This window comes from Nerophis lumbriciformis, linkage group LG10 (genome assembly GCF_033978685.3).
Source record: "Nerophis lumbriciformis linkage group LG10, RoL_Nlum_v2.1, whole genome shotgun sequence".
Classification (NCBI taxonomy): Eukaryota; Metazoa; Chordata; class Actinopteri; order Syngnathiformes; family Syngnathidae; genus Nerophis; species Nerophis lumbriciformis.
The window spans coordinates 48678784-48822962 of record NC_084557.2 but is presented as its reverse complement, the minus strand read 5'-3'; the positions used below and the strand labels follow the sequence as shown (position 1 = coordinate 48822962).

Here is a 144179-nt window from a genome sequence, read left to right as displayed (position 1 = left end):
ATATATATATATATATATATATATATATATATATATATATAAGAAATACTTGACTTTCAGTGAATTCTAGCTATATATATATTAGAGATGCGCGGATAGGCAATTATTTCATCCGCAACCGCATCAGAAAGTCGTCAACCATCCGCCATCCACCCGATGTAACATTTGATCAGAACCGCATCCGCCCGCCATCCGCCCGCACCCGCCCGTTGTTATACATCTAATATAGACGATGCAAGGCATTAGTGAGGTTATAAAGCTTTTGCCTGTTAAAGAAAGGAGACTGATCCAATGCAGCACAGACATTCGCGTGCCACGCTGTCACGACCCAGACGCACACCAGTGCGCAATCATATGGGAGCCGCGCTGAGCGCACCTCCAAGCGCGTCTCGCTGCCGGCGACGGCCGGGTATGGGCCCAACGCTCCAGCGCCATCCATTTTCAGGGCTAGTTGTTTCGGCAGGTGGGTTGTTACACACTCCTTAGCGGGTTCCGACTTCCATGGCCACCGTCCTGCTGTCTATATCAACCAGGGTGAGCCCCACCCCTTTCGTGAGCGCACTGCGCGCGGAGTGACCCCTGTTACGCGCCCCCGGCAACAGGGGTGGCGGGCAGGTAAGCTGCGCGGGCGGAGCGCGCAGAGTGACCCCTGTTACGAGCCCCCGGCCACGGGGGCTCGTAACTTACCTGCTTACCTGCTGCGTGTGACGCCGGCCGCGGCGAAGGCGGACGAGGCGGGGTGTCGGTGCGGTGGGCGCGGTGGTGACCCTGGACGTGCGTCGGGCCCTTCTCGCGGATCGCCTCAGCTACGGCTCCCGGTGGGGCCCTCTCAGGGGAAGGGGCCTCGGTCCCGGACCCCGGCGAGGCGTCGGGGGCCTTCTCCGCTCCGTAAAAGTGTCCATCTCTTCTTTTTTTTCTTCTTCTGTTGTGGCATATGCTGCAGGTGCCTGCTCGTTTTTCGTATGTGGGTAACAACATTTAACTATGTATATATATTTCCGAATTGGTTTAACTGCCACCCGCCTGAATCTATTTAAAATCTAATTGTTTTTTATTTCAACCAAGTACAACCCATTTATCATTTTTTTATTTATAACCGCCCGACCCGACTTGACCCGACCCGCGGATAAAATCTAATTTTTTTAAATTTCATCCGCCCGATCCGCGGATAATCCGCGGACTCCGCGGTTGTGCCCGCAAACCGCGCATCTCTAATATATATATATATATATATTTTATTACATATATATATAAATAAAAGAAATACTTGAATTTCAGTGTTCATTTATTTACACACATACACACACATAACACTCATCTACTCATTGTTGAGTTAAGGGTTGAATTGTCCATCCTTGTTCTATTCTCTGTCACTATTTCAGAACACACACATTATACAAATATACATTATAAAATCAATAAGAAAACGGGAGCTCCAAATTGGGAGTCTGAATTAGGATCAGAAGTTCCTATATAAACATTGCGCACTCACGTAGCCTTTTTGTATTGATTACTGCAGCTGTGCACTGGATTCATTCACAAATACAAACTACAACTCACAAACACTTTAGAGTTAGGCTCCACCATCAGAATGTGTACTTAAACTTATAAAGATCACATGGATATTATTCAGTGAGTTGATTCACCAAAACTAACCTGTTATACAGGAGGAAAAAGCACACGGGACGTTTCAATTGTTCACAGACTGGTCGCGCTCATCAGAATGACAAGACACTTCCGGTCTGCAGGTGATAGCGTTCAATTGGGAAGAAACGCCCTACTGCCCCCTACTGACCAATGTGAATACTGATAAATGTGTAATGACAGCTCCAAAAACGAATTCAAACCACAAAATAAAATAAATAAATCAACACAAAAATGTGGCACATTATGGGTGGGTCACATATGCATGTACAGTAGATGGCAGTATTGTCCTGTTTAAAAGTGTCACAACATTGCTGTTTACGGCAGACGAACTGCTTTACTGTAGACGAAAACTTGACTGCTGTTGTTGTGTGTTGTTACCGCGCTGGGAGGACGTTAATGAAACTGCCTAACAATAAACCCACATAAGAAACCAAGAACTCGCCCTCCATCATTAGCTGTTTGTATTGTGGGAAAGCGGACGTGAGAACAGGCTGTCAACACGTCACTCAGGTCCGCATGGCGCTGGAGGGGGCGTGGCCTCCAGCTCCGCCTGAATTTCGGGAGATTTTCGGGAGAAAATTTGTCCCGGGAGGTTTTCGGGAGAGGCGCTGAATTCCGGGAGTCTCCCGGAAAATCCGGGAGGGTTGGCAAGTATGTCGTAAGTCTTCAACTATACTAAGTATTTACATGGTTGGCATCTGCGCTTTTGCATGATATACTAGTTACTATGGTCATCTAATTAGTTATTGTGGTCATCTAATTAGTTACTATGGTCATCTAATTAGTTACTATGGTCATCTAATTAGTAACTATGGTCATCTAATTAGTTACTATGGTCATCTAATTAGTAACTATGGTCATCTAAGTCACAGCAGCTCAGAAGAGGCACCAAACAGTGTGGGTGGGGAGCGTTTCCACAGAGTGTTTCCAGAGCCTGAAATGTGGGTGTCAGGGACAGACGCGGAAGGAGATTTTTACAACAAAGCTTAGTGATGTATCAGATGTATCAGATAGGTGGGTTTTTTTTACCCTTCGCGTTTATATTTGGCTGTGTTTGTTGCATTTTTGTTGCGTTTCGCTTGATTGTAAAATATGTGGATGGAGAGGGGGGTTGACGTTCATATGTTGTCAATATTCAGTGTTTTATCCTTCATAGTTAATATTGTAACATTCTTTATTTTCACGTACAAACCCCGTTTCCATATGAGTTGGGAAATTGTGTTAGATGTAAATATGAACGGAATACAATGATTTGCAAATCATTTTCAACCCATATTCAGTTGAATATGCTACAAAAACAAGATATTTGACGTTCAAACTCATAAACTTTATTTGTTTTTTGCAAATAATAATTAACTTAGAATTTCATGGCTGCAACAGGTGCCAAAGTAGTTGGGAAAGGGCATGTTCACCACTGTGTTACATCACCTTTCCTTTCAACAAGACCCAGTAAACGTTTGGGAACTGAGGAGACACATTTTTGAAGCTTCTCAGGTGGAATTCTTTCCCATTCTTGCTTGATGTACAGCTTAAGTTGTTCAACAGTCCGGGGGTCTCCCTTGTGCTATTTTAGGCTTCATAATGCGCCACACATTTTCAATGGGAGACAGGTCTGGACTACAGGCAGGCCAGTCTAGTACCCGCACTCTTTTACTATGAAGCCACGTTGATGTAACACGTGGCTTGGCATTGTCTTGCTGAAATAAGCAGGGGCGTCCATGGTAACGTTGCTTTGATGTTGCTCCAAAACCTGTATGTACCTTTCAGCATTAATGGTGCCTTCACAGATGTGTAAGTTACCCATGTCTTGGGCACTAATACACCCCCATACCATCACACATGCTGGCTTTTACACTTTGCGCCTATAACAATCCGGATGGTTCTTTTCTTCTTTGGTCCGGAAGACACGACGTCCACAGTTTCCAAAAACAATGTGGACTCGTCAGACCACAGAACACTTTTTCACTTTGTATCAGTCCATCTTCGATGAGCTCAGGCCCAGCGAAGCCGACGGCGTTTCTGGGTGTTGTTGATAAATGGTTTTCGCCTTGTATAGGAGAGTTTTAACTTGCACTTACAGATGTAGCGACCGACTGTAGTTACTGACAGTGGGTTTCTGAAGTGTTCCTGAGCCCATGTGGTGATATCCTTTACACACTGATGTCGCTTGTTGATGCAGTACAGCCTGAGGGATCGAAGGTCACGGGCTTAGCTGCTTACGTGCAGTGATTTCTCCAGATTCTCCGAACCCTTTGATGATATTACGGACCGTAGATGGTGAAATCCCTAAATTCCTTGCAATAGCTGGTTGAGAAAGGTTTTTCTTAAACTGTTCAACAATTTGCTCACGCATTTGTTGACAAAGTGGTGACCCTCGCCCCATCCTTGTTTGTGAATGACTGAGCATTTCATGGAATCTACTTTTATACCCAATCATGGCACCCACCTGTTCCCAATTTGCCTGTTCACCTGTGGTTTTCTGAAGTGTTCCTCAGCCCATGTGGTGATATCCTTTAGAGATTGATGTCGGTTTTTGATACAGTGCCGTCTGAGGGATGGACTCCCGAAATTCAGCGCCTCTCCCGAAAACCTCCCGGGACAAATATTCTCCCGAAAATCTCCCGATTTTCAGCCGGAGCTGGAGGCCACGCCCCCTCCAGCTCCATGGGGACCTGAGTGAGGACAGCCTTTTTTCACTACGGGAGGACAACTGGGTGACAAGAAATAAATCATCCAAACTACAGATAAATTGTATTATTATGTTTATCTTACCTACAAATAAATATATTTATTAATTAAAAAAATTTTAAAAAAATAAATACATTTTTACTATATTTTGCTAAAAACATCAAAATTAATTGTATTTTTTCTGACTCCTTATTACATCCAGGCATTAGAATTATACATTAAAATAAACATATTTGAAATAATTAATTTTTAATTATCATAATAATTCATTTAAAATGACCATATTTAATTATTAAAATAATTGCTTGTTTATCAACAACTTTAGCATTTTATTCAGTATTACATTTTGAAGCTCTCAGAAGCCAAGTTATGTTATATTCCTTAATATTTATTTATGCAAGTTTGAAGTATCAATTATCTAAACACAGTTTTGTTTGCATATTTTCAGGAGATATATATATATATATATATATATATATATATATATATATATATATATATGTCAGGACTTGGACTATGGCTTGGTTTGTTCTCCCGTGGTGCAAATGAACTGGACTGGTCAAGGCTTGAAGGTGGGTACATGATTTATTTAAACTATCAAAAAAGGAATAAACGAAAATCGCGCACAGGGGCGGGGGTACAAAACTAGACTAGAAACACAAAACTTGCACATTGGCAGAAACTATGAACAATTAAACAAAACACTAACTTTGGCTTAATAAACAAAAACTTACTTGGCATGGAACCGGCATGAAAAAAAGAGTAGCAAGGGTCATCAGGGTGTGGAGAGTGTGCAGGAGCATAAATGTGGTGATGTCGTCAGGACGAACAACAGAAAATGAATGAACTTAAATACTATGGACATGATTAGTGAAAGCAGGTGTGTGACTCAAAACGTGAAACAGGTGCGTGACGTGACAGGTGAAAACTAATGGTTGCTATGGTGACAAACAAGAGTGCACAATGAGTCCAAACGTGGAACAGGTGAAACTAATGGGTAATCATGCAAACAAGACAAGGGAGTGAAAAGCCAGAAACTAAACAAAACATGACTTAAAACAAAATATGATTACACAGACATGACAATATATATATGAAACACTTGACTTGGTGAATTCTAGCTGTCAATATACTCCTCCCCTCTTAACCACGCCCTCAACCACGCCCTGCCCCACCCCCGACCACGCCCCCACCTCCCGAAATCGGAGGTCTCAAGGTTGGCAAGTATGACTTGTACAAATTAATAAGGTATACAAATGAACCTGGACTGAAGGGTAAACAAATGTCTCTCAAAAAGGTAAACTCCCAGCTGGTACCTTTTATTTTGGCTGTGACCCTAGTTATTGTCACAGTGAATTCACAACAACAAAAATGTTACGATCCGCTGCCCGGATCATAGTTTGTTTATGTTTGAGTCACATGTTTTCAGCACCTTGATTTTGTTTGTGTTCAGTTGCCATGTCAACTGATTACATTCACCTGCCTCTGGTTAGTGTTCGGGACGCGCACCTGTTGCCCGGGCACTAATCAGAGGGATATTTAGTCTTTGCCCTGGCCTCACTCGGTCTGGCTTCCTAGTTTGTTCCCATACAACTGATAACGACAACTTAGATTCCCGCTAGCTTTTCACGCTATGCCATTTTGCCTGCTAGCTCCCACGCTAGTCCTTTTGTTTTTGCCTTTTGCTATTTGCACGTCTTTTGTTCGATCCCCGTACGATTTATATTTTCAATAAATTATTTTCCTACCTGCAAGCTGTGTCCGAAGCCGTCTGCATCCTTGGGAGAACCACACCCGCATCACGATGCGACCCCGACGTTACAGTAGGAAGCCAGCAGAAGACAATTCTCCCGCATCGGCTAACGAGGAGTTCGACGAAGGTACGTGGGAGGTGTTGCGAGCGATGGAGGCGGAAACTCTTCGCTATTCCCTCTCGGAGCGCCAGGACCTGATATGGGGTCCTAACGGAAAGCTGGTCCCAATCCACTCCGTTTGGCCCGAGGACACCGCCACACCCCGGCAGTACCGAACGCGTCAGCGAAGACGGAAGCCGCCCAAGAGGTCTTTCCCTCGCCGCCAAGACGCGCCGCTCCTGCAAACTCCTCCCCCGGACCGAAGCAAGCTACATGCAGCTCAAACTTTCCCTCCTCAGATGTTTGGCAACCCAATAGACCACTTCGCCAAACAGTTTTCCGATTGGGCTGTCAGTCACATGGACAATTGCAACAATGACGTCATTTCATTGGCGCCCCCCGAAGAGGTAACTCCGCCCACTCCCGATGACATCATTGAGCAAGAATTTTTTTTTTCCATCTTCTAATTCTTTCTGTCAGCCAATACCAAATGACTTTCATTCTAAGATAAGACATTATCAGGACATTTTTATTAAGTGTAAGTCTAGTCAGTCACATTCTGATTTTCAGACTCCACCTCCAGTGACTTTGGTTCCGCCCCCAGTGACTATTGCTCCGCCCACTGCATATATTTTTTCCCCCTGTGCTCCCACCCAATCTCAAGTGAGGGGGTATAATAGTCAATTTGGACAATTTAAAAAGGAGGAGTATACCCCCCTCCTTATCTCCCCCCACCCACCCTTGAAGACGGTTCCAAACCGCAAAGAGCGCGTCTGGTATCCGCGTCTTGAGGGGGGGGCTAGTACTGGGAACTGTGCTAGTGCGGTGGCACAACTTCGGCGTGCTAAGCCGCAACCTCCTGCACGGCCACCGCCACCAGTTTTTCGGCGTGCTAAGCCGCAACCCCCTGCACGGCCACCGCCACCAGTCTTTCGGCGTGCTAAGCCGCAACCTCCTGCACGGCCACCGCCACCAGTCTTTCGGCATGCTAAACCGCAACCTCCTGCACGGCCACAGCCACCAGTCTTTCGGCGTGCTAAGCCGCAACCTCCTGCACGGCCACCGCCACCAGTCCTTTGGCCTGCTAAGCCACAACCGCCAGCTAGGCCACCTCCAGCTGCACCTCGGCTAGCACCTGTTCCTGCACCTCGGCTGACACACCAAGCTTCGTCTCCTGTAGCTCCACCACGCCAAGCTCCACCAGCGCCGGCTCCTCGGCTGGTTCCCACACCAGCGCCGGCTCCTCGGCTGGTTCCCGCGCCGACTCCTCGGCTGGTTCCCACACCAGCGCCGGCTCCTCGGCTGGTTCCCACACCAGCGCCGGCTCCTCGGCTGGTTCCCACACCAGCGCCGGCTCCTCGGCTGGTTCCCACACCAGCGCCGGCTCCTCGGCTGGTTCCCACACCAGCGCCGGCTCCTCGGCTGGTTCCCACACCAGCGCCGGCTCCTCGGCTGGTTCCCACACCAGCGCCGGCTCCTCGGCTGGTTCCCACACCAGCGCCGGCTCCTCGGCTGGTTCTCACACCAGCGCCGGCTCCAAGGCTGGTTCTCACACCAGCGCCGGCTCCAAGACCAACCCCTGTCCCGGCTCCGAGGCTAGCACGAGTCGCGGCTCCAAGACTTGCACCAGTACCTGCACCAGCTGCCGCGACGACGTCTCCTCCTGCCTCCACGGCGACGACGACTCCTCCTGCCTCCACGGCGACGACGACTCCTCCTGCCTCCACGGCGACGACGACTCCTCCTGCCTCCACGGCGACGACGACTCCTCCTGCCTCCACGGCGACGACGACTCCTCCTGCTTCCACGGCGACGTCTGCTCTCTCCTCGTCTCCGGTGGGCTTTTCCAGGACGCCGCCACCTTCCTCGCCCTCATCGTCGTCTCAGCGACCTCGAGTGGTCTGGCTGCGCAAGCGGCGCTCTCGGAGGTTTGTGTATGGACGCCTGTGGCGCAAACAGCAGCGACACCCGAGACATAGACTTAGAACTCTCCGGCTGCTGAACTTCTGGCACCACTCACGCCCACCTTCTCGGCAGCAACGAATGTGGCCTTTCCGTGGTCGCCCGCCTCGCCTGCGGCAGCGGCGTTCCACTCGCCGCCGCCACCTGACTCTTCCCCGGTGGATTCGGGGACACGTGGCCTGGCGACCCACCACCAAATCCTCCCTCCGCCCTCCCTGGACTCTTGAACTGTTTCTTGTTTTTTGGGTTCTAGTTTTATTTCGTGTCAAGGGACATCTGGAATATGTCCTTTAAGGGGGGGGGGTACTGTTACGATCCGCTGCCCGGATCATAGTTTGTTTATGTTTGAGTCACATGTTTTCAGCACCTTGATTTTGTTTGTGTTCAGTTGCCATGTCAAATGATTACATTCACCTGCCTCTGGTTAGTGTTCGGGACGCGCACCTGTTGCCCGGGCACTAATCAGAGGGATATTTAGTCTTTGCCCTGGCCTCACTCGGTCTGGCTTCCTAGTTTGTTCCCATACAACTGATAACGACAACTTAGATTCCCGCTAGCTTTTCACGCTATGCCATTTTGCCTGCTAGCTCCCACGCTAGTCCTTTTGTTTTTGCCTTTTGCTATTTGCACGTCTTTTGTTCGTTCCCCGTACGATTTATATTTTCAATAAATTATTTTCCTACCTGCAAGCTGTGTCCGAAGCCGTCTGCATCCTTGGGAGAACCACACCCGCATCACGATGCGACCCCGACGTTACAAAAAACATGTAATCTATAGAATGATATACAAGAAATAGAAAGGTTTACAGTTGTGCTAATACTAATGAGAAGCCATTATGAAGAAACAGTATAAAAAAAGAGCCAATAAGTGCCTGCAGCTCTCTGAAATAAACAAGTTTTAATGTTCAGGAGTAATGCTTAATTATCCATACATGGCTAGCATATTGCCACAGGGCTGCGACTTCACAATCTAATAGAAGACAGCATTATTGCGTGCAGTGAGAATTATTCACTGCATTAGCCACCATTCATAGCACGAACCAACACAAGCAATTTCATGCATAAGGATATAGTGGCTCTCAGCAGGGGAGCTTCTGATTGCACAGAAACTCATTTCACAATCATTAGTTTTGGTGGTGAGTGTGAGTGATGGACTTAGCCTTTGCCACATTTTACAACATTCTTTCAGCTTTAGCGAAGGACGCCAAATAGTTAACAATGAATTTTGGAAACGCCGACCGTGAGAAGATGACACTTAATAAATACTGTTTCGAAAATGTTCTATAGTTTATACAATTAGGGTCACGTTTTGGTGCATGCAGACCAAACACAAAAGCCACGTAGCCCGGAGGAGGAGGTAATGAGTCATGGCCAAGTGCTGCATTACATACATATGCAAGATGGAGAAATCCTCTCATCCTACTTAATTCTGTTACGGGCAATTGTATGCAAATCAACATAGATATTGTCTGTGTGGAAAACAACATCAATCAAAATGAATGTTTGCCAACTTGACTGGTGTAACAGCAAAAAAACACGAGTTAGAAGAAATGATATGATATATGAATATACATTTAAAAGGGGCTGTTTGCAACTTGCTCACAGTTACATTTGTCAAAGAAAAACATGCAACAAAAACACTATTAGTGATTTAACAGCATACAATTGTATATGTATCTATATTTCTTTACAGTTACTAAGTTTATGTAATAAAAATGTTTACTGGCCCGGATAAAAATGATTGGTATAGTTTGAATATCCCATTTAAAATGTATTAACCAGAGGTGGGACCAAGACATTGTTTTGCAAGTCACAAGTAAGTCTCAAGTCTTTGCCCTCAAGTCCGAGTCAAGTCCCGAGTCAAGACAGGCAAGCCCCGAGTCAAGTCCAAAGTCAAGACTGGAAAGTCTCAAGTCAAGTCCTAAGTCCTGCATTTTGAGTTTCGAGTCCTTTCAAGTCCTTTTAACCACAGACTAATATATTAACACAGATTGTGTATGCTTTTCAAACGCTGTATTTATTTATTAAAACAAGTGCATTTTAAATTGCAGGAAAGAAAATTGTGCTGACATTGCACTTTATAATAGCACTATTAACCAGTCATTTTAAACATTAACTCATTCCTTTACAGAACAAACACATTGAAAAATAAAGTGCAAATGTACTTATTTGTACAAAAGTGTTAACATTGAAAAAAGATGACATATACGTGAACATAACAAAAAAGTTGTACTTTTTATATGTCAGGGCCCTATGCTGCATTGCATTTGCAAAAGACCAAATTAGCCAAGAGTCTGTCAGTCATTTGTGCACGATGGGGGCGTAGTATGATGCCACCATGGCTGAAAACTCGCTCCACTGGAGCACTGGAGGCAGGCACTGCCAAGACTCTCATGGCCACTCGGAACAGTGAAGGAAGAGTCTTCATGTTCAATGCCCAGAACAAAAGGGGGAGAGAGTTGTTTTGGGTTGGTGCACTACTTGTAAGTGTATCTTGTGTTTTTTATGTTGATTTAATTTAAAAAAAATAAAATAAAATATTTCTTGTGCGGCCCGATACCAATCGATCCACGGACCAGTACCGGGCCGCGGTGGTTGGGGACCACTGAGGTAAACAACCAACAGTATGTCAGAAAGCTACACATATTCATAATATAGTATACATTTTAACTGACCTTTATTTTACTATTTTTGTCTTTTTTTTAGGTGGCTAAAATACGCGGTGCTGCTGACCGCCGTCTAACGTTACGTGTGATATATTGACTAACGTAACCCTGCTTAAAAAAATCACTGAACAAAAAGTATGAATAAGGTAGTGAACTGCAACAGATTCCCGTGTTTGCAATAACGTTATAACGTTAGCAGTGAGTTTACAGCCTCACTGATTTAACTACACAGCAAATAAAAGTCACGTTACTTAGCCAATAAACGTTATCTTACATTCAAAACTTACCGTTCTTTGTGCAACTTCAAATGCCGGACGAAGTTGGAAGTTGTTGCCTCTCCATCAGTCATTTTCGAACCGCATGTGTTGCATACTGCAAACCGTTTTGTGTTGACCACCTCGTAATTTTTATACCCAAACGAAATTATTTTAGGCATCATTTTTTGTTCACTGGCGTGTGGTTTGGACATGTCTTCTTCTTTGGTTGTCCTGCAATTTGATTGGATGAATGCTGTGTGATGAAAACAAAGTAGATCTAATTTGATTGGCTGTTGTACTGAGAGCACACCAGCTGACACACGCAACGCTGATAGACAAGTACACAATGAAAAATACGGAGCGCTCCCGAATAACTTTTTCATCTTTGGGTTTTGGGGAAAGTAGCAAGTCATGTCAAGTCATGTCAATTCAAAAGGCTCAAGTCCAAGTGAAGTCACAAGTCATTGATGTTAAAGTCTAAGTCGAGTTGCAAGTCTTTTTACATTTTGTCAAGTCGAGTCTAAAGTCATCAAATTCATGACTCGAGTCTGACTCGAGTCCAAGTCATGTGACTCGAGTCCACACCTCTGTTATTAACACACTTGCCTTTTTTAGGACTGTTTGTTTTTAGCAGTATTTGATTAAACACAAACAGTAATGTTACATACGAGCCACTAGGGAGTGGTATTACAACAGAATAGAATAGAATAGAATAGAATAGAATGCTTTATTATCATCAAACTGTCATGTCTGTGTAATCATGTTTTGTTTTAAGTCATGTTTTGTTTAGTTATAGGACTTTTTAGTTTCTGTCTTTTCACTCCCTTGTCTTGTTTCCATGATTACCCCATTAGTTTCACCTGTTCCACGTTTGGACTCATTGTGCACTCTTGATTGTCACCATAGCAACCCATTAGTTTCCACCTGTCACGTCACGCACCTGTTTCACATCTTGAGTCACGCACCTGTTTTCGTTAATCATGTCTGTAGTATTTAAGTTCAGTGTTTTTCAGTTTGTCTTTCTGACGACCTCACCACATTTATGCTCTGTCCATTCTTTCCATGTCCATTCTTCATGCAACTATTTTTGTCCAAGCCAAGTAAGTTTTTGTTCCATGTTTATAGTCTTTTTGGTTTCATAGTTTGTTCTCCGCCACTGTGCGTCTTTTTCGTTTGTACTTTTTTGCTATAGTCTTTTGGTTTCATAGTTTATTCTCCGCCACTGTGCGCGCTTTTCGTTTGCACTTTTTTTTTATATAATAAATAAATCATGTACCTTCATTCCCGTCTCGCCCATGCCAACTTTCCGTTGCATCCCGGAAAAGCAAACACCCAAGACCAAGTCTTGACACAAACATGAGAGCATGACAAATATACAGGTGGCTACTCCATTAGGTGCAGTTAAAATACAAACCCCGTTTCCATATGAGTTGGGAAATTGTGTTAGATGTAAATATAAACGGAATACAATGATTTGCAAATCATTTTCAACCCATATTCAGTTGAATATGCTACAAAGACAACATATTTGATGTTCAAACTCATAAACATTTTTTTTTCTTTTGCAAAAAATCATTAACTTTAGAATTTGATGCCAGCAACACGTGACAAAGAAGTTGGGAAAGGTGGCAATAAATACTGATAAAGTTGAGGAATGCTCATCAAACACTTATTTGGAACATCCCACAGGTGTGCAGGCTAATTGGGAACAGGTGGGTGCCATGATTGGGTATAAAAACAGCTTCCCAAAAAATGCTCAGTCTTTCACAAGAAAGGATGGGGCGAGGTACACCCCTTTGTCCACAACTGCGTGAGCAAATAGTCAAACAGTTTAAGAACAACGTTTCTCAAAGTGCAATTGCAAGAAATTTAGGGATTTCAACATCTACGGTCCATAATATCATCAAAAGGTTCAGAGAATCTGGATAAATCACTCCATGTAAGCGGCATGGCCGGAAACCAACATTGAATGACCGTGACCTTCCATCCCTCAGACTGTATCAAAAACCGACATCAATCTCTAAAGGATATCACCACATGGGCTCAGAAACACTTTAGAAAACCACTGTCACTAAATACAGTTGGTCGCTACATCTGTAAGTGCAAGTTAAAGCTCTACTATGCAAAGCGAAAGCCATTTATCAACAACATCCAGAAACGCCGCCGACTTCTCTGGGCCCGAGATCATCTCAGATGGACTCATGCAAAGTGGAAAAGTGTTCTGTGGTCTGACGAGTCCACATTTCAAATTGTTTTTGGAAATATTCGACATCGTGTCATCCAAACCAAAGGGGAAGCGAACCATCCAGACTGTTATCGACGCAAAGTGTAAAAGCCAGCATGTGTGATGGTATGGGGGTGCATTAGTGCCCAAGGCATGGGTAACTTACACATCTGTGAAGGCACCATTAATGCTGAAAGGTACATACAGGTTTTGGAACAACATATATGCTGCCATCTAAGCGCCGTCTTTTTCATGGACGCCCCTGCTTATTTCAGCAAGACAATGCCAAGCCACATTCAGCACGTGTTACGACAGCGTGGCTTCGTAAAAAAAAGAGTGCGGGTACTTTCCTGGCCCGCCTGCGGTCCAGACCTGTCTCCCATCGAAAATGTGTGGCGCATTATGAAGCGTAAAATAAGACAGCGGAGACCCCGGACTGTTGAACGACTGAAGCTCTACATAAAACAAGAATGGGAAAGAATTCCACTTTCAAAGCTTCAACAATTAGTTTTGTCAGTTCCCAATCGTTTATTGAGTGTTGTTAAAAGGAAAGGTGATGTAACACAGTGGTGAACATGCCCTTTCCCAACTACTTTGGCACGTGTTGCAGCCATGAAATTCTAAGTTAATTATTATTTGCAAAAAAAAAAAAAAAAAGTTTATGAGTTTGAACATCAAATATGTTGTCTTTGTAGTGCATTCAATTGAATATGGGTTGAAAAGGATTTGCAAATCATTGTATTGCGTTTATATTTACATCTAACACAATTTCCCAACTCATATGGAAACAGGGTTTGTACAAGACAAACAATAAATGTTAAGAACGTGTTAAAAGTAAATACATAAAACCAGTACAAACAGCAGTGCAACAGTGGAAAAAAAACTGTTTTTCACTCTGTTTGTCCTGCTCTTATGTGCCCAACATTTATTCCTTGTTGGCAGCAGGTTGAAAAACCACGGTGAGAGCTGTCTGCCAGAAATTTCCTTTCCTCTGCCGAGCCAGAAAGAGCAAGCAATGTCCTCTCGGGAGAGCAAAGGGAGGCCGATAACCTTCTCCGCTGTCCTGGTCACTTTCTGCAGGGCCTTCCTGTCTGCAGCAAACCACACAGTTACGCAACACATCAGCACTGGCTCAATGGTGGCCCGATAAAAAATATACCTGCAGTTTCTCCTCAAGTTGGTTCCTCCGCAGCACAGGAAGGAAGTGGAGTAAATGTTGTGCCTTTTTGACCAGTGCTGGAGTGTTGACAGTAAATGTGAGGTCCTCCGAGATGTACGTTCCCAGGAACTTCAGGGAGGCCACATTCTCCACAGAAAATAAGCAAATATTACCCTTATTTGAGATATTTCATCTTACTTAGATTTCAGTTTTTGCAGTGTACGACGTTCTGTCAACATTTCTAGTTAACTGTAAAATAACACCTCTGAAGTTACAGTAAATTACTGTAAATGTTACTGTAGAAGTATTGCAGTCAGTAATTTGCTTTGAACTCAGAATTAACATTTTTACAGTGATAGAAAGTGGAATTGGGGGTTAAATCACCAAAAATGATTCCCGGGCGCGGCGCCGCTGCTGCCCACTGCTCCCCTCACCTCCCAGGGGGTGAACAAGGGGATGGGTCAAATGCAGGGGACAAATTTCATTACACCTAGTGTGTGTGTGACAATCATTGCTACTTTAACTTAACTTTAACTTTACACATACAAACTGTAGCACACAAAAAAGCACATTTAATAAAAAAAAACGTTATTATGGTCTTACCTTTACTTATAAATAAATTCCATTCGCCGCTGTTGTGCTGGATTAATGATATGTTGATATGTTATATCAACTAAAGCCCTCACTTAAACTTTCCACGTGCAAGATTGAATCTATTTAAAAAAGTGCAACCGAGGGTTTATAAACGTGGCCTATACTGTATGAAACTACAAAATAACAAACACGGAGGCTCCAGTTTACACGAGGACCACTTTATTTACCTTCTTTCAAACACCTCCGCTCCACTACAACATGTCATCACTTCCGCTCTTGGCGCCTTCAAAATAAGAGCTCAAGGCATATACTGTATAACAGCGCATAACAGGAACTTAACATCACAAAGAGGAAAGCCCATAAAAATAGGTTACAAAAGTTATTTAATAAGAAGCCAAAAAGTGCAAAAACAATAATGTTCATGTTGGAGGAGTTGTGAATTAGATACACCTGCAGTCTGCAGGTGTACCTAATGTTGTTGCCCTGCAGTCATTCACAACTCCTCCAACACCAACATTATTGTTTTTGCACTTCTTGGCTTCTTATGAAATAACTTTTTTAAATAGATTCAATCTTGCACGTGGAAAGTTTAAGTGTGGGCTTTAGTTGATATAACAATTCTACGGCGGGGGTGCAGGAGGCGGGGCTACTGGAGCCTCAGCCAGTGCGTCTTTTGCAGCCGTTTTATGATCGCTCAGCACAAGAAATACGTTACACACATACAGTTGTTGACAAAATACACTGTACATTATATACCTCAGCTAACTAAACTACGGAAATGTATAATATAATTCATATAGCAATACAGTCTCACTGCACAGCAGGCCAGCAGTTAGCCAAGTCCGTCCATGTTGAGGCACTGAGTGACGTGCCTCAACTGGCTGCTGTTCACCGCACCGTCTCTTCTCAGTATTTGAACGGCAAATGTGAAAATTCAGCGATTTTGAATACAAATAATCTAAAACTGGTGAAGTTAAATGGAAAATAACTTTATAGTATAATCACTGGATACATATAACAATTTAATTATTTTTTTTTCTTTTTACATTTTTTTTCTTTCCATGATGGCAGGTGAGGCGGGGCCTCACCTGCCTCTAGTGACTGCACGTCACTGATCTGGAAGGAGATTGGTAGCTAACAGATAATACTTCGGAAAAATCAGTTTATAGTGAGGACTGCATGGCCCATCATTTTGGAGGTGAAGCACACTTTGCCACATTTACCGTATTTTTTGGAATATAAATCTCTCCAGAGTATAAGGCGCACCGGCCGAAAATGCATAATAAAGAAGGAAAAAAACATATATAAGTCGCATTTTTGGGGGAAATGTATTTGATAAAAGCCAACAGCAAGAATAGACATTTGAAAGGCAATTTAAAATAAATCAAGAATAGTGAACAACAGGCTGAATAAGTGTACGTTATATGATGCATAAATAACCAACTGGTATGTTAACGTAACATATTATGGTAAGAGTCATTCAAATAACTATAACATATAGAACATGCTATACGTTTACCAAACAATCTGTCACTCTTAATCGCTAAATCCCATGAAATCTTATACGTCTAGTCTCTTACGTGAATGAGATCAATAATATTATTTGACAGGGGCGTCACTAGCTTTTAAGGACAGGGGGGGCTTAGCCCCCAGGAGATGCACAGGACGCGAGCGAACGTTACGCACGAGCACAAAAGTTCACAAACGGCTAACAAAGATTTAGAAATTATTCATTGTTATTATTATTTTTTTTTTAAATGCACGGGACGAAATGAAATGCTCCCCGGGACGATGGCTTTTAACCGTTTTTTTACTTTTTCTTTTTACGTATTTATTCATTTTACATTTTATATTAAATGTCTTGGTTTTTCCTCCCTCTGAAAATCCTATGAAATGTTTACCAAGCCATTCTATAACGATACAACAGCTATTAATGTAACAATACAATAAAACAAATATATTTAATGATGTTTTTTCATTATTTGAACAATAGGCTAATGTATATTACTTTATATAGATTCTACAAGAATGATGTGGGCATTTTCTATATGAACAAGTCCAAGGACCGCAAGCAAGGTCGCAGAGAAAATGCAGACTGGATTTTGAGTGATGTGGGCATTTTCTATATGAACAAGTGGAATGGATTGGATACCGACACACTAAAGAGGCTCTCTCCCTTACGCTATGAAGTGAGGGGAAACTGAGTGAATAATGACAGGTTATATCAGTGGTTCTCAACCTTTTTTCAGTGATGTACCCCCTAATCAGAGCAAAGCATTTTTGGTTGAAAAAAAAAGAGATAAAAAAGGAAACAGAGTGGACCGACACCAGCAGATGACATGGCACCCCAAACCATCACCCAACCATGCAAATTTTGCATTTCCTTTGGAAATCGAGGTCCCAGAGTCTGGAGGAAGACAGGAGAGGCACAGGATCCACGTTGCCTGAAGTCTAGTGTAAAGTTTCCACCATCAGTGATGGTTTGGGGTGCCATGTCATCTGCTGGTGTCGGTCCACTCTGTTTCCTGAGATCCAGGGTCAACGCAGCCGTCTACCAGCAAGTTTTAGAGCACTTCATGCTTCCTGCTGCTGACCTGCTCTATGGAGATGGAGATTTCAAGTTCCAACAGGACTTGGCGCCTGCACACAGCGCAAAATCTACCCGTGCCTGGTTTACGGACCATGGTATTTCTGTTCTAAATTGGCCCGCCAACTCCCCTGACCTTAGCCCCATAGAAAATCTGTGGGGTATTGTGAAAAGGAAGATGCAGAATGCCAGACCCAAAAACGCAGAAGAGTTGAAGGCCACTATCAGAGCAACCTGGACTCTCATAACACCTGAGCAGTGCCAGAAACTCATCGACTCCATGCCACGCCGCATTAACGCAGTAATTGAGGCAAAAGGAGCTCCAACCAAGTATTGAGTATTGCACATGCTCATATTTTTCATTTTCATACTTTTCAGTAGGCCAACATTTCTAAAAATCCCTTTTTTGTATTAGCCTTAAGTAATATTCTAATTTTGTGACACACGGAATTTTGGATTTTCATTTGTTGCCACTTCAAATCATCAAAATTAAATGAAATAAACATTTGAATGCATCAGTCTGTGTGCAATGAATAAATATAATGTACAAGTTACACCTTTTGAATGCAATTACTGAAATAAATCAAGTTTTTCAAAATATTCTAATTTACTGGCTTTTACCTGTATATATGGAACATGTCCACAAAAAATCTAACTGTCAACACTGACTATTGCATTGTTGCATTTCTTTTCACAGTTCCTTTTGACAGACATTTAAAAAAAATCTCACGTACCTATGGAATGCCCTCCCGGTAACAGTTAGAGATGCTACCTCAGTAGAAACATTTAAGTCCCATCTCGAAACTCATTTGTATACTCTAGCCTTTGAATAGCCCCCCTTTTTTAGACCAGTTGATCTGCCGTTTCTTTTCTTTTCTCCTCTGCTCCCCTCTATCCCTTGTGGAAGGAGAGACACACAGATCCGGTGGCCATGGATGGGGTGCTGGCTGTCCGGGGTCGGGACCCGGGGTGGACCGCTCGCCTGTATATCGGTTGGGAACATCTCTGCGCTGCTGACCCGTCTCCGCTCGGGATGGTTTCCTGCTGACCCCACTGTGGACTGGACTCTTACTGTTATGCTGGATCCACTATGGACTGTACTCTCACAATATTATGTTAGACCCACTCGACATCCATTGCATTCGGTCTCCCTAGAGGGGGGGGGGTTACCCACATATTCGGTCCTCTCCAAGGTTTCTCATAGTCATTCACATCGACGTCCCACTGGGGTGAGTTTTTCCTTGCCCTTATGTGGGCTCTGTACCGAGGATGTCGTTGTGGCTTGTGCAGCCCTTTGAGACACTTGTGATTTAGGGCTATATAAATAAACATTGATTGATTGATTGATTGATTGACCCCTTGGCATACCTTCAAGGAACCCCAGGGGTACGCGTACCCCCATTTGAGAACCACTGGGTTATATGATTATTTATTTAAACTCATATTCGAGACACTTTATAATGAATATGTCGGCATGTATTTGTAAAAAAAAATAAAATAAAAAATAAAAATAATAAATATAACACCAAATTATTTAAGGGGGCTTAAGAATATTTTAGGGGGGCTTGAGCCCCCCTAAAATAGGCCTAACAACGCCAATGTTATTTGATATTTTACGCTAATGTGTGACATTTTTTTCTCACTTTATGATACACACTGCGACATCAAAAAATGCACTATAACTAACTCCACAAAAACTCCATGGATAACCAAAGGGCTTGCGAACGCTTGCAAAAAGAAACATTATTTATATAGGACTTTTTTTTAGGCATCAAACCATAGAAACAGAACAAAAGTACAAAACATATAAAAATAAATTAACCAGCATATTAAGAGCAAGCAGAAAAGAATACACCACCAAACTATTAATCCAAAAGAAAAATGATATAAAGGGAATTTGGAAGGTATTAAATACAATTATTGGGCATGGTTCAAACAGTCCTTGTTATCCGGAGTTTTATGTTGAGAACGACCAAATCATAAGTGACAAGAAGATGATTGCGGACAGCTTCAATATGTTTTTTGTTAAAGTTGGCCCTGAGCTGGCAAAAAAAATCCCAATTAATGATGAACAGCCCATGGAACTTATTGGAAAAAGTCCTTACTCGATGTTCCTTACTCCGACTGTCGAAAAGGAAGTCTTAGAGATTATTCAGAAAAGCAAGAACAAAACATCACGTGACATTTATGACCTTGGCATGAGGACGGTCCGGAATGTAGCGGAAGAAATCATCAAACCATTCACATACATCTGCAATTTATCTTTTCAACTTGGACAATTTCCTTCACAAATGAAACTCTCAAAAGTCATCCCCATCTTCAAATCTGGAGACAAACACCACTTCACAAGTTACCGGCCCGTCTCCCTTCTGCCACAGTTGTCAAAAATATTGGAAACATTATTTGATAATAGACTTCGTGGCTTCATTGAAAAACACACATTATTATCCGATTGTCAATATGGGTTCCGACAAAATAGGTCAACTTCATTAGCTTTAAGTGATCTAATAGAGAACATTACTAATGGTATCGAGAAAAACAAATTTGTTTTAGGAATTTTTATTGACCTGCAAAAGGCTTTCGATACCATTGACCACCAGATTTTGGTAAACAAACTGGAAAACTATGGCATAAGGGGAGTGGCAGGGAAATGGCTGAAGAGCTACTTGAATGAGAGACAGCAGATTGTTCAGATCGACCAACATCAATCTACACTCATGAACATAACCTGTGGAGTCCCCCAGGGGTCGATACTGGGACCCACACTATTTATAATGTATATCAATGAAATATGTAAAGTATCAACACTGCTGAAGTTCATCCTCTTTGCTGACGATACAACCATTACATGTGCAGGTGACGACGTTAAGCAACTTCTGGCCTCTGTAACTGAGGAGATGATCAAGTTAAAAACTTGGTTTAATACCAACAAATTGTCTCTGAATTTAAAGAAGACCAAAATCATGCTCTTTAGCAATCGCAAAAGTGAAATACCCATCAGGATTGTTATTGATGATATACCAATAGAATATGTTCAACAAAATTCATTCTTAGGAGTGGTAATAGATGAAAATATATCATGGAAGCCTCATATAAGTTACCTAAGGACAAAAGTTGCTAAATGTGTTGGAATGATGAGGAGATCATGTCATTTATTGAACACCAATGTTCTGCTTTTATTGTATCATTCATTTATTATGTCATATCTAAACTATTGTGTTGAAGTCTGGGGAAATTGTTATAAATCTCATCTACAGCCTTTAGTCACTCTGCAGAAAAAGGCCATTAGGATTGTGTCCAATGTTCACTACTTACATCATTCAAATCCACTATTCATGGAGTTAAAGCAACTTAAACTGCACGATGTGATCAATTTTAAAACTGCTCAAATTATGTTTAGGGCATCCCAAAACTCTCTACAATCCAATATACAAAACCTATTCCAGGATAGAGATGCTCACCATAGTTACAGTCTAAGAGGAAACAACAAATTATATTTTCCTAAATTTAGAACAACTTTAAAATCAATGTGCATTTCAGTGCGTGGAGTCAGTCTGTGGAACAACTTAGGGGACGAGTTAAAAACCTGTTCTAACATGATTCCATTTAAAAGACTGTTTAAAAAAGAAGTACTGAAGAAGTACGAGGAGGAAAGAGAGTGATGCCCTCAGCACAGAGCGATGAGAGAGAGGTGTATGGTCAGAGAGTGTTTGGGCCTGTGTGTGTGTGTATGTGTGTGTGTGTGTGTGTGTGTGTGTTTTGTCTCATCTTGTCTTGTCTCATACTAACAGTCAGGGCCGGCCCGTGGCATAGGCCGTATAGGCAAATGCTAAGGGCGCCGTCCATCAGGGGGCGCCACGCCAGTGCCACAAATGTTGGAGAGAAAAAAAAAAAGTTGGTACTATTATTTCTAAATACAAAAAATAATCCCACGTTAATTAAAATGCAAAGTAAAGCCTATATAATATAAATATTTTTTACGGTGCCCCCTCCCTTCCCGTATCATGACTCTTTTTGGACGTCACCACATCAAAAAATCAACACAAGATGTCAAAACGGCCAAAACTGTCAGGTGCCCAGGGAAGAAAAAAGAGAAAAGAAGAGGAGAAACGAGAAAAAGACAGAGGTAGCAGGTAGGTAACGTTAGCCTACATTAAATTATTTGTCTGTTACAGAATGTGATAGTAGCTGGCTTTTTAGCATTAAGCTAATGTTACATGATTCGGCAATTGCTAATCAATAAATAGCTAGTTCTGTTTTAACGTCGGGTTAATATTGTGGAGGGGGCTAAATTGTTATGGAAAATAATAATGTAACGTTAGGTAATTACAGTACTCCCACCTTACATTCCTCAGGGACATTTGTATTAGATCTTTTAAGCAGGTGTTTTTTGTTTACATTGTTATTGCCTTCTGGTTAGCTAATGTTTGCCCTGCAGGTAATAGTCACTTTTCCACCCCTTTATATATTAGGTATAGTTGTAAGCCTAGTTGTTAAAGTGCACATCAGTAATGTTAATTAAGCAATATGTATGTAAAAAATATTGTATTTCATATATTCATTTTTTATTTTTTGCATTCATTTATTTATTCATTTTTTTTTTTACCTTGTTAACTATTCTGATTGTTAATTTGCTTTCTTTAAGTAAAAAAAAAGGTCAAAGACAAAGCTATTCGGTTTCTTGTGAGTATATACACTTCACTGCCGATGTGGGGGGGCGCCACCTAAAATCTTGCCTAGGGCGCCAGATTGGTTAGGGCCGGGCCTGCTAACAGTGGTACTATTGTATTGTTAGTGTACAGGAGCTTTTCTTGTTTTTGTTTGTACAGTATTGTTCTTGTATTATATTGTTTGTTAAATGTGGAATGAGTGAGAGGGGTTGGGATATTATAAGCATCTGCTTCATCCAACCCCTTTTCAAGCCTTGCATAAATGTCCCTGCCAAATGTTTAAAAAAAAAAAAAAGTGTGTTGTTGTACTGTGCAGGTTTGAAATAAATAATTCAATCAATTCAATCAATCAATCATTTCACACATAAGTCGCTCCTGAGTATAAGTCGCACCCCCGTCCAAACTATGAAAAAAACTGCGACTTATAGTCCGAAAAATACGGTACATATGCAGCTAAAAGCTACTTCTGATTAAACTTTTTTTTTTTAAACTGAACTGTTAAGAAAATCTCTCATATTGTGAGTGAAGTCTACGGAGTCTATATCGCTGTTTGTTCCCATATGGATACACAATTCCACTAATTGCTAGTAGATCCTTGTCAAAGTATTGTTGTGACAGCAGCCCAGCTGATCGCATGCTGCTGGTTTCCCACGTTGCCATTGAATGCTCCACCACAATGCCATTGTTACATATCAGATTGTGGGCATTCATTATTCACATGCAGCCGCCGGGTCTTTTGTCCAAAATCATTCCTCACTCGCTCCGTAGGACCTTTGTGGGCCTGCTGTGGCCCATCTGCCCCCCTGTCTGAAACAACCCCTCCCCATTAGCCCCTTCACAAGGACACACGCAAAATCTCTCCCCACCAGCTGTCCGGCTCGTGTCCTCCACCCACCAGCATACCTGCCAACTTTTGAAATCAGAAAAACCTAGTAGCCAGGGTCCAGGGGCCGCAGGCCCCGGTAGGTCCAGGACAAAGTCCTGGTGGGGGGTTCAGGCTTCGCCCCCCGACGCAAAATGATTATTAGCATTCAGACAGGTTAAAATGTTGCTAAAACCATCACTTTTCTATCAGTCACAGTGACTTTTCAAAACAAAAATATTACAGCAAAAATCATATGGGTTGATTGACATGTTTATTCTGTAAGCTAACTTCAATAGTTTGAAATTATTTTGACAGTTAATGCCAGTTATCCTGTCAACCTTTCACAAGACTTCAATTTGTTAATTGAAAGTATAAACAGTATAAACACTTTTTACAGTAAACAAATGGTAAAACAGTACTAAACAATTCCATTAAAAACAAAATTGGTGTCATTATTAACTTTCTGTCCAAGCTTGTATAATCTACTGCCTTGTTCAATTGTAAAAAATATTCTGTGCCTAAAATTCACATTTCTATCACAATTATCATACTGTAAACATGGTAAGCTAACTTCATTAAAATTAATAGTCCTGTCAATAGCATGGAATTACAATTCAAATGTAGTTTTTTTGTAAGCCTTTCAAAAGAATTCAAAATATGAAAAATTCATGAAAATTAATTGAAGCCATCAGACACTTGAAAAGTGGCACATCACATCTCTAATGTAATCATTTGAACTTTTCAACAGAAATAGCACTGCAAAAATATTAAGGACATACTTCTGTATTTTGGTAGTTATGCTATCAACATTTAACAAGATTTCTTCAACTTGGACTTGAAAGCATAAATAGTATAAACACTTTTAACAGTATAACAGTACTAAACAATTCCAATAGATAACATTGGTGTCATTACCTTTTTGTGGCTAAAATCCGAAAAACGTTGAAAGTTTTCCACTTGTATCGCTAGCAACGGCATTAGACTTGTGTTTTTTTGTCCCAACGTGGTCTTTTACATCGCTAATTCCTCCGTGTCCGATCGAAAAATCTTGTTTGCACAAGGTGCAATTCGCGTAGTTTTCACCCTTTTTGGAACGGATAATTATTCCCGGATAGGCTTTTGAATATTCTTCATGGAATGACTGCAGTTTTCTTTTCGGTTTAAGACTCGTTTGCGATTTTTCTCCGGCTGATTCCATGATCGTTCGCTCGTTTGGAAACAATGGCAACTGGTGCCTCGTGCTTGGCAGCGGTGCTATAAATAGCCTCGCGCATTTAAAAAATTTTTTTTTTTTTAATTAATGAAAAACCGTATTTTTTATCACTGCAACCGTAACCCGGAATAGGTTGATGAAAACCGTACTAATTACGGGAAAACCGGAGTAGTTGGCAGGTATGCACCAGCACCAGCACCCAATGCAGGACAAGGTGCAGGACATGGAGCTCACTAGAGCTGCCTGTCTTTCACCACACAGGGATGATTTTGTTTACATTCACACTTTATATTAGTGTTGATACACAACAATAAACATGTTGCATTTCGGCGCTAAATCCCCTTTTTGAAGAAAGTGAGGAAAAATAAATGTACATTGTCAGAGGGAGAATTATAGGCACAAAGTGGAAAAGCCAGCATGTGTATGAGGGTGCATTAGTGGCCAAGACATGGGTAACTTACACATCTGTGAAGGCACCATTAATGCTGAAAGGTACATACAGGTTTTGGAGCAACATATGTTGCCATCCAAGCAATGCCTTTTTTTCATGGACGCCCCTGCTTATTTTAGCAAGACAATGCCAAGCCACATTCTGCACGTGTTACATCAACGTGGCTTCATAGTAAAAGAGTGCAGGCACTAGACTAGCCTGACTGTAGTCCAGACCTGTCTCCCATTGAAAATGTGTGGCGAATTATGAAGCGGAAAATACGACAACGGAGACCCCCGGACTGTTGAACAACTTAAGCTGTACATCAAGCAAGAATGGGGAAAAATTGCACCTGAAAAGCTTTAAAAAATTGGTCTACTTAGTTCCCAAACAAACGTTTGGGATCTAAGTAGACACACAGTGTTGTTAAAAGGAAAGGCCATGTAACACAGTGGCAAAAATGCCCCTCTGCCAACTTTTTTTTTTACAATGTGTTGCTGCCATTAAATTGTAAGTTAATGCTTATTTGCAAAAAAAAAATTGTTTCTCTGTTTGAACATTAAATATCTTGTATTTGTAGTCTATTCATTTGAATATAAGTTGAAAAAGATTTGCAAATCATTGCATTCTGTTTTTATTTACGAATTACACAACATGCCAACTTCACTGGTTTTGGGTTTTGTATTTTGCTTTATCATAGCCCATACTTGCCAACCCTCACGGATTTTCCGGGAGACTCCCGAAACTCAGCGCCTCTCCCGAAAACCTCCCGGGACAAATTTTCTCCGGAAAATCTCACGAAATTCAGGCGGAGCTGGAGGCCACGCCCCCTCCAGCTCCATGCGGACCTGAGTGACGTGTCGACAGCCTGTTTTCACGTCCGCTTTCCCACAATATAAACAGCGTGCCTGCCCAATCACGTTATAACTGTAGAATGATGGAAGGCGAATTCTTGGTTTCTTATGTGGGTTTATTGTTCGGCAGTTTCATTAACGTCCTCCCAGCGCGGCAACAACACACAACAACAGCAGTCACGTTTTCGTCTACCGTAAAGCAGTTCGTCTGCCCTAAACAGCAATGTTGTGACACTCTTAAACAGGATAATACTGCCATCTACTGTACATGCATATGTGACAATAACATCTAGGGCTTTTAGAGAGTGCAGTGCACAACTGCGCACACAACACGGAGACGAAGCAGAATGCATCATCAGAGAGGGTGTTCAGCATGGTTAGAAAAATAGTGACAGAGAATAGAACAAGTATATATATATAAATATATACATATAGCTAGAATTCACTGAAAGTCAAGTATTTCTTATATATGTGTACATATATATATATATATATATATATATATATATATATATATATATATATATATGAAATACTTGACTTAAATATACTCCTTCCCTCTTAACCACGCCCTCCGCCCCACCCCCGACCGCAAATCCCCGCCCCCACCTCCCGAAATCGTAGGTCTCAAGGTTGGCAAGTATGTCATAGCCTCTAGTATAGCATCAAACCCAAACTCCTTTTGATACATACTGTGCACTGGATTTATGTTTAAACTGTAACACGGAACGACACAGGAGATGCACAGGATGCGAGCGAATGTTACGCACGAGCACAAAACTTCACAAACGGCTAACAAAGACTTAGAAATTATTCATTGTTATTATTATTATTTTTTTTAAATGCACGGGACGAAATGAAATGCTCCCCGGGACGATGGCTTTTAACCATTTATTTTCTTTTTCTTTTTATGTATTTATTCATTTTACATTTTATATTAAATGTCTTGGTTTTTCCTCCCTCTGAAAATCCTATTAAATGTTTAACAAGCCATCCTATAATAATACAACAGCTATTAATGTAACAATACAATAAAACAAATATATTTAATGATGTTTTTTTCATTATTTTAACAATAGGCTTATGTATATTACTTTATATAGATTCTACAAGAAACACAAAACTTAAAAAATAAATGATTTACAATTGCACACACAAGGTTTTGTGCAGCTTCACTCATTGTAAAGGAAGATAATGTGCTTCGTACATCTGCAGGACCGCAAGGAAGGTCGCAGAGAAAATGCGGGCTGGAATTTGAGTGATGTGGGCATTTTCTATATGAACAAGTGGAATGGATTGGATACCGACGCACGAAAAGGGCTCTCTACCTTACGCTACGAAGTGAGGGGAAACTGAGTGAATAATAACAGGTTATATGATTATTTATTTAAAATCATATTTGGGCCACTTTATAATGAATATGTCGGCATTTATTTGTAAAAAAACAAACAAAAAAACACCAAATTATTTAGGGGGGGTTAATAATATTTTAGGGGGGCTTGAGCCCCCCTAAAATAGGCCTAACAACGCCAATGCCGACAGCCATCAGACTGTATAATGCATATGTTCCTTGACTGCACTTAAATGTAGAATATATGTAGAATATATTTATTTTATTTATATATTATATATATATATAATATATATATATATATATATATATATATATATATATATATATATATATATATATATATATATATATATATATATATATTATATATTATATATATATATATATATATATATATATATATATATATCCATTCTGCTGTGGGGCTGTCTTGGTTGACAAGACTCTGCAGCATCGCGTGGACATCGGGGGCGGTACCACTGGATTGGCAAACCGGGGTGGTGGTTCCTCTCTTTAAGAAGGGGAACCGGAGGGTGTGTTCTAACTATCGTGGGATCACACTCCTCAGCCTTCCCGGTAAGGTCTATTCAGGTGTACTGGAGAGGAGGCTACGCCGGATAGTCGAACCTCGGATTCAGGAGGAACAGTGTGGTTTTCGTCCTGGTCGTGGAACTGTGGACCAGCTCTATACTCTCGGCAGGGTCCTTGAGGGTGCATGGGAGTTTGCCCAACCAGTCTACATGTGTTTTGTGGACTTGGAGAAGGCATTCGACCGTGTCCCTCGGGAAGTCCTGTGGGGAGTGCTCAGAGAGTACGGGGTATCGGACTGTCTGATTGTGGCAGTCCGCTCCCTGTATGATCAGTGCCAGAGCTTGGTCCGCATTGCCGGTAGTAAGTCGGACACGTTTCCAGTGAGGGTTGGACTCCGCCAAGGCTGCCCTTTGTCACCGATTCTGTTCATAACTTTTATGGACAGAATTTCTAGGCGCAGTCAAGGCGTTGAGGGGATCTGGTTTGGTGGCTGCAGGATTAGGTCTCTGCTTTTTGCAGATGACGTGGTCCTGATGGCTTCATCTGGCCAGGATCTTCAGCTCTCACTGGATCGGTTCGCAGCTGAGTGTGAAGCGACTGGGATGAGAATCAGCACCTCCAAGTCCGAGTCAATGGTTCTCGCCCGGAAAAGGGTGGAGTGCCATCTCCGGGTTGGGGAGGAGATCTTGCCCCAAGTGGAGGAGTTGAAGTACCTCGGAGTCTTGTTCACGAGTGAGGGAAGAGTGGATCGTGAGATCGACAGGCGGATCGGTGCGGCGTCTTCAGTAATGCGGACGCTGTATCGATCCGTTGTGGTGAAGAAGGAGCTGAGCCGGAAGGCAAAGCTCTCACTTTACCGGTCGATCTACGTTCCCATCCTCACCTATGGTCATGAGCTTTGGGTTATGACCGAAAGGACAAGATCACGGGTACAAGCGGCCGAAATGAGTTTCCTCCGCCGGGTGGCGGGTCTCTCCCTTAGAGATAGGGTGAGAAGCTCTGCCATCCGGGGGGAGCTCAAAGTAAAGCCGCTGCTCCTCCACATCGAGAGGAGCCAGATGAGGTGGTTTGGGCATCTGGTCAGGATGCCACCCGAACGCCTCCCTAGGGAGGTGTTTAGGGCACGTCCGACCGGTAGGAGGCCGCGGGGAAGACCCAGGAAACGTTGGGAAGACTATGTCTCCCGACTGGCCTGGGAACGCCTCGGGGTCCCACAGGAAGAGCTGGACGAAGTGGCTGGGGAGAGGGAAGTCTGGGCTTCCCTGCTTAGGCTGCTGCCCCCGCGACCCGACCTCGGATAAGCGGAAGAAGATGGATGGATGGATATTATATATATAATATGTTATATATATTATATTATTTATTATTATTCTTGTCTATCGTGAGAGAACTGTGGTGCTGAATTTCCCCCAGGGATCAACAAAGTACTTTTTATTCTATTCTATTCTAAATTGGGGTTATTCTGATTATTATTAGTTTAAATGACTTATAAGTTATTCTCAGGGCATTGAATCAATCGCAACTGGACTGTTCAGATTGTCTTCTAAAACGTTTCGCCTCTCATCTGCATGAGCAGGCTTCTTAATTAGTTCATGCTCACAAATTTAGGACAGCAGTGGTCTGAGAGGATGGTGCTGGATGAAACATATTGTCTAAAAGGGGTGCTCAAAAAACCTACACAAATAATTAATTGGAAAAAATATATATTATTAAAGAATAAGACAAAGATTATTAAAATTTGTAAAATTGTACTAATAATATATGTATATTTTTTATTGTATAGGTTTTAGAACTAATTATTTTAGTTGCACATCTATGGTAATGTTTATGAACATGCTTGGCACGAGAGCATAAACTCTAGATAGCATTCAATGTAAGGAAAAGGAAGATGAAAAGAACAATTTGTAAAAAAAAAATGAAGCAAGACTAAAATTAAATATATAGATATAAAAATATATATCAAACAAATGCAGGAATAAAATACAAATGAATATAAAAGTGATTAAATACTTATTAATTGAATAGTCATTTAATAATTACAAAATACATACTATCCATCCATCCATTTTTCTACTGCTTGTCCCTTTTGGGGTGTGGGGGGAGCCTACATACTAGAGTACACAATACAGTAGTATAATACAATGAAATAAACACCGTGTAATGCAGGGGTGTCAAAGTCAAAGCCCGCAGGCCGGATTGATTATTTATGGCCCCCAGGATGATATTTGATTAGTATTAGAACCGGCCCGCAGGCCACAGCCCCCTGCTGCTGTTTTGCACGCACCAATACTCCATCAGTGTTGGCGCTACGAATTTTCAAAATGGGGTCCCATCAAGTCATAAAAATGGGGTCCCACAGTACATTTTTGGAGTCCCACTTTTATGTAAGCGTTTTGAAAACAAATGATAAATGTATGCATTATCCTGTTATATCTCACATTCTATCAGTGACGTGCGGTGAGGTTGATGGCTGGTGAGGCACTGACTTCATCACAGTCAGATTTACAAACATATGAACCCTAAAGAGTATCTTATTCACCATTTGATTGGCAGCAGTTAACGGGTTATGTTTAAAAGCTCATACCAGCATTCTTCCCTGCTTGGCACTCAGCATCAAGGCTTGGAATTGGGGGTTAAATCACCAAAAATAATTCCCGGGCGCGGCGCCACTGCTGCCCACTGCTCCCCTCACCTCCCAGGGGGTGAACAAGGGGATGGGTCAAATGCAGAGGACAAATTTCATTACACCTAGTGTGTGTGTGACAATCATTGGTACTTTAACTTAACTTTAACTTTACACATACAAACTGTAGCACACAAAAAAGCACATTTAATAAAAAAACTTTATTATGGTCTTACCTTTACTTATAAATTAAGTCAATTCGCCGCTGTGGTGCTGGATTAATGCAACCGCTGACAGGAGTGTTATATCAACTAAAGCCCTCACTTAAACTTTCCACGTGCAAGATTGAATCTATTTAAAAAAGTGTAACCGAGGGTTTATAAATGTGGCCTATACTGTATGAAACTACAAAATAACAAACACGGAGGCTCCAGTTTACACGAGGACCACTTTATTTACCTTCTTTCAAAAACTTCCGCTCCACTCCAACGTGTCATCACTTCCACTCTTAGCGCCTTCAAAATAAGAGCTCAAGGCATATACTGTATAACAGCGCATAACAGGAACTTAACATCACAAAGAGGAAAGCCCATGAAAATAGGTTACAAAAGTTATTTAATAAGAAGCCAAAAAGTGCAAAAACAATAATGTTCATGTTGGAGGAGTTGTGAATTAGATACACCTGCAGTCTGCAGGTGTACCGAATGTCGTGTCCCTGCAGTCATTCACAACTCCTCCAACACGAACATTATTGTTTTTGCACTTTTTGGCTTCTTATGAAATAACTTTTTTAAATAGATTCAATCTTGCACGTGGAAAGTTTAAGTGTGGGCTTTAGTTGATATAACAATTCTATGGCAGGGGTGCAGGAGGCGGGATTACTGGAGCCTCAGCCAGTGCGTCTTTTGCAGCCGTTTTATGATCGCTCAGCACAAGAAATACGTTACACACATACAGTTGTTGACAAAATACACTGTACATTATATACCTCAGCTAACTAAACTATGGAAATGTATAATATAATTCATATAGCAATACGGTCTCACTGCACAGCAGGCCAGCAGTTAGCCGAGTCCGGAATCCATGTTGAGGCACTGAGTGACGTGCCTCAACTGGCTGCTGTTCACCGCACCGTCTCTTCTCAGTATTTGAACGGCAAATGTGAAAATTCAGCGATTTTGAATAAAAATAATCTAAAACTGGTGAAGTTAAATGGAAAATAACTTTATAGTATAATCACTGGATACATACAACAATTTAATTTTTTTTTTTTCTTTTTACTTTTTTTTTCTTTCCATGATGGCAGGTGAGGCGGGGCCTCTAGTGACTGCACATCACTGCATTCTATATTGTGTATTGGAAAAAGGTTGTCATAAATGTTACTTAATTCATTAAAAAAAAGAATACAAAAGAAAACAAATTGTTATGCATATGTACGTTTCATCAGTTATAAACATTCATTCACTTTCTTCTTTCCTTCATGGATCTAAACTTTACCGCTGCCGGTATTTTTTTTTCTATATTTTTATTGTAATATTTTCAGAATGTGTTTGTTTTATTTTTGACCAAAGTAAGACAAAAAAAACAATCTGAAGTTGTCTTTAGTTTTTAGTTTTAATGCCATGATTTTATTAGTCCGGCCCGCGGGTGCAGGGATTTTCCTCCATGCGGCCCCTGAGTTAAACTGAGTTTGACACCCGTGGTGTATTGTATAATAAATACATACACTATAGTCTATGTTGTCATTAAGTGACCCACTCTTTTCCCTTCAAAAAACGCTACCAAGACAGCTTAAGCTGTAATAAAAAATGTGTTTGGAAACTGAATTTATGGCAAATTAAAATGTAGTCCCACGACCACGTCAACTGCAAACCCCGTTTCCATATGAGTTGGGAAATTGTGTTAGATGTAAATATAAACTGAATACAATGATTTGAAAATCCTTTTCAGCCCATATTCAGTTGAATATGCTACAAAGACAACATATTTGATGTTCAAACTCATAAACATTTTTTTTTTGTTGCAAATAATCATTAACTTTATAATTTGATGCCAGCAACACGTGACAAAGAAGTTGGGAAAGGTGGCAATAAATACTGATAAAGTTGAGGAATGCTCATCAAACACTTATTTGGAACATCCCACAGGTGTGCAGGCTAATTGGGAACAGGTGGGTGCCATGATTGGGTATAAAAGTAGATTCCATGAAATGCTCAGTCATTCACAAACAAGGATGGGGCGAGGGTCACCGCTTTGTCAACAAATGCGTGAGCAAATTGTTGAACAGTTTAAGAAAAACCTTTCTCAAGCAGCTATTGCAAGGAATTTAGGGATTTCACCATCTACGCTCCGTAATATCATCAAAGGGTTCAGAGAATCTGGAGAAATCACTGCACGTAAGCAGCTAAGCCCGTGACCTTCGATCCCTCAGGCTGTACTGCATCAACAAGCGACAGCAGTGTGTAAAGGATATCACCACATGGGCTCAGGAACACTTCAGAAACCCACTGTCAGTAACTACAGTTGGTCGCTTCATCTGTAAGTGCAAGTTAAAACTCTCCTATGCAAGGCGAAAACCGTTTATCAACAACACCCAGAAACGCCGTCGGCTTCGCTGGGCCTGAGCTCATCTAAGTTGGACTGATACAAAGTGGAAAAGTGTTCTGTGGTCTGACGAGTCCACATTTCAAATTGTTTTTGGAAACTGTGGACGTCGTGTCCTCCGGACCAAAGAGGAAAAGAACCATCCGGATTGTTATAGGCGCAAAGTGTAAAAGCCAGCATGTGTGATGGTATGGGGGTGTATTAGTGCCCAAGACATGGGTAACTTACACATCTGTGAAGGCACCATTAATGCTGAAAAGTACATACAGGTTTTGGAGCAACATATGTTGCCATCCAAGCAACGTTACCATGGACGCCCCTGCTTATTTCAGCAAGACAATGCCAAGCCACATGTTACATCAACGTGGCTTCATAGTAAAAGAGTATGGGTACTAGACTGGCCTGCCTGTAGTCCAGACCTGTCTCCCATTGAAAATGTGTGGCGCATTATGAAGCGTAAAATACGACAGAGGAGACCCCCGGACTGTTGAACAACTTAAGCTGTACATCAAGCAAGAATGGGAAAGAATTCCACCTGAGAAGCTTCAAAAATGTGTCTCCTCAGTTCCCAAACATTTTCTGAGTGTTGTTAAAAGGAAAGGCCATGTAACACAGTGGTGAACATGCCCTTTCCCAACTACTTTGGCACGTGTTGCAGCCATGAAATTCTAAGTTAATTATTATTTGCAAAAAAAAAAAAAAGTTTATGAGTTTGAACATCAAATATGTTGTCTTTGTAGTGCATTCAATTGAATATGGGTTGAAAATGATTTGCAAAATCATTGTATTCCGTTTATATTTACATCTAACACAATTTCCCAACTCATATGGAAACGGGGTTTGTATATGACTGTTTTTCAACCTTTTATGAGCCAAGGCACATTTTTTTCAATGAAGAAATCCGGAGGCACACCGCCAGCAGAAAACATAAAAAAATTAAACTCAGCAGGTGATATTGACAATAAAAAGTCATTCTCACAAGTGTTGGATTTGAATTGAAACCATAACCAACCATGCATCACTATAGCTCTTGTCTCAAAGCACTGTCATGACTTGTCACATCACACCGTGACTTATTTGAAGTTTTTTGGTGTCTTCCTCTGCGTAGTGTTTTAGTTCTTTTCTTGCACTGCTATTTTGGTGACTTTTCCTGTTTTGTCTGTATTTTCCTGTAGCAGTTTCATGTCTTCCTTAAGCGCTATTACCCCGCACCCGCTTTGTTGTAGCAATCAAGACTATTTAAGTTGCCGCTGTCCTTCTTTGTGTGGACATTGTTGATTGTCATGTCATGTTCAGATGTACTTTGTGGACGCCGTCTGCTCCACAGGCTGTAAGTCTTTGCTGTCGTCCAGCATTCTGTTTTTGTTTACTTTGCAGCCAGTTCAGTTTTAGTTTCGTTCTGCATAGCCTTCCCTAAACTTCAATGCCTTTTCTTAGGGGCACTCACTCATCTTTTGTTGATTTTTGGTTTAAGCATTAGACACCGTTTTACCTGCACACTGCCTCCCGCTGTCGTCGAGTATTACAAGGTTAGACAGCACGACACTCAACAATGGCACATTCGCGGATTATAATTGCAAGTTTGCAAATAATATTTTAACCCAGATAGGTGAAATTACACGGCACAGTGGTTGAAAAACACTGAACTACAAACCCCGTTTCCATATGAGTTGGGAAATTGTGTTAGATGTAAATATAAACGGAATACAATGATTTGCAAATCATGTTCAACCCATATTCAGTTGAATATGCTACAAAGACAACATATTTGATGTTCAAACTGATAAACATTTTTTTTTTTGCATATAATCATTCCCGTATTTTTCGGAGTATAAGTCGCACCGGCCGAAAATGCATAATAAAGAAGGAAAAAAAAACATATACCGTATTTTCCGCACCATAAGCCGCCCTGGGTTATAAGCCGCGCCTTCAATGAACGGCATATTTCAAAACTTTGTCCACCTATAAGCCGCCCCGTGTTATAAGCCGCATCTAACTGCGCTAAAGGAATGTCAAAAAAACAGTCAGATAGGTCAGTCAAACTTTAATAATATATTAAAAACCAGCGTGATGTGGGCGCGCATGGAGTCGTATATCAACATGGACGGAGCTGCGTGAAAAAAGCCACCCGGCCTCTTCGCGTAAACTTCCCTTAACCACTCGCTCATCTTTTCTTCATCCATCCATCCCTTCGAGTTAGCTTTTATGATGACGCCGGCTGGAAAGGTCTCTTTTGGCAAGGTCTTCCTTTTGAATATCACCATGGGTGGAAGTTTCTGGCCATTAGCATGGCAAGCTAGAACCACAGTGAAGGATGACTTCTCATTCCCTGTGGTGCGAATATTCACCGTACGTGCTCCCGTTGTATCCACAGTGCGGTTCACAGGAATATCAAACGTCAGTGGAACCTCGTCCATGTTGATAATGTTCTCTGGACGGATCTTTTTTTCAGCTATCTTGTTTGTACAATATGCACGGAAAGTAGCCAGCTTTTCTTGAAAGTCTTTAGGCAGTTGCTGTGAAATAGTAGTCCGTGTGCGGATGGAGAGATTGCGTCTTTTCATGAACCGGATCCCTGTCGCTTAGTAGGAGCCATTTTGTGGTCTTTACAGATGTAAACACACAAAGGAAATGAAACGTAATATCCGCGCGCTTTTTCTTCTTCTACGCGGGCCGGTGGTTGCTTACAGTAGAAGAAGAAGCGCTTCCTGTTCTATGGGGGCGGGTGCTTACCTTGGCGGTTGCTTGCGTAGAAGAAGAAGCACTTCCTCTTCTACGGGGAAAAAAGATGGCGGCTGTTTACCGTAGTTGCGAGACCGAAACTTTATGAAAATGAATCTTAATATTAATCCATATATAAAGCGCACCGGGTTATAAGCCGCACTGTCAGCTTTTGAGTAAATTTGTGGTTTTTAGGTGCGGCTAATAGTGCGGAAAATACGGTATAAGTTACACTGGAGCCCAGCCAAACTATGAAAAAAACTGCGACTTATAGTCCGAAAAATACGGTAACTTTAGAATTTGATGCCAGCAACACGTGACAAAGAAGTTGGGAAAGGTGGCAATAAATACTGGTAAAGTTTTCTGGCCCGCCTGCAGTCCAGACCTGTCTCCCATCGAAAATGTGTGGCGCATTATGAAGCGTAAAATACGACAGCGGAGACCCCCGGACTGTTGAACGACTGAAGCTCTACATAAAACAAGAATGGGAAAGAATTCCACTTTCAAAGCTTCAACAATTAGTTTCCTCAGTTCCCAATCGTTTATTGAGTGTTGTTAAAAGAAAAGCTGATGTAACACAGTGGTGAACATGCCCTTTCCCAACTACTTTGGCACGTGTTGCAGCCATGAAATTCTAAGTTAATTATTATTTGCAAAAAATAAAATAAAGTTTATGAGTTTGAACATCAAATATATTTTCTTTGTAGTGCATTCAATTGAATATGGGTTGAAAAGGATTTGCAAATCATTGTATTCCGTTTATCCTCTCGCTGGATCGGTTCGCAGCCGAGTGTGAAGCGACTGGGATGAGAATCAGCACCTCCAAGTCCGAGTCCATGGTTCTCGGCCGGAAAAGGGTGGAATGCCATCTTCGGGTTGGGGAGGAGACCCTGCCCCAAGTGGAGGAGTTCAAGTACCTCGGAGTCTTGTTCACGAGTGAGGGAAGAGTGGATGGTGAGATCGACAGGCGGATCGGTGCGGCATCTTCAGTAATGCGGACGCTGTATCGATCCGTTGTGGTGAAGAAGGAGCTGGGCCGGAAGGCAAAGCTCTCAATTTACCGGTCGATCTACGTTCCCATCCTCACCTATGGTCATGAGCTTTGGGTTATGACCGAAAGGACAAGATCACGGGTACAAGCGGCCCAAATGAGTTTCCTCCGCCGGGTGGCGGGGCTCTCCCTTAGAGATAGGGTGAGAAGCTCTGTCATCCGGGGGGAGCTCAAAGTAAAGCCGCTGTTCCTCCACATCGAGAGGAGCCAGATAAGGTGGTTCGGGCATCTGGTCAGGATGCCACCCGATCGCCTCCCTCGGGAGGTGTTTAGGGCACGTCCGACCGGTAGGAGGCCACGGGGGAAGACCCCGGACACGTTGGGAAGACTGGGAACGCCTCGGGATCCCCCGGGAGGAGCTGGACAAAGTGGCTGGGGAGAGGGAAGTCTGGGCTTCCCTGCTTAGGCTGCTGCCCCCGCGACTCGACCTCGGATAAGCGGAAGAAGATGGATGGATGGATGTATTCCGTTTATATTTACATCTAACACAATTTCCCAACTCATATGGAAACGGGGTTTGTAGGTGAAATTACATGGCACAGTAGTTGAAAAACACTGAACTATATGAAACAAAACATCCTACGTTATTTCTGCAAAGATGCACCAGGGCGGCAGCCCTTTGCCTCGGTTTACTTTTCTCTTACCCCCTATCCGAGACTGTGACTTGTAACACTGCCATTTTGTAATGTGTGTACTGTTGTGTAGAATGAAATTAGTATGTTTATGCAGCAGGTGGAGGGATGGTGGAGCAGCTGACCAGCGAGCAGCAGCAGCAGGAGGAGGAGGGGCCGACAGAAAAGCAGGCAAGAGGACAAGCGGGTGTTCTGCTGCTTTCTGACCGACATTCAGTCGACTTCAGCGGACAGAGACGAGAGAGGGTGCCCCCCCCTCAGCTACCAGCCACCTTTTTGGGGAGAGGGCGAGTAAGCAGGCGGCTTAGCTCATACATTCGCTGGAGGGAAACGACAGTTTTTAAATGTCTTCCTGCACTTAAAATCAAACTAGTATTAATTAATTTCGACATTTAAAAAAATGTCCATATTACCCTTCACGCCTCCGATCGTGAAGAGGCTGCTCGGTTGGAAGAAGGGCGAGCAGAACGGCCAGGAGGAGAAATGGTGCGAAAAGGCAGTGAAAAGTCTGGTGAAGAAGTTGAAGAAGACGGGACAATTGGAGGAGTTGGAAAAGGCCATCACGACACAGAATGTCAACACGGAATGTTTAACGATACCGAGGTAAGGAGCCTGAGCGCTGGCTAAAGCTAAGCTAAGCTAAGCTAAGCTAAGCTAGCAAGCTAACGTGCTGTTGACAGCGAGCACAGCGTAGTAGTTAGCTGTTAGCTTTAGCATTGCTAACATCACAACATGACAATTCTAATGTGTTGTATGTTCTTGTGTTAAAAAAAACCCTAAAAAATATAGCGTAACCTACTTATAGCGTGCGTTGTGAGTCCTTTCGAAAATATGCCTTAAAGTACTTTTCACAGCTTTGCTTGATTCGGTCGTGATAATTCAACTTACCACAGCTTGGTTGATTGATTGATTGACATGGATACGCGTTCAAATGTCTAATTTTTTAATTTAAAATATTTTTATTTATTTTTATTTATTGAACAACACATACATTTATGATTCACACACAAGTCAAGGCAATTTCAACATCAAGGAATGAAAAGAAAAGCAAATACAGAGCGTAATAATACTAAGAAATATATATATTTTTTTAAAAGACAAAAAGGGCTACCTAAATCACTTTAAATGTTTTTAACAAATATATACATTTAAGGGCTTTTGTACTCTTAATCATTCTCCAAGATTTGATTAATAATTGTAACCCATCCATCCATCCATCCATCTTCTTCCGCTTATCCGAGGTCGGGTCGCGGGGGCAGCAGCCTAAGCAGGGAAGCCCAGACTTCCCTCTCCCCAGCCACTTCGTCCAGCTCTTCCCGGGGGATCCCGAGGCGTTCCCAGGCCAGCCGGGAGACATAGTCTTCCCAACGTGTCCTGGGTCTTCCCCGTGGCCTCCTATCGGTCGGACGTGCCCTAAACACCTCTCTAGGGAGGCGTTCGGATGGCATCCTGACCAGATGCCCGAACCACCTCATCTGGCTCCTCTCGATGTGGAGGAGCAGCGGCTTTACTTTGAGCTCCCCCCGGATGGCAGAGCTTCTCACCCTACCTCTAAGGGAGAGCCCCGCCACCCGGTGGAGGAAACTCATTTCGGCCGCTTGTACCCGTGATCTTGTCCTTTCGGTCATAACCCAAAGCTCATGACCATAGGTGAGGATGGGAACGTAGATCGACCGGTAAATTGAGAGCTTTGCCTTCCGGCTCAGCTCCTTCTTCACTACAACGGATTGATACAGCGTCCGCATTACTGAAGACGCCGCACCGATCCGCCTGTCGATCTCATGATCCACTCTTCCCTCACTCGTGAACAAGACTCCGAGGTTCAAATGTTTAATTTTTTAATTTAAAATATTTTATTTATTTTTATTTATTGAACAACACATACATTTATGATTCACACACAAGTCAAGGCAATTTCAACATCAAGGAATGAAAAGAAAAGCAAATACAGAGCGTAATAATACTAAGAAATATATATATTTTTTCTTAAAAGACAAAAAGGGCTACCTAAATCACTTTAAATGTTTTTAACAAATATATAAATTTAAGGGCTTTTTGTACTCTTAATCATTCTCCAAGATTTGATTGATAATTGTAACCCATCCATCCATCCATCCATCTTCTTCCGCTTATCCGAGGTCGGGTCGCGGGGGCAGCAGCCTAAGCAGGGAAGCCCAGACTTCCCTCTCCCCAGCCACTTCGTCCAGCTCTTCCCGGGGGATCCCGAGGCATTCCCAGGCCAGCCGGGATATATAGTCTTCCCAAGGTGTCCTGGGTCTTGCCCGTGGCCTCCTATCGGTCGGACGTGCCCTAAATACCTCTCTAGGGAGGCGTTCGGATGGCATCCTGACCAGATGCCCGAACCACCTCATCTGGCTCCTCTCCATGTGGAGGAGCAGCGGCTTTACTTTGAGCTCCCCCCGGATGACAGAGCTTCTCACCCTATCTCTAAGGGAGAGCCCCGCCACCCGGCGGAGGAAACTCATTTCGGCCGCTTGTACCCGTGATCTTGTCCTTTCGGTCATAACCCAAAGCTCATGACCATAGGTGAGGATGGGAACGTAGATCGACCGGTAAATTGAGAGCTTTGCCTTCCGGCTCAGCTCCTTCTTCACCACAACGGATCGATAAAGCGTCCGCATTACTGAAGACGCCGCACCGATCCGCCTGTCGATCTCACGATCCACTCTTCCCCCACTCGTGAACAAGACTCCGAGGTTCAAATGTTTAATTTTTTAATTTAAAATATTTTTTTTATTTTTATTTATTGAACAACACATACATTTATGATTCACACACAAGTCAAGGCAATTTCAACATCAAGGAATGAAAAGAAAAGCAAATACAGAGCGTAATAACACTAAGAAATATATATATTTTTTCTTAAAAGACAAAAAGGGCTACCTAAATCACTTTAAATGTTTTTAACAAATATATAAATTGAAGGGCTTTTGTACTCTTAATTATTCTCCAAGATTTGATTGATAATTGTAACCCATCCATCCCTCCATCCATCTTCTTCCGCTTATCCGAGGTCGGGTCGCGGGGGCAGCAGCCTAAGCAGGGAAGCCCAGACTTCCCTCTCCCCAGCCACTTCGTCCAGCTCTTCCCGGGGGATCCCGCAGGAGACATAGTCTTCCCAACGTGTCCTGGGTCTTCCCCGTGGCCTCCTATCGGTCTGACGTGCCCTAAACACCTCTCTAGGGAGGCGTTCGGATGGCATCCTGACCAGATGCCCGAACCACCTCATCTGGCTCCTCTCCGTGTGGAGGAGCAGCGGCTTTACTTTGGCAGAGCTTCTCACCCTATCTCTAAGGGAGAGCCCCGCCACCCGGCGGAGGAAACTCATTTCGGCCGCTTGTACCCGTGATCTTATCCTTTCGGTCATGACCCAAAGCTCATGACCATAGGTGAGGATGGGAACGTAGATCGACCGGTAAATTGAGAGCTTTGCCTTCCGGCTCAGCTCCTTCTTCACCACAACGGATCGATACAGCGTCCGCATTACTGAAGACGCCGCACCGATCCGCCTGTCGATCTCACGATCCACTCTTCCCTCACTCGTGAACAAGACTCCGAGGTACTTGAACTCCTCCACTTGGGGCAGGGTCTCCTCCGCAACCTGGAGATGGCACTCCACCCTTTTCCGGGCGAGAACCATGGACTCGGACTTGGCGGTGCTGATTCTCATCCCAGTCGCTTCACACTCAGCTGCGAACCGATCCAGTGAGAGCTGAAGATCCTGGCCAGATGAAGCCATCAGGACCACATCATCTGCAAAAAGCAGAGACCTAATCCTGCAGCCACCAAATCGGATCCCCTCAACGCTTTGACTGTACCTAGAAATTCTGTCCATAAAAGTTATGAACAGAATGGGTGACAAAGGGCAGCCTTGGCAGAGTCCAACCCTCACTGGAAACGTGTCCGACTTACTGCCGGCAATGCGGACCAAGCTCTGGCACTGATCATACAGGAAGCGGACCGCCACAATCAGACAGTCAAATTCCCCACAGGACTTCCCGAGGGACACGGTCGAATGCCTTCTCCAAGTCCACAAAGCACATGTAGACTGGTTGGGCAAACTCCCATACACCCTCAAGGACCCTGCCGAGAGTATAGAGCTGGTCCACAGTTCCACGACCAGGACGAAAACCACACTGTTCCTCCTGAATCCGAGGTTCGACTATCCGGCGTAGCCTCCTCTCCAGTACACCTGAATAGACCTTAACGGGAAGGCTGAGGAGTGTGATCCCACGATAGTTGGAACACACCCTCCGGTTCCCCTTCTTAAAGAGAGGAACCACCACCCCGGTCTGTCAATCCAGAGGTACCTCCCCCGATGTCCTCGCGATGCTGCAGAGTCTTGTCAACCAAGACAGCCCCCCCATAATTGTAACCCATTAAGCTAATTAGAAAATGTAGGCCTTACTTTCATAAATCGACATTTATGTAGAAAATTTTTTGCCTGTTGCATAATAATGTTGACACGTTCAAATATATAATTTATTTGTGAGTTGTGATGCACACTAGATAAGCGTCATACTTTGCAATCTAAAAATCCAAAATGTGAGTGAGTAGAAAACATTTAAGCATTGTTTTCTATATTAACTTATTGCAGTGTATATGTAGCAGACATGTTGGAGGTGTGACTCGGAGGATGATGAGACTGGACTTTGGGTATGATGGAATAACAGTGACGTCACATGTGTTCACGTCAGTATAATACTGGTGCTAAAAGACCGATGGCAATGTCACCTGGATTAATAAGATCACTATCTGACTGACTTATTTAAATTTCTGCTTATGGGATGATGGCCTATGAACTTTGGAGTCCCCCTCTTGTGACGTCATCATAATAGTTGCCCAGTTTTTTGGGTGGGAATGCGCTTTAAGCTCCAGGAGGGCGTGGGCCACTGTTTAGATTGTGGTTTAATTTCACTGGTTGAGAGGCTGCAGGTTTACAAAGTAGCAGCAGTCTGCTCAATGCATTAGAGGGAATCATTTTTTATATTCTGCTTCCAACTTGCACTTTCCTCCTCTAGTGTGGTGGGAAAGGGCTTGTCAGAATTTAGCCTGAGGCTCTGTCAAAAATCCCCGAGAGGGATCGCATTTCTATCTTGTGCAGTAGTTGTTTTGTGTTTAACAGAGGTGAGATGATTTGGTATAAAGACAAGAGACATATCAAGTGCAATGTTGGTGTTCAAATATCACCCAGTATTTGGGTGCCTTTTGATTTCTTATTACAAATAAGAAAGGCTGTTGCCTAGTATGTCAGTGGCATGTATAAACACCAAGGTGGATACTGTGTGGGGTTACTGCTTTAAAATTAAAATGTCATCCCCAAAATAAACCCCAGAATCTGATTACCGTCATTTCCGGACTATAGGGCGCACCGGATTATAAGGCACACTGCAGATGAATTAGGGATGTCCCGATCCGATATTTGGATCGGATCGGCTGCCGATATCGGCAAGGCATGGGAAAATGCCAATACAGATCCAGTTTTAAAAAAAACTCCGGTCCGTGTTTTCCAACGCACCGATTTAAATAATACATTCCACTTTTCTGCTGCTCCCACATTCCGTTCCGCATTTTCCAGCCCACCTTCAACACATCCACAGGTCTGTGAATTCTCACGCAATTGCTTTTAGCTGCTGGCATTACACGACAGGCTCTTCTCACTCTTTCCTGTGTCTCCCTCTCACAGACAGCAAGCGCACCTTCTTACACACGTCACATACTGTCACGACACACGTCACATACATATACGTCCTCCCCGAGCAGAGAGGTAGCAGCATGGCTAACGTTAGCTGTGATGCTAGCGCAGCCGTGTGACCAACGCTCCCTCTAAGGTGCGCGCCTGTGCAATTGCGCACTGTTTAAGCGTCCTCTGCGCATAGCAATTATATGCCACGCACAAAATCTAATAAAAAAATAAGCGCATAACAATTTTCGACACACGGACACGACAGAGAAAACAGTTTTCGTCATCATTATTCAAATATTGTAACGTCTGTGGAGACGCTTATCTCCGTTCGGTGCCACACGTCCACACCATCAAAATGCCGAGGCAAACATTTCCAGATCAACACCGTATGAAAAAATTAGTGATTTTTTTAGTTGTGATTGCCTTCTCTGCATGAAAGTTTAAAAGTAGCATATATAAATGCAGTATGAAGAAGAATGTTTTAATGTAGACATGCAAGCCTTGAAAGAACATTTTGAAAATCAAGACTACATTTTGTGCAAATAGGTGCATTTCTACCCTATATTTTAACTGTAGATTTATTCTCATATCAAACTCTTTTGGCTGTCTTTTTGACACTTACATCCGGCGACCCCCTCCACACCCTGGATTATAAATAATGTAAATAATTCAATGTGATTATCTTGTGTGATGACTGTATTATGATGATAGTATATATCTGATAGCATATATCTTATCATGAATCAATTTAAGTGGACCCCGACTTAAACAAGTTGAAAAACTTATTGGGGTGTTACCATTTAGTGGTCAATTGTACGGAATATGTACTTCACTGTGCAACCTACTAATAAAAGTCTCAATCAATCAATCAAAACACATAGAATCATCATACTGCTGTGATTATATGCATCAAGTGTTCATTCAAGGCTAAGGCAAAATATCGACATATATATCGTGTATCGCAATATGGCCTTAAAATATCGTAATATTAAAAAAAGGCCATATCGCCCAGCCATTTCTGTTTGTCATGAATATTTTTGTCTATTTTGTGTTTATCCTTGAATAAACAGGTCCGTTTCTTGTTACCAACCGTTGTGTATTATTCAAACTCCCCTAATTCAGCTGGCTAGTTGTTATCAAGAGTACTATAACCCTTTTCAACATGATTCTGACAACTAAGTAGGCTAAATAACTTTAAACTTTAATACATGCTCGGATAGGCCAGTATCGGTCAGTATCGGTATTGGTCAGTATCGGATCGGAAGTGCAAAAACAATATCGGTATCAGATCGGAAGTGCAAAAACCTGGATCGGGACATCCCTAAGATGAATGGTCTATTTTCTATTTTTTTTTCATATATTAGGCGCACCGGATTATACGGCGCATTAAAGGAGTCATATTATTATAATATAACACTTCCTTGTGGTCTACATAACATGTAATGGTGGTTCTTTGGTCAAAATGTTGCATAGATGATGTTTTACACATCATCTTCAAGCCGCTTTCTGACAGTCGCTTCCGGATGCGCCGTTTTGAGGGCGGTCTTATTTACGTGGCTCACCTTCGGCAGCGTCTTCTCCCCGTCATCTTTGTTGCAGCGGTGTCGCGTGCAAGGACGGGAGTGGAAGAAGTGTCAAAAGATGGTGCTAACTGTTTTAATAACATTCAGACTTTACTTCAATCAATAACGGAGCATCTCCTCATCCGGAAACAACACAGGAAATGTGTCCCGTGAAAAACCGTCTGACCGGAACTCCAATAACTAAAGTTCCTTGGGTGAATAACTCACTACACCGGTATGTTTTAGTGCTTTCATGGCAAGTTTACTGACATATGTAAGTAAGAACTTTAAACTACTTTATATTATAAATGGCAACAGTGGAGGATGAATGTCCCATAACAAGAAGATGGACGAAAAAAAGAAGCTTATTGACTACGGCGTCGGTGCGGACGTGCACAATTTTTCAGGACTTATACAGATCCCAAATACAGATCAGCAGGTACCAGAAGGTAAGAAAAGTTGCTATTGCATAATATTGCGAAACAAAAGGGCAGATAATGTCTTACCTTATACACACACCATAATAATACTGGTATGTTGAAGCACAGTACAATCCATCAAGTGGTGTGGCTTCATAGCTTACCAACGTCATACTAAAACATTTTGATGGATTTTTGAGCGCCGTGTGTAATGTTCTAGATTTTCAATGGAACATTTAAAATGTTGGTGTTGTTTACTTGAGTCATATTGCCATCATAGTACAGCCTACACTTATCTCTTATGTTTGACTGCCATCTACTGATCACACTTATCATTACACCATGTACCAAATAAAATAGCTTCGAGGTGGGTAAGCTCAACCAAACTTGTTTCTTACATTAGGCGCACCGAGTTTTGAGAAAGAAAAAAAAGATTTTAAGTGCGCCTTATAGTCCGGTAGATTCTTCCAAATCGTGTTGGTTACTTGTTGGAGACAACGTGCACCTCGTTCTCAAACTTTTTTCACCATGTACCACCTCAGGAAAAACTTGGCTCTCTAAGTACCACCAACATTAAAAATACAGTAGTGTAGTAGGTCTAAATATACATTAAAATCAAGGCTGAAGCTTTATTTAACAAGTATATTTATTATTTTATGCCACTTTATTACGCACAGTTTAAATCAGGGGTGCCCATTACGTCGATTGCAAGCTACCGGTGGATCGCAAAGGGTGTGTCAGTCAATTACCAGGCATTAAAAAAATAAGACCTAAAAATTAGCGATCATCAATCTTCACTAAGACGTCACTTTTGTCACTTGATTGACATTCACGGCACCCGAGGATCTTGTGAGATGACGCTGGCTGCTGCGAGGTCAATAACAAATGACCGAGAGGAAGGCGAGAAACACTTTTTATTTCAACAGACTCTCGTGCCGTACCTGCCGTCAAAACTCTAAACACCGACTGTACAGTTCCTATCTTCACAATAAAAGCGCTGCTTCATCCTGCTTGCGTTAACAAAATAAGAGTCTCAGAAAGCTGGTGTTCACTAGCCAGCAAGCTACGGAGTTTGCCGCCAATGTATTTCTTGTAAAGTGTATAAAAAGGAGTATGAAAGCTGGACAAATAAGATGCCAAAAACCAACCATTTTCATGTGGTATTAGACAGAAAGGAGGACTTTTTTTCTCCTCCATTTGAAAATGCGGATGTTATCAGCACTATGGTCTGATTCCAATCAATGCAAGTCATCAGAATCAGGTAATACACCAACTTATATTCTTGTCTTTAAGAAAGAGAGGAATCTATATGTGTTAAACTTGCGTGTATTATCATTAAACACCTTTAACCTGTTAACAAAAATGAATTATATACTGTATATGAATGAGGTAGAGTCCCTCGACTTGGTCAGTTGAAAAATATCTCGCCTGCAGAAAAAGTATGTGCACCCCTGGTTTAAACAGTAACACTGTGTTTGAATATAGTAAATTAAAACACTGTACTTAAAAATGAGTTACATTACATTACAATATTCAATTACCGTATTTTCCGCACTATTAGCCGCACCTAAAAACCACAAATTTACTCAAAAGCTGACAGTGCGGCTTATAACCCGGTGCGCTTTATATATGGATTAATATTAAGATTCATTTTCATAAAGTTTCGGTCTCGCAACTACGGTAAACAGCCGCCATCTTTTTTCCCCGTAGAAGAGGAAGTGCTTCTTCTTCTACGCAAGCAACCGCCAAGGTAAGCACCCGCCCCCATAGAACAGGAAGCGCTTCTTCTTCTACTGTAAGCAACCACCCGCCCGCGTAGAAGGAGAAGAAGCGCGCGGATATTACGTTTCATTTCCTTTGTGTGTTTACATCTGTAAAGACCACAAAATGGCTCCTACTAAGCGACAGGTTTCCGGTTCATGAAAAGACGCAATCTCTCCATCCGCACACGGACTACTATTTCACAGCAACTGCCTAAAGACTTTCAAGAAAAGCTGGCTACTTTCCGTGCATATTGTAAAAACAAGATAGCTGAAAAAAAGATCCGGCCAGAGAACATTATCAACATGGACGAGGTTCCACTGACTTTTGATATTCCTGTGAACCGCACTGTGGATACAACGGGAGCACGTACGGTGAATATTCGCACCACAGGGAATGAGAAGTCATCCTTCACTGTGGTTCTAGCTTGCCATGCTAATGGCCAGAAACTTCCACCCATGGTGATATTCAAAAGGAAGACCTTGCCAAAAGAGACCTTTCCAGCCGGCGTCATCATAAAAGCTAACTCGAAGGGATGGATGGATGAAGAAAAGATGAGCGAGTGGTTAAGGTAAGTTTACGCGAAGAGGCCAGGTGGCTTTTTTCACGCAGCTCCGTCCATGTTGATATACGACTCCATGCGCGCCCACATCACGCTGGTTTTTAATATATTATTAAAGTTTGACTGACCTATCTGACTGTTTTTTTGACATTCCTTTAGCGCAGTTAGATGCGGCTTATAACACGGGGCGGCTTATAGGTGGACATAGTTTTGAAATATGCCGTTCATTGAAGGCGCGGCTTATAACCCAGGGCGGCTTATGGTGCGGAAAATACGGTATGTGATTATTTGGCTTACCGCTACAACGGTTTGAAAATCACTGCCTTAGGATATAATGGAAATAGCAATAATCTATTGTATGCCATCATAAAAGCTGTACAATGAAACCTCATTTTACAAACTTAATTGGTTCTTCAACAGGGTTCGTAAATAGAAAAGTTTGTAAGCAACTTTCTCTGTAAGAAACAATGTAAACATAAATAGTGGGTTCCGGCTTCGACAAAAGCCCTTATTTTTGTAAAAGTTGTACACTTTGAACACAAAATAGGTGCTATACAGTATTGTGTATTAAACAAACATAACAAGTCAGTTAATCTTTTTAACGTGCAGCAAAAGAAAGAGGGGAAGGCAGTATCGACAACGCTGTGGATACTTCCTGAATCTTTCAAACCACACATCGCTTGTCCATTGTTCTATTTGGACTCATACTGAGATAGCAAAACAAGAAAATTGCTGTAAAAAGGCTAAAAGGCACACAAAGCCTTTAGCACAGTAGCTAACGACAGCACTGATGTGCTGACTGAATGAACACCGGGGAGCGATCAGCCCGCCCAATGGCTCTGCTGCTAGGCACAAAATGGCTACACTGCCAGACACACAATGGTTGGATGAAATGTTCATACCCTGAGTGTGTAAGTGCTTGAGTAAGTGACAGGAAAACATATATGATTTGTTTGAAAAAACCCGATAGCACTCATCTATTCGACGCCGGAAATGTGGTTTTATGCCTGGGTATATTATTTACTATGCATTGATGCAACCGTAGAAATGGATTGTTTAAAAAGATACTGCATACATGCAGGGAAGACTATGAGCTGTAATTTAGATAATAGTACTCATTACCCATCCACCTAATTCATTTTGTGTTCAACATCATTTCAAAAACCACATGGTTCTTGTTGTAATATAGACCCCTCATCAATAATTCATTAATTGTTGGTATCATTCAGGTCACTAGACGGTCGACTCCAGGTCTCGCACAGAAAAGGTCTCCCTCATGTCATCTACTGCCGCTTATGGCGCTGGCCCGACCTGCAGTCCCACCACGAGCTGAGGGCCGTCGACCACTGTGAATACGCCTTCCATACAAAGAAAGATGAAGTGTGCGTGAACCCTTATCACTACCAGAGAGTGGAGACGCCAAGTGAGTGCCACTCCCTTTGATGTAGGGTTGGACAATTAATCAAATGTTTGTCTCAATTTCGATTTTGACTTCTCATGATCATGAAAATATAATAGAAAAAACGATTAATGGGCCGCGCTAGGTGCATGCAAATTCCTGCGCTTGTAACGGTGAAACGGATGAGTGAGCGTAACAGTAAAAAAAGACGTCTACCTGAAGTTTGGGATCTCACCATGGTTGCTACTTTTTATTTGACACAGCGCTAGTGTGCCTTTTATGATTTCCGCGTTAACGTAACTGGGGACGAAATCACATAATTGACCAATAAACTGTATAATCCGCTGTGAAAAGCATAATATCTGGGAAATTGACATACATGCAGTGTTGGTTTAGTTACTGAAAACCAGTAACTAGTTACAGTTACTAGTTACTTTATTTCAAAAGTAACTCAGTTACTAACTCAGTACATACACCACAAGGAATGTTACTGTGAAAAGTAACTATTTAGTTACTTATATATATATATATATATATATATATATTTTTTTAAAGCCCCCTTTAATGCCCTTTTAGCCTTCATTTCAGTGCTGTTATTGCACTGGAGAATAATACAATCTGTTGATCAACTTGACATGCATTTGCATCACTGAACTCTGCTAAGCAATGTGGTCTACATACAACACACAAAGACAAATATATGTTTCAAAGGGCCAATTTGTTTTTGCAGATTTGAATTGCTATTTTGGGCAGTAGATAGGATCGTTGATCCAAGACACAACTTACATTGAACTAAAATGTTCTTTTCTTTGTGCTCGACAAAAGAAAAGTAGTGAGAATATCTCCATGTTAAGAAACTCGACTTTGGTTACGCCATGATGTCTTGTTAGTAAATACTGACACGCTCCCCCAACCCTACTTCGACATGATCCAAATACCTACACAGTGGTCTCTGATGAAAATACATGTGTGTCTCCAGTTTTGCCCCCTGTCCTAGTTCCAAGACATACGGATATCCCTGCAGAGTTCCCACCGCTGGATGACTATAGTCCTTCCATCCCTGAGAACACCAACTTCCCTGCTGGTATTGAACCACAGAGTAACTACACACCCGGTGAGAGAAAGTGTACATCGGTAACACAGGAATGAAAGCATTGCATGTAATAAAAGGTCTTCATATTTAGCATGGGTATGACATGAGGATGAACAAGTGAAATTTCATCACTATCTGATATGTATTGTAACATAAACTTGTGGTTGGATTTTAATAACATTTGCTCTATTGTTATGGTATGACCAAGTAGCAATGTTCCCTCTAAGGTGCGCGCATGTGCAATTGCGCACTGCTCAAGCGTCCTCTGCGCACGGCAAATCTATGCCACGCACAAAATCAAATAAAAAAATAAGCGCATAACAATTTTCGACACGACCGAGAAAGCAGTTTTCGTCATCATTGTTCAAGTATTGTAACATCTGTCGAGACGCTTTGAGGACATGAATTCCATCGATCACTTTACTGAGCAAAACTCTTTATTGTCGGCCATAAACACATCAACAAAACATTAGTAAAAAAAATGATATCTAGCAAAACTGGTCATTTTCTGCAGTACAAACCAGACCAAAAGCAACTTTGTTGTATCAAGAGCAGCCGCTCGCTCTTTCTCACTTGCGCCAACACATGCACATATGGCACTTAGCCAGTGATGCGTTTACAGCCACACAAAAAGTCGGACAACTCCAACACCACACATAGTGTCATTCCAGGTCGTTACACTATGATTTACCAATCAAATGTGTGCTTATTCTAGTGTAATTTATTAGGAATCTTCATTTATAAATATTAATCATGAAATGCTGTTAGTATATTAAATAAATACTAATAAAAATATATTTTTTACAAACAGGAAGTTGCAGGAATGTACACATGATCCCCTGCTTACATCTCATTGTGCAACATGTGAATGTTTTAATGGGAACTAAATGCAATGTCTGAAAGGGGTACAAATTATTTCCAAAGCAGGACCTCCACCCAGACAAACAATACAAGTACACAGTTCATGAAAAACAATATTTGTTGTTATTGTCATTGTAAGTGGGCCTAAACACTTATATTAGAAAATAACCTCATGGAAATGACTGTTGTCATTTGATTATAATAATAAGAGAATGTTGTCTATCTGTGTTGGCCCTGCAATGAGGTGGGGACTTGTCCAGGGTGTACGACGCCTTCCGCCCGAATGCAGCTGAGATAGGCTCCAGCACCCCCCGCAACCCCGAAAGGGACAAGCGGTAGAAAATGGATGGATGGATGGAGATGTAACTTGTTATTTAGTCAGGTTTGGGACAGGTGTGCTGCTGGTGTAGCCACAGTGTGCACGTCTGATGTTGCTCACATGGGCTCCACTCAATGATCAGGGAGTTTTTGCCTTTGCTCACACACATGAAAAATTAGAGGGAACATTGCCAAGTAGAATTTTTTTGTAACTGAATTCCACATGGATAATGGGTTGTTTGAATAATAAAAAAGTGTAATGACAAATACTGCAATATTGTGACATACTCAAAGGATTTGTTCGGAGACAATTACACCACAATCACGGTCGGGATGGGCGATATGGCCTAAAGTCTTTATTACAATATATATTGCAGCCTCTTGCGATAACGGGATGGGATTAGGGATGTGTACCGAGTGCTGGTATTTTTTGGTACCGGTTCCTATTTGGGTCAGTCCATGAGGACTGTGAAGATTCTGGACTAACGATACAGCTATCGGTATTTTTTTGTTCCAGCTGACCGACGTAATTATGACACACTGTCACATTCAGTTCAGCTGCGGCTGCTACACATTCACATCAGCTTTGAATAAAACCTAAAGGGAAGCAACACCACGCAAACATTTGAAATACAATATTTCCTCCTCAAAGTCACGCACGCTGTGCCAGCTTGAAGTGAACACGAGGAGTCACGATCGCGTTTTATGAACCGTCCATTAATCCACAGGCCAATATTAATCCACTCCAAAAAGTGAAAAATTGAGGTAATATAATAATCCATGAAGTTGTTTTGAAGCAAGATAGTATCCACTAGAGATGCGCGGTTTGCGGGCACAACCGCGGAGTCCGTGGATTATCCGCCGATCGGGCGGATGAAATAAAAAAAAATTAGATTTTATCCGCGGGTCGGGTCGGGCGGTTGAAATGAAAAAAAATTAGATTTTAAATAGATTCAGGCGGGTGGCAGTTAAACAAATTCGGAAATATATATACATAGTTAAATGTTGTTACCCACATACGAAAAACGAGCAGGCACCTGCAGCATATGCCACAACAGAAGAAAAAAAAAAAAAGAGATGGACACTTTTACGGAGCGGAGAAGGGACGCCTCGCCGGGGTCCGGGACCGAGGCCCCTTCCCCCGAGAGGGCCCCACCGGGAGCCGTAGCTGAGGCGATCCGCAAGAAGGGCCCGACGCACGTCCAGGGTCACCACCGCGCCCACCGCACCGACACCCCGCCTCGTCCGCCTTCGCCGCGGCCGGCGTCACACGCAGCAGGTAAGCAGCTTACCTGCCCGCCACCCCCGTGGCCGGGGGCTCGTAACAGGGGTCACTCCGCGCGCTCCGCCCGCGCAGCTTACCTGCCCGCCACCCCTGTTGCCGGGGGCGCGTAACAGGGGTCACTCCGCGCGCAGTGCGCTCACGAAAGGGGTGGGGCTCACCCTGGTTGATATAGACAGCAGGACGGTGGCCATGGAAGTTGGAACCCGCTAAGGAGTGTGTAACAACCCACCTGCCGGATCAACTAGCCCTGAAAATGGATGGCGCTGGAGCGTCGGGCCCATACCCGGCCGTCGCCGGCAGCGAGACGCGCTTGGAGGTGCGCTCAGCGCGGCTCCCATATGATTGCGCACTGGTGTGCGTCTGTGCCGTGACAGCGTGGCACGCGAATGTCTGTGCTGCATTGGATCAGTCTCCTTTCTTTAACAGGCAAAAGCTTTATAACCTCACTAATGCCTTGCATCGTCTATATTAGATATATAACAACGGGCGGGTGCGGTTCTGATCAAATGTTAGATCGGGTGGATGGCGGATGGTTGACGACTTTCTGATGCGGTTGCGGATGAAATAATTGCCTATCCGCACATCTCTAGTATCCACTGTGACTGACAGGTCTCTGGTTGCCGTCTGACGTCACTTCTTTGTTTGCGTGTCAATAAAACACATTTTGCTCAGTTCTGGCTCTTGACTGCAAACTGGATGATCGAGCATTCCATTTGCTCACTATGTCTTTTTTATTTATATAATACACACTACACACACACATACATCAGTAGCTGTTAACACTCAATATGGCTTCCAGTCCATCACTCAAATACATTCGTGTGCAACATAAACCTAAATGACATTTCTTATTGTTACACAATGCACACACACAGCATGCTAATTGATTGTATTGATGTATATGATATATCTGAAATATCATGTAAAAGGTATGTGCACAAGCACAAGCACAAGCATGCCATACATAAATATTATTTCCAGCTGAGTATAATTGTAACGAATAGAAACAGTGTGCATCTTTACAAGAAGATGATATAACTGCATTTCACCTTGCACGGCACACATAGTTGACGTCTTTAAGAATTAAAAACAGCTGTTGATAAAATACTTTCCTGCTCATCATGTTGGAGGTGTTAGGGTTTAATTTGTACTAATATAAACGCTAAATAAAATACATTGTTCACATCTTTATTTCCACAAATTACATATACCGTATTTTTCGGACTATAAGTCGCAGTTTTTTTTCATAGTTTGGCCGGGCTCCAGTGCGATTTATATGTTTTTTTCCTTCTTTATTATGTATTTCCGGCAGGTGCGACTTATACTCCGGTGCGACTTATACTCCGAAAAATACGGTAGTACCGATAAATACCGGTATTCATAAGGAATATTGATAAGGGTGTCGTTAAAATCTTTACGATATACAGCCCTAATCACGATATATTTTTTGCCATATACTGTAAATGATAATTGTGAATCATTTCAAAATTATTGAATTATAAAAAAATTTATCACAATTATAAAAACACAGGATGGCAGTGTAACACTATCAATCAGTATTTACATTATTTTTCTTATTCCCTTTCATTATTTACAAAATGTATAATAAAGTCCATTTATCTATCTAATTTCTATACCGCTTATCCTCATTAGGGTCGCAGAGTAGCTGGAGTTTGGCCCAACTACTTCGGGCGAGAGGCGTAGTACACCCTAGACTGGTCGCCAGCCAATTGCAGAGCTTATAATAAAGTCAATAGTGCAAAAATAATTTTTAAAAAAGCAAAAAACTACTATTGGCTCTCATTTCCTGAGTTTTTAAACAATAACAAAAACAATTTTGTGATAGTAAAAAATATCAATAGTATCAACCATTTACTGATTCTATACATAGTATCGTTACTGTCAATATTTTTATAGATCCGATCACTCTTGTTTACTTTTAGCTTGGTAGTTAAAGGGGAACATTATCACAGTTTCAGAAGGGTTAAAACCATTAAAAATCAGTTCCCAGTGGCTTATTTTATTTTTCGAAGTTTTTTTCAAAATTTTACCCATCACGCAATATCCCTAAAAAAAGCTTCAAAGTGCCTGATTTTAACCATCGTTATATACACCCGTCCATTTTCCTGTGATGTCACATAGTGATGCCAACTCAAACAAACATGGCGCATAGAACAGCAAGCTATAGCGACATTAGCTCGGATTCAGACTCGGATTTCAGCGGCTTAAGCGATTCAACAGATTACGCATGTATTGAAACGGATGGTTGTAGTGTGGAGGCAGGTAGCGAAAACGAAATTGAAGAAGAAACTGAAGCTATTGAGCCGTATCGGTTTGAACCATATGCAAGCGAAACCGACGAAAACGACACGACAGCCAGCGACACGGGAGAAAGCGGGGACGAATTCGGCGATCGCCTTCTAACCAACGATTGGTATGTGTTTGTTTGGCATTAAAGGAAACTAACAACTAGGTTTACAGCATATGAAATACATTTGGCAACAACATGCACTTTGAGGGTGCAGACAGCCCAATTTTCATTAATTAATATATTCTGTAGACATACCCTCATCCGCGCTCTTTTCCTGAAAGCTGATCTGTCCAGTTTTGGAGTTGATGTCAGCAGGCCAGGGAAGCTAGGGTCGATATTCTTCTCTTGATCATCTTCGGTGGCATAAGGGACGGTGTGAGCCAAGACATCCAGGGGGTTTAGCTCGCTCGTCTGCGGTAACAAACTGCCGCCATTGCTTGCCGTGCTACCGAGGTCCTTTGTCCCTGAATTGCTCACACACTCCGGCAGATTCAATGGGGGTCTGGCGGCAGATTTCTTTGACTTTATGGTTGGAAATGCATCTGCTTTGAGTGTCGCAGGATATCCACACATTCTTGCCATCTCTGTCGTAGCATAGCTTTCGTCGGTAAAGTGTGCGGAACAAACGTCCAATTTCTTGCCACTTTCGCATCTTTGGGCTACTGGTGCAACTTGAATCCGTCCCTGTTGGTGTTGTTACACCCTCCGACAACACACCGACGAGGCATGATGTCTCCAAGGTACGGAAAACAGTCGAAAAAACGTAAAATAACAGAGCTGATTTGACTCGGTGTTTGAGAAAATGGCGGATTGCTTCCCGATGTGACGTCACAACGTGACGTCATCGCTCCGAGAGCGAATATTAGAAAGGCGTTTAATTCGCCAAAATTCACCTATTTAGAGTTCGGAAATCGGTTAAAAAAATATATGGTCTTTTTTCTGCAACATCAAGGTATATATTGACGCTTACATAGGTCTGGTGATAATGTTCCCCTTTAACTATGCTTTTTTGTGTCCTCCTGCGGTGTAGTGTGTTTAGCTATTCCTTGCCCTGTAGTGATGATGTACGTTTATTTGCCACCATGGAGGCGAGGATCGTGATATAGTTGATGCACTGTGGAGGGGCGTTAGCCGCGAGCGAGAATGCTACATTGCGTTGAGAACGCGTTCGTTCGCTTTTCGCCTTCAAATTTGCGGGACATACCGTATTTTTCGGACTATAAGGCGCAGTTTCTTTCATAGTTTGGCCGGGGGTGCGACTTATACTCAGGAGCGACTTATGTGTGAAATGATTAACACATTAGCGTAAAATATCAAATAATATTATTTTGCTCATACACGTAAGAGACTAGACGTATAAGATTTCACCGGATTTAGCGATTAGGAGTGACAGATTGTTTGGTAAACGTATAGCATGTTCTATATGTTATAGTTATTTGAATGACTCTTACCATAATATGTTACGTTAACATACCAGTTGGTTATTTATGCCTCATATAATGTACACTTATTCAGCCTGTTGTTCACTATTCTTGATTTATTTTAAATTGCCTTTCAAATGTCTATTCTTGCTGTTGGCTTTTATCAAATACATTTCCCCAAAAAATGTGACTTATACTCAAGTGCGACTTATATATGCTTTTTTCCTTTTTTATTATGCATTTTCGGCTGGTGCGACTTATACTCCGGAGCGATTTATAGTCCGAAAAATACGGTAACTAGAATATCACGGTCAAGGTTTATTTATTTATATAGCGCAATTTAGAAACAGCTACTACTGCCCAGAAGTGCAGTACATATTAAAAACAAAAAGGTAAAAACATTTAATTTAATAAAAATCACAATAAGTACAGAACATTCTGTATAAAAACACAGTTTCTGCAAACTAATTACAAAAATTGTAAAAACAACATAAGCACTGTGGATAAAAATAAAAAAATTAAACAGGATAAATAAAAACATTAAAATGTCCATAAATATGTACAGCTCAGCTTGTGTTAAATGCCAGCGCAAATAAGTGTGTTTTTAAAGAAGATTTAAAAGTCTCGAGAGTTTCAGAGGTAGAGCGTTCCAGAGTTTAGGGCCTGCTTCTGCAAAAACTCTCTCCTCTGGTCTTCAGTCTCATGCATGCATGATCACAATATGATGATAGAAATAAAAGCTCTACTGTATCGTCGGCCAAATGTATTTTGTATATTGTTTATATTGCACAACCTTAATTTACAGGCACATAAATAAATATATTAAACCAGACAATAGTAACTTTTAGTTATGTTAGAAATGCTCATGTAGGTTCTACTCTAGTTTAATTTTGTGTTAATTATTTAGGTATGGCAAAATTATTTCTGAGGCTTAATTTTTTATTTTTTTTAATTCAGCAATTTTTGTGAGGTTTTTTTTCTTTCTTCCCCCACCCCCCAGAAACACCTCCACCCGGATACCTGAGTGAGGATGGCGAGACAGGCAATCACCAGCTCAACCACAGCATGGATACAGGTGAGTCCATGTGCACTAAAGTTCAACCCAAACCCTTCTAACTATACAATAAATATACATTAAATCAGGACCTGTTGTTACCCTTCTATTTCAGGTTCACCCAGCCTGTCACCCAATCCTGTGTCGCCCACAAATAATAATCTTGGTAAGATACAATTTCACTGTAACATTTAGAGGTCACGGTTCGGTTCATTTTCGGTACAGTAAGAAAACAACAAAATATAAATTTTTTGGTTATTTATTTACCAAATTTGTAAACAATGGCTTTATCCTTTTAACATTGGGAACACTATAATACTTCTGCCCGCGTTAATCAACATTAAACTGCCTCAAGTTGTTGCTCAGATTAAATAAAATGACAAAACTTTTCTTCTACATATAAAAAGTGCAACATTAAACAGTTTCAAGTCAACTCATCATGCTTAATTTATTACAGCATTTGGGAAGCCTGTAGTTTTATATGATGTAAATGTTATATTTTTATCAACATGTGATAGCAGGGACCCTGCCATTCAAAACTAGGCTGCTCCATTACTAATGAATAATGTAACTATAGCTGAAAAAATAGTACAATAGCAATAGGAGAGACTATTCATCCCTGAACACCATGGAGTTCATGTAGGCTTAATGATGCACTTACATTATTATATCAACTATCAGAGACAGAAACTCTTTATTTAACATAATGTCCTTTTTTGCTGCATCAACACAGCTCAATCAACACAGAAAAAGGTAAAGTGAAATAACAGACAGACAGGGCTTTGCTGTCCGTAACACACATACACACACACCCACACACACACACGCACAAACCGCAAAATGAGCTAACGTTACGCTAAAAGCGAATTAGCCTTCACCTCAAGCCAGGACTGCGAGCGAGCTGAAGCTGCCATTTATATTTCTAGAAGGTCAACAGGCTCATAGTGATGTTACTAGTAGTTGACTGGGAGGTGTTTATTATAATTTGGGGAGAGTCCGCTGCCTGATGATTACCTGCTAAACGCTAAGCACTGACTACATGCGCTCTGAATACGCACTGCTGATTGACTGTTACCGCTCTGTTTGTAACCATTGAGATGGTTGTGTGGGTGGGACAATGCTGGGGGCTGTGTACTGACAGAGACAGGCAGAAGGAAGCGGAGCAGCTTGTTAAGACTTTAGCTTAGCTTACCGGTAATATGTTCGTGTAGAAACTCGTTCGGTACACCTCCGAACCGAACTGAACCCCCCGTACCGAAACAGTTCAATACAAATACAAATACCGTTACACCCCTAGCATCAGTATCATTATTGGGTATGCCAGCACAATCTAAAAGAATCCAATACATGATCAGGATGAACTATTGCATGAATAATAATAATGCACACTTTTGTTTGACATTGTCGCTCCAATATGTTTATTATTGTGGTTGTGGTTTGATTCAGTAAGGGGTTTGGACTATTTGGGCTACTGTTATTAGCGTTATTGTTTTGCAGTATGTCCTCACAAGTGTCCTCAGTTTCAATAGGTACTGTGCTTCAATTACTTGCCAAGAGCATTGTCCACTAAAATATAGCCAGTTTGCCCAATTTGTTTGAAAGTGATGGCAACAATAAAATACAACAAACCACAGAACCCGATTTTTCCAACTGTGGAAACAACTGAACTTCAAGATGTTCAATACGTGCGATTTTTTTTAACAGAGGTTGACTGTGCATTTGTTTACACATTTAAGATCATTAAAAGGTATTGACCTTCCAATTACAATGGTAAAATCAGAAATAAAGGTTAATTGCGTTTTGAAGGGTTACCGTATTTTTCGGACTATAAGTCGCAGTTTTTTTCATAGTTTGGCCGAGGGTGCGACTTATGTGAGAAATTATTAACACATTAGCGTAAAATATCAAATAATGTTATTTATCTCATTCACGTAAGAGACTAGACGTATAAGATTTCACGGGATTTAGCGATTAGGAGTGACAGATTGTTTGGTAAATGTATAGCATGTTCTATATGTTATAGTTATTTGAATGACTCTTACCATAATATGTTACGTTAACATACCAGTTGGTTATTTATGCCTCATATAACGTACACTTATTCAGCCTGTTGTTCACTATTCTTGATTTATTTTAAATTGCCTTTCAAATGTCTATTCTTGGTGTTTGGTTTTATCACATACATTTCCCCCAAAAATGCAACTTATACTCCAGTGCGACTTATACAGTATATGTTTTTTTTCTTCTTTATTATGCATTTTCGGCCGGTGCGACTTATACTCCGGAGCGACTTATAGTCCGAAAAATACGGTACTTGCATTATTAGTGTTCCATATCATGATTACATAAGTGCTTAATTTAGTCTCAAAATAATGTTGATTGTATTGTTCATGTGCAATAATCTGGCATGTGAAATGTGAGCGAAAAAGCGAAAATCCGCCTTTTTCAAACATTCATTTTCATGACAAAAAAAATCAGTTTCGCATTTTTTAAAATTATCCATCCATCCATCCATCCATCCATCCATCCATCTTCTTCCGCTTATCCGAGGTCGGGTCGCGGGGGCAGCAGCCTAAGCAGGGAAGCCCAGACTTCCCTCTCCCCAGCCACTTCGTTCAGCTCCTCCCGGGGGATCCCGAGGCGTTCCCAGGCCAGCCGGGAGAGATAGTCTTCCCAGCGTGTCCTGGGTCTTCCCCGTGGCCTCCTACCGGTCGGACGTGCCCGAAACACCTTCCTAGGGAGGCGTTCGGGTGGCATCCTGACCAGATGCCCGAACCACCTCATCTGGCTCCTCTCGATGTGGAGGAGCAGCGGCTTTACTTTGAGCTCCCCCCGAATGACAGAGCTTCTCACCCTATCTCTAAGGGAGAGCCCCGCCACTCGGCGGAGGAAACTCATTTCGGCCGCTTGTACCCGTGATCTTGTCCTTTCGGTCATGACCCAAAGCTCATGACCATAGGTGAGGATGGGAACGTAGATCGACCGGTAAATCGAGAGCTTTGCCTTCCGGCTCAGCTCCTTCTTCACCACAACTGATCGATACAGCGTCCGCATTACTGAAGACGCCGCACCGATCCGCCTGTCGATCTCACGATCCACTCTTCCCCCACTCGTGAACAAGACTCCGAGGTACTTGAACTCCTCCACTTGGGGCAAGATCTCCTCCCCAACCCAGAGATGGCACTCCACCCTTTTCCGGGAGAGAACCATGGACTCGGACTTGGAGGTGCTGATTCCCATCCCAGTCGCTGCACACTCGGCTGCGAACCGATCCAGTGAGAGCTGAAGATCTTGGCCGGAGGAAGCCATCAGGACCACATCATCTGCAAAAAGCAGAGACCTAATCCTGCAGCCACCAAACCAGATCCCCTCAACGCCCTGACTGCGCCTAGAAATTCTGTCCATAAAGGTTATGAACAGAATGGGTGACAAAGGGCAGCCTTGGCGGAGTCCAACCCTCACTGGAAACGTGTCCGACTTACTGCCGGCATTGCGGACCAAGCTCTGACACTGATTATACAGGGAGCGAACTGCCACAATAAGACAGTCCGTTACCCCATACTCTCTGAGCACTCCCCACAGGACTTCCCGGGGTACACGGTCGAATGCCTTCTCCAAGTCCACAAAGCACATGTAGACTGGTTGGGCAAACTCCCATGCACCCTCAAGGACCCTGCCGAGAGTATAGAGCTGGTCCACAGTTCCACGACCAGGACGAAAACCACACTGTTCCTCCTGAATCCGAGGTTCGACTATCCGGCGTAGCCTCCTCTCCAGTACACCTGACTAGACCTTACCAGGAAGGCTGAGGAGTGTGATCCCACGATAGTTGGAACACACCCTCCGGTTCCCCTTCTTAAAGAGAGGAACCACCACCCCGGTCTGCCAATCCAGAGGTACCGCCCCCGATGTCCACGCGATGTTGCAGAGTCTTGTCAACCAAGACAGCCCCACAACATCCAGAGCCTTAAGGAACTCCGGGCGGATCTCATCCACCCCCGGGGCCTTGCCACCGAGGAGCTTTTTAACTACCTCGGCAACCTCAGCCCCAGAAATAAATTAAGTATCTAAAAAAAACAAAAAACTATCTAAACAAAATGTGTTGAATGATATCCTCAGCAGGCAGCACGGTGGTAGAGGGGTTAGTGCATCTGCCTCACAATATGATGGTCCTGAGTAGTCTTGAGTTCAATCCCGGGCTCGGGATCTTTCTGTGTGGAGTTTGCATGTTCTCCCCGTGACTGCGTGGGTTCCCTCCGGGTACTCCGGCTTCCTCCCACCACCAAAGACATGCACCTGGGGATAGGTTGATTGGCAACACTAAAAAAATTGGCCCTAGTGTGTGAATGTGAGTGTGAATTGTTGTCTGTCTATCTGTGTTGGCCCTGCGATGAGGTGGCGAATTGTCCAGGGTGTACCCCGCCCTCCGCCCGATTGTAGCTGAGATAGGCTCCAGCGCCCCCCGCGACCCCAAAAGGGAATAAGCGGTAGAAAATGGATGGATATCCTCAGCTGCAGGTACTCGCTGTTCCTCTTGCCTAAATGCCGCGCTGAGTTGCAGGACAGGGAGACAATCAGGAGCACCAAAACAAGCTCGCAAGTGAGCATAGTTAGCAACAGCTTACTTGTTATCACCTACTTTTGCTCTCCAAGCCACAACATTGACAGCTGTCTACTTTGCTGTTAATCATATTTGGATGATTACAATCTGAACACTGTTAGTTCCAATCCAGTTGTAGTTCTATAGTATTTATTTAGTAGCCAGGGAGAAGGTATATTTTTGACAAGACTGATTGTAAATAGAGGTCACAACACTGGAAGTATATTACCTGAGGGGGTGTGGTTACAGGTCAGGGAACTGTTTTCTGACTTAATTTTCATGCATACTATAGAATTTTACATTACATTTTCAATGGTAATAATGTTAGTAAAATATCTACAAAAAAACTAAATTGTGGGGCACATTACATGGGACATGTAAGTGTCAAAAAGACACAAAAGAGGTGGGTCGATGAGAATAAATCTAATGGTAAAAATATAGTGTAGAACTGCACCTATTTGCAGGAAATGTAGTCTTGATTTTTAAAATTTTATTTCGAGGTTTGTGTGGCAGAACTTAGTGTTTTTTATTTCTCAAAGGGTGCTCACGTGCCTGAATATTGTCCATCCATCCATTTCCTACCACTTGTTCCTTTTGGGGTCGTGGGGGGTGCTGGAGCCTATCTCAGCTGCATTCAGATGGAAGGCGGGGTACACCCTGGACAAGACGCCACCTCATCGCAGGGCCAACACAGATAGACAGACAACATTCACACACTAGGGAACATTTAGTGTTGCCAATCAACCTATCCCCAGGTGCATGTCTTTGGAGGTGGGAGGAAGCCAGAGTACCCAGGAGAACATGCAACATCCATCCATCCATCCATTTTCTACCGCTTCTCCTTTTTTGGGGTCGCGGGGGGTGCTGGAGTCTATCTCAGCTGCATTCAGATGGAAGGCGGGGTACACCCTGGACAAGTCGCCTCCTCATCGCAGGGCCACAGATAGACAGACAACATTCACACTTACATTCACACACTAGGGACCATTTAGTGTTGCCAATCAACTAGAAATGTCCGATAATCTTGGGCTGCCGATATTATCGGCCGATAAATGCTTTAAAATGTAATATCGGAAATTATCGGTATCGGTTTCAAAATTATCGGTATCGGTTTCAAAAAGCAAAATGTATGACTTTTTAAAGCGCCGCTGTGTACACGGACGTAGCGAGAAGTACAGAGCGCCAATAAACCTTAAAGTCACATAATATCTACGGCTTTCCGCACACACAAGCGAATGCAAGGCATACTTGGTCAACAGCCATACAGGTCACAATGAGGGTGGCCGTATAAACAACTTTAACACTGTTACAAATATGCGCCACACTGTGAACCCACACCAAACAAGAATGACAAACACATTTCGGGAGAACATCCGCACCGTAACACAACATAAACACAACATAACAAATACCCAGAACCCCTTGCAGCACTAACTCTTCCGGGACGCTACAATATACACCCCCCGCTACACCCCTTCCCACCCCCCCACACCTCAACCCCGCCCACCTTAACCTCCTCATGCTCTCTCAGGGAGAGAGCATGTCCCACATTCCAAGCTGCTGTTTTAAAGTTAAAGTAGCAATGATTATCACACACACACGAGGTGTGGTGAAATTTGTCCTCTGCATTCGACCCATCCCCTTGTTCACCCCCTGGGAGGTGAGGGGAGCAGTGAGCAGCAGCGGTGCCGCGCCCGGGAATCATTTTTGGTGATTTAACCCCCAATTCCAACCCTGAGGCATGTTAAAAAAAAATAATGCACTTTGTGACTTCAATAATAAATATGGCAGTGCCATGTTGGCATTTTTTTCCATAACTTGAGTTGATTTATTTTGGAAAACTTTGTTACATTGTTTAATGCATCCAGCGGGGCATCACAACAAAATTAAGCATAATAATGTGTTAATTCCACAACTGTATACATCGGTATCGCTTGATATCGGAATCGGTAATTAAGAGTTGGACAATATCGGAATATCAGATATCGGCAAAAAAGCCATTATCGGACATCTCTACTAGGAATGTCCTGATCCAGGTTTTTGCACTTCCGATCCGATACCGATACTGACCGATACCGATACTGACCGACACTGGCCTATCCGAGCATGTATTAAAGTTTAAAGTTATTTAGCCTACTTAGTTGTCAGAATTATGTTGAAAAGGGTTTTAGTACTCTTGATAACAACTAGCCAGCTGAATTAGGGGAGTTTGAATAATACACAATGGTTGGTAACAAGAAACTGACCTGTTTATTCAAGGATAAACACAAAATAGACAAAATTATACATGACAAACAGAAATGGCATCATTGAAACTAGGGCTGGGCGATATGGCCTTTTTTTAATATTACGATATTTTAAGGCCATATTGCGATACACGATATATATCTCGATATTTTGCCTTAGCCTTGAATGAACACTTGATGCATATAATCACAGCAGTATGATGATTCTATGTGTTTTGATTGATTGATTGAGACTTTTATTAGTAGGTTGCACAGTGAAGTACATATTCCGTACAATTGACCACTAAATGGTAACACCCCAATAAGTTTTTCAACTTGTTTAAGTCGGGGTCCACTTAAATTGATTCATGATACAGATATATACTATCAGATATATACTATCATCATAATACAGTCATCACACAAGATAATCACATTGAATTATTTACATTATTTATAATCCAGGGTGTGGAGGGGGGCGCCGGATGTAAGTGTCAAAAAGACAGCCAAAAGAGTTTGATATGAGAATAAATCTAAAGTTAAAATATAGGGTAGAAATGCACCCATTTGCAGGAAATGTAGTCTTGATTTTCAAAATGTTCTTTCAATGCTTGCATGTCTACTAGAGATGCGCGGTTTGCGGGCACAACCGCGGAGTCTGCGGATTATCCGCGGATCGGGCGGATGAAATTAAAAAAAATTAGATTTTATCCGCGGGTCGGGTCGGGTCGGGCGGTTGAAATAAAAAAAAATTAGATTTTAAATAGATTCAGGCGGGTGGCAGTTAAACCTATTCGGAAATATATATACATAGTTAAATGTTGTTACCTACATACGAAAAACGAGCAGGCACCTGCTGCATATGCCACAACAGAAAAAAAAAAAGAAAAAGAGATGGACACTTTTACGGAGCGGAGAAGGGACGCCTCGCCGGGGTCCGGGACCGAGGCCCCTTCCCCCGAGAGGGCCCCACCGGGAGCCGTAGCTGAGGCGATCCGCGAGAAGGGCCCGACGCACGTCCAGGGTCACCACCGCGCCCACCGCACTGACACCCCGCCTCGTCCGCCTTCGCTGCGGCCGGCGTCACGCGCAGCAGGTAAGCAGCTTACCTGCCCGCCACCCCCGTGGCCGGGGGCTCGTAACAGGGGTCACTCCGCGCGCTCTGCCCGCGCAGCTTACCTGCCCGCCACCCCTGTTGCCGGGGGCGCGTAACAGGGGTCACTCCGCACGCAGTGCTCTCACGAAAGGGGTGGGGCTCACCCTGGTTGATATAGACAGCAGGACGGTGGCCATGGAAGTCGGAACCCGCTAAGGAGTGTGTAACAACCAACCTGCCGAATCAACTAGCCCTGAAAATGGATGGCGCTGGAGCGTCGGGCCCATACCCGGCCGTCGCCGGCAGCGAGACGCGCTTGGAGGTGCGCTCAGCGCGGCTCCCATATGATTGCGCACTGGTGTGCGTCTGGGTCGTGACGCGAATGTCTGTCCTGCATTGGATCAGTCTCCTTTCTTTAACAGGCAAAAGCTTTATAACCTCACTAATGCCTTGCATCGTCTATATTAGATATATAACAACGGGCGGGTGCGGTTCTGATCAAATGTTACATCGGGTGGATGGCGGATGGTTGACGACTTTCTGATGCGGTTGCGGATGAAATAATTGCCTATCCGCGCATCTCTAATGTCTACATTAAAACATTCTTCTTCATACTGCATTAATATATGCTACTTTTAAACTTTCATGCAGAGAAGGAAATCACAACTAAAAAAATCACTATTTTGTGTGTTGATGTGGAAATGTTTGCCTCGGCATTTTGATGGTGTGGACGTGTGGCACCGAATGGAGATAAGCATTTCGACAGACGTCACAATATTTGAACAATGATGACGGAAACTGTTTTCTCTGTCGTGTCCGTGTGTCGAAAATTGTTATGCGCTTATTTTTTTATTTGATTTTGTGCGTGGCATAGATTTGCCGTGCGCAGAGGTCGTTTGAGCAGGCGCGCACTTTAGCGGTTGCGCTAGCATCACAGCTAACGTTAGCCATGCTGCTACCTCTCTGCTGGGAGAGGACGTATACGTATGTGACGTGTGTAAGAAGTTGCGCTTGCTGTCTGTGAGAAGGAGACAGAAGAAGGAGTGGGAAGAGCCTGTCGTGTAATGCCAGCAGCTAAAAGCAACTGCGTGAGAATCCATAGACCTGTGGATGTGTTGAAGGTGTGCTGGAAAATGCGGAACGGAAATTAGGGAGCAGCAGAAAAGTGGAATGTATTATTTAAATCTGTGCGTTGGAAAACACGGCCCGGAGTTTTTTTTAAACTGGATCTGGATCGGCATTTTCCCATGCCTTGCCGATACGCATTTTTTGCCAAATATCGGCGGCCGATCCGATCCAAATATCGGATCGGGACATCCCTAATCTCTACAATCAACCTATCCCCAGGTGCATGTCTTTGGAGGTGGGAGGAAGCCGGAGTACCCGGGAGAACATGCAAACATGTGTAGCAATATATCGTCCGGAAATTAGCCAAGCATGAGCGGAGGACTAGACCATAGCAGCAGGATGATGTGCAACTTGCCAGTGAATGTCGTGTCCCCATGTAGCACACCAAGCAGGTGGCCTTTGGGATACTGTCAAATAAACATCTCTGTGAAATATCCCGCATGGTGCGGGTACAGTTGTTAAATAAACGCCCCAATTAGAAGAAATACAGTACTTGAGTGTTTCATCCCATCATTAAGGAAATATGATGATCATGGCAATAGTGTTGTTTTCACTATTATTTATGCTCATGCAAAAAGCTTGCTGAGGTGATTCTAATGTAAGCCATCTTCTCAGAGTACAATACAACAGACAGTGTCTGTGAGGCTTAGCCTTAAGCCAGTAGCAGAGTAACTATGGAATGAAAAGCGTCATTTTGTGTGCGTGTGATGCGGGGAAATCGGGTACAGGCATTTCAAATTTACAAACCCAATTTCCATATGAGTTGGGAAATTGTGTTAGATGTAAATATAAACGGAATACAATGATTTGCAAATCATTTTCAACCGATATTCAGTTGAATATGCTACAAAGACAACATATTTGATGTTCAAACTGATAAACATTTTTTTTTTTTTTTTGCAAATAATCATTAACTTTAGAATTTGATGCCAGCAACACGTGACAAAGAAGTTGGGAAAGGTGGCAATAAATACTGATAAAGTTGAGGAATGCTCATCAAACACTTATTTGGAACATCCCACAGGTGTGCAGGCTAATTGGGAACAGGTGGGTGCCATGATTGGGTATACAAGTAGATTCCATGAAATGCTCAGTCATTCACAAACAAGGATGGGGTGAGGGTCACCACTTTGTCAACAAATGCGTGAGCAAATTGTTGAACAGTTTAAGAAAAACCTTTCTCAACCAGCTATTGCAAGGAATTTAGGGATTTTACCATCTACGGTCCGTAATATCATCAAAGGGTTCAGAGAATCTGGAGAAATCACTGCACGTAAGCAGCTAAGCCCGTGACCTTCGATCCCTCAGGCTGTACTGCATCAACAAGCGACATCAGTGTGTAAAGGATATCACCACATGGGCTCAGGAACACTTCAGAAACCCACTGTCAGTAACTACAGATGGTCGCTACATCTGTAAGTGCAAGTTAAAACTGTCCTATGCAAGGCGAAAACCATTTATCAACAACACCCAGAAACGCCGTCGGCTTCGCTGGGCCTGAGCTCATCTAAGATGGACTGATACAAAGTGGAAAAGTGTTCTGTGGTCTGACGAGTCCACATTTCAAATTGTTTTTGGAAACTGTGGACGTCGTGTCCTCCGGACCAAAGAGGAAAAGAACCATCCGGATTGTTAAAGGCGCAAAGTGTAAAAGCCAGCATGTGTGATGGTATGGGGGTGTATTAGTGCCCAAGACATGGGTAACTTACACATCTGTGAAGGCACCATTAATGCTGAAAGGTACATACATGTTTTGGAGCAATATATGTTGCCATCCAAGCAACGTTACTCTGCTTATTTCAGCAAGACCATGCCAAGCCACGTTTTACATCAACGTGGCTTCATAGTAAAAGAGTGCGGGTACTAGACTGGCATGCCTGTAGTCCAGACCTGTCTCCCATTGAAAATGTGTGGCGCATTATGAAGCCTAAAATAGCACAACGGAGACCCCCGGACTGTTGAACAACTTAAGCTGTACATCAAGCAAGAATGGGAAGGAATTCCACCTGAGAAGCTTCAAAAATGTGTCTCCTCAGTTCCCAAACGTTTACCGAGTGTTGTTAAAAGGAAAGGCCATGTAACACAGTGGTGAACATGCCCTTTCCCAACTACATTATTATTTGCAAATAAAAATAGTTTATGAGTTTAAACATCAAATATGTTGTCTTTGTAGTGCATTCAACTGAATATGGGTTGAAAAGGATTTGCAAATCATTGTATTCCGTTTATATTTACATCTAACACAATTTCCCAACTCATATGGAAACGGGGTTTGTAATAATGTGAATATTCGGTTTCTTGGTTAGTCAATATACAGTATGTGCAAAGTCACCAGGAAGCCAGCATTAAAACAAATAAATAGGTGCGTTGTATCTTCGCCCCTTGTGGCTGGGGTCATGGAAAAGTGTGTGTAGAAGACACATCTAAGACAACAATTATCTGCAGTGTGCATCTTCACAAATAAATACTGTCTTTCTTCTTCGCATGAAATCTTAATCTCTCAAATTTCCTTCACACAGACTTACAACCCGTGACGTACTGCGAGTCTGCCTTCTGGTGTTCCATCTCGTACTACGAGCTCAACCAGCGTGTTGGAGAAACCTTCCACGCCTCCCAGCCCTCTCTCACAGTCGATGGCTTCACTGACCCCTCCAACTCGGAACGCTTTTGTCTGGGCCTGCTGTCCAACGTCAATCGCAATTCTGCAGTGGAGCTCACGCGTAGACATATAGGTAATTGTGCTCTTGAGTAATAATGTATTGATTAAATAATGTGGTTTGAGGATGTATATATTATATATACAGTCGTGGTCAAAAGTTTACATACACGTGTAAAGAACATAATATCATGGCTGTCTTGAGTTTCCAATAATTTCTACAAATCTTATTTTTTTTGTGATAGAGTGATTGGAGCACATACTTGTTGGTCACAAAAAACATTCACGAAGTTTGGTTCTTTTATGAATGTATTATGGGTTTACTGAAAATGTGAGCAAATCTGCTGGGTCAAAAGTATACATACAGCAATGTTAATATTTGCTTACATGTCCCTTGGCAAGTTTACCTGCAATAAGGCACTTTTGGTAGCCATCCACAAGCTTTTGCTCAAATTTTTGACCACCACTCTTGACAAAATTGGTGAAGTTCAGCTAAATTTGTCGGTTTTCTGACATGGACTTGTTTCTTCAGCATTGTCCACACTTTTAAGTCAGGACTTTGGGAAGGTCATTCTAAAACCTTAATTCTAGCCTGATTTAGCCACCATTCCTTTACCACTTTTGACATGTGTTTGGAGTAGGGGTGTAACGGTACACAAAAATGTTGGTTCGGTACGTACCTCGGTTTAGAGGTCACGGTTCGGTTCATTTTCTGTACAGTAAGAAAACAACAAAATATAAATGTTTTGGTTATTTATTTACCAAATTTGTAAACAAAGGCTTTATCCTTTTTACATTGGGAACACTATAATAATTCTGCCCACGTTAATCAACATTAAACTGCCTCAAGTTGTTGCTCAGATTAAATAAAATGACAAAACTTTTCTTCTACATATAAAAAGTGCAACATTCAACAGTTTCAAGTCAACTCATCATGCTTAATTTGTTACAGCATTTGGGAAGCCTGTAGTTGATTTTTATTATGTAAATGTTATATTTTTATCAACATGTGATAGCAGGGACCCTGCCATTCAAAACTAGGCTGCTCCATTACTCTTGATTAATGTAACTATAGCTGAAAAAATGTTACAATAGCAATAGGAGAGACTATTCATCCCTGAACACCATGGAGTTCATGTAGGCTTAATGATGCAGTTACATTATTATATCAACTATCAGAGACAGAAACTGTTCATTTAACATAATGTCCTTGTTTGCTGCTTCAACACAGAAAAAGGTAAAGTGAAATAACAGACAGACAGGGCTTTGCTGTCCGTAACACACACACACACGCACACCGCAAAATGAGCTAACGTTACGCTAAAAGCGAATTAGCCTTCACCTCAAGCCAGGACTGCGAGCAAGCTGAGCTACCTTTTATAATTTTAGAAGGTCAACGGGCTCATAGTGATGTTACTAGTAGTTGACTGGGAGGTGTTTATTATAATTTGGGGAGAGTCCGCTGCCTGGTGATTACCTGCTAAACGCTAAGCACATGCGCTCTGAATACACACTGCTGATTGGCTGTTACCGCTATGTGTGTAACCAATCAGATGGTTGTGTGGGTGAGACAATGCTGGGTGCTGTGTAGAGTACTGACAGAGACAGAGGCAGAAGGAAGCGGAGCAGCTTGTTAAGACTTTAGCTTAGGCTGCTACTTAATATGTTCATGTGGAAACTCGTTCGGTACACCTACGAACCGAACCGAAACCCCCGTACCGAAACGGTTCAATACAAATACACGTACTGTTACACCCCTCGTTTGGAGTCATTGTCTTGTTGGAACACCCAACTGCACCCAAGACCCAACCCCCGGGCTGATGATTTTAGGTTGTCCTGAAGAATTTGGAGGTAATCCTCCTTTTTCATTGTCCCATTTACTGTCTGTAAAGCACCAGTTCCATTGGCAGCAAAACAGGCCCAGAGCATAATACTACCACCGCCATGCTTGACGGTAGGTCTGGTGTTCCTGGAATTAAAGGCCTCACCTTTTCTTCTCCAAACATATTGCTGGGTATTGTGGCCAAACAGCTCAATTTTTGTTTCATCATAACACAGAACTTTCCTCCAGAAGGTCTTATCTGTGTCCATGTGAATACTACCACCATGGTGGTGGTAGTATTTTGCTCTGGGCCTGTTTTGCTGCCAATGAAGCTGGTGCTTTACAGACAGTAAATGGGACAATGAAAAAAGGGGATTACCTCCAAATTCTTCAGGACAAGCTAAAATCATCAGCCCGGAGGTTGGGTCTTGGGCGCAGTTGGGTGTTCCAACAGGGCAATGACCCCAAATTAGGGGTGTCCCGATCCGATATTTGGATCGGATCGGCCGCCGATATTTGCCAAAAAATGCGTATCGGCAAGGCATGGGAAAATGCCGATCCAGATCCAGTTTTTAAAAAAACTCCGGTCCGTGTTTTCCAATGCACCTATCTAAATAATACATTCCACTTTTCTGCTGCTCCCTAATTTCCGTTCCACATTTTCCAGCACACCTTCAACACATCCACAGGTCTGTGGATTCTCACGCAGTTGCTTTTAGCTGCTGGCATTACACGACAGGCTCTTCTCACTCTTTCCTGTGTCTCCCTCTCACAGACAGCAAGCGCACCTTCTTACACACGTCACAAACTGTCACGTCATACGTCACATACGTATACGCCATCCCCGAGCAGAGAGGTAGCAGCATGGCTAGCATTAGCTGTGATGCTACCGCAGCCGTGCTAGCAACGCTCCCTCTAAGGTGCGCGCCTGTGCAATTGCGCACGGAAAATCTATGCCACGCACAAAATCAAATAAAAAAATAAGCGCATAACAATTTTCGACACACGGACACAACAGAGAAAACAATTTTCGTCATCATTGTTCAAATATTGTAACGTCTGTCGAGACGCTTATCTCCATTCGGTGCCCCACGTCCACACCATCAAAATGCCGAGGCAAACATTTCCAGATCAACACCGTATGAAAAAATTAGTGATTTTTTTAGTTGTGATTTCTTTCTCTGCATGAAAGTTTAAAAGTAGCATATATTAATGCAGTATGAAGAAGAATGTTTTAATGTAGACACATAGAATCATCATACTGCTGTGATTATATGCATCAAGTGTTCATTCAAGGCTAAGGCAAAATATCCACATATATATGGTGTATGGTGACATGGACTAAACATATCCACATATATATGGTGTATGGTGACATGGACTAAACATATCCACATATATATGGTGTATGGTGACATGGACTAAACATATCCACATATATATGGTGTATGGTGACATGGACTAAACATATCCACATATATATGGTGTATGGTGACATGGACTAAACATATCCACATATATATGGTGTATGGTGACATGGACTAAACATATCCACATATATATGGTGTATCGTGACATGGCCTTAAAATATCGTAATATTAAAAAAAGGCCATATCGCCCAGCCCTAGTTCAATGATGCCATTTCTGTTTGTCATGTATAATTTTGTCTATTTTGTGTTTATCCTTGAATAAACAGGTCAGTTTCTTGTTACCAACCATTGTGTATTATTCAAACTCCCCTAATTCAGCTGGCTAGTTGTTATCAAGAGTATTAAAACCCTTTTCAACATGATTCTGACAACTAAGTAGGCTAAATAACTTTAAACTTTAATACATGCTCGGATAGGCCAGTATCGATCAGTATCGGTATCGGTCAGTATCGGTATCGGATCGGAAGTGCAAAAACAATATCGGTATCGGATCGGAAGTCCAAAAACCTGGATCGGGACATCCCTACCCCAAACACACGTCAAAAGTGGTAAAGGAATGGCTAAATCAGGCTAGAATGAAGGTTTTAGAATGGCCTTCCCAAAGTCCTGACTTAAAAGTGTGGACAATGCTGAAGAAACAAGTCCATGTTAGAAAACCAACACATTTAGTTAACCTGCACCAATTTTGTCAAGAGGAGTGGTCAAAAATTCAATCAGAAGCTTGTGGATGGCTACCAAAAGCGCCTTATTGCAGTGAAACTTGCCAAGGGACATGTAAGCAAATATTAACATTGCTGTATGTATACTTTTGACGCAGCACATTTGCTCACATTTTCAGTAAACCCATAAAAAATTCATAAAAGAACCAAACTTCATGAATGTTTTTATGACGAACAAATATGTGCTCCAATCACTCTATCACAAAAAAATAAGAGTTGTAGAAATGATTGGAAACTCAAGACAGCCATGTCATTATGTTCTTTACAAGTGTATGTAAACTTTTGAGGGTTGTAGGGTATACCAGTACTAAGAATGTACCACGGTACTAATGAAGTACAAACGGTACGATACTTCGTTTAAAAAGTACCGGTTCCTTCTTTTTGTTTAATAATGCGCAAGCTGCGCGTAGCGCTAACGCTGCTGGTAATATGAGCCGTGTAAACACTTCCAGCTCATACAGGTGGAAACAGTGTGTGGAAATAGAAGAAGAAGAATGGCAGAAGCAGCAGTTGTACTGGTTGACAAAGAGGGTGCACAAAGCGTAATATTGATGTATTTTGGTTTCAAATCAAACAACAAAAGTGAAGCAATAAATACAGAGTGGTGCCTTAAAACATACCTCGCCAAAGGCGGCAATACTTCGAATTTAGCAAAACATTTAAAGGACGAGCATCCAGACCTGCATAAGGAGTTTAAAGACCGACAGGTAAGAATGTAGTTAACTAGCTCTCTATTTTCTGCCTAAGTATATACGTAGAAGTCGCATACAGCTGGTTGGCTGTAATTATTAGCTTATTAGCGATGTCAAACCCACCCACGTACAGTAAACTAATGCAAGGGAATTTACTGAATTTGGTAACAAATTCCCAATATTTGTGTTTTTTCTTTAACAATGTCTGTTTTACCTGGGGAATGGCTTATCTGTGTAGTTTAGCCATATTTATTACAATGTCAATAAAGCTTTATATGTTATTCCAACCTAAACCTAGATCATACCTGCCAACTACTCCGGTTTTCCCGTAATTCGTACGGTTTTCATCAACCTATTCCGGGTTACGGTTGCAGTGATAAAAAATACGGTTTTTCATTAATTAAAAAAAAAAAAAGGGTGAAAACTACGCGAATTGCACCTTGTGCAGACAAGATTTTTCGATCGGACACGGAGGAATTAGCGATGTAAAAGACCACCTTAGGACAAAAAAACACAAGTCTAATGCCGTTGCTAGCGATACAAGTGGAAAACTTTCAACGTTTTTCGTCGCCCAAACAGATTCTTTGGATGTGATAAATGCCGAATTTTTTTTTCCGGAGGCAATAATTGAGCATGGATTTCCAATCGCACTGGCTGATCACATGGGACAGTTAAATGTTTGTAATGCAACCTTTAAAAATCATTACGCGGTGATCGCGGTCCCAAAAATAAACTTTTCTTGCATGATAATGTCCAGAAAAATTCGCTTTATATTACTATAGAGTCCTTTTAACGAATGAGTTTGATGGTTTATCACAAACCTTAAATGAAAGAAGTCCTTTGTTCTCCTGCACCATATGCATGCGCTTTGGCCTTGCTTCGTGTTTGGTGCGCAATCCTGTCGGCTCTATTTCACAGCACGACATACTGTTAAAAGTGTTTATACTATTTATGCTTTCAAGTCCAAGTTGAAGAAATCTTGTTAAATGTTGACAGCATAACTACCAAAATACAGAAGTATGTCCTTAATATTTTTGCAGTGCTATTTCTGTTGAAAAGTTCAAATGATTACATTAGAGATGTGATGTGCCACTTTTCAAGTGTCTGATGGCTTAAATTAATTTTCATTAATTTTTCATATTTTGAATTCTTTTGAAAGGCTTACAAAAAAACTACATTTGAATTGTAATTCCATGCTATTGACAGGACTATTAATTTTAATGAAGTTAGCTTACCATGTTTACAGTATGATAATTGTGATAGAAATGTGAATTTTAGGCACAGAATATTTTTTACAATTGAACAAGGCAGTAGATTATACAAGCTTGGACAGAAAGTTAATAATGACACCAATTTTTTTTTTTTAATGGAATTGTTTAGTACTGTTTTACCATTTGTTTACTGTAAAAAGTGTTTATACTGTTTATACTTTCAATTAACAAATTGAAGTCTTGTGAAAGGTTGACAGGATAACTGGCATTAACTGTCAAAATAATTTCAAACTATTGAAGTTAGCTTACAGAATAAACATGCCAATCAACCCATATGATTTTTGCTGTAATATTTTTGTTTTGAAAAGTCACTGTGACTGATAGAAAAGTGATGGTTTTAGCAACATTTTAACCTGTCTGAATGCTAATAATAATTTTGCGTCGGGGGGCGAAGCCCTGAACCCTCCACCAGGACTTTGTCCTGGACCTACCGGGGCCTGCGGCCCTTGGACCCTGGCTACTAGGTTTTTCTGATTTCAAAAGTTGGCAGGTATGCTAGATTATGGCAGGCTATATGTAAAGGGTCACATCAAAATATTTTCAAGAGTTATGCACCTCAAAATAATTAGTTCTGCCACTAGGTATCACTATAATTTTATTTTTCACCTACAGAAGTCTGATGTTTTTGGTGGTTGTCCAGGGAGAGGGACTTCACCCAGTGCAGATTCCAAAGATGCTAAAAGGTTCAACAGGGCAGTTGCTGAATTCATCTGCGTAGATCAGGGGTACTCATTACGTCGATCGCGAGCTACCGGTCGATCTCGGAGGGTGTGTCAGTCGATCACCAGCCAGGCATTAAAAAAATACTCCTAAAAATGAGCGATCATAAATCTTCACTATGACGTCACTTTCGTCACTTGATTGACATTCATGGCACCCGGGGGTCTTCTGAGATGACGCTGGCTGCTGCCAGCTCATTAAAATTACCGACTGGAAGGCGAGAAACACTTTATTTCAACAGACTCTGGCGCCGTACCTGTCGTCAAAACTCCAAAGACCGACTGCACAGTTGCACAGTTGCGCTAACAAAACAAGAGTCTCAGAAAGCTGGCGTGCACAAGCTAGCAAGCTACGGAGTTTGCCGACAATGTATTTCTTGTAAAGTGTATACAAAGGAGTACGGAAGCTGGACAAATAAGATGCCAAAAACCAACCACTTTCATGTGGTATTGGACAGAAAGGAGGACTTTTTTTCTCCTCCATTCGAAAATGCGGACGTTTTTAGCACCACTGTCTGATTCCAATCAATGCAAGTCATCAGAATCAGGTAATACACCAACTTATATTCTTGTCTTCATGAAAGAAAGGAATCTATATGTGTAAAACATGCCTGTATTATCTTTAAACACCTTAACTTGTTAACAATATTAACTATATGTGTTAAACATGCTTGCATTATCTTTAAACACCTTTAACTTATTAACAATATTAACTATATGTGTTAAACATGCTTGTATTATCATTAAACACCTTTAACTTGTTAACAATATTAACTATATGTGTTAAACATGCTTGTATTATCTTTAAACACCTTTAACTTAATAATATTAACTATATGTATTATGATAAATAAATGATAAATGGGTTATACTTATATAGCGCTTTTCTACCTTCAAGGTACTCAAAGCGCTTTGACAGTATTTTGCTTGTATTATCATTAAACACCTATAACTTGTTAACAATATTAACTATTATGTATTAAACATGCTTGCATTATCTTTAAACACCTTTAACTTGTTAACAATATTAACTATTTGTATTAAACATACTTATAATATCATTAAACACCTTTAATTTATTAACAATATTAACTATATGTATTAAACATTCTTGTATGATCATTAAACACCTTTAATTTATTAACAATATTAACTATGTGTTAAACATGATTGCATTATCATTAAACACCTTTAATTTATTAACAATATTAACTATTTGTGTTAAACATGCTTGCATTATCATTAAACACCTTTAACTTATTAACAAAAACATATATTTCATAAATAAGTAAATATAAATTATATATATGAATGAGGTAGATCCCCACGACTTGATCAATTGAAAAGTAGCTCGCCTGCAGAAAAAGTGTGAGCACCCCTGGTGTAGATCAAGTGCCATTATACATGGTTGAAAAAGCTGCATTTCAAAACCTTTTACAGCAACTGGATAAACGGTATGACCTCCCCTCAAGGCACTTCTTCATGTATAATGAAATTCCTAAGACATATGATGAGACAAGGTCTATAATTAATGCGCAGCTGACAGAAAATCCATTCTTCTCCTGCATTACTAACCTATGGACAAGCCGGTCAGTAAGAACATACATGGCTGCAACACTCCAGTTCATCACAAAATCCTGGGAAATGCATTCCTGGTGCATAGGATGCGCTGCACCGCAGTCTGACCACACAGCTGAAACTTTGAAGGAGGCCCTGGAGGACATTGTCACAGATTCCTGTGGCCTCGATATGGCCAAAATGTCTGGCATCACAACAGATAATGCAACGAACAACCGCAAAGCATTTGCAGACCACCCATGGAGTCCATGTTTTGGCCACAACTTGCGTTTAGCAGTCAAAAAAGCCATAGAGACTGATCGTGTGAAAAGCTGTCTGTCCCGCATACGCAAGACAGTTTCTGCTTTCTCAAGATCAAATAAGATGTCACGACAGCTGAAAGACAAACGATCTTTAAAACTGCCACAATCCATGACGAGCCCACCCGATTGGGTTCCACCTATGATATGGTGAACCGCTTTAGTGAGCAGCAGAAAGCAGTCTGTGCTGTTCTGTCTGATGACAGAAAGAAGTGGTACCTCATTCCGAAAGACACGGACATGACAACTTTGTAAACAGTGAGGGATGTTCTGGCTCCACTTAGTGATTTCCCAGTTGCCCTCAGTGGAGATAAAGAAACAACACTCATCAGTCCTGCCACTGCCGTAGAAAATACAATCCTGCCTTGAAGATAGGGAAGCTGACCGTCCACTGGCACTGGAAATGAAGCAAAGAAAACTTTGAACAGAGATATGATGGCCATGAGCTGAAGATGGCACTCAACATTTCCACTTACCTTGACCCAAGATTTAAGAGTGTGTTTGTTAATACTGAAGAAGAAGTTAAGGGTGAACTGTTCTCTGAAGCTCACACAGTTCCACTTTCTGGGGAGCAGAGACACGAGCAACAAGAAGGATGAGAAGATTGACGAGCAGGTGCTCCAGCAAAGAAAAAAATAAGTGGTCTAAAAAGCTTGCTCTGCATGATCACCTCAGAAAAGAAGGGGGCTGACAGTCCCACAACAAGACAAGAGTCTTTCATACTGACATCACCCAAAAACAAACTAAACTGTGAGATGACAGACTATACGCAGTAGAGAGACTTCAGTGCTGCAGAGGACCCCCTGCTGGTGGAGTCAACATGATAAATGATAAATAAATGATAAATGGGTTATACTTCAATAGCGCTTTTCTACCTTCAAGGTACTCAAAGCGCTTTGACAGTATTACCACATTCACCCATTCACACACACATTCACACACTGATGGCGGGAGCTGCCATGCAAGGCGCTAACCAGCAGCCATCAGGAGCAAGGGGTGAAGTGTCTTGCCCAAGGACAAAACGGACATGACTAGGATGGTAGAAGGTGGGGATTGAACCCCAGTAACCAGCAACACTCCGATTGCTGGCACGGCCACTCTACCAACTTCGCCACGGCAGACTTACCCATCCTGGCTCAGTTTGCAAGACAATATCTGTGCATTCCAGCATCAAGCTGTGCGTCTGAACGTGCCTTCAGCACATCTGGAAATATCTGCCGTCCAATGCGTTCTAGATTGAGTGAGGAGCACGTAGACATTCTTGTTTTCTTGGCGAAAAATCTGATGAAGGATAAAGGCCTGAGTCAGTAGAGACTGAACAGCCAGAACAAGCTGCCTTGTGGGGAGTAGGGAGAAGGGACATAACATCCATCCATTTTCTACCGCTTATTCCCTATATATATTTTGCTGCTACCCCTGCTACGTTTATTTTGATTTGAATGTTTTAATTAATGTATTTTCATTGTTCTAAGTTTGTGTTAAAGGCCTACTGAAAGCCACTACTACCGATCACGCAGTCTGATAGTTTATATATCAATGATGAAATCCTAACATTGCAACACATGCCAATACGGCCGGGTTAGTTTACTAAAGTGCAATTTTAAATTTCGTGCGAAATATCCTGCTGAAAACGTCTCGGTATGATGACGTCTGCGCGTGACGTCGCGGATTGTGGAGGACATTTTGAGACAGCATGGTGGCCAGCTATTAAGTCGTCTGTTTCATCGCAAAATTCTACAGTATTCTGGACATCTGTGTTGGTGAATCTTTTGCAATTTGTTCAATGAACAATGGAGACAGCAAAAAAGAAAGCTGTAGGTGGCCGACTTCAGCAACACAAACACGGCCGGTGTTTCATTGTTTACATTCCCGAAAGATGACAGTCAAGCTTTACCATTGGCCTGTGGAGAACTGGGACAACAGAGACTCTTACCAGGGGGACTTTGAGTTGGATACGCAGACACGGTACCGTGAGTACGCTTCCAAACATTTGATCGCTTGCGCGTACGTGCGTGCCGCTATGTGCATGTCACGTAAATAATTCAATGTATACACCCTGATGATTATCTTGTGTGAAGACTGTATTATGATGATAGTATATATGATAGTATATATCTGTATCATGAATCAATTTAAGTGGACCCCGACTTAAACAAGTTGAAAAACTTATTGGGGTGTTACCATTTAGTGGTCAACTGTACGGAATATGTACTTCACTTTGCAACCTACTAATAAAAGTCTCAAAAAGTCTCACGTACGTAACTTTGGGGACTTTGGGGAAATATATGTGCTTTGGGGAGGTGAACGGTACTTTGGGCTGTGGGATTGAGTGTGTTGTGCAGGTGTTTGAGTTGTATTGGCGGGTTATATGGACGGAAGGGGGGAGGTGTTTGTTATGCGGGATTAATTTGTGGCATATTAAATATAAGCCTGGTTGTGTTGTGGCTAATAGAGTATATATATGTCTTGTGTTTATTTACTGTTTTAGTCATTCCCAGCTGAATATCAGGTCCCACCTGCCTCTCACAGCATCTTCCCGATCTGCCCTCTAGTCCTGCACTCTCACTTTCCTCATCCACGAATCTTTCATCCTCGCTCAAATTAATGGGGAAATCGTCGCTTTCTCGGTCCGAATCGCTCTCGCTGCTGGTAGCCATGATTGTAAACAATGTGCAGATGTGAGGAGCTCCACAACCTGTGACGTCACGCTACTCGTCTGCTACTTCCGGTACAGGCAAGGCTTTTTTATCAGCGACCAAAAATTGCGAACTTTATCGTCGATGTTCTCTACTAAATCCTTTCAGCAAAAATATGTCAATATCGCGAAATGATCAAGTATGACACATAGAATGGACCTGCTATCCCCGTTTAAATAAGAAAATCGCATTTCAGTAGGCCTTTAAGTGTGCATGTTACTTACTTGTTACTAAAAGAGAAGTTGTCCAGTATGTTAGTAGTGTTATTTAATACCATTTTATTTCAGTGTTATACAATTATTTGAGTGCAATAAGAAAAAACAACTATGTTCAATGCCTTTTATTTTTATTTTAATGTTCTAAAACTGTTATTTAAATGCAGAAACAAATGTATGTTTATTGTAGCATAAGATTTTCCTTTAAAATAAAGTCAGTATTGACATTTTTGTGGTCCCCCCTTTTTGTATCAACATACAGTTGTGTGTATTTCTGGAGTGTATAATCAAACTTTTACACTGTCTTTTATTTTAGGAAAGGGTGTCAGGTTGTACTACATTGGCGGAGAAGTGTTTGCTGAGTGTCTCAGTGACAGCGCCATCTTTGTCCAGAGTCCGAACTGCAACCAGCGCTATGGATGGCATCCTGCTACTGTATGCAAGATCCCTCCAGGTCTGTTCAGGAGAAGTATACACATAAACCTAAGATTAGCAGAAAAGGCAAGCCATAAAGTCAGTATACGTTTTCTCTTTGTTAGGTTGCAACTTAAAGATCTTCAACAACCAGGAATTTGCTGGTCTTCTCACCCAGTCGGTCAACCAGGGCTTTGAGGCGGTTTACCAGCTCACCAGGATGTGCACCATTCGCATGAGTTTTGTCAAAGGATGGGGAGCTGAGTACAGGTACGTTAAAAAAGTTTGACATTGTGACATTCTCAGGGCACTCACTGTCATTTTTGTCTCACAATGTGGTCGAAGAAAGCAACTATTTTCTTTTCACTTTCTAAAATGATTAAGTTATGGTACAGGTAGTCCTCGGCTTATTGAGGAGTTCCAATCCTAGACTGTGTTGTGAGTTTTAGCTAAGCTCACTCGCACTGCACACAGAACACATGAAAGACATAAACACTATATTTTCATATTCAGTCAAACCGGTTCAATTCAAGGGAAAATGCAAAAGTGGCTACTATAAACCGGTGGCCACCAATGTTCCGCTTAATTTTTCATGTGTCTGAGCAAATGCACACCCTCCCTGAGCATTCCTTGGACCACTTGTGAGCAACATCACACTGCGGCCACACCTGTCCCAAACCTGACATAACAGCAAATTAAAATTCCTTTCTATAGTAATCAAATTGCATTGGTCATTTCCATCAGATAATTTGTAATATACCGTATTTTCCGCACCATAAGGCGCCCTGGGTTAAAAGCCGCGCCTTCAATGAACGGCATATTTCAAAACTTTGTCCACCTATAAGCCGCCCGGTGTTGTAAGCCGCATCTAACTGCGCTAAAGGAATGTCAAAAAAACAGTCAGATAGGTCAGTCAAACTTTAATAATATATTAAAAACCAGCGTTCTAACAACTCTGTTCACTCCCAAAATGTACGCAAATGTGCAATCACAAACATACGTATATCAACATGGACAGAGCTGCGTGAAAAAAGCCACCCGGCCTCTTCGCGTAAACTTAAACTTACCTTAACCACTCGCTCATCTTTTCTTCATCCATCCCTTCGAGTTAGCTTTTATGATGACGCCGGCTGGAAAGGTCTCTTTTGGCAAGGTCTTCCTTTTGAATATCACCATGGGTGGAAGTTTCTGGCCATTAGCATGGCAAGCTAGAACCACAGTGAAGGATGACTTCTCATTCCCTGTGGTGCGAATATTGACCGTACGTGCTCCCGTTGTATCCAGTGCGGTTCACAGGAATATCAGTTGCTGTGAAATAGTAATCCGTGTGCGGATGGAGAGATTGCGTCTTTTCATGAACCGGATCCCTGACGCTTAGTAGGAGCCATTTTGTGGTCTTTACAGATGTAAACACACAAAGGAAATGAAACGTACGGTATATCCGCGCGCTTTTTCTTCTTCTACGCGGGCGGGTGGTTGCTTACAGTAGAAGAAGAAGCGCTTCCTGTTCTATGGGGGCGGGTGCTTACCTTGGCGGTTGCTTGCGTAGAAGAAGAAGCGCTTCCTGTTCTACCGGGAAAAAAGATGGCGGCTGTTTACCGAAGTTGCGAGATCGAAACTTTATGAAAATGAATCGTAATATTAATCCATATATAAAGCGCACCGGGTTAAAAGCCGCACTGTCAGCTTTTGAGTAAATTTGTGGTTTTTAGGTGCGGCTAATAGTGCGGAAAATACGGTAAGTGATTTGGCCCATTTACAATGAAAATAACAAACACATCTTGTTTTTTATGACCTGTATGTTGGGGTCCTGCGTTGGAAAACATTTCAGATATGAACCCCTTTTTAGAGATCAAAATTTAGTTCAACTTAAAACATTCACCTTTTGCACAATGACTTGCACGACTTCCTCCCACATTCCAAAAATATGCATGTTAAGTTCTTTGGAAACTCTAAATTGTCCATAGGTATGAATGAGAGTGTGAATGATTTGTGTCTGTATCTGTCCTGCCATTGGCTGGTGGCCAGTCTAGTGTGTTCTCCTCCTCTCGCCCGAAATCAGCTTGGATCGACTCCAGCTTACCCCGCCACCTTATTGAAGATAAGTGGTATAGAACATGTGTGGATGTACAAGTTTATTCTGCTAATTTCCATTAGCCTGCCAATGAGCTGTTCCATTGTACGTTAGCATTTTAAGCTAACGGCATTTGGGCCAACCTTCATTCTGAATAATTGAATATTGTTTTCACTCTATACCAAACTGTACTATTCCTTTAATGTGATTCCTACATGTATGTGCACCTAATGTTTAAGTTGATGTACAAACCCCGTTTCCATATGAGTTGGGAAATTGTGTTAGATGTAAATATAAACGGAATACAATGATTTGCAAATCCTTTTCAACCCATATTCAATTGAATGCACTACAAAGACAACATATTTGATGTTCAAACTCATAAACTTTATTATTTTTTTGCAAATAATAATTAACTTAGAATTTCATGGCTGCAACACGTGCCAAAGTAGTTGGGAAAGGGCATGTTCACCACTGTGTTACATGGCCTTTCCTTTTAACAACACTCAGTAAATGTTTGGGAACTGAGGAGACACATTTATGAAGCTTCTCAGGTGGAATTCTTTCCCATTCTTGCTTGATGTACAGCTTAAGTTGTTGAACAGTCCGGGGGTCTCCGTTGTGCTATTTTAGGCTTCATAATGCGCCACACATTTTCAATGGGAGACAGGTCTGGACTACAGGCAGGCCAGTCTAGTACCCGCACTCTTTTACTATGAAGCCACGTTGATGTAACACGTGGCTTGGCATTGTCTTGCTGAAATAAGCAGGGGCGTCCATGGTAACGTTGCTTGGATGGCAACATATGTTGCTCCAAAACCTGTATGTACCTTTCAGCATTAATGGTGCCTTCACAGATGTGTAAGTTACCCAAGACTTGGGCACTAATACACCCCCATACCATCACAGATGCTGGCTTTTCAACTTTGCGCCTATAAAAATCCGGATAGTTCTTTTCCTCTTTGGTCCGTAGGACACGACGTCCAGTTTCCAAAAACAATTTGAAATGTGGACTCGTCAGACCAAAGAACACTTTTCCACTTTGTATCAGTCCATCTTAGATGAGCTCAGGCCCAGTGAAGCCGACGGCGTTTCTGGGTGTTGTTGATAAACGGTTTTCGCCTTTCATAGGAGAGTTTTAACTTGCACTTACAGATGTAGCGACCAACTGTAGTTACTGACAGTGGGTTTCTGAAGTGTTCCTGAGCCCATGTGGTGATATCCTTTACACACTGATGTCGCTTGTTGATGCAGTACAGCCTGAGGGATGGAAGGTCACGGGCTTAGATGCTTACGTGCAGTGATTTCTCCAGATTCTCTGAACCCTTTGATGATATTACGGACCGTAGATGGTGAAATCCCTAATTTCCTTGCAATAGCTGCTTGAGAAAGGTTTTTCTTAAACTGTTCAACAATTTGCTCACGCATTTGTTGACAAAGTGGTGACCCTTGCCCCATCCTTGTTTGTGAATGACTGAGCATTTCATGGAATCTATTTTTATACCCAATCATGGCACCCACCTGTTCCCAATTATCCTGCACACCTGTGGGATGTTCCAAATAAGTGTTTGATGAGCATTCCTCAACTTTATCAGTATTTATTGCCACCTTTCCCAACTTCTTTGTCACGTGTTGCTGGCATCAAATTCTAAAGTTAATGATTATTTGCAAAAAAAAAAATGTTTATCGGTTTGAACATCAAATATGTTGTCTTTGTAGTGCATTCAATTGAATATGGGTTGAAAAATATTTGCAAATCATTGGTTTCCGTTTATATTTACATCTAACACAATTTCCCAACTCATATGGAAAAGGGGTTTGTACTTTTTGTGTATATTAATGTGTGCTTAGCTTTACAGTGACTTCATGGACTGCTTACATATTTGGCAAACTAAATTCCAACATTCAGGCAGGGCCTGTACAATAAGCAATTGGATTTGAAAAAGAGAGCAAAACGACAAGACAAAATGGATCTCAATACAAATAACACAGATTTGTTTTAAAATCTGTCTGTATATATGTATTTTGCCTTTTTATACTCAATTGGCCCTAGTGTGTGAATGTGAGTGTGAATGTTGTCTATCTGTGTTGGCCCTGCGATGAGGTGGCGTCTTGTCCAGGGTGTACCCCGCCTTCCGCCTGAGTGCGGCTGGGACAGGCGGTAGAAAATGGATGGATAATATATGCATCATCGACGTGTAAGCAAATGATATGATGTCATATTGGCCACACGTCCATCACCACGAGTCTATTGGCAATCTGGGAAACCCTGATTTTTGGACATTTATTGTAACAAAAGAAACATCAAAGACTGAGGAAAGAATGGTTTTACTTTATTCCACAAAGTTTAAGTACAAGATGTCCTGTAAACATTCAGTGCAAAATGTTTCTATCCAGTACTGTTAGGTTATTTAGCTGCAATTATTTGCCAAAAAGTATAAAAGTGTAAATGCGACCATTCCTCATGGTCTATCAGAGTTTTAAGTGACACGTCAACTATAACAAATCTTGGTTGATTAATTTTTGTATTAAACCTTGCAGCCACACAAAACAATATCATTGCAAGTTTTACAACTAGTGAGTGCTGCAGTATACAGTGGGAAAAAAAAATACAAAATTCCCAAATGCAAAACAAGAGCTGAAAGTGTGTGGGTTGCGTACCAGAGGAGGAATGTAAGCAGGCATGCAGTGAGAGGTGAACATGTATCAGACACTTGCAAAGGGGATTCCCACCGCCCTACTTACGTTTCTGGCACAATGCGCCGTAAGAGAACCTTGGATGACTTATCCACACACCCCGATTGAATCCTCAATAACTTTCCTGACACGATTATGCTTCATAATTCCATGACTGTGTCCTTAAACTACACCAGGGGTCGGCAACCTTTACCAGTCAAAGAGCCATTTTGACCAGTTTCACAAATTATATAAAACAATGGGAGCCGCAAAATTTTTTTGAAATTTTAAATAACACTGCATAGGAAGTTGTTTTTTTTTGCTTTGTATAACCAGGGGTCTCAGACACGCTGCCCACACCTTTATGTGGAATTTGAAAGCTGCTGCGACACGCGGGTTTTTATTTAATGGCGCTTGTCAGCGTCATGCGTGCCGTGATGGTCCAGCACTACAGTCAGCGTGCCTGATCAGCCACACGTTGTATGGGGCTTCCGCTTTAATCACGTAAGCAACAGCATGACATACTTGGTCAACAACCACACAGCTCACACTGACGGTGGCGGTATAAAAAAAACAAACGTTAACACTCTTACTAATAATGCACCACACTGTGAACCCACACCAAACAAGAATGACAAACACATTTCGGGAGAACATCTGCACCGTAACACAACATAAACATCCATCCATCCATCCATCTTCTTCCGCTTATCCGAGGTCGGGTCGCGGGGGCAGCAGCTTAAGCAGGGAAGCCCAGACTTCCCTCTCCCCAGCCACTTCGTCCAGCTCCTCCCGGGGGATCCCGAGGCGTTCCCAGGCCAGCCGGGAGAGATAGTCTTCCCAGCGTGTCATGGGTCTTCCCCGTGGCCTCCTACCGGTCGGACGTGCCCGAAACACCTTCCTAGGGAGGCGTTCGGGTGGCATCCTGACCAGATGCCCGAACCACCTCATCTGGCTCCTCTCGATGTGGAGGAGCAGCGGCTTTACTTTGAGCTCCCCCTGAATGACAGAGCTTCTCACCCTATCTCTAAGGGAGAGCCCCGCCACTCGGCGGAGGAAACTCATTTCGGCCGCTTGTACCCGTGATCTTGTCCTTTCGGTCATGACCCAAAGCTCATGACCATAGGTGAGGATGGGAACGTAGATCGACCGGTAAATCGAGAGCTTTGCCTTCCGGCTCAGCTCCTTCTTCACCACAACGGATCGATACAGCGTCCGCATTACTGAAGACGCCGCACCGATCCGCCTGTCGATCTCACGATCCACTCTTCCCCCACTCGTGAACAAGACTCCGAGGTACTTGAACTCCTCCACTTGGGGCAAGATCTCCTCCCCAACCCGGAGATGGCACTCCACCCTTTTCCGGGAGAGAACCATGGACTCGGACTTGGAGGTGCTGATTCCCATCCCAGTCGCTTCACACTCGGCTGCGAACCGATCCAGTGAGAGCTGAAGATCTTGGCCGGAGGAAGCCATCAGGACCACATCATCTGCAAATAGCAGTGACCTAATCCTGCAGCCACCAAACAACATAAACACAACAGGACAAATACCCAGAATCCCATGCAGCCCTACATTATACACCCCCCCCCCCTACCAAACCCCGCCCACCTCAACCGACGCACAGAGGGGGGGGGGCGGGGGGGGGGTTGATGTGTGAGGGAGCAGGGTTGGGGTTGGGGCGGGGTTTGGTGGTAGCAGGGGTGTATAATGTAGCCCGGAAGTGTCAGGGCTGCATTGGATTCTGGGTGTTTGTTCTGTTCTGTTTGTTATGTTAAGGTGCAGATGTTCTCCCGAAATGTGTTTGTCATTCTTGTTTGGTTTTGGTTCAAAGTGTGGCGCATTATTAGTAAGAGTGTTAAAGTTGTTTTATATGACCACCGTCAGTGTTGACCAAGTATGCCTTGCTGTCACGTACGTGGCCAAGCTAAAGATGGCACGCCCTTATTATAGCCGTAAGGGTGAAAATCGGTGAATATTAATCCCGGGAGTTTACTGCGACAGGCACTGAAATCCGGAAGTCTCACGGGAAAATTGGGGGGTTCAGCAAGTAAGCTGCTGAGCCGCATCAGAGTGATCAAAGAGCCGCATGCGGCTCCGGAGCCGCGGGTTGCCGACCCCTGAACTACACTAACAGTATTCTAAGGATGTATCAATCAACACATTGTCTTGTTTTGCAGACGTCAGACAGTGACCAGCACCCCCTGCTGGATAGAGCTGCATCTCAACGGTCCTTTACAGTGGCTGGACAAGGTTCTCACACAGATGGGTTCCCCCAGCATCCACTGCTCGAGTGTGTCTTAAAGGCAGCCTCCTCCAGGTCACACGCTCAGGCTCTCACTTGAAGTGACATGACACTACAGCAGTCTTCAGATCAACCTCACACACTTTGCTTCTGCACGCTAGTGTCTTCATGTGAAGCCGCAAGGTATTTGCTGCAGGTTTCACATACAATACACCTTCTGTTTCTTCATAAACACGTTGTTCATGGTGAGGACTTTGAACTTAGTTCTTACATTTTCATTAATTTCTCAGGAAATACTTCACCCTAATACAAAACATCAAGCTTATTTGTAAAACGTTTTGGAAATACATCAAAATCCTCTGAATCTATCTCTGCTCATGTATCATGTTACACAACATTTTGGATTCTATGAATGAACTAAACCTTTTACTAGTGTTTATGTCCCAGTACCACTCTTAGTAAGTCGCTGAATGTGGGAGTTTATTGGTCAAAGCAGGGGGAAAAACATGATCAATGTGATTAAATATATATACAGTGGAAACAAGGTATTCAGACTTCTTCAAAATGTTCACTCTTTGTTTCATTGCAGCTATTTGCTAAAATCCAAAAAGTTCATTTTATTTCCCATATTTACAGAAAAAAACAGAACTTTTTGCAAATTTAAAAAAAAGAAAAACTGAAATATCACATGGTCATAAGTATTCAGATGCTTTGCTCAGTATTGAGTATTAGCACCCTTTTGATCTCGTACAGCCATGAGTCTTCTGGAGAATGACAAGTATTTGGGGATCCGCTGCCATTCTTTCTTGCAGACCCTTGGATGGTGAACGTTGGCAGACAGCCATATTCAGGTCTCTGCAGAGATGCTCAATTGGGTTTAGGCCATGGTTCTGGCTGGGCCAGTCAAGAATGGTCACAGAGTTATTCCATAGCCACTCTTTTGTTATTTTAGCTGTGTGTTTAGGGTCATTGTCTTGTTGGAAGGTGAACGTTCAGCCCAGTCTGAGGTCCTAAGCACTCTGGAAGAAGTCTTTTTTCTAGGATATCTCTGCACTTGGCCGCTTTCATCTTTCCTTCAATTGCCCTGTCCCTGCAGCTGAACTACACCCCCATAGCATGATGCTGCCACCACCATGTTTCACATTTGGGATTGTATTGGGCAGGTGATGAGCAGTGCCTAGTTTTGTCCACACATACCGCTTAGAGTTAACACCCAACATTTAATCTTGGTCTCATCAGACCAGAGAATCTTATTTCTCAGTCTGGGAGTCCTTCATGTGTTTTTTTGGCAAACTATGCAGGCTTTCATATGTCTTTCACTGGGGAGAGGCTTCCGTCAGGCCACTCTGCCACTTTCTCCCATCTCCCTACTGCATCTCTAGTGCTCAGCCAAAGTGATATTTGGGCTCTTCTCCCACCATGGCTCAGTTTGGCTGGACAGCCAGGTCTAAGAAGAGTTTTGGTCGTCCCAAACGTTTTCTATTTGAGAATTATGGAGGCCACTGTCCTCTTGGGAACCTTCAGTGCTGCAGAAATTATTTTGTAACCATGGCCAGATCTGTGCCTTGCCACAATTCTGTCTCTGAGCTCCTTGGGCAGTTCCTTCAACCTCATGATTCTCATTTGCTCTGACGTGCACTGAGAGCTGCACGGTCTTATATAGACATGTGTGTGCCTTTCCTAATCAGTTTAATTAAACACAGCTGTGCTCAAATGAAGGAGAATCAGAAAAAATGGACACCATGTGAGTTAAATATAGGTGTCACAGCAAAGGGTCTGAATACATATGACCATCTGATATTTCAATTTTTTTCAAAGTTCTACATTTCTGTTTTTTTCTGTCAAGATGGGGTGCTGAGTGTACATTGACAAACTTGTTTTGATTTTGGCAAATGGCTGAAATGAAACAGAGTGAAGATTTTAAAGGGGTCTAAATACTTTCTGTACCCATTGTAGTTTAAGTACAAGGTACTTAGCCCACAATGATTTCATCATATTAATGAGAGTTAGATGATTACTTTCTAATTGGTGTTTTAAACAGAAGCACGATTATTAATAATCCTTGTATGGAAAACTATTTTGCTCAATGAAAGATACATTTTATAAGTTATTTTTGCATACTGTCCTGCATAGAAGTATATTTTTACGATTGCCTCAGTATGGTTGTACATACATAACTATTTATAGCTTGTGAATTCTTGTAGTTCTGATTGAATCAGAGTGACTCCGCCTGCTTTATTGTTGTCCCTTCTTTGGTGTTTGGTTAACTGAGGTCTAACACACACTGTAGAATAATGGCACATGCTACTTCTGTTACATAGCACATACACTGACTGACTGACTGATGGGCGCTCCAGCATTTTTGCTAAAACAACAAACGTCTTATCTCATAGCACCAATCTGCTCCAGGTGGGTGAATGATGCACTTCTTGTTTACCGTGTTGATTGTTGTGCAGCTTCCGTTGTAGTTGTGTGTAATTTCCTTAGACATGGTCTTTGCCATGTTAATATTCATGCACCTCCAGTACAGTCATAACCTATTTAAAGCAGTAACACAGCGCATTAGTTTTTAGAGCATTGTATCTTCTTATGGTCTTGCTTAAATGTCCTGTTTCATGTGCGTTCTTTGTTCACGGGGTCAAATATTTGTTCTAAATGGCTTGTTTTGTTCTGTCTGATAGTAAATAAATGTAAAGAGACAACATACTACTGTCTGTATATTTCACCAAGCACATGCAAACCAACAGGACATCTCCAAGCGTTTTTCCTTGTCATTCACAACCCCCAGCTATAATTTCACTTTTGAACAGATAAGATACTGATTTTTATTTCCTGATATTGAATTAAAAAAAAAAAAAGGGTCCTAAATCTTAAAAATCAAGTCATTCACACATCCAAAAGAAACATTTTTATGTTGACTCAACACAATCTTCATTATTTGTCAGACAGTAATTTTTAAATAAGGCACATCATGTCACTTCCAAGATATGTGACTACTGTACCAAAAGGAAAAATGCATAAATTAAAACATTGTGAGTGTGACTGACCTTTCTATCATTTATTAATGTTCACTGGCTGACCCATGTCTGGGGACCCATCTATAGCATCTCCCTTCTCCCTAATAGGATATGCACCCTGCTAATCCAATGTAAGTTTTGGCCTACAGTACAGTCCATTAACACGTCTGCTTTCAAAGTTCAAGTATCCATTCACGGTAAGAGCTGGATCTTGCAGGACGCCAGGAAAGGTAAGAGATATGTTAACTGGCTAATAGGTTCCTTTTGTTAGCTTTCCTCGCCCGATGATAACCCGTCAATCTCATCGTCATCACCGCCGATGGCCGTCCAAAAGGCTTTAGCTACCTGGAAAGCCGATTTTGTCCACAATGTAGAAGCAATTCATAGTCCAGGCGTACATGTCTTTAAAATAGGCTGTTGCTTACCTTCTCTGCGTGAACCTTTCTCTGCTCATGGGGTAATGAAGATGCTTTGTCTGAAAGTTGCCGGAGAAAAAAACGCATCTTTGAACAACCTTCATGTCCCAAGACTATTGTACATTCATCTACCTTTCATCTCTTTTAATTTGGTGAAGAGGCGCTCAAAGTTATCCACATCTGCATCTCCAGCTGTGAGGTTTGCGAGCTCCTGGATGTCCAAATTAGTCATTGCATCTGAGAACAACCCATTACAGAATAAGGCATGATTCATTATTACAATGAATAGATCATATTTAATGTTAACTCACCAACAACTGCATTACTATCTTGAGAGTTGGTTCTCTCTGTATGGCGAGACACTTCATTGAAAAGAGCCCCCTCTGCTGGCAGACTGGAAGACTGTTACAGAAGTAGAATATAGTATGTCAAAAGAAAAACAATGTTGAAAATAAAATGAGAAATACGTGGCACCGACTTGCGGCTCTTGACAGTTACGAGGGTTGTTGTGTCTTGCAGCCACCAAACTACTCATGAGACCAAAGCCCTGATTGTGTCCTGTTCGGTGACAAAATGAATACATATTATAAAGTTGAGCATGCTTTTAAAAAAAATCAACAGTGAAAGTGTACTTGCTGACCATCCTTCATCTCCACAGTGGACCACACATTCGCATTGAGAGCCTGAACAATTCTCTTTACTCCTGTGGATTCTGGAAAATCATCTGACAGACGAAAACAAATTGAGACCAAATCAGGTAAAAAATGAAAACGCACAATATGACAATCTTATATAATTACTTCAACAGAGATGTCCGATAATGGCTTTTTTTAACCGATATCCCGATATTTTCCAACTCTTAATTACCGATATCAAGCGATACCGATATATACAGTGGTGGAATTAACACATTATTATGCCTAATTTTGTCGTGATGCCCCACTGGATGCATTAAACAATATAACAAGGTTTTCCAAAATAAATCAACTCAAGTTATGGAAAAAAAAATGCCAACATGGCACTGCCATATTTATTATTGAAGTCACAAAGTGCATTATTTTTTTTAACATGCCTCAAAACAATAACAGTGCAATACTTTTTCACAACATGGTCACTACTGCCTAGCTTCTCTTGTTATATTCTTATTTTACTGTTATATTTTTATTCTCATTGTTTTTATTTTTATTCTTATTGTAATATTTTTCTATTCTGTTTCCATTCATACCCCCATTATTTACTTTTTAAATTTGATCTCAACTCTGTACACTGCTGCTGGAATTTTAATTTTCCTGAGGGAACTCTCCTGAAGGAATCAAAGTACCGTATTTTCCGCACTATTAGCCGCACCTAAAAACCACAAATTTACTCAAAAGCTGACAGTGCGCCTTATAACCCGGTGCGCTTTATATATGGATAAATATTAAGATTCATTTTCATAAAGTTTCGGTCTCGCAACTTCGGTAAACAGCCGCCATCTTTTTTCCCGGTAGAACAGGAAGCGCTTCTTCTTCTACTGTAAGCAACCACCCGCCCGCGTAGAAGAAGAAAAAGCGCGCGGATATCACCGTACGTTTCATTTCCTTTGTGTGTTTACATCTGTAAAGACCACAAAATGGCTCCTACTAAACGACAGGGATCCGGTTCATGAAAAGACGCAATCCCTCCATCCGCACACGGATTACTATTTCACAGCAACTGATATTCCTGTGAACCGCACTGTGGATACAAAGGGAGCACGTACGGTGAATATTCGCACCACAGGGAATGAGAAGTCATCCTTCACTGTGGTTCTAGCTTGCCATGCTAATGGCCAGAAACTTCCACCCATGGTGATATTCAAAAGGAAGACCTTGCCAAAAGAGACCTTTCCAGCCGGCGTCATCATAAAAGCTAACTCGAAGGTATGGATGAAGAAAAGATGAGCGAGTGGTTAAGGTAAGTTTAAGTTTACGCGAAGAGGCCGGGTGGCTTTTTTCACGCAGCTCTGTCCATGTTGATATACGTATGTTTGTGATTGCACATTTGCGTACATTTTGGGAGTGAACAGAGTTGTTAGAACGCTGGTTTTTAATATATTATTAAAGTTTGACTGACCTATCTGACTGTTTTTTTGACATTCCTTTAGCGCAGTTAGATGCGGCTTACAACACCGGGCGGCTTATAGGTGGACAAAGTTTTGAAATATGCCGTTCATTGAAGGCGCGGCTTATAACCCAGGGCGCCTTATGGTGCGGAAAATACGGTACTATCTATCCATCCAAACAGCAGCTTGGAATTTGGGACATGCTCTCCCTGAGAGAGACTATGAGGAGGTTGGGGTGGGTGGGGGTAGGGGTAGCAGGGGGGTTTATATTGTAGCGTCCCGGAAGAGTTAGTACTGCAAGGGATTCTGGGTATTTGTCCTGTTGTGTTACTGTGCGGATGTTCTCCCAAAATGTGTTTGTCATTCTTGTTTGGTGTGGGTTCACAGTGTGGCGCATATTTGTAACAGTGTTAAACTTGTTTATACGACCACCCTCAGTGTGACCTGTATGGCTGTTGACCAAGTATGCTTTGCAGTAATTTGTGACGCAAAGGAAATGCCTTTAAGGTTTATTGGCACTCTGTACCTCTCCCTACGTCCGTGTACACATTGGCGTTTTAAAACTTCATACATTTTACTTTTAGAAACAGATACCGATAATTATGAAACAGATACCGATAATTTCCGGTATTACATTTTAAAGCATTTATCGGCCGATAATATCGGCAGCCCGATATTATCGGACATCCCTAGTGTCGATGAACAATATTTAAATTACAGCAGTGTTGTTTTCTGCAAGGGCAAAGTGAAATAATACACCTACCTACAGGTATAAAAATATGAGATACATTTCCATTCTGCAAGAACAAAACATGATGGCTATATGGATGGCGCTTTCTCACCATCTTCATCCGGCAAATCCTGAGGGTTGAGCTCCACGAGCTCAAAGCTGTGTCCCAAACACCACTGCTGGGCTTCATGTCTGGTGACCCCTTGGAAATAAACATGGTAAGAAAGAATTAGGCAAAATTAAGAATATTCAGTCAGTGTGCGATAGTGGAGGAAACATACCATCTTCACAAACTCTGTCACACACTAGAATGAGCACTTCTGGAGCAATGTCCTCCACCACCGATATCCACGGATGGAGCTTCTCCAGACTACCTTTCTGCAAAACACATTGAAACAGCTTCAATACATAAGTGAGTAAACTAAGGCACCCGAGCAATATATTCCATACCTTTGTGCTATCAAAATAAGCAATGAAAGCCTGCATGGATTGTGCAATCTCTAGAGACATTTGGAAAGTGCTTGGTACGACACACAGGCTGATATCTGCCGTGTAGTACTTGTTGTTGATGGTCCATGGATACCACACCACTGCTGCTTCTCTCTTCCTCGCCTCTGGCAACGTCTTGGAGGCAAGGATTTCTGTAAACAAAACACCACAATTAGTCCAAAGAAACCAGCGGTTTGCCTAAATTGGTTAAGCCACAAAAAAACACCTAAGTACAAACCCCGTTTCCATATGAGTTGGGAAATTGTTAGATGTAAATAGAAACAGAATACAATGATTTGCAAATCCTTTTCAACCCATATTCAATTGAATGCACTACAAAGACAACATATTTGATGTTCAAACTCATAAACTTTTTTTTTTTGTTGCAAATAATAATAAACTTACAATTTCATGGCTGCAACACGTGCCAAAGTAGTTGGGAAAGGTAAAGTTCACCACTGTGTTACATCACCTTTTCTTTCAACAACACTCAATAAACGACTGGGAACTGAGGAAACTAATTGTTGAAGCTTTGAAAGTGGAATTAGTTCCCATTCTTGTTAAATGTAGAGCTTCAGTCAACAGTCCGGGGTCTCTGCTGTCGTATTTTACGCTTCATAATGCGCCACGCATTTTCGATGGGAGACAGGTCTGGACTGCAGGCGGGCCAGAAAAGTACCCGCACTCTTTTTTTACGAAGCCACGCTGTTGCAACACGTGCTGAATGTGGCTTGGCATTGTCTTGCTGAAATAAGCAGGGGCTTAGATGGCAGCATATGTTGTTCCAAAACCTGTATGTACCTTTCAGCATTAATGGTGCCTTCACAGATGTGTAAGTTACCCATGTCTTGGGCACTAATGCACCCCCATACCATCACAGATGCTGGCTTTTGAACTTTGCGTCGATAACAGTCTGGATGGTTCGCTTCCCCTTTGGTCCGGATGACACGATGTCGAATATTTCCAAAAACTATTTGAAATGTGGACTCGTCAGACCACAGAACACTTTTCCACTTTGTATGAGTCCATCTTAGATGATCTCGGGCCCAGAGAAGCTGGCGACGTTTCTGGGTGTTGTTGATAAATGGCTTCCGCTTTGCATAGTAGAACTTTAAGTTGCACTTACAGATGTAGCAACAAACTGTATTTAGTGACAGTGGTTTTCTGAAGTGTTCCTGAGCCCATGTGGTGATATCCTTTAGAGATTGATGTCGGTTTTTGATGCAGTGCCGTGTGAGGGATGGAAGGTCACGGTCATTCAATGTTGGTTTCCGGCCATGCCGCTTACGTGGAGTGATTTCTCCAGATTCTCTGAACCTTTTGATGATATTATGGACCGTAGATGTTGAAATCCCTAAATTTCTTGCAATTGCACTTTGAGAAACGTTGTTCTTAAACTGTTTGACTATTTGCTCACGCAGTTGTGGACAAAGGGGTGTACCTCGCCCCATCCTTTCTTGTGAAAGACTGAGCATTTTTTGGGAAGCTGTTTTTACACCCAATCATGGCACCCACCTGTTCCCAATTAGCCTGCACACCTGTGGGATGTTCCAAATAAGTGTTTGATGAGCATTCCTCAACTTTATCAGTATTTATTGCCACCTTTCCCAACTTCTTTGTCACGTGTTGCTGGCATCAAATTCTAAGTTAATGATTATTTGCAAAAAAAAAATGTTTATCAGTTTGAACATCAAATATGTTGTCTTTGTAGCATATTCAATTGAATATGGGTTGAAAAGGATTTGCAAATCATTGTATTCCGTTTATATTTACATCTAACACAATTTCCCAACTCATATGGAAACGGGGTTTGTAGTTTAACTTCCATCCATCCATCCATTTTCTACCGCTTGTCCCTTATGGGGTCGCAGGCGGTGCTGGAGCCTATCTCAGCTGCATTCGGGCGGAAGGCGGTGTACACCCTGGACAAGTCGCCATCTCATCGCAGGGCCAACACAGATAGACAGACAACAGTCACACACTAGGGACCATTTCGTGTTGCCAATCAAACGTCATTATTCCTTAACACCAACACGCAAATATCTTTTTAATAGGCCTGTGACGATGTCGCTAAGATAAAGATTAAAACATGAGTAAGGTAACAATGGCAGGTAAACATACTAGCTAGCATTAGCATGTGTGACATAGAATGTGACTTCCAGAGCAGCACTTACGTTGGATCAGTTCGTCCTCCTTAAAGTCAGAGTCACAACTAGTGACCACTACACACGGGATGGGCACGGCTGTCGCATCCTCGGAGTCAGACATTTTAATAGAATTATTACGGAGAAGAAGCTCCGTTAGCTTCCAGCTTCAAGTGACGTAAACCGCCAAAAGTGACGCAAAAGTGTAGTAAATTAAACATTTCAAGTCTGACATCCGGTGTACAATTAAACATATATTTTCTTTAATCTTTCGATATATAAGTGCATTAAGATTACAATTTATTGAAGTTAATCCAATGAAATAAACATTTTACATTTAATACGCTTCCGGTTCGGAAGTGGTTCGTCACACTGCAACTTTTGATATCGAGCCAATTCCAAGTAAATACATGACCAGAGCAGTAAATACTGATATGGATGGTTTTTACTTGACATTTTTCACGATCATTGAATTATTTGTATTTACTTTGTTGATCAATTTTTATAATCAGAATAAAATACAGGACATATATATTACAAACAAATAATGGTTTTAGACGCCAATTCCTATATATATATATATATATATATATATATATATATATATATATATATATATATATATATATATATATATATATATATATATATATATAGTCAGATTTACAAACATATGAACCCTAAAGAGTATCTTATTCACCATTTGATTGGCAGCAGTTAACGGGTTATATTTAAAAGCTCATACCAGCATTCTTCCCTGCTTGGCACTCAGCATCAAGGCTTGGAATTGGGGGTTAAATCACCAAAAATGATTCCCGGGCACGGCACCGCTGCTGCCCACTGCTCCCCTCACCTCCCAGGGGGTGATCAAGGGGATGGGTCAAATGCAGAGGACAAATTTCACCTCACCTAGTGTGTGTGTGACAATCATTGGTACTTTAACTTAACTTTAACTTTACACATACAAACTGTAGGACACAAAAAAGCACATTTAATAGTCCATGAGCCGCTGTTGTGCAGGATTAACGCACCCCCTGATGGGAGTGTTATATCAACTAAAGCCCTCACTTAAACTTTCCACGTGCAAGATTGAATCTATTTAAAAAAGTGTAACCGAGGGTTTATAAATGTCACCTATACTGTATGAAACTACAAAATAACAAACACGGAGGCTCCAGTTTACACGAGGACCACTTTATTTACCTTCTTTCAAAAACTTCCGCTCCACTCCGTGTCAAAATTCCGCTCTTAGTGCCTTCAAAATAAGAGCTCAAGGCATATACTGTATAACAGCGCATAACAGGAACTTAACATCACAAAGAGGAAAGCCCATGAAAAGAGGTTACAAAAGTTATTTAATAAGAAGCCAAAAAGTGCAAAAACAATAATGTTCGTGTTGGAGGAGTTGTGAATTAGGTAGACCTGCAGTCTGCAGGCGTACCTAATGTTGTGGCCCTGCAGTCATTCACAACTCCTCCAACACGAACATTATTGTTTTTGCACTTTTTGGCTTCTTATGAAATAATTTTTTAAAATAGATTCAATCTTGTACGTGGAAAGTTTAAGTGTAGGCTTTAGTTGATATAACACTCCCGTCAGGGCTTGCCGTGCATTCTACGGCGGGGGTGCAGGAGGCGAGCCTCAGCCAGTGCGTCTTTTGCAGCCGTTTTATGATCGCTCAGCACAAGAAATACTTTACACTCATCCAGTTGTTGACAAAATACACTGTACATTATATACCTCAGCTAACTAAACTATGGAAATGTATAATATAGTTCATATAGCAATACGGTCTCACTGCACAGCAGGCCAGCAGTTAGCCGAGTCCGCAATCCATGTTGAGGCACTGAGTGACGTGCCTCAACTGGCTGCTGTTCACCGCACCGTCTCTTCTCAGTATTTGAACGGCAAATGTGAGAATTCAGCGATTTTGAATAAAAATAATCTAAAACTGGTGAAGTTAAATGGAAAATAACTTTATAGTATAATCACTGGATACATTTAACAATTTAATATATATTTTTTTCTTTTTACATTTTTTTTCTTTCCATGATGGCAGGTGAGGCCACCTGCCTAAAAATCTATGTAAAAAAAACAAAAAACATGAAGTTAGTACATCAGTCGAGGAAAATGAGCAAACTACATAAATAACATCCTGTAATTAGATTTTTTTATTTGTTTTTTTATCTTTGAGTTGATTGATGAAAATGATCACATAATGTATTCAGAAAGTATATAATGACAAATAAAGATAGAATACTATTAACCGCAACATGTAAGTGTAAAACAAACCAAACAAAAGCTTGTTCTATTTTTAAACAAAGAAAACAATCTGAAGATGTCTTTATTTTTAAGTTATCTGGCCGTGATTTTACCAGTACGGCCCACTTGGGAGTAGATTTCTGTCCATGTGGCCCCCCTATCTAAAATGGATTTGACACCCCTGATAGAATATACTTCTTAGATAGCTTGTTCATTGACTCTGCTTCATTGATCAGCATTATCTTCAAATGAGCATCATGGTGCCTCCTCTGCTGTTTGCTAACTTGCCAACAACATTTGAGGCACTTTTTCTCGCGGGCTTCCAGAGCTTTGTACTTTTATTTTAATGTTAAAATCAAATCTGTGTGCTACTTTTTATGTAGACCATTGTCAAACATATTTTTCTATTACAGGTCTAAGGGAAGAGGGTTGAGAAGAGCTTATATTTACAGGTAAGAATAAAGAGGGTGGCACAGGAGCACCTGGGGATATGTTGATTGGCAACACTAAGTTGGCCCGTGTGTGTGAATGTTGTCTATCTGTGTTGGCCCTGCGATGAGGAGGCGACTTGTCCAGGGTGTACACCGCCTTCTACCGGAATGCAGCTGGGATAGGCTCCAGCACCCCTGCAACCCTGAGAGTGACACATGGTAGAAAATGGATGGATGGAAAGGGGTTAAAGAGAGGGTCATATACTGTATGATGAAGGGCAGTGATGTTACATACCTTGCCTATGCTCGCTTTGAACTGTAAAATCCATAAAAAAATATTTTCACTCTGACAGAAATTAAGGTTTGACTCGGGGGCCACATGGAGAGAAAACATGTGTCTGGGGGGCCAAGGTGTATGTGTGTATAAATCAGTGACGTGCGGTGAGGTTGATGGCTGGTGAGGCACTGACTTCATCACAGTCAGATTTACAAACATATGAACCCTAAAGAGTATCTTATTCACCATTTGATTGGCAGCAGTTAACGGGTTATGTTTAAAAGCTCATACCAGCATTCTTCCCTGCTTGGCACTCAGCATCAAGGCTTGGAATTGGGGGTTAAATCACCAAAAATGATTCCCAGGCGCAGCGCCGCTGCTGCCCACTGCTCCCCTCACCTCCCAGGGGGTGAACAAGGGGATGGGTCAAATGCAGAGGACAAATTTCATTACACCTAGTGTGTGTGTGACAATCATTGGTACTTTAACTTAACTTTAACTTTACACATACAAACTGTAGCACACAAAAAAGCACATTTAATTAAAAAAATGTTATTATGGTCTTACCTTTACTTAGAAATTAAGTCCATGCGCCGCAACTAAAGCCCTCACTTCAACTTTCCACGTGCAAGATTGAATCTATTTAAAAAAGTGTAACCGAGGGTTTATAAATGTCGCCTATACTGTATGAAACTACAAAATAACAAACACGGAGGCTCCAGTTTACACGAGGACCACTTTATTTACCTTCTTTCAAAAACCTCCGCAACGTGACATCACTTCCGCTCTTAGCGCCTTCAAAATAAGAGCTCAAGGCATATACTGTATAAAAGCGCACAACAGGAACTTAACATCACAAAGAGGAAAGCCCATAAAAATAGGTTACAAAAGTTATTTAATAAGAAGCCAAAAAGTGCAAAAACAATAATGTTCGTGTTGGAGGAGTTGTGAATTAGATACACCCGCAGTCTGCAGGTGTACATAATGTTGTGTCCCTGCAGTCATTCACAACTCCTCCAACACGAACATTATTGTTTTTGCACTTTTTGGCTTCTTATGAAATAATTTTTTTAAATAGATTCAATCTTGCACGTGGAAAGTTTAAGTGTGGGCTTTAGTTGATATAACAATTCTACGGCGGGGGTGCAGGAGGCGATCCTCAGCCAGTGCGTCTTTTGCAGCCGTTTTATGATCGCTCAGCATAAGAAATACGTTACACACATACAGTTGTTGACAAAATACACTGTACATTATATACCTCAGCTAACTAAACTATGGAAATGTATAATATAATTCATATAGCAATACGATCTCACTGCACAGCAGGCCAGCAGTTAGCCGAGTCATTGCGCAATCCATGGTGAGGCACAACTGAGTGACGTGCCTCAACTGGCTGCTAATCACCGCACCGTCTCTTCTCAGTATTTGAACGGCAAATGTGAAAATTCAGCGATTTTGAATAAAAATAATCTAAAACTGGTGAAGTTAAATGGAAAATAACTTTATAGTATAATCACTGGATACATATAAGAATTTAATTTTTTTTTTTTCTTTTTACATTTTTTTTCTTTCCATGATGGCAGGTGAGGCCCCGCCTCACCTGCCTCTAGTGACTGCACGTCACTGGTATAAATGATGTATACACATTTAGCTGTAAACATCTGCTGTACAGTATGTGTGTTTGGGTCCCTTTTTTTCCATATAATACCAAAAGTCACAATGTCCAATAGAGTTCTAAGAATGTTATAACAGACCACCTCAAAAATGGAATGGAATTTTACACTTTTTTACTGAATGGGACGCCCAAAATGTACATGAAAATAAAGAAAGTGGGATTTACAATATTAACTATGGACGATAAAACACTGAATATTAACAACATATGAACGTCGCTCCTCTTTTACTTCTCAGACCAGCTCCTCCATAGTTGTGTATCTTTTACAGTCAAGTGAAACACAACAAAAATGTAAAAAACAGAAAAATATGCAGGCCAAGTGTAATAAACACCTCCACCATTGCCCCGATCATCACGCACATAATAAACCTCTCAATTTCACAAGGCCAAGTACCAAAATATTTCAAGATAGCAAGAGTAACTCCCCTCTTTAAAAAAGGAAGCAAATTAGAACCTGGCAACAACCGACCTGTTTCTATGCTCAGTTCCATTTCGAAAGTAATGGAAAAAATAGTTTATGAAAAGGTCGGTAGTTACTGTCGGAGGCAGATATTTACATATATCCGTATTTAAGTGTTACTTCTTTTATTTCATAATCATATTACAAAACAGCTAGTATTTTTCTTCCAATTGTGGTCTTTTGGTTGTCTGCAAATACTGTGTGCTAACCTTGAGTGAGGAATGTAAGAAAGAGAGATACTCCTTTCTCTTATCTATCCTTATGTCCAGGTGCGGAGGACAATGGGCATGTGTTTGGGCTGGAGGGACAAGACTGCGAGGGTGGGAGGGAGAGAGACTTGATAGGGGAGAGGGTTTTTCATTGAAGGGGGGCAGACCATCTTAGCGGCGCGATTGAATGTTCTATGCTGGACTGGTCTCAATATATTTACAAAGCTTTGCAAATATATTACAAAATACCTATTCTGTCTCTGGTGGTTTTTCTACTCAGCTTTAAGTGTCGTAAAGAGCTCGGGAGCGACTTGCGACTTGAATTCCCTGGGAGGAACTACTGTTCCAAACGCAACATTACCCTGCCACCAATAAACTCATGTTCGAATTCCAATCCGGCTTCAGAACTAACCCCTCCACTGACACATGCCTTCTCTATCTGAGCAACCACATCAAACATGAGGTGGACGCGGGCAAATACTGCGGCATGGTCATGCTGGACCTTCAGAAGACCTTTGACACCGTTGACCACGCTATACTGTTGGATAAGCTCAGAGCAATCGGATTTGACAAAACCTCATCGAGCTGGATGCAATCTTACTTGGAGGGGAGGGAACAGGTGGTAGAGGTGAACGGCACCGTGTCCCCCCCCTCTCAGTAAGCTGTGGAGTCCCCCAAGGCAGTATATTAGAGCCTTTACTGTTCCTAATATACATAAACGACTTGTCATCAGCATGCGACTGTGAATTGTTCCTGTTTGCGGATGGCTCAGCCCTGCTGGTATCAGACAAGGACAAGTCACAGGTGGAGAAAATCCTCAGTGCTGAACTCTGTAGAACTAGCACCTGGCTCGCTGACAACAAGCTATCCATACACTTAGGTAAAACGGAATCCATCCTGTTTGGATCCCGCATCAACCTTAAGAAAGTCAATGACTTCACTATAAAAGTGGGTGACATTGTTATCACCAGGAAAGATGAGGTCACCTACCTAGGTTCCATTCTAGAGGCTAATCTTTCCTGTGATAAAATGGCAACCAAGTTAATCAAAAAGGTCAACCAACAAACGAGATTTCTCTATAGAATCTCCTCTCTGGTCAACAAAAGCACCATGAGGATTCTAGCGGGAACTCTCGTTCAACCCTTTTTCGATTACGCATGCACCTCCTGGTACCCTAGCACCTCCAAAACCCTCAAATCTAGACTCCAAACATACCAGAACAAGCTAGTCAGATTACTTCTAGACCTCCACCCCAGATCACACCTCACTCCTACCCACTTCTCCAAAGTGGGCTGGCTCAGGGTGGAGGACAGAGTAAAACAACTTGCACTGAGCCTAGTCTATAAAATCCACTACACCTCCCTGATACCGAAGTACATGTCAAACTACTTCCTTAACGTAAATGACCGCCATAACCACAACACCAGGGGGAGCTCCACTAATCACGTTAAACCCAGATTTCGATCTAACAAAGGTCTTAACTCATTCTCTTTCTATGCCACATCAATGTGGAATGCACTCCCAACAGGTGTAAAAGAAAGTGCATCTCTATCCTCCTTCAAAACCGCACTAAAAGAACACCGCATGTGGCCCGCGGGTCAAATTTTGCCCAGGTCTTATCTATAGAGAGGGCTTAATAGAGAACACATTTGTGATTTTTTGTATCCATCCATCCATTTTTTACACCGCTTGTCCTCATTAGGGCAACGGTTAATATGGAGCTTATTGATTATTGATACACTATATTGCCCAAAGTATTTGGCTACCCATCCAAATAATCAGAATCAGGTGTCCTAATCACTTGGCCCGACCACAGGTGTATAAAATCAAGCCCTTAGGCATGGAGTTTCTACAAACATTTGAGAAAGAATGGGCCGCTCTCAGTAGGGATGATGTTTGAAATCGGTTCTCCCGGTTGTTCGATAAGAAAAGAACCGATTCCATGGACTCGAATCCCTTTTTGAGAACCGGTTCCCGTTATCGAGGCCACTATAGTAAAGAAAAAGAGTTGGTTCTTTATTCGAATCCCTGGGAACGAATCCCTTCCCATCCATCCATCCATCCATCTTCTTCCGCTTATCCGAGGTCGGGTCGCGGGGGCAGCAGCTTAAGCAGGGAAGCCCAGACTTCCCTTTCCCCAGCCACTTCGTCCAGCTCCTCCCGGGGGATCCCAAGGCGTTCCCAGGCTAGCCGGGGAAGATAGTCTTCCCAGCGTGTCCTGGGTCTTCCCCGTGGCCTCCTACCGGTCGGACGTGCCCGAAACACCTTCCTAGGGAGGCGTTCGGGTGGCATCCTGACCAGATGCCCGAACCACCTCATCTGGCTCCTCTCGATGTGGAGGAGCAGCGGCTTTACTTTGAGCTCCCCCCGAATGACAGAGCTTCTCACCCTATCTCTAAGGGAGAGCCCCGCCACTCGGCGGAGGAAACTCATTTCGGCCGCTTGTACCCGTGATCTTGTCCTTTTGGTCATGACCCAAAGCTCATGACCATAGGTGAGGATGGGAACGTAGATCGACCGGTAAATCGAGAGCTTTGCCTTCCGGCTCAGCTCCTTCTTCACCACAACGAATCCCTTCCCACGTACAGGAAATGCCCTGTGGGACCTGCAATGTTATGCCCATTTGATTGTAGACTCTTACTGACACCTTTTGGCAATATGAAAATACTACGCGTCATTAGTTTGGGCACTTCCGGGTTGAGACAGTTGAGAAGTAGACAAGTTGTGTTAGCTCTTACAAGCCTTGGAAAATATAAGTCTGCAAGTAAACTGTTTAACTTGTTTATGTAACTAAATATTAAGGTATTGAAAAACGATTTTTGTGCATTGTTTCAATGGATGTTTTGAGGACTTAAAATGGCTGCCCCAGTCGTATATTTCCACCATCAAAATAGTTTCAACACTCAGAAGTATTTGTTTGATGATAGTACTGTATATTTGTGTGAAGCTAATATTTACATATTGTGTATTACACACAATAACAGCCTTCCCGGTAAGGTCTATTCAGGTGTACTGGAGAGGAGGCTACGCCGGATAGTGGAACCTCGGATTCAGGAGGAACAGTGTGGTTTTCGTCCTGGTCGTGGAACTGTGGACCAGCTCTATACTCTCGGCAGGGTCCTTGAGGGTGCATGGGAGTTTGCCCAACCAGTCTACATGTGCTTTGTGGACTTGGAGAAGGCATTCGACCGTGTCCCTCGGGAAGTCCTGTGGGGAGTGCTCAGAGAGTATGGGGTAACGGACTGTCTGATTGTGGCAGTCCGCTCCCTGTATGCTCAGTGCCAGAGCTTGGTCCGCATTGCCGGCAGTAAGTCGGACACGTTTCCAGTGAGGGTTGGACTCCGCCAAGGCTGCCCTTTGTCACCCATTCTGTTCAAAACCTTTATGGACAGAATTTCTAGGCGCAGTCAAAGCGTTGAGGGTATCCGGTTTGGTGGCTGCAGGATTAGGTCTCTGCTTTTGGCAGATGATGTGGTCCTGATGGCTTCATCTGGCCAAGATCTTCAGCTGTCACTGGATCGATTCGCAGCCAAGTGTGAAGCGACTGGGATGGGAATCAGCACCTCCAAGTCCGAGTCCATGTTTCTGGCCCGGAAAAGGGTGGAGTGCCATCTCCGGGTTGGGGAGGAGATCTTGCCCCAAGTGGAGGAGTTCAAGTACCTCGGAGTCTTCTTCACGAGTGAGGGATGAGTGGATCATGAGATCGACAGGCGGATCGGTGCGGCGTCTTCAGTAATGCGGACGCTGTATCGATCCGTTGTGGTGAAGAAGGAGCTGAGCCAGAAGGCAAAGCTCTCGATTTACTGGTCGATCTACGTTCCCATCCTCACCTATGGTCATGAGCTTTGGGTCATGACCGAAAGGACAAGATCACGGGTACAAGCGGCCGAAATGAGTTTCCTCCGCCGGGTGGCGGGGCTCTCCCTTAGAGATAGGGTGAGAAGCTCTGTCATCCGGGGGGAGCTCAAAGTAAAGCCGCTGCTCCTCCACATGGAGAGGAGCCAGATGAGGTGGTTCGGGCATCTGGTCAGGATGCCACCCGAACGCCTCCCTCGGGAGGTGTTTCGGGCACGTCCGACCGGTCGGAGGCCACGGGGAAGACCCAGGACACGTTGGGAAGTCTATGTCTCCCGGCTGGCCTGGGAACGCCTCGGGATCCCCCGGGAGGAGCTGGACGAAGTGGCTGGGGAGAGGGAAGTCTGGGCTTCCCTGCTTAAGCTGCTGCCCCCGCGACCCGACCTCGGATAAGCAGAAGAAGATGGATGGATGGATGGTGTATTACATTTCAGTATGTTAATTGAATCACATAGCTTATACATTTGTCATTGTGTGTATTTCAGTAAAAAAAAAAAAATAACAGTCCAGTGCAAGACAAAAGTAAAGATAGGAAAAGACAAAGCAAGATCAACAACAATAAAGAGCCTAAATGGATTAATCTGCTTTGGATTGTTTGTTAGCTGTCTGCCAAGCTGTATAACCTCAACACGTATAGTGAGGGCAGAACAGGCAATATGCAATTATTGCCAAGCTTTGCTCTCATGTAAGGGGGGAAGAATTGTTGATTGATGACTCTGGTGTTCTTAGTGTCATAGTGTGTGTAGTTAGTATGTTCCAATAGCAGCAGAAGTGCACTTTTTGGAGAGCTGTATTATTTTCAGTTTTGTGCCCAAGGGACTGATTTTATTTAACACTCTATTATTATTTATACACCTATAGTGATCACAGAGACAGGTTGTTTTTGTGTTACTGTATATATTTGTTTTTCTGAAAAATCCCACTTAATATACTTTGGGTAACAACAGTCAATATTTTATTTTTTTTATTTTTTAGGGGGGTAACTGTCAATATTTATTTATTTATTTTATTTTATTTTTTTCTTATAAAATAAAAGTGAGCTTTTGTTAAACCAAATATTGTGGTTTTTTTCCATATACAACAACCTATCTGGACTCGATAAGAGAATCGATAAGGAATCGGTTCGATAAGAGGATTCGATAATGGGCTCGAACTCGATCATTTCTTATCAAACATCATCCCTAGCTCTCGGTGATTTCCAGCGTGGAACTGTCATAGGATGCCACCTGTGCAACAAATCCAGTCGTGAAATTTCCTCGCTCCTAAATATTACAAAGTCAACTGTCGGCTTTATTATATGTAAATGGAAGAGTTTGGGAACAACAGCAACTCAGCCACGAAGTGGTAGGCCACGTAAACTGACAGAGAGGTCAGCATAGTGCAAAGACTTTCTGCACAGTCAGTTGCTACAGAGCTCCAAACTTCATCTGACCTTCCAATTAGCCCACGTACAGTACGCAGAGAGCTTCATGGAATGGGTTTCTATGGCCGAGCAGCTGCATCTAAGCCATACATCACCGAGTCCAATGCAAAGTGTGGGATGCAGTGGTGTAAAGCACATCACCACTGGACTCTAGACGCCTTCTCTGGACTTATGAATCACACTTTTCCATCTGGCAATCTGATGGACCAGTCTGGGTTTGGAGGTTGCCAGGAGAACGCTACATTTCGGACTGCATTGTGCCGAGTGTGAAACTTGGTGGAGGAGGTTTTATGGTGTGGGGTTGTTTTTCAGGAGTTGGGCTTGGCCCCTTAGTTCAAGTGAAAGGAACTTTGAACATTTTTGGACAATTCCATGCTCCCAACCTTGTGGGAACAGTTTGGAGCAGGTCCCTTCCTCTTCCAACATGACTGTGCACCAGTGCACAAAGCAAGGTCCATAAAGACATGAGTCTGGTGTGGATGAACTTGACTGGCCTGCACAGAGTCCTGACCTGAACCCGATAGAACACCTTTGGAATGAATTAGAACAGAGACTGAGAGCCAGGCATCAGTGTGTGACCTCACCAATGTGCTTTTGGAAGAATGGTCGAAAATTCCTATAAACACACTCCGCAACCTTGTGGACAGCCTTCCCAGAAGAGTTGAAGCTGTAATAGCTGCAAAAGGTGTTATATTGAACCCTATGGGTTAGGAATGGGATGGCACTTCAAGTTCATATGTGAGTCAAGGCAAATACTTTTGGCAATATAGTGTACATTAATCTAATTTCATAGGGTATTATTAACTTATAATCAGAGGTGGGACCAAGTCATTGTTTTGCAAGTCACAAGTAAGTCTCAAGTCTTTGCCCTCAAGTCCGAGTCAAGTCCCGAGTCAAGACAGGCAAGCCCCGAGTCAAGTCCAAAGTCAAGACTGGAAAGTCTCAAGTCAAGTCCTAAGTCCTGCATTTTGAGTTTCGAGTCCTTTCAAGTCCTTTTAACCACAGACTAATATATTAACACAGATTGTGTATGCTTTTCAAACGCTGTATTTATTTATTAAAACAAGTGCATTTTAAATTGCAGGAAAGAAAATTGTGCTGACATTGCACTTTATAATAGCACTATTAACCAGTCATTTTAAACATTAACTCATTCCTTTACAGAACAAACACATTGAAAAATAAAGTGCAAATGTACTTATTTGTACAAAAGTGTTAACATTGAAAAAACATGACATATACGTGAACATAACAAAAAAGTTGTACTTTTTATATGTCAGGGCCCTATGCTGCATTGCATTTGCAAAAGACCAAATTAGCCAAGAGTCTGTCAGTCATTTGTGCACGATGGGGGCGTAGTATGATGCCACCATGGCTGAAAACTCGCTCCACTGGAGCACTGGAGGCAGGCACTGCCAAGACTCTCATGGCCACTCGGAACAGTGAAGGAAGAGTCTTCATGTTCAATGCCCAGAACAAAAGGGGGGAGAGAGTTGTTGGGGACCACTGAGGTAAACAACCAACAGTATGTCAGAAAGCTAGCTAAAACGGTACACATATTCATAATATAGTATACATTTTAACTGACCTTTATTTTACTATTTTTGTCTTTTTTTAGGTGGCTAAAATACGCGGTGCTGCTGACCGCCGTCTAACGTTACGTGTGATATATTGACTAACGTAACCATGCTTAAAAAAAATCACTGAACAAAAAGTATGAATAAGGTAGTGAACTGCAACAGATTCCCGTGTTTGCAATAACGTTACAACGTTAGCAGTGAGTTTACAGCCTCACTGATTTAACTACACAGCAAATAAAAGTCACGTTACTTAGCCAATAAACGTTATCTTACATTCAAAACGTACCGTTCTTTGTGCAACTTCAAATGCCGGACGAAGTTGGAAGTTGTTGCCTCTCCATCAGTAATTTTTGAACCGCATGTGTTGCATACTGCAAACCGTTTTGTGTTGACCACCTCGTAATTTTTATACCCAAACAAAATTATTTTAGGTATCATTTTTTGTTCACTGGCGTGTGGTTTGGACATGTCTTCTTCGTTGGTTGTCCTGCAATTTGATTGGATGAATGCTGTGTGATGAAAACAAAGTAGATCTAATTTGATTGGCTGTTGTACTGAGACCACACCAGCTGACACACGCAACGCTGATAGACAAGTACACAATGAAAAATACGGAGCGCTCCCGAATAACTTTTTCATCTTTGGGTTTTGGGGAAAGTAGCAAGTCATGTCAAGTCATGTCAATTCAAAAGGCTCAAGTCCAAGTGAAGTCACAAGTCATTGATGTTAAAGTCTAAGTCGAGTTGCAAGTCTTTTTACATTTTGTCAAGTCGAGTCTAAAGTCATCAAATTCATGACTCGAGTCTGACTCGAGTCCAAGTCATGTGACCCGAGTCCACACCTCTGCTTATAATACCATATTTGATGCAAACTTGCTCTTGTAGTTCATTCATCTGTGATGTTTTCTTGTTATAGGGCATACAAGCTCATTATATTGCAATGTATTAGCATTAAATCAGTTCCATTTATCCACTTCGAAGATGATTAAATTGAGTGCCTCTGTCCAGAGAATTACCTTGATGAATTATGCCTGCAAAACATCCCTCACTATATTACAAGACCTTGCGAAACAACTGAGATAAATTGGATATCAGCGTTGCTTTTACTAATATTTACTCCTTCAATCAGCAGGATGGCCTCCCCATGCAGGAGTGAGGAGTGATGGCCGCGCTGCGCATTAATAGATGCTTAAAGGTCTCATTCACAGAGCCGTGGTGACATAAAGGTCAGCCCACACCTGTCACAACAAACACATTCATCTCTCGAAAGGTCAGAATCCCTTTTAGATATAGTTTACACACTTTCTACACTGCAAAAAGTCAGTGTTCCAAAACAAGAAAAAAAAAAAATACAAAAATGAGGGGTATTTTATTTGAACTAAGCAAAATTATCTGCCAATAGAACAAGAAAATTTGGCTTGTCAAGACTTTCCAAAACAAGTAAAATTAGCTAACTTCAATGAACCCAAAAATAGCTTAAAATAAGTATATTCTCACTAATAACAAGTGCACTTTTATTGGTAGAAAAAAAAAAAAAGAGACCTTTTTGCTCAATATGTTGAAAAATATTCTTCAATGAAGTAAATGCTAGTGCCATTATCTTGACATAATGATATGCGCTCGGCATTACATTTCTTGAAACCAGCAAACTTATACTAAAAACTAATTTATTGTTCTTAATGGAAAGGCAACAAGGCGACCGCTTGTTACTCTCGGGGTCTCCTAGCCGCTCAGGAAAATCATATTGTCTAAAAATGCATTTTTCCATGGATAACATGACATCATCGCGTCAAGTGCGTGCTCTTTTAAGTCAATTAGTGCGCTTATATACAGCCCGACCCCTGGCCAAAACATTTTTAATTGTAATTTTGAAGAATTTATCTGAATGTGCATGAACTATTTCTGTTCAAAATTGTTGGAAATGTTAAATGTTTAAATATTAACTGTCAGTTTACTGTACTGTGCCAACTGTACTACTATATGAGTATGAGTAATATATACATAAAAACCCCGTTTCCATATGAGTTGGAAAATTGTGTTGGATGTAAATATAAATGGAATACAATGATTTGCAAATCCTTTTCAACCCATAATCAATTGAATACACTACAAAGACAACATATTTGATGTTCAAACTCATAATCTTAATTTTTTTTTTACAAATGATAATTAACTTAGAATTTCATGGCTGCAACACGTGCCAAAGTAGTTGGGAAAGGGGATGTTCACCACTGTGTTACATCACCTTTCCTTTTAACAACACTCAATGAACGATTGGGAACTGAGGAAACTAATTGTTGACGCTTTGAAAGTGGAATTCTTTCCCATTCTTGTTTTATGTAGAGCTTCAGTCGTTCAACAGTCCGGAGGTCTCCGTTGTCGTATTTTACGCTTCATAATGCGCCACACATTTTCAATGGGAGACAGGTCTGGACTGCAGGCGGGCCAGGAAAGTACCCGCACCCACACTCCCGCCCAGAGAAGCCGGCGGCATTTCTGGATGTTGTTGATAAATGGCTTTCACTTTGCATAGTAGAGCTTTAACTTGCACTTACAGATGTAGCGACAAACTGTATTAAGTGACAGTGCTTTTCTGAAGTGTTCCTGAGCCCATGTGGTGATATCCTTTAGAGCAGGGGTGTCAAACTCAAATATAGAGTGGGCCAAAATTAAAACTGAACAAAGCCGCGGGCCAAGGTTGAACAAATTAACCTTTTAATAGGGACACAAACAAGTTTTGCATTGAATTGAACAAGCAAGGCTTATATAACTTTATAGTGACATGCAAAATTGAGTTTCAAATAATAATAATAATAATAATTAAAAAGTATCAATGGCATATCAAATACAATTTAAATAAAAATTGAATGCCTCTTTTCTATTTGCAGCCTTCTGAGGTAAATATCAACATTAACTCTTTCCACAGGCTAATAAATTTGAAAATAAAACAACAATGACTAAAACAACCATTCAGGACTTTAAACTGCTCCGTTTGCAACACACTGATCTAATCTGATGTGCCCAAGCCAGATACCTGGCATCTTTTCTTGGATGCTAGTTCATTAATGTCGGGGCTCAGGCTTTGAGCTGAGGCAACCTTCATTATCGAACGAAGGTGTTCATCAGTCATTATATCTCGTCCACCCGGACCACAGTCTTCGGGGCGTGCCTTAAATGTACTCTATGAGCTATCGTCAAGTCCGCTTTTCATCCGTTCGAACATCGGTCAGACCCAGTCACAAGATATGTGTGCAGCTTCTGAATGCTCACACGAGTGAATGCAAACGCATATTTCATCAACAGCAATACAGGTTACACTGTGGGTGCCAGTATAAAAAACTTTAACACTTAGATTTATACGCCATACTGTGAATCCACACCAAACAAGAATGACAAACACATTTCGGGAGAACATCTGCACAGTAACACGACATAAACACAACAGAACAAATACCCAGAATCCTTTCTCTCGAAATGTGTTTGTCATTCTTGTTTGGTGTGGATTCACAGTGTGGCGTATATTTCTAACAGTGTTAAAGTTTTTTATTTGGCTACCTTCAGTGTAACCTGTATCGCTTTTGATGAAGTATACGTTGCATTCATTTGTGGGTGCGTGCAGAAGCCGCACATGTTATGTGACTGGGCCAGCACTCGTTGGATTGTCTGAAAAGCAGACGTGACGATTTCAGGGAGGGCGCTGAAGTTTGGAAGACTCCCGGGAGGGTTGGCAAGTATTAGAATTAGCGGTGAATGCGGTGTTACCACAGCACCGCCGATTATCGGCGGGCCAGCCTTAGTGTTAATTTGATATCGCTTCAAGGGCCAAGTGAAATTACATGGCGGGCCAGAGTTTGACACCTATGCTTTAGAGATTGATGTCGGTTTTTGATACAGTGCCGTCTGAGGGATGGAAGGTCACGGTCATTCAATGTTGGTTTCCGGCCATGCCGCTTACGTGGAGTGATTTCTCCAGATTCTCTGAACCTTTTGATGATATTATGGAGCGTAGATGTTGAAATCCCTAAATTTCTTGCAATTGCACTTTGAGAAACGTTGTTCTTAAACTGTTTGACTATTTGCTCACGCAGTTGTGGACAAAGGGGTGTACCTCGCCCCATCCTTTCTTGTGAAAGACTGTGGGAAGCTGTTTTTATACCCAATCATGGCACCCACCTGTTCCCAATTAGCCTGCACACCTGTGGGATGTTCCAAATAAGCGTTTGATGAGCATTCCTCAACTTTATCAGTATTTATTGCCACCTTTCCCAACTTCTTTGTCACGTGTTGCTGGCATCAAATTCTAAAGTTAATGATTATTTGCACAAAAAAAAAAAAAAAAGTTTCTCAGTTTGAACATCAAATATGTTGTCTTTGTAGCATATTCAACTGAATATGGGTTTATATTTACATCTAACACACTTTCCCAACTCATATGGAAAAGGGGTTTGTACATAGATATCAGTTTTTGCAGTGTACAGCAGAGGTGTGGACTCGAGTCACATGACTTGGACTCGAGTCAGACTCGAGTCATGAATTTGATGACTTTAGACTCGACTTGACAAAATGTAAAAAGACTTGCAACTCGACTTAGACTTTAACATCAATGACTTGTGACTTCACTTGGACTTGAGCCTTTTGAATTGACATGACTTGACATGACTTGCTACTTTCCCCAAAACCCAAAGATGAAAAAGTTATTCGGGAGCGCTCCGTATTTTTCATTGTGTACTTGTCTATCAGCGTTGCGTGTGTCAGCTGGTGTGGTCTCAGTACAACAGCCAATCAAATTAGATCTACTTTGTTTTCATCACACAGCATTCATCCAATCAAATTGCAGGACAACCAACGAAGAAGACATGTCCAAACCACACGCCAGTGAACAAAAAATGATACCTAAAATAATTTTGTTTGGGTATAAAGATTACGAGGTGGTCAACACAAAACGGTTTGCAGTATGCAACACATGCGGTTCAAAAATTACTGATGGAGAGGCAACAACTTCCAACTTCGTCCGGCATTTGAAGTTGCACAAAGAACGGTAAGTTTTGAATGTAAGATAACGTTTATTGGCTAAGTAACGTGACTTTTATTTGCTGTGTAGTTAAATCAGTGAGGCTGTAAACTCACTGCTAACGTTATAACGTTATTGCAAACACGGGAATCTGTTGCAGTTCACTACCTTATTCATACTTTTTGTTCAGTGATTTTTTTTTAAGCAGGGTTACGTTAGTCAATATATCACACGTAACGTTAGACGGCGGTCAGCAGCACCGCGTATTTTAGCCACCTAAAAAAAGACAAAAATAGTAAAATAAAGGTCAGTTAAAATGTATACTATATTATGAATATGTGTACCGTTTTAGCTAGCTTTCTGACATACTGTTGGTTGTTTACCTCAGTGGTCCCCAACCACCGGGCCGCGGCCCGGTACTGGTCCGTGGATCGATTGGTATCGGGCCGCACAAGAAATATTTTTTTTTTCTTTCTTTTTTTAATTAAATGAACATAAAAAACACAAGATACACTTACAAGTAGTGCACCAACCCAAAACAACTCTCTCCCCCCTTTTGTTCTGGGCATTGAACATGAAGACTCTTCCTTCACTGTTCCGAGTGGCCATGAGAGTCTTGGCAGTGCCTGCCTCCAGTGCTCCAGTGGAGCGAGTTTTCAGCCATGGTGGCATCATACTACGCCCCCATCGTGCACAAATGACTGACAGACTCTTGGCTAATTTGGTCTTTTGCAAATGCAATGCAGCATAGGGCCCTGACATATAAAAAGTACAACTTTTTTGTTATGTTCACGTATATGTCATGTTTTTTCAATGTTAACACTTTTGTACAAATAAGTACATTTGCACTTTATTTTTCAATGTGTTTGTTCTGTAAAGGAATGAGTTAATGTTTAAAATGACTGGTTAATAGTGCTATTATAAAGTGCAATGTCAGCACAATTTTCTTTCCTGCAATTTAAAATGCACTTGTTTTAATAAATAAATACAGCGTTTGAAAAGCATACACAATCTGTGTTAATATATTAGTCTGTGGTTAAAAGGACTTGAAAGGACTCGAAACTCAAAATGCAGGACTTAGGACTTGACTTGAGACTTTCCAGTCTTGACTTTGGACTTGACTCGGGGCTTGCCTGTCTTGACTCGGACTTGAGGGCAAAGACTTGAGACTTACTTGTGACTTGCAAAACAATGACTTGGTCCCACCTCTGGTGTACAGTACTCCTGACCTGACGAGGAAGAGGCCGATACTGTCACATGTGATATCGGACAGATGGAAAGAGTTGGATGCAAAAAAGGAAAAAAGGCAGCAGATTGCAGCACATCAGCATTCTTGTAAAGAAGCAGGCAGTTGATTGCTGTGCTACGGGCTACTGCTCTACATCTGTCTCAGGACAGACGCCTCTACCTGCTCTCGCATGCCAATAAGACAGCCGTAGCTTCCCCAACTGCTAATCACTGGCTATCTGCCCACTTTCCTCCCAGTCACGCCAGCTTTACTCCGTGTCTCACCTGTGCCAGGGAATGTGCTTCTGGATTTGACAAAAAAAAAAAGGTGCCCCCCATCCTCACAGCCCCGTAGGAAACAGATGTGAGCCTTTGAGCGCAGCATCCCTCAGCACCTGTTCTCTACTTGTGGCCTGTCAAAGAGCTCAGTGGTCTGCAGAGAACATGGACGTGGGGGCGGCAAGTCAGGACAATCTGCAGAAACTTGTGTTTTATGAGTGATGACTCACTCCAATCAAGACGGGAATAACAATTGGAGACGTTACATGTGTGTGAAGATGGTAGCGGAACCTCCGAATTAGACTTTCACAAGAGAAATATGCCTCCTACGTCGCACAAAACCTCAGGTTCTAAACTGTTGTCACGACTTCCGTGTTAGGTGACATTATCAATCAATCAATCAATGTTTATTTATATAGCCCTAAATCACAAGTGTCTCAAAGGGCTGCACAAGCCACAACGACATCCTCGGTACAGAGCCCACATAAGGCCAAGGAAAAACTCACAACCCCAATGGGACGTCGATGTGAATGACTATGAGAAACCTTGGAGAGGACCGCATATGTGGTTGACCCCCCAACACTCTAGGGGAGACCGGATGAAATGGACGTCGAGTGGGTCTGACATAATATTGTGAAAGTCCAGTCCATAGTGGATCTAACATAATAGTGAGAGTCCAGTCCATAGTGGATCTAACATAATAGTGAGAGTCCAGTCCATAGTGGATCCAACATGATAGTGAGAGTCCAGTCCATAGTGGATCGAACATAATAGTGTGAGAGTCTAGTCCATTGTGGATCTAACATAATACTGAGAGTCCAGTCCATAGTGGATCTAGCATGATAGTGAGAGTCCAGTCCATAGTGGATCTAACATAATAGTAAGAGTCCAGTCCATAGTGGATCCAACATAATATTGTGAGAGTCCAGTCCATAGTGGATCCAACATAATATTGTGAGAGTCCAGTCCATAGTGGATCTAACATGATAATGAGAGTCCAGTCCATAGTGGATCTAACATAATACTGAGAGTCCAGTCCATAGTGGATCTAACATGATAGTGAGAGTCCAGTCCATAGTGGATCTAACATAATAGTAAGAGTCCAGTCCATAGTGGATCCAACATAATATTGTGAGAGTCCAGTCCATAGTGGATCCAACATAATATTGTGAGAGTCCAGTCCATAGTGGATCTAACATAATAGTGTGAGTTCAGTCCATAGTGGATCTAACATAATAGTGCGAGAGTCCAGTCCATAGTGGATCTAGCATAATATTGTGAGAGTTCTGTCCATAGTGGATCTAACATAATAGTGTGAGTTCAGTCCATAGTGGATCTAACATAATAGTGTGAGAGTCCAGTCCATAGTGGATCTAACATAATAGTGTGAGAGTCCTGTCCATAGTGGATCTAACATAATACTGAGAGTCCAGTCCATAGTGGATCTAACATGATAGTGAGAGTCCAGTCCATAGTGGATCTAACATAATACTGAGAGTCCAGTCCATAGTGGATCTAACATGATAGTGAGAGTCCAGTCCATAGTGGATCTAACATAATAGTAAGAGTCCAGTCCATAGTGGATCCAACATAATATTGTGAGAGTCCAGTCCATAGTGGATCCAACATAATATTGTGAGAGTCCAGTCCATAGTGGATCTAACATAATAGTGAGAGTCCAGTCCATAGTGGATCTAACATAATAGTAAGAGTCCAGTCCATAGTGGATCCAACATAATAGTGAGAGTCCAGTCCATAGTGGATCTAACATAATAGTGTGAGTTCAGTCCATAGTGGATCTAACATAATAGTGCGAGAGTCCAGTCCATAGTGGATCTAGCATAATAGTGAGAGTCCAGTCCATAGTGGATCTAACATAATAGTGTGAGTTCAGTCCATAGTGGATCTAACATAATAGTGAGAGTCCAGTCCATAGTGGATCCAACATAATAGTGTGAGTTCAGTCCATAGTGGATCTAACATAATAGTGCGAGAGTCCAGTCCATAGTGGATCTAGCATAATATTGTGAGAGTTCTGTCCATAGTGGATCTAACATAATAGTGTGAGTTCAGTCCATAGTGGATCTAACATAATAGTGTGAGAGTCCAGTCCATAGTGGATCTAACATAATAGTGTGAGAGTCCAGTCCATAGTGGATCTAACATAATAGTGTGAGTTCAGTCCATAGTGGATCTAACATAATAGTGTGAGAGTCCAGTCCATAGTGGATCTAACATAATAGTGAGAGTACAGTCCATAGTGAATCTAACATAATAGTGTGAGAGTCCAGTCCATAGTGGATCTAACATAATAGTAAGAGTCCAGTCCATAGTGGATCTAACATAATAGTAAGAGTCCAGTCCATAGTGGGGCCAGCAAGAGACCATCTCGAGTGGAGACGGATCAGCAGTGCAGAGATGTCCCCAACTGATGCACAGGTGAGCGGTCCACCCCGGGTCCCGACTCTGGACAGCCAGCACTTCATCCATGGCCACCGGACCTGTGTAACTCCCCCTCCACAAGAGAGAGGGGGGCAGAGGAGAAAAGAAAAGAAACGGCAGATCAACTGGTCTAAAAAGGGGGTCTATTTAAAGGCTAGAGTATACAAATGAGTTTTAAGATGGGACTTAAATGCTTCTACTGAGGTAGCATCTCTAACTGTTACTGCTAGAACATTCCATAGTACTGGAGCCCCAATAGAAAACGCTCTATAGCCCGCAGACTTTTTTTGGGCTCTGGGAATCACTAATAAGCCGGAGTTCTTTGAAGGCAGATTTCTTGCCGGGACATATGGTACAATACAATCAGCAAGATAGGATGGAGCTAGACCGTGTAGTATTTTATACCTAAGTAGTAAAACCTTAAAGTCACATTTATTTTTTGTCCTGTCCAGCTTCTCAGGCAAATCATATAGTAGATGTAGATGATTATATAGTAGATGTAGATGATCATATCAACTGTTCAGATTTACTTTACAAAAGAGAAGTGTAGGATACTTCTCTTGTTGCCTTACTTATATTTGACTTTATTAAATGTATTTATATTATCATTTGGTGCAGCCGGGCCGGAGCAGGAGGAGATAAAAAGAGAAACAAAAAGAAGACAGAGGGGGAAATTGTGGGGACAAGAGAAGGATTAGACAGAGAGACAAAAACAACAACAGCAAACAACAACAACAACAACAACAATAGAGCAACATCAGCAAATATGACATGTACAAATATGATGGTCAAAGTGATAGCAAATAAGCAGTTAGCGAAAATAAAAAATAATACAGAAATGACAATGAGCATTATTACACTACAAATGGATCAATACAAATACCAATAGAAATATCACTATTGATAATGACTAATACCAATAATTTACCTTTATTATCAACAATACAGTTGTTCAAATGCAACAATACATATACGTCATGATAACTTGAGATACAAAAGAAAGCAGAAAAATGGAGGGGAAGAAAGAGAAGCAACCTACATTAACCTTGTAGATTGTTATACACACCCTGTTTCCATATGAGTTGGGAAATTGTGTTAGATGTAAATATAAACGGAATACAATGATTTGCAAATCCTTTTCAACCCATATTCAGTTGAATGCACTACAAAGACAACATATTTGATGTTCAAACTCATAAACTTTATTTTTTTTTTGCAAATAATAGTTAACTTAGAATTTCATGGCTGCAACACGTGCCAAAGTAGTTGGGAAAGGGCATGTTCACCACTGTGTTACATGGCCTTTCCTTTAAACAACACTCAATAAACGTTTGGGAACTGAGGAGACACATTTTTTAAGCTTCTCAGGTGGAATTCTTTCCCATTCTTGCTTGATGTACAGCTTAAGTTGTTCAACAGTCCGGGGGTCTCCCTTGTGCTATTTTAGGCTTCATAATGCGCCACACATTTTCAATGAGAGACAGGTCTGGACTACAGGCAGGCCAGTCTAGTACCCGCACTCTTTTACTATGAAGCCACGTTGATGTAACACGTGGCTTGGCATTGTCTTGCTGAAATAAGCAGGGGCGTCCATGGTAACTGGCAACATATGTTGCTCCAAAACCTGTATGTACCTTTCAGCATTAATGGTGCCTTCACAGATGTGTAAGTTACACATGTCTTGGGCACTAATACACCCCCATACCATCACACATGCTGGCTTTTCAACTTTGCGCCTATAACAATCCGAGCGGTTCTTTTCCTCTTTGGTCCGGAGGACACGACGTCCACAGTTTCCAAAAACAATTTGAAATGTGGACTCGTCAGACCACAGAACACTTTTCACACTTTGTATCAGTCCATCTTAGATGAGCTCAGGCCCAGCGAAGCCGACGGCGTTTCTGGGTGTTGTTGATAAACGGTTTTCGCCTTGCATAGGAGAGTTTTAACTTGCACTTACAGATGTAGCGACCAACTGTAGTTACTGACAGTGGGTTTCTGAAGTGTTCCTGAGCCCATGTGGTGATATCCTTTACACACTGATGTCGCTTGTTGATGCAGTACAGCCTGAGGGATCGAAGGTCACGGGCTTAGCTGCTTACGTGCAGTGATTTCTCCAGATTCTCTGAACCCTTTGATGATATTTCGGACCGTAGATGGTGAAATCCCTAAATTCCTTGCAATAGCTGGTTGAGAAAGGTTTTTCTTAAACTGTTCAACAATTTGCTCAAGCATTTGTTGACAAAGTGGTGACTCTCGCCCAATCCTTGTTTGTGAATGACTGAGCATTTCATGGAATCTACTTTTATACCCAATCATGGCACCCACCTGTTCCCAATTAGCCTGCACACCTGTGGGATGTTCCAAATAAGTGTTTGATGAGCATTCCTCAACTTTATCAGTATTTATTGCCACCTTTCCCAACTTCTTTGTCACGTGTTGCTGGCATCAAATTCTAAAGTTAATGATTATTTGCAAAAAAAAAAAAAGTTTATCAGTTTGAACATGAAATATGTTGTCTTTGTAGCATATTCAACTGAATATGGGTTGAAAATGATTTGCAAATCATTGTATTCCGTTTATATTTACATCTAACACAATTTCTTAACTCATATGGAAACGGGATTTGTAGTAACAATAGGTTAATCTTTGTCAGTGTGCCATGTGTTATACCTAGTTTACCCTAGGGCAACAACGTTAATATATGTTTGATGAAACGTGATTATGTGCATGAGTGTATGTATGCATATGTACTTGTATATGTACAGTATGTGTATATGTGTTTGTACAGTGAATGTATATGTACAGTATGTGTATATTTATGTTTGTATAGTGAATGTATGTGTACAGAATGTGTATGTTTGTATAATGAATGTGCGTGTGGATGTACTAACTTTAAGTATGTAAATATGTACTGTATTTGTGTATATATGTGGGAGTGTAGGTACCTATGTATGTATGTATGTGAGTATATGTGAATTTGTATGTACAATATATTTGACTCCCAGTGTGTGTAGGAGCCAGAGTACGGCCCCATCCTCCTCGAGAGCCCAACCCACAAACAGTAGGTGTGGTGCCCAGGGAACCAGGGACCACCGCCCCCACGCAGCCAAGCCGGCCAGCGACAGGAACCCCAGAGCCCGGCCCACCGCGCCGCCCACAAGGGTCGGCACCAGGCCACAGACATTCACACCCGGCAGAGGACAAGGCACGAGAAAAGCAGGGGACAGCCAGACCCCAAGCCAGCGAGAGACCACACCCCACACGGGCAGGAAGTCACATCTTGAGTGCACAGGAAGCCAGTGCAGGTGAGCCAGTATAGGTATATATATATATATATATATGTATATAAAGGTATATACAGTATAGGCGTAATATGATCAAACTTTCTTGTTCTGGTCAAAAGTCTAGCAGCTGCATTTTGTACCAACTGTAATCTTTTAATGCTAGACAATGAAAATGATACCCCAGATTTGAGCTTTTCAGGATATCAGTCATGTTTTCTCTCGCAAATACTAACACTTACTTAGCACTACAAGTTCATTTAGAGTTAACGTGTGTGTGTGTGTGTGTGTGTGTGTGTGTGTGTGTGTGTGTGTGTGTGTGTGTGTGTGTGTGTGTGTGTGTGTGTGTGTGTGTGCGTGCAGGAGATGCATGTTCTCTCTCTTTAAACATCCCACGCCTGTTAATTAAAGCTGCTTATCATCCTCTGGCAGTGGCGTGGCGCACCTCGCTGATTGGCCTAATTGTCAGAAGATGTTTTCTAAAGTAAACGCCTAAATTAATTAAGGTGTCTTTATGCTTGATTTGCTTCCCGGGGAGAGAGAGAGAGAGAGAGATTGGCCACGATGCGTTTGAGCAGTGCAGCAACGTGATGATTTGTGTGCGATCGCTCGCTCTCCCCATCGCCAGCATCTGCTAGCCAACTGGAAAACACATCCAGTCCTCCAAGTGCGCCATTACACACACACACACACACACACACACACACACACACACACACACACACACACACACACACACACACACACACACACACACACACACACACACACACATTCGTGTATTTGTTACCTTCTTGAGACCTCTGAAAAATGCCTCCCTCTTTAGGACCACCCTTTCTAGATATTGTTGTGTTTTGACCAGTTGTTCCTCCCAGGGAATTCAAGTTGCTGGTCACTCCCAAGCTCTTTTGATGACACATAAAGCTGAGTAGAAGAACCACCAGAGACAGAATAGGTATTTTGTAATTTTATTTCCAAAGCCTTTGGAAATAAACTTGAGACCAAATCCCGTACAGAAGCGCTCACTCGCACAGCTAAATTGGTCTAAACTCCCATACGGAAAACTTATTTTCTATATCGTCTCTCTTGCCCCCACCCTACTTGTCCCTCTTACTCCACAGCTGGGCAAAGGGAAAGATAAGAGAAATAATTTATTTCTACTCCCCCTCTCTCCCAGCTCACTCCAGGTCCCTTTTGTTTATTATCTAAAGTCGGTTTTAGACGAGAAGCAGAGAAGTTTTCCCCCTTCACATTCTTCAAAGTTGGCACACAGTACTTGCAGAAAACCAAAAGATAACACATAAAGAACACTAGCTGTTTTGTAATATGACTATGAAAATAAAGAAGTAACACACAAATATGGATATATGTAATTATCTGCCTCCGTCAATATATAAAGAAGTGTATTTACAACATTAACAATATATACATACTATGCATATATAAAAAGCTTGTTGTGGAAAATGAGTTGGAATTTCACAAGAAAAAGGTCACAATTTCACAGGAAAAACTTAGAATTTTGGCAGTATTATAATAAAAGTCGTCATTTTACGCAACACAAGTCAACATTTTATGAGAAAAACTGAACATTTGTGCAATGTTATGATAAAAGTTGGAATTTTACTCAATACCAGTCGCAATTTTAGAAGAAAAAGCTTAAAATTTTGGCAATTTTTTGAAAAGAGGCGTAATTTTACCTGACAAAAGTCACAATTTTATAACTTGAAAATTTTAGCAATGTTGTAATAATAATCAGAATTTTACTTGGCAAAACTATGACAAAAGTCATAATTTTACTCAAAAAATGTCACTATTTTATAAGAACAACACAAATAATTGGCAACATTGTGATACAAGTCGGAATTTTATACGACAAATGTCGCCGTTTTGCACTAAAAAGTAATACATTTACATTAAAAAGTTATAATTTTGTGAGAAAATACTGCAATATTACGGAAACAGAAAGAATATGAAAAATTGTTCCCAATTTCATAAGAAAAAAAGTCGACACAGTGAGAGAAAAAGACTGCTTTAAGTTCATTTATTTTTATTTTATTTTGTTTTTTGACTTCAATACAATATGTCTCTATATACATATTTAGTTTATTTTTTAAATTAATTTTGGCCAAAGGGGGCGCATTTCAATTCTTCACATTTTTACACACACTTGTTATTTCATATGTTGACCAGAGGGGGAGCACTTTTAAAACTTAGAAATACAAGGACACACACACACACACACACACACACACACACACACACACACACACACACACACACACACACACACACACACACATACATGTCTTGCCAACTTTGTGTGGACCCACGTTTGGTTAGTAGGTTGTGAGGGCCCCCCTTTCCACTATAGCTAGAATGGTGAAAAAAATATATCTAGCACTAGATGGGAGTAGAGAGTTGCAACCTCACTTCAGAATGCAAAACACATAAAGTAAAACAAATATTTTACTTCTGTAGTTGTGAGGACCAGGCAAATGTCCTCACAGAAAGGGTGGTTTGTCAAGTGTGTCCACACAAGGATGGTGAGACAAGTACACACACACACACACACACACCCACACACACCCACACACACCCACACACACACACACACACACACACGTTCTTGTATTTGTAACATTTTTGAGACCTCTGAAAAATGCCTCCCTCTTTAGGACCAGCCTTTCTAGATATATAAAGAAGTGTATTTAAAACATTAATCATATATATATAAAAAGCTTGTTGTGGAAAATGAGTTGGAATTTCACAAGAAAAAGGTCACAATTTCACAAGAAAAACTTAGAATTTTGGCAGTATTATAATAAAAGTCGTCATTTTACGCAACACAAGTCAACATTGTATGAGAAAAACTGAACATTTGTGCAATATTATGATAAAAGTTGGAATTTTACTCAATACCAGTCGCAATTTTAGAAGAAAAAGCTTAAACTTTTGGCAATTTTTTGAAAAGAGGCGTTTTTTTACTCGACAAAAGTCACAATTTTATAACTTGAAAATTTTTAGCAATGTTATAATAATAATCAGAATTTTACTTGGCAAAACTATGACAAAAGTCATAATTTTACTCAAAAAATGTTATAAGAACAACACAAATAATTGGCAATATTGTGATACAAGTTGGAATTTTATACGACAAATGTCGCCGTTTTGCACTAAAAAGTAATACATTTACATAAAAAAGTTATAATTTTATGAGAAAATACTGCAATATTACAGAAACAGAAAGAATATGAGAAATTGTTCCCAATTTCATAAGAAAAAAAGTCGACACAGTGAGAGAAAAAGACTGCTTTTAGTTCATTTATTTTTATTTTATTTTGTTTTTTGACTTCAATACAGTATGTCTCTATATACATATTTAGTTTATTTTTAAAAATAATTTTGGCCAAAGGGGGCGCATTTCAATTCTTCACATTTTTAAACACACTTGTTATTTCATATGTTGACCAGAGGGGGAGCACTTTTAAAACCTAGAAATACAAGGACACACACACACACACACACACACACACACACACACACACACACACACACACACACACACACACACACGTCTTGCCTACTTTGTGTGGACCACGTTTGGTTAGTAGGTTGGGAGGGCCCCCCTTTCCACACACATGCTTGCATTTCTTACCTTCTTGAGACCTCCGAAAAAAGCCTACCTCTTTAGGAACACCCTTTCTAGATATATAAAGATTTGTATTTACAACATTAATAATATATACATACTATGCAAATATAAAAAAGCTTGTTGTGAAAAATGAGTTGGAATTTCACAAGAAAAAGGTCACAATTTCACAAGAAAACTTAAAATTTTGGCAGTGTTATAATAAAAGTCAGAATTTTACTCAACGCAAGTCAAAATTAGACAAGAAAAACTGAACATTGGTGCAATATTATGATAAAAGTTGGAATTTTACTCAAAACAGTTACAATTTTACAAGAAAAGCTTATATTGTTGGCAATTTTATTAAAAGAAAGTTGTAATTTTACTCGATAAAAAAGTCACAATTTTATAAGAAAACTTTAAAATGTTGGCAATATTATAATAATAATAATCAGAATTTTACTCGACAAAAGTCATAAATTTACTCAAAAAAATGTCACAATTTTACAAGAACAACAAAAAAAATTGGCAATATTGTGATAAAAGTCAGAAATTTATACGACAAATGTCACCATTTTGCAGCAAAAAGTAATAATTTTTACATGAAAAATAATTTTACGAGAAAATATTGCAATGTTACAGAAACAGAAAGAATATGAAAAATTGTTGCCAATTTTATGAGACAAAAGTCGACACATTGTGAGAAAAAGACTGCTTTTATTAATTTTTTGTTTGTAATTGTTTTTTAATCTTCATTATTTACTTCAAGTTATTACAGTATGTCTCGATATACGCACACACACACACACACACACACACACACACACACACACACACACACATACATGTCTTGCAAACTTTGTGTGGACCCACGTTTGGTTAGTAGGTTGTGAGAGCCCCCCTTTCCACTATAGCTAGAATGATGAAAAAAATATATCTAGCACTAAATGGGAGTAGAGAGTTGCAACCTCACTTCAGAATGCAAAACACACAAAGTAAAAACAATATTTTACTTCTGTAGTTGTGAGGACCAGGCAAATGTCCTCACAGAAAAGGGTGGTTTGTCAAGTGTATGTCCACACAAGGATAGTGAGACAAGTACACACACACACACACACACACACACACACACACACACACACACACACACACACACACACACACACACACACACACACACACACTCACATTCTTGTATTTGTAACATTTTTGAGACCTCTGAAAAATGCCTCCCTCTTTAGGACCAGCCTTTCTACATATATAGAGAAGTGTATTTACAACATTAATCATATATATATAAAAAGCTTGTTGTGAAAAATGAGTTGGAATTTCACAAGAAAAAGGTCACAATTTCACAAGAAAAACTTAGAATTTTGGCAGTATTATAATAAAAGTCGTCATTTTACGCAACACAAGTCAACATTGTATGAGAAAAACTGAACATTTGTGCAATATTATGATAAAAGTTGGAATTTTACTCAATAGCAGTCGCAATTTTAGAAGAAAAAGCTTAAACTTTTGGCAATTTTTTTGAAAAGAGGCGTAATTTTACCTGACAAAAGTCACAATTTTATAACTTGAAAATTTTAGCAATGTTATAATAATAATCAGAATTTTACTTGGCAAAACTATGACAAAAGTCATAATTTTACTCAAAAAATGTTATAAGAACAACACAAATAATTGGCAATATTGTGATACAAGTCGGAATTTTATACGACAAATGTCGCCGTTTTGCACTAAAAAGTAATACATTTACATAAAAAAGTTATAATTTTGTGAGAAAATACTGCAATATTACAGAAACAGAAAGAATATGAGAAATTGTTCCCAATTTTATAAGAAAAAAAGTCGACACAGTGAGAGAAAAAGACTGCTTTTGGTTCATTTATTTTTATTTTATTTTGTTTTTTGACTTCAATACAGTATGTCTCTATATACATATTTAGTTTATTTTTTAAATTAATTTTGGCCAAAGGGGGCGCATTTCAATTCTTCACATTTTTACACACACTTGTTATTTCATATTTTGACCAGAGGGGGAGCACTTTTAAAACCTAGAAATACAAGGACACACACACACACACACACACACACACACACACACACACACACACACACACACACACACACATACATGTCTTGCCAACTTTGTGTGGACCCACGTTTGGTTAGTAGGTTGTGAGGGCCCCCCTTTCCACTATAGCTAGAATGGTGAAAAAAATATATCTAGCACTAGATGGGAGTAGAGAGTTGCAACCTCACTTCAGAATGCAAAACACACAAAGTAAAACCAATATTTTACTTCTGTAGTTGTGAGGACCAGGCAAATGTCCTCACAGAAAGGGTGGTTTGTCAAGTGTATGTCCACACAAGGATGGTGAGACAAGTACACACACACACACACACACACACACACACACACACACAGACACACACACACACACACACACCCACACACGCTTGCAATTCTTACCTTCTTGAGACCTCCGAAAAAAGCCTACCTCTTTAGGAACACCCTTTCTAGATATATAAACATTTGTATTTACAACATTAATAATATATACATACTATGCAAATATAAAAAATCTTGTTGTGAAAAATGAGTTGGAATTTCACAAGAAAAAGGTCACAATTTCACAAGAAAACTTAAAATTTTGGCAGTGTTATAATAAAAGTCAGAATTTTACTCCACGCAATTCAAAATTACACAATAAAAACTGAACTTTGGTTCAATATTATGATAAAAGTTGGAATTTTATTAAAAACAGTTACGATTTTACAAGAAAAGCTTAAAATGTTGGCAATTTATGAAAAATGTCGTAATTTTACTCGATAAAAAAAGTCACAATTTTATAAGAAAACTTTAAAATGTTGGCTATATTATAATAATAATTTTACTCGACAAAAGTCATAAATTTACTCCAAAAAATTTCACTATTTTACAAGAACAAAAAAATTGGCAATATTGTGATAAAAGTCAGAAATCTATACGACAAATGTCACCATTTTGCAGCAAAAAGTAATAATTTTTACATGAAAAAGTAATAATTTTACGAGAAAATATTGCAATGTTACAGAAACAGAAAGAATATGAAAAATTGTTACCAATTTTATTAGACAAAAGTCGACACATTGTGAGAAAAAGACTGCTTTTATTAATTTTTTGTTTGTAATTGTTTTTTAATCTTCATTATTTACTTCAAGTTATTACAGTATGTCTCGATACACGCACACACACACACACACACACACACACACACACACACACACACACACACACACATACATGTCTTGCCTACTTTGTGTGGACCCACATTTGGTTAGTAGGTTGTGAGGGCCCCCCTTTCCACTATAGCTAGAATGGTGAAAAAAATATATCTAGCACTAGATGGGAGTAGAGAGTTGCAACCTCACTTCAGAATGCAAAACACATAAAGTAAAACAAATATTTGACTTCTGTAGTTGTGAGGACCAGGCAAATGCCCTCACAGAAAGGGTGGTTTGTCAAGTGTATGTCCACACAAGGATAGTGAGACAAGTACACACACACACACACACACACACACACACACACACATCCCTTTTATGAGGAGGTTTTTCTGCACACACACTTTGTGTCTCACCGCTGGTCACAGTGGATGAACTGGTTGAAATGACTCTCTGCAGGAAGATGACGGCTCCCCCTGCCAGGGAGCGGAACAATTTAGTCTCAATTGCTCTTTGATTTGCAGATTAAGCAAATGAAAAGCCATTCCATTAAATATTTGCAATTGGCACAAAGGTGTTTTCCCTACTGTGACCAAAATCAAATAAAGTTGAGACAAAACGATCATCCAAAGTGCAAACTGGGATGCTCTAATTTAACCACCACGTTATCAGACGTGTGCACGGGAAATCATTTCGCCTGCGTCGGGAAATTATTAGGCCTAATTACCAGCAGATGGAATGCTTTTTGTGCACTTGGGGTGGCTGCGGAGAGTGCTGTGTGAACAAGGATAATTAGAAAGTTGAACCCCATTGTTGTTAATTAGCATGAATCCAATCATTTAATTACCTTGATTCAGTCGAGGATTGCGACAAATCCGGAGTCGACTCCCGGAGCTTTTTTTTAGCTGGGTGTGGACGGACACGATGCAACAGGTCGCCCTGCTGCACGCCAGACGTGGCACCTGCGAGGTAGTAACGGGAATTAATCGTCAGGCGACGTCTCTGTATGATTAGACGGAAGGAGCCCACCCCCAAGGTCTATTAGGGAACTCAGCAGGGGGCGGTAGTGCCGAGCTCCAGCTTGTGAGTAGAGGCAATTAGGAGGAATATGAAACATTGTGTGGCCCTATTCTTCCCCTCAAGAGTCGTTGTGGTGGAGCTTGAAGGCAAGTTGACGTCCTGCAGAACGTCCACACTGCCAAAAGTCAGTGTTCGAAAACAAGAATAAAAAAAATACAAAATGAGGGGTATTTTATTTGAACTAAGCAAAATTATCTGCCAATGGAACAAGAAAATTTGGCTTGTCAAGACTTTCCAAAACAAGTACATTTAACTAACCTCAATGAACCCCAAAATAGCTTAAAATAAGTATATTCTCACTAATAACAAGTGCACTTTTCTTGGTAGGAAAAACCAGAGGTGGGACCAAGTCATTGTTTTGCAAGTCACAAGTAAGTCTCAAGTCTTTGCCCTCAAGTCCGAGTCAAGTCCCGAGTCAAGACAGGCAAGCCCCGAGTCAAGTCCAAAGTCAAGACTGGAAAGTCTCAAGTCAAGTCCTAAGTCCTGCATTTTGAGTTTCGAGTCCTTTCAAGTCCTTTTAACCACAGACTAATATATTAACACAGATTGTGTATGCTTTTCAAACGCTGTATTTATTTATTGAAACAAGTGCATTTTAAATTGCAGGAAAGAAAATTGTGCTGACATTGCACTTTATAATAGCACTATTAACCAGTCATTTTAAACATTAACTCATTCCTTTACAGAACAAACACATTGAAAAATAAAGTGCAAATGTACTTATTTGTACAAAAGTGTTAACATTGAAAAAACATGACATATACGTGAACATAACAAAAAAGTTGTACTTTTTATATGTCAGGGCCCTATGCTGCATTGCATTTGCAAAAGACCAAATTAGCCAAGAGTCTGTCAGTCATTTGTGCACGATGGGGGCGTAGTATGATGCCACCATGGCTGAAAACTCGCTCCACTGGAGCACTGGAGGCAGGCACTGCCAAGACTCTCATGGCCACTCGGAACAGTGAAGGAAGAGTCTTCATGTTCAATGCCCAGAACAAAAGGGGGGAGAGAGTTGTTTTGGGTTGGTGCACTACTTGTAAGTGTATCTTGTGTTTTTTATGTTGATTTAATTAAAAAAAGAAAAAAAAAAAAGATTTCTTGTGCGGCCCGATACCAATCGATCCACGGACCAGTACCGGGCCGCGGCCCGGTGGTTGGGGACCACTGAGGTAAACAACCAACAGTATGTCAGAAAGCTAGCTAAAACGGTACACATATTCATAATATAGTATACATTTTAACTGACCTTTATTTTACTATTTTTGTCTTTTTTTAGGTGGCTAAAATACGCGGTGCTGCTGACCGCCGTCTAACGTTACGTGTGATATATTGACTAACGTAACCCTGCTTAAAAAAAATCACTGAACAAAAAGTATGAATAAGGTAGTGAACTGCAACAGATTCCCGTGTTTGCAATAACGTTATAACGTTAGCAGTGAGTTTACAGCCTCACTGATTTAACTACACAGCAAATAAAAGTCACGTTACTTAGCCAATAAACGTTATCTTACATTCAAAACTTACCGTTCTTTGTGCAACTTCAAATGCCGGACGAAGTTGGAAGTTGTTGCCTCTCCATCAGTAATTTTCGAACCGCATGTGTTGCATACTGCAAACCGTTTTGTGTTGACCACCTCGTAATTTTTATACCCAAACAAAATTATTTTAGGTATCATTTTTTGTTGACTGGCGTGTGGTTTGGACATGTCTTCTTCGTTGGTTGTCCTACAATTTGATTGGATGAATGCTGTGTGATGAAAACAAAGTAGATCTAATTTGATTGGCTGTTGTACTGAGAGCACACCAGCTGACACACGCAACGCTGATAGACAAGTACACAATGAAAAATACGGAGCGCTCCCGAATAACTTTTTCATCTTTGGGTTTTGGGGAAAGTAGCAAGTCATGTCAAGTCATGTCAATTCAAAAGGCTCAAGTCCAAGTGAAGTCACAAGTCATTGATGTTAAAGTCTAAGTCGAGTTGCAAGTCTTTTTACATTTTGTCAAGTCGAGTCTAAAGTCATCAAATTCATGACTCGAGTCTGACTCGAGTCCAAGTCATGTGACTCGAGTCCACACCTCTGGGAAAAACTAATATGAGATCATATGGTCTAAAAATGTATTTTTCCATCGATAACATGACATCATCGCGCCAAGTGCGTGTTCTTTCAGTCAATTAGTGCGCAAAGAATATATATATATATATATATATATGTATATATTGTCGGAGGCAGATATTTACATATATCCGAATTTAAGTTGTACTTCTTTCATTTCTTAGTCATATTTGAAAACAGCTCGTGTTTTCCATTTCTTCTCTTGATGCTCTGTCAGCAAGTATACTGTGTGTGTTAACCTTGAGTTCTTTGGAATGTGTTTGGACTAGCATTTGTTTGGTCTACAGAGATGGGAGGAGAGAGAGGGTGGTGGGATCGGGAAGACAGACCATTTTTGGGAGGCGCGATAGAATGTTCGAGGGTTAGACTGGTCTCAATCAATGTATATTGGCAAAGCTTTGAGAATATACAACAAAATACCTATTCTGTCTCTGGTGGTTTTTCAACTCAGCTTTAAGTGTCGGAAAGAACTTGGGAGCGAATTGTGACTTGAATTCCCTGGGAGGAACAACTGGTCCAAAACGCAACAATATATATATATATATATATATGTATATATATATATATATATATACAAACCCTGTTTCTATATGAGTTGGGAAATTGTGTTAGATGTTAATATAAACGGAATACAATGATTTGCAAATCCTTTTCAACCCATATTCAGGTGAATATGCTACAAAGACAACATATTTGATGTTCAAACTCATAATTTTTTTTTTTTTTTTGCAAATAATAATTAACTTAGAATTTCATGGCTGCAACACGTGCCAAAGTAGTTGGGAAAGGGCATGTTCACCACTGTGTTACATGGCCTTTCCTTTTAACAACACTCAGTAAATGTTTGGGAACTGAGGAGACACGTTTTTGAGGCTTCTCAGGTGGAATTCTTTCCCATTCTTGCTTGATGTACAGCTTAAGTTGTTCAACAGTCCGGGGGTCTCCGTTGTGCTATTTTAGGCTTCATAATGCGCCACACATTTTCAATGGGAGACAGGTCTGGACTACAGGCAGGCCAGTCTAGTACCCGCACTCTTTTACTATGAAGCCACGTTGATGTAACACGTGGCTTGGCATTGTCTTGCTGAAATAAGCAGGGGCGTCCATGGTAACGTTGCTTTGATGTTGCTCCAAAACCTGTATGTACCTTTCAGCATTAATGGCGCCTTCACAGATGTGTAAGTTACCCATGTCTTGGGCACTAATACACCCCCATACCATCACACATGCTGGCTTTTACACTTTGCGCCTATAACAATCCGGATGGTTCTTTTCCTCTTTGGTCCGGAGGACACGACGTCCACAGTTTCCAAAAACAATTTGAAATGTGGACTCGTCAGACCACAGAACACTTTTCCACTTTGTATCAGTCCATCTTAGATGAGCTCAGGCCCAGCGAAGCCGACGGCGTTTCTGGGTGTTGTTGATAAACGGTTTTCGCCTTGCATAGGAGAGTTCTAACTTGCACTTACAGATGTAGCGACCAACTGTAGTTACTGACAGTGGGTTTCTGAAGTGTTCCTGACCCCATGTGGTGATATCCTTTACACACTGATGTCGCTTGTTGATGCAGTACAGCCTGTGGGATGGAAGGTCACGGGCTTAGCTGCTTACGTGCAGTGATTTCTCCAGATTCTCTGAACCCTTTGATGATATTACGGACCGTGGATGATGAAATCCCTAAATTCCTTGCAATAGCTGGTTGAGAAAGGTTTTTCTTAAACTGTTCAACAATTTGCTCTCGCATTTGTTGACAAAGTGGTGACCCTCGCCCCATCCTTGTTTGTGAATGACTGAGCATTTCATGGAATCTACTTTTATACCCAATCATGGCACCCACCTGTTCCCAATTAGCCTGCACACCTGTGGGATGTTCCAAATAAGTGTTTGATGAGCATTCCTCAACTTTATCAGTATTTATTGCCACCTTTCCCAACTTCTTTGTCACGTGTTGCTGGCATCAAATTCTAAAGTTAATGATTATTTGCAAAAAAAAAAAATGTTTATGAGTTTGAACATCAAATATGTTGCCTTTGTAGCATATTCAACTGAATATGGGTTGAAAATGATTTGCAAATCATTGTATTCCGTTTATATTTACATCTAACACAATTTCCCAACTCATATGGAAACGGGGTTTATATATATATATATATATATATATATATATATATATATATATATATATATATATATATATATATATATATAGAATTATCTATTTTTTTATTGTAATTTTGAAGAATTTATCTGAATGTGCATGAACTATTTCTGTTCAAAATAGTTAGAAATGTCACATGTTAAATGTTTAAATATTAACTGTCAGTTTACTGTACTGTGCCAACTGTACTACTATATGAGTACCTATTTTCTATTGTTTCATTGAAAATAAAACAGCAAAGTCCATTTGGCTGTCATCTGTTTTAATTATGAGGGATTTTTTTTTTCATGCTTGAAATAAGAAATGATTACCTTAAAAAGTAGTTTTATACTTGTGAGTGTTGATGACACAGCTTTGCAACACTTGATATTCTAGTTTCAAGCATGTTTTACTCAATATAGCTCATCAAATCTCAGCAACAAGCTGTAATATCTTACTGAGATCATTTAGGACCAAAACACTTAAAACAAGTAAAACACTCTAACATAAATTCTGCTTAGTGAGAAGAATGATCTTATCAGACAGAAAATAAGCAAATATCACCCTTATTTGACATGTTTCATCTTACTTAGATTTCACTTTTTACAGTGCAAAGTAGCACAAACTCTGATATAACGGGTGTTGGCGTAGCCCGGGGGTTCAGCAACCCGTGCCGCTCTAGTGACTCCTTGGAGCATTTTTAAAAAAGGATTAGAAATAGAAAAAGATGGGGAAAATACTTGTTTTGTTTTGGTATGTTTTTTGTTTGAGGACAAACATGACACAAACCTTCCCAATTGTTAGAACTACCACAGTTTAATATGTTTGTGTGTATGCTTCATTAATGACACTATTTGGTGAGCATCATTTTGTCCTACTAATTTCGGCGGTTCTTGAACTCACCATAGTGTGGACTGTGACGCAACAGTTTGTTTACATGTGAAATCTTCCACTCCTTCTTTGTCTCATTTTGTCCACCAAAAGTTTTGTACTGTGCGTGAATGCACAAAGGTGAGCTTTGTTGATGTTATTGACTTGTTGGAGTGCTAATCAGGCATATTTGGTCACTGCATGACTGCAAGCTAATCAATGCTAACATGCTATTTAGGCTAGCTGTTTGTACATATTGCACCATTATGCCTCATTTGTAGCTATATTTCAGCTCATTTAATATCCTTTACTTTTATCCTCTTTGTATGTAACTTAGTTTTGCATGTCTTATCTGTATGTAATATTGGCTGCATTTCTGATAGTTGTTTGTGTGCCATGTTGTTCCAGACCACAGCAAACATTACCTAGCTTGCCAAAGATTGTAATATGTACCGGTATATCAAAAGAAGACACACGCAGGAAACTGCACCATAGTCCACGTCGTGACAATATAGACACTTGTGTCATGTTTTGTTTTGTTTAGTTATGTTTGGATTTTGGACTCTTTTTAGTTCCTGGTTGTGCACTCTTGCTTGTTTTGTCACCATAGCAACCATTAGTTTCACCTGTTCCACGTTTGGACTCACACACCTGTCACTAATCACGTCACTGTTATTTAAGCCTGTCTTTTTCTGTTGGTCGGCCTGGCGACATTAACTCTGTTACCGCTGTTATCCTTTGCTACCCGATGATACCATAGTTCATGCTTCATGCCACAGTAGGTGTTTTTGTTTCATGTTCATAGTTTTTGCCCAAGTGCTAGTTTTTGTTTTCTTAGTCAAGTTTTTGTCTCTGCCTTGTGCGCGCCTTTTGTTTGTTGCTTTTTGAGTAAATAATTAAACATCATCTGATGTCCAGTCAAGTTCGTTTGCATTCCGGGAAAGCAACTCACGCAGGAAACTGCGCCATAGTCCACGGTCGTGACAATATAGACACTTGTGTCATGTTTTGTTTTGTTTAGTTATGTTTGGATTTTGGACTCTTTTTAGTTCCTGGTTGTGCACTCTTGCTTGTTTTGTCACCATAGCAACCATTAGTTTCACCTGTTCCACGTTTGGACTCACACACCTGTCACTAATCATGTCACTGTCATTTAAGCCTCTCTTTTTCTGTTGGTCAGCCTGGCGACATTAACTCTGTTACCCTATGATACCATAGTTCATGCTTCATGCCACAGTAAGTGTTTTTGTTTCATGTTCATAGTTTCTGCCCAAGTGCTAGTTTTTGTTCTCTTAGACAAGTTTTTGTCTCCGCCTTGTGCGCGCCTTTTGTTTGTTGCTTTTTGAGTATATAATTAAACATCATCTGATGTCCAGTCAAGTTCGTTTGCATTCCGGGAAAGTAACTCACGCAGGAAACTGCGCCATAGTCCACGGTCGTGACAATATAGACACGTGTGTCATGTTTTGTTTTGTTTAGTTATGTTTGGATTTTGGACTCTTTTTAGTTCCTGGTTGTGCACTCTTGTTTGTTTTGTCACCTTAGCAACCATTAGTTTCACCTGTTCCACGTTTGGACTCACACACCTGTCACTAATCACGTCACTGTTATTTAAGCCTGTCTTTTTCTGTTGGTCGGCCTGGCGACATTAAGTCTGCTACCCGATGATACCATAGTTCATGCTTCATGCCACAGTAAGTGTTTTTGTTTCATGTTCATAGTTTCTGCCCAAGTGCTAGTTTTTGTTTTCTTAGTCAAATTTTTTTCTCCGCCTTGTGCGCGCCTTTTGTTTGTTGCTTTTTGAGTAAATAATTACACATCATCTGATGTCCAGTCAAGTTCGTTTGCATTCCGGGAAAGCAACTCACGCAGGAAACTGCGCCATAGTCCACGGTCGTGACAATATAGACACTTGTGTCATGTTTTGTTTTGTTTAGTTATGTTTGGTTTTTGGACTCTTTTTACTTCCTGGTTGTGCACTCTTGCTTGTTTTGTCACCATAGCAACCATTAGTTTCACCTGTTCCACGTTTGGACTCACACACCTGTCACTAATCATGTCACTGTTATTTAAGCCTGTCTTTTTCTGTTGGTCGGCCTGGCGACATTAACTCTGTTACCGCTGTTATCCTTTGCTACCCGATGATACCATAGTTCATGCTTCATGCCACAGTAAGTGTTTTTGTTTCATGTTCATAGTTTCTGCCCAAGTGCTAGTTTTTGTTTTCTTAGACAAGTTTTTGTCTCCGCCTTGTGCGCGCCTTTTGTTTGTTGCTTTTTGAGTAAATAATTAAACATCATCTGATGTCCAGTCAAGTTCGTTTGCATTCCGGGAAAGCAACTCACGCAGGAAACTGCGCCATAGTCCACAGTCGTGACAATATAGACACTTGTGTCATGTTTTGTTTTGTTTAGTTATGTTTGGATTTTGGACTCTTTTTAGTTCCTGGTTGTGCACTCTTGCTTGTTTTGTCACCATAGCAACCATTAGTTTCACCTGTTCCACGTTTGGACTCACACACCTGTCACTAATCATGTCACTGTTATTTAAGCCTGTCTTTTTCTGTTGGTCGGCCTGGCGACATTAAGTCTGCTACCCGATGATACCATAGTTCATGCTCCATGCCACAGTAAGTGTTTTTGTTTCATGTTCATAGTTTCTGCCCAAGTGCTAGTTTTTGTTCTCTTAGACAAATTTTTGTCTCCGCCTTTTGTTTGTTGCTTTTTGAGTATATAATTAAACATCATCTGATGTCCAGTCAAGTTCGTTTGCATTCCGGGAAAGCAACTCACGCAGGAAACTGCGCCATAGTCCACGTCGTGACAATATAGACACTTGTGTCATGTGTTGCCTATCTATCCATCCATCCATCCATCTTCTTCCGCTTATCTAAGGTCGGGTCGCGGGGGCAGCAGCCTGAGCAGGGAAGCCCAGACTTCCCTCTCCCCAGCCACTTCGTCCAGCTCCTCCCGGGGGATCCCGAGGCGTTCCCAGGCCAGCCGGGAGACATAGTCTTCTCAACGGGTCCTGGGTCTTCCCCGTGGCCTCCTACTGGTCGGACGTGCCCTAAACACCTCCCGAGGGAGGCGATCGGGTGGCATCCTGACCAGATGCCCGAACCACCTCATCTGGCTCCTCTCCATGTGGAGGAGCAGCGGCTTTACTTTGAGCTCCCCCCGGATGACAGAGCTTCTCACCCTATCTCTAAGGGAGAGCCCCGCCACCCGGCGGAGGAAACTCATTTGGGCCGCTTGGACCCGTGATCTTGTCCTTTCGGTCATAACCCAAAGCTCATGACCATAGGTGAGGATGGGAACGTAGATCGACCGGTAAATTGAGAGCTTTGCCTTCCGGCTCAGCTCCTTCTTCACCACAATGGATCGATACAGCGTCCGCATTACTGAAGACGCCGCACCGATCTGCCTGTCGATCTCACCATTCACTCTTCCCTCACTCGTGAACGAGACTCCTAGGTACTTGAACTCCTTCACTTGCGGCAGGGTCTCCTCCCCAACATGTAGATGGCCTTTTCCGGGTGAGGACCATGGACTCGGACTTGGAGGTGCTGATTCTCATCCCAGTCGCTTCACACTCGGCTGCGAACCGATCCAGTGAGAGCTGAAGATCCTGGCCAGATGAAGCCATCAGGACCACATCATCTGCAAAAAGCAGAGACCTAATCCTGCAGCCACCAAACCGGATCCCCTCAACGCCTTGACTGCGCCTAGAAATTCTGTCCATAAAAGTTATGAACAGTATCGAAACACTTATATATGGCTTTTGATTTTTTGCGGCTCCAGACATTATTTGTTTTTTGTATTTTTGCTCCACTATGGCTCGTTCAACATTTTGGGTTGCCGACCCCTGCCATGGTCTTACATTTATTTCTTTCAAGAACTTGATCTATAATGTATATGCATGTCTCATCCAGAGTAGACACTTTTTCTGGTCACATTGTTGACCTTTATGGTTTATTTTATTCGCTTTTTTTGTTTTTAGAAGAAATGTGCACGTTTGAGCCCACAAGGCTGTAATTTGTAAATCCTCCTCTAGGGGGTGACAGAGGAAATGGTAACCAAATGTTCACTTTCTACAGTATTTCTCATTCCTTTTTTTTTTTTTTTTAACTGCTTTTCAAATTGAACATCTGTTTTGTTTTGGATTAAACACCAAAGATATATAGTTTGACTTAATTATAATATATTTATTGGTTCCTGTCCCACTTTCTTTGTTTTGATTAAATCCATTTAACGGCTGCGTTTGTAGGAATTCTGCATTGTTGTTATTTTTATGGCCTGGATCTGATACTGCATTAACGTTTTACATCCGGCCTCTCCGTGCATTTATTACACCATTTTGCAATTGGGTGACACGGTATTCTTCATTTATTTCTATTGATTTTCCAGCTGTTTAGTTGTGCGAGTGCTCCAGACGAGTTGCTGAGATGAATCACTGCCACCTATGGCTGCCAGCGCATTCTGCCTGTGACAGAAGGGATAATTCCTTGAGGATCGAATAAATACAGATGTGAAGTAATTAGTTGTATTCCCGAGGAGCTCATTGCTAGCGCACATTAAAGACGTGAAGGATAGAACTGGCCTCCCGTCGGCAGCTTTTATCAATTCAACCCGGCGGAATACAGGAGAGGTCAGAAGCCTGCTGGCTCTTACTATAATAGAGCTGTTGTGTGCGGATGCTGTGATAAATCAGCTCAGGAAACAACCTTTGGAAGATAACTTGTAGCAGTTGTAATCTTTTCCTCCTCTCTTGCAGACCCCTAATGTGGGACTATGAATATAGTCCACGCACCGTCGGGAGAATCAGTGCAAGGAGGTCTGCAATGTAAGCTTCAGCCAGGTAAGTCTAGTGGCTATGTTTCCGTACGGTGTGGCTGGCGGCGTGACCCCAGGTTGCAGAGGCGCCAGGCAATGTACGAGTAGATAGTCCTTTCATTAGGCAAAACTTAGGTAGCACCAGCGTGGCAGACAGTCAACCAATGCGTCAAAAACTTGGCAGTAGGCAAAGCAAAAATATAGAGTATAGGCCAAAAGTTTGGACACACCTTCTCATTCAATGCGTTTTCTTTATTTTCATGCCTATTTACATTGTAGATTGTCACTGAAGGCATCACAACTACATACTTGCCAACCTTGAGACCTCCGATTTCGGGAGGTGGGGGGTGGGGGCGTGTTCGGGGGTGGGGCAGGGCGTGGTTGAGGGCGTGGTTAAGAGGGGAGGAGTATATTGACAGCTAGAATTCACCAAGTATTTCATACATATATATATATATATATATATATATATATATATATATATATATATATATATATGTATGTATGTGTGGGTGAAAAAAATCACAAGACTACTTCATCTCTACAGGCCTGTTTCATGAGGGGTTCCCTCAATCATCAGCGCCTCCTTCGGGAGAGGCGCTGAATTTCGGGAGTCTCCCGGAAAATTCGGGAGGGTTGGCAAGTATGCAACTATGAATGAACACATGTGGAGTTATGTACTTATGTAACTGAAAACATGTTTTATAGTCTAGTCGAGTTTCTTCAAAATAGCCACCCTTTGCTCTGATTACTTTTTCGCACACTCTTGGCGTTCTCTCCATGAGCTTCAAGAGGTAGTCACCTGAAATAGGTTTCACTTCACAGGTGTGCTTGAAGCTCATCGAGAGAATGCCAAGAGTGTGCAAAGCAGTAATCTACAAACGTACAATGTAAATAGCAGTGACGTGCAGTCACTAGAGGCAGGTGAGGCGGGGCCTCACCTGCCATCATGGAAAGAAAAAATTTTTAAAAAGAAAAAAAATTAATTAAATTGTTATATGTATCCAGTGATTATACTATAAAGTTATTTTCCATTTAACTTCACCAGTTTTAGATTATTTTTATTCAAAATCGCTGAATTTTCACATTTGCCGTTCAAATACTGAGAAGAGACGGTGCGGTGAACAGCAGCCAGTTGAGGCACGTCACTCAGTGCCTCAACATGGACGGACTCGGCTAACTGCTGGCCTGCTGTGCAGTGAGACCGTATTTCTATATGAATTATATTATACATTTCCATAGTTTAGTTAGCTGAGGTATATAATGTACAGTGTATTTTGTCAACAACTGTATGTGTGCAAAGTATTTCTTGTGCTGAGCGATCATAAAACGGCTGCAAAAGACGCACTGGGGGAGGCTCCAGTAATCCCGCCTCCTGCACCCCCGCCGTAGAATTGTTATATCAACTAAAGCCCACACTTAAACTTTCCACGTGCAAGATTGAATCTATTTAAAAAAGTTATTTCATAAGAAGCCAAAAAGTGCAAAAACAATAATGTTGGTGTTGGAGGAGTTGTGAATGACTGCAGGGCCACAACATTAGGTACACCTGCAGACTGCAGGTGTACCTAATTCACAACTCCTCCAACACGAACATTATTGTTTTTGCACTTTTTGGCTTCTTATTAAATAACTTTTGTAACCTATTTTCATGGGCTTTCCTCTTTGTGATGTTAAGTTCCTGTTATGCGCTGTTATACAGTATATGCCTTGAGCTCTTATTTTGAAGGCGCTAAGTGCGGAAGTGACGACACGTTGCAGGTTTTTGAAAGAAGGTAAATAAAGTTGTCCTTGTGTACACTGGAGCCTCCGTGTTTGTTATTTTGTAGTTTCATACAGTATAGGCGACATTTATAAACCCTCGGTTACACTTTTTTAAATAGATTCAATCTTGCACGTGGAAGGTTTAAGTGAGGGCTTTAGTTGTGGACTTCATTTATAAGTAAAGGTATTTTTTATTAAATGTGCGTTTTTGTGTGCTACAGTTTGTATGTGTAAAGTTAAAGTTAAGTTAAAGTAGCAATGATTGTCACACACACACACACTAGGTGTGGTGAAATTTGTCCTCTGCATTTGACCCATCCCCTTGTTCACCCCCTGGGAGGTGAGGGGAGCAGTGGGCAGCAGCGGCGCCGCGCCCGGGAATCATTTTTGGTGATTTAACCCCCAATTCCAAGCCTTGATGCTGAGTGCCAAGCAGGGAAGAATGCTGGTATGAGCTTTTAAACATAACCCGTTAACTGCTGCCAATCAAATGGTGAATAAGATACTCTTTAGGGTTCATATGTTTGTAAATCTGACTGTGATGAAGTCAGTGCCTCACCAGCCATCAACCTCACCGCACGTCACTGGCTTATATGTTTCATGTCCATAGTTTTGCCTTTGTGCTAGTTTTTGTTTCTTGGCCAAGTTTGTTCTCCGCCTTTTGCGCGCTTTTCGTTTGTACCTTTTTATAGTGAGAATTAAATCATGTATCTACCTTCATCCTGTTTACTTTTTAGAGGTGGTATAGTACCGAATATGATTCATTAGTATCTAGTTTCAAGAATAGACCCCGTCTTTGGGTACTTTGATATTTACTCATTCGAACAAAACCGAAACCACAAACAAACTCCAGTAAGCTAACAATCGTAAAGGTTTACAATTGAAGTCTGCTGGTGTCGTTCCTCACATGCATGTTTCATCCCACCTGAACGCTTTCATTTCAAATACCGTAGTTGCGCACGGAAAATTTTGATCACACACTTTTTGCCTAAATTAACCATTTTAACTATCACACTTTCTTTTAATGGCTCCCTCCCGAAGCTGCGCAAATTAAAGTTTATTGCTGTTATATTTTTCTGTAGGACGTACACACACCCACGCCAATGAGGAATGAGCCACTTAAAGCCGAAGGTCTTAACAACGAGATAAACAGCAGACGACATTACAGTAACAGCTGGATGTTGGAATGAGGATTGTGTTCATTGTTGAGATGTGGCAGCTCAGAAATAGGCTGCATCCCTTCCTGGCTGTTCAGAATCAGAGTCAGAATCAGAAATACTTGATTAATCCCTAAGGGGAAAATAAGATTTTCAGCACAATCCCATGCAAGAGCAGAAAAACATTACAGGGAGACAGAACAGGATCAAACATTACAGGGAGACAGAACAGGATCAAACATTACAGGGAGACAGAACAGGATCGCTGACAGGTCTGACAACTTCCGGCGCCCCTTACAAAAAAGGTGAGAAACAGGTAAATTCTGAGGGGTGGGAGGGGAAAGTTCTCTTGCCGTCCGAGAAGTGTTGTATCCCGAATAGCTGCAATCACTTTCTCTTAAGAATAGAATAGAAAGTACTTTATTGATCCCTGGGAGAAATTCAGCCGTATTCATGTGTGATTTCTACAAGCTTCTGTACATGTAGAGCAGAGGTGTCAAAGTGGTTTTCACTGAGGGCCACATCGCAGTTATGTTTGGCCCCAGAGGGCCGATTCTAACAGTGAATACTATTATTACACAATTTTTTAATGCATTTTTTTGGTAGATTTTTTAAAAACTAAAATGTAAAAAAAATATAGTAAGTTGAAGGGATGTCCCGATCCGATATTTGGATCGGATCGGCCGCCGATATTTGCAAAAAAATGCGCATCGGCAAGGCATGGGAAAATGCCGATCCAGATCCAGTTAAAAAAAAAACTCCGCTCCGTGTTTTCCAACGCACCGATTTAAATAATACATTCCACTTTTCTGCTGCTCCCTATAATTTCCGTTCCGCATTTTCCAGCACACCTTCAACACATCCACAGGTCTGTGGATTCTCACGCAGTTGCTTTTAGCTGCTGGCATTACACGACAGGCTCTTCTCACTCTTTCCTGTGTCTCCCTCTCACAGACAGTGAGCACACTTTCTTACATACGTCACATACTGTCACATCATACGTCACATACGTATACGTCATACGTCACATACGTATACGTCCTCCCCGAGCAGAGAGGTAGCAGCATGGCTAACGTTAGCTGTGATGCTAGCGCAGCCGTGTGACCAACGTTCTCTCTAAGGTGCGCGCTTGTGCAATTGCGCACTGTTTAAGCGTCCTCTGCGCATAGCAAATATATGCCACGCACAAAATCAAATAAAAAAATAAGCGCATAACAATTTTCGACACACCGACACGACAGAGAAAACAGTTTTCGTCATCATTGTTCAAATATTGTGACGTCTGTCGAGACGCTTATCTCCATTCGGTGCCACACGTCCACACCATCAAAATGCCGAGGCAAAAATTTCCAGATCAACACCGTATGAAAAAATTAGTGATTTTTTTAGTTGTGACTTCCTTCTCTGCATGAAAGTTTAAAAGTAACATATATTAATGCAGTATGAAGAAGAATGTTTTAATGTAAACATGCAAGCCTTAAAAGAAAATGTTGAAAATCAAGACTACATTTCCTGCAAATGGGTGCATTTCTACCCTATATTTTAACTTTAGATTTATTCTCATATCAAACTCTTTTGGCTGTCTTTTTGACACTTACATCCGGCGCCCCCCTCCACACCCTGGATTATAAATAATGTAAATAATTCAATGTGATTATCTTGTGTGATGACTGTATTATGATGATAGTATATATCTGATAGTATATATCTGTATCATGAATCAATTTAAGTGGACCCCGACTTAAACAAGTTGAAAAACTTATTGGGGTGTTACCATTTAGTGGTCAATTGTACGGAATATGTACTTCACTGTGCAACCTACTAATAAAAGTCTCAATCAATCAATCAAAACACATAGAATCATCATACTGCTGTGATTATATGCATCAAGTGTTCATTCAAGGCTAAGGCAAAATATCAAGATATATATCGTGTATCGCAATATGGCCTTAAAATATCGCAATATCAAAAAAAGGCCATATCGCCCAGCCCTAGTTCAATGATGCCATTTCTGTTTGTCATGTATAATTTTGTCTATTTTGTGTTTATCCTTGAATAAACAGGTCAGTTTCTTGTTACCAACCATTGTGTATTATTCAAACTCCCCTAATTCAGCTGGCTAGTTGTTATCAAGAGTACTAAAACCAATTTCAACATGATTCTGACAACTAAGTAGGCTAAATAACTTTAAACTTTAATACATGCTCGGATAGGCCAGTATCGGTCAGTATCGGTATCGGATCGGAAGTGTAAAAACAATATCAGTATCGGATCGGAAGTGCAAAAACCTGGATCGGGACATCCCTAGTAAGTTGCAATAATTTCACCCCAAAATTTAGTGTATATTAATGTAAATGGTAAACAGTACTGCTGTTTTTATGGTAAAGAAAGGCAGCTCAGTTGCCAGAATGTTACTGTAAAATTTACATTTGCCTTTTTTACTGTAAATAAAAAAAAATGAAATTTTACAGTAAAATTTTGTCACCTGAGCGGCCAGTTTGTATGTTTGTTTTTTACCGCAAATCAATAACTGTAGATTTTTCAGTGTATTTCCTGTAAATGCCAAAACAGCACCACAGTTTATTAGAGTAAA

The 144179-nt window shown here is 41.5% G+C and overlaps 2 protein-coding genes across 3 annotated transcripts; one reads left to right on the top strand and one right to left on the bottom strand.

The window, feature by feature from the left end:
- The first annotated feature begins 37295 nt into the window (after positions 1–37295).
- On the top strand, positions 37296–90198 carry smad3b (SMAD family member 3b). The gene is made up of 9 exons (XM_061969492.2): positions 37296–37787; positions 48425–48618; positions 49574–49708; positions 56884–56958; positions 57053–57103; positions 68506–68718; positions 80400–80537; positions 80623–80767; positions 87428–90198. Exons 1-9 carry the CDS (start codon positions 37585–37587, stop codon positions 87549–87551), a joined length of 1278 nt encoding a protein of 425 aa, XP_061825476.1. The 5' UTR covers positions 37296–37584; the 3' UTR covers positions 87552–90198.
- A 187-nt stretch (positions 90199–90385) lies between these two features.
- Positions 90386–96560, bottom strand: aagab (alpha and gamma adaptin binding protein). Of its 2 annotated transcripts, none has more exons than XM_061969491.2 (10): positions 96402–96560; positions 94189–94379; positions 94020–94116; positions 93851–93940; positions 91566–91649; positions 91404–91483; positions 91237–91327; positions 91058–91162; positions 90935–90984; positions 90386–90854 (listed from the first exon to the last, which is right to left on the bottom strand). In XM_061969491.2, exons 1-10 carry the CDS (start codon positions 96493–96495, stop codon positions 90777–90779), a joined length of 960 nt encoding a protein of 319 aa, XP_061825475.1. In that variant the 5' UTR covers positions 96496–96560; the 3' UTR covers positions 90386–90776. The 2 variants fall into 2 exon arrangements, with proteins under 2 accessions (XP_061825475.1, XP_072770092.1); XM_072913991.1 differs by lacking the exon at positions 96402–96560 and adding an exon at positions 96075–96200.
- Between the last annotated feature and the right edge of the window lie 47619 nt (positions 96561–144179).

Bases quoted from the DNA above. Each gene is read 5' to 3' on its own strand.
- smad3b (XM_061969492.2), top strand. From the start codon at position 37,585: ATGTCCATATTACCCTTCACGCCTCCGATCGTGAAGAGGCTGCTCGGT. The intron at 56,959-57,052 runs GTGAGTCCATGT...CTTCTATTTCAG, and splicing joins CAACCACAGCATGGATACAG to GTTCACCCAGCCTGTCACCC. The intron at 57,104-68,505 runs GTAAGATACAAT...TCCTTCACACAG, and splicing joins GCCCACAAATAATAATCTTG to ACTTACAACCCGTGACGTAC.
- aagab (XM_061969491.2), bottom strand. From the start codon at position 96,495: ATGTCTGACTCCGAGGATGCGACAGCCGTGCCCATCCCGTGTGTAGTG. The intron at 91,163-91,236 runs GTGAGTTAACAT...GGTTGTTCTCAG, and splicing joins AGATAGTAATGCAGTTGTTG to ATGCAATGACTAATTTGGAC. The intron at 90,985-91,057 runs GTAGATGAATGT...GGCAACTTTCAG, and splicing joins CAAATTAAAAGAGATGAAAG to ACAAAGCATCTTCATTACCC.